This window comes from Ovis aries, chromosome 2 (assembly GCF_016772045.2).
Source record: "Ovis aries strain OAR_USU_Benz2616 breed Rambouillet chromosome 2, ARS-UI_Ramb_v3.0, whole genome shotgun sequence".
Lineage (NCBI taxonomy): Eukaryota > Metazoa > Chordata > Mammalia > Artiodactyla > Bovidae > Ovis > Ovis aries.
The window spans coordinates 148,517,383-148,661,561 of record NC_056055.1 but is presented as its reverse complement, the minus strand read 5'-3'; the positions used below and the strand labels follow the sequence as shown (position 1 = coordinate 148,661,561).

General features: G+C 37.4%; 1 protein-coding gene across 2 annotated transcripts; it reads left to right on the top strand.

Moving 5' to 3' along the window:
- The first annotated feature begins 40,214 nt into the window (after nucleotides 1–40,214).
- TANK (TRAF family member associated NFKB activator) lies at nucleotides 40,215–119,412 on the top strand. 2 transcript variants are annotated; one of them, XM_004004666.4, is made up of 8 exons: nucleotides 40,215–41,318; nucleotides 65,500–65,647; nucleotides 86,710–86,818; nucleotides 87,877–87,995; nucleotides 108,107–108,183; nucleotides 108,822–108,937; nucleotides 114,549–115,120; nucleotides 118,556–119,412. In XM_004004666.4, the coding sequence occupies exons 1-8, from the start codon at nucleotides 41,284–41,286 to the stop codon at nucleotides 118,730–118,732; spliced, it is 1,353 nt and encodes a 450-aa protein (XP_004004715.2). In that variant the 5' UTR covers nucleotides 40,215–41,283; the 3' UTR covers nucleotides 118,733–119,412. The 2 variants fall into 2 exon arrangements, with proteins under 2 accessions (XP_004004715.2, XP_011991236.1); XM_012135846.4 differs by having other exon boundaries at nucleotides 86,707–86,818.
- The last annotated feature ends 24,767 nt before the right edge of the window (nucleotides 119,413–144,179 follow it).

Genomic DNA, 144,179 nt, shown 5'->3' with positions numbered 1-144,179 from the left:
TGCAGTGGTAGGCAGATTCTTTACCACTAAGCCACCTGGGAAGCCATAAAGCTAACTGCTTGTGTGCCTGCTAAGTCGTTTCACTCGTGTTCAACTGTTCGCAAACCTAGGGACTGTAGCCCACCAGGTTCCTCTGTCCATGGGATTCTCCAGGCATAAATACTAGAGTGGGTTGCCATGCCCTCCTCCAGGGGATCTTCCCAACCTGAGTCTCTTAGGTCTCCTGCATTGGCAGGTGGGTTCTTTACCACTAGCACCACCTGGGAAAACCATAAAGCTGACTGCTGCTGCTGCTAAGTCGCTTCAGTTGTGTCCGACTCTGTGCGACCAGAGACGGCAGCCCACCAGGCTCCCCCATCCCCGGGATTCTCCAGGCAAGAACACTGGAGTGGGTTGCCATTTCCTTCTCCAATACATGAAAGTGAAAAGTGAAAGTGAAGTTGCTCAGTCGTGTCCGACTCTTAGCAACCCCATGGACTGCAGCCCACCAGGCTCCTTCGCCCATGGGATTTTCCAGGCAAGAGTACTGGAGTGGGGCGCCATTGCCTAGATGTGCTTAAATGTTCTGTTTTTATTAAAATCACTGTCTAGATTTCTTAAGAAAGCCAACAGAATTGTCTGTAACATTGCTGCATAGCTCAGGAACCCTGGGTTCTCCTTACAACATCTTCCCCACACCCCTATGTCTTTTCCTGAAGACAATGATTCTTTATCGTATATACTCTATATCCCCTAAACAAGGAAGTCTAGAGCCACAATCTAGATCTAGTTAATCGATATATCTAAGGATAGAGCCTGAAATGTGCTGATTAAAAGGCCCCAGGTAATTCTGGAAGTCACTGAAGTTTGAGAAACAAACCTTTAAAATAACCACCAATAGAACTTCAGTAATTGTATTCATTTTCTAAATTATGGACTACAAGACAGACGCATAGGCCAAGAAAGAGAAAATGATTGTTTTTAATTAAATAGAATGACTTCTACAGACCAAGTATATCTTAATTATATACATGTAAATAGCCTGAGTAACAACAATAGGAAAAGGGTTACATAAAGTGTTATATGTCCACTCAATGGAATATTTTGCAGTTGTTGTAAATGATCATTATGAAAACTAATTAAGCAATATAAAAATATCTATGAGAGATATACAAAAATGTAGAGTACAAAATTGCATGCACGTAAATTCTACAACTAAATATATATATGAGTTTAGGAAAAACTAAGAGAGAAAATGTCAGCGTTATAAGATTATGGATGAATATGCCACTTTGTATTTTTTCAAAAATATATTTATGTATTTTTTCTACAATTTAAGTTAAAGAAATAGATTGTGATAGAGTTTGGGAATCCAAATTGCAGCCTCTGATAATTCTATCAAGTAGAATAACAGTGCTATTTTATAAGCATTATGAAATGAGAATAAGTGAAAATGACTAGTTCTGTATATTTTGATTGCTGATGGGCCCTAGATTTCACATTAACGTATTAAGGTCTTTTCGTTTCCATCATCTTCCCCCTAACATCCAAACACTTATTCTTAAGACTTTTAACTCACTTCTCAAACTAGAAACCAAATACTCTCCCTTTCCTCCCCCATCCCCAGTGGCTTCAAGTTCCTGCATCTGTCCACTGTCTCTCAAGGGATAGCACCATGATCTAGCCTCCAAAAAGTACCTACATTTCCCCTCTCTGGAAACCCACAATAGAATTCACAATAAATTTTGCTCTGCAGTGCAAAAATCACCTGATTGACCTACGAAAATAAGACATACTTGGGTTTTTTTTTTTTTAGAGATTTTTGGTTCTTCTTAGAGTTTCAGTTTAGGAGGAAAGAATTTTTTCCCTCTACTTACAAGTTGAAAACATGATCTTGAGACTCTGAAGATGAAATACCTATCTTCAACCACCCCCTTTTCTCATAAGCAATAAACTAATGTAAATAAAATAAAATCTTGTGTCACAGATGAAATGTTGTTCAGGAGATGCAGCATACAAGAGCTTAGGCAAGAGATTAAGTGGTGGCCAACACAGAGTCAGAACCCTGCTCACTAGATCTGTTCCTGTTTAAGGGACTGTACATTCTCCTCAGGGCTTCCCTAGTAGTTCAGACGGTAAAGAATCTACCTGCAATACAAGAGACCTGGACTCGATCTCTGACTCAGGAAGATCTCCTGGAGAAGAGATGGGTTACCCACACCAGTATTCTTTCATGGAGAATTCCATGGACAGAGGAGCCTGGCAGCTACTGTCCATGGGGTCGTAAAGAATCGGACATGACTCAGTGATTAACACTTTCATTTTCACAGTCTCCACTGGGAGATGAAATCCTCCTTATGTTTGTTTATTTTTAAAGCTCCTTGATTGCATGGTTTTCACCCCATCAAAGTGCCTACCCAGGAAAGACTTCAATATAGCAGACAACCTGTGAATACAGAACTGTTCCGTTTCTTAGCACTTTTCCCCCACCTGTCCTTTTAACCATACTGGAAAAGAAAAGAACTAGATCAAACCCTCCCAAGACTACTCCTGGTGCTCAATTTCTTCAGGGAATACAGACTCCTGAACAGAATATGACTCATGTTTACCTGACTTAACTCTAGCATCTGTCCCACTCAAGCATAATTCCAGGGAAGCTCAATAGTAATGATACTGGTGCCCCTAAAAATGCCATAACTCCTTCAGGATATTGAAAACAAAAGGTAAGCTGGCTCTTTGTATCTACAATAAGTCTTCCCTATCAAATGATACAAACTTCCAGTTGTAAAATAGGCAAATACTCAGGATGTAGTGTACAATATGATAAATGTAATTAACACTACAGTATATGTGAAAGTTTATCCTCAGTTCTCATCATAAGAAAGCAATTTTTACTATTTCTTTAATTTTGCAACTATGTAAGATGTAGATGTTCATTAAATTTATTATGGTAATCATTTCATGATGTATGTAAATTAAATCATTTTTCTGTATACCTTAAACTTTTATACCACTGTATGTCAATTATATCTCAAAACTTGAAAAAAATTTAAGTAAAAAAATGTCTTTTCTCCTTATGAGCTTTAACTTCAGAAATAATGTGTGCATATAAGTGCTTAACACAAAATCCAGAACCATTGTGTACCTAATGGATAACAAATATTCTCATCATTGTTGTCTCTCTCATCTAAACTTTGAGTAAAGAGGAAACCAGTCAAACACTCAATTGTAGGTGGGAAGAACACAAAGTTAAGTTTCAGACTAGTTCCAAAACTGTATTTTCCGCTTAGCTACCCTTACCTATATTAATGAATGTTCATAGCATGCTTAGTATTGAAACCATAACTTGTGACAGTCATGTGCCCAAACAGCTGCCCCAAACCACCACAAGACTGCTTCTACCACCAAACCCATCTTATTGTTATCAATTCTTTAACCACTGATTTTTTTATAGAACTACTTATTTTTAGCTTTTTCTCTAATTCAACTCTAACAAAAACTACAGCTTTAATTTTAGTTATTTAATAGTGTCTATTTTGTGGTTACTATCAGAAAACTTTTCCTATGAGCTCATCTTAGTGATTCAAGCAGTCTATTTTTTATTTATATTTTAAAATTATGAATATGATAACATTTATAGGAGGCTTGGAAATACAGAACAAAATTATATATAGTTCCACTATATATTAAAATTAATTTTTAAGTAGATAAAGATTTTTAGTTGGAGTTTCAATATCAAACTCAAAAATTAATAGAATAAATATTATTCTATCTAAAAAATAGAATAAATAAATAAATATACAGAGAAGTAGAAGGATATAGTAGACCTGAAAATCACTGTGAACCGATTCAACGTAATTAAGATTTACACAATTTTCACACAACAGTTTGATACAAATTCTATTCAAGTTCCCATAGACTATAAAAATAGGAGACACTGGAACATATCCAAGGACATAAAACAAGGTGCAAAATTTCATGGTCTAAAGGTATTAAAATCATACAGGGTCTGTTCTCATATCATTGTGGAACTGTGTTAGAAATCAATATCAAAAGATATTTGAAAATAACCCACATGTTATCAAGTGCAATGTGACATTTTCAAGCAGTCTTGAATACATCAAATTATACAGAAGCAGCAGCCCCAGAATTAACCTTTGACAATAGTTTTATTCAGTTCCATTAATAATTCAGAAATATGAAGAGTCTTAGAAACCCATAATGTTAACTACTGAGTGTTAAGACTGAATAAATCTCTGAATTAGACTGTTTGAAGTTATGAGTCTATCCCAGTTCTACCTGTATCTAATTCAAATCAAAGCTCAGACACCATGCAGCTCATTGAATTCTCTTGGTGTCTCCAGGCTTGGTCCAATCTGAACCTTCACCTAAAGTGGCAAAGACTGTCAGGCCAGAATTAGTAGGTATAGGATTTATAGAGAGTCTAGGAGTTAGACTGGCATTTGCCTCTCATCTCCAGGGGAGAGAAGGAGCACATTATAGAATCGGAATAGATGAAGATTTATCAGAAAGAGAATGATGAGAGATGATGGAAAGTGAGAGGAGCAGATCTCAGCTCACTGTCGTGATATAAAACACAGCTGGACACACCTACTTAATGTGTGTGTCAGGCGTAACTTGACTATGGATTCTTAAGGAAATACTTGTCAGACATCCATCATGTTTGGGAAATATCTTTATGGATATCAAAACATATGATCTAACAGGCCCTTCTCCCCTCTGGGGATCACAGCATGTATGCCATACAAAGATCACAGGCCCTAGAGACAGACATACCTGGATTCAGATCCTGGTCTGCCATTTACTACCTCCAAGTTACTTGGTCCCTCAGAGCCTGTTTTATCCTGAAAAAACATCTAATTCACAAGGGAGTTGTGAAAATGCAATAAGAAAGCCTAGCCCAGCACAGAATGTGCTCTCAATAAAATTTAGCTTCTTATTAAAAAAAAAAAAAAGATGTTAGCTTCCTGCTCTTTTCCTTCATAGGAATTTGCCTACTAGGTGTTAAGGTAATAAAAAGAATCTCTGAATTTCCAAGATTAGCCTTTTGTGGATCGGCTCCACTTCAAGGCAGTCCAATTAACACCCACTCTTCACCTTCACCCATGTGTTCATCAGTCTTAACAGGGTTAATCACTGGAAGGAGGTCACAGAGCAGATTCAGGCCTTCTGATTCTTAATCCCAATTTAACTTCTGAGTATCTGTTTGCAACTGGAAACCTGAAGTGTAAAGGCTTTATTTGTAGTTTTAAAAAATAAATGGCTCTTCAAATTCATGCTCTTCCCACACCATCTTTCTAGGTTCTAACACAATAAAAAGATATTTTTAATTAAATGTTTACAATAATTTTTATATTAATTTATGTCACATATATTTATGCTATAGGAGAGCCACTTTTTATGAAGTATAAATACTTATTATTACTTTTCCCCTGCAGGGTTTTCTTTTAAATGTCTTTAAAGAAATAAAATATCAAGACTTTGCAATGCTGTTTGCACAGAACAATCAACTGGGGACATTTTAAAAATAATGACCCTTGGGACAGACCTCAGACCAATTAAATCAGCATCTCTTGGGGTGGTACCAGGCACTGGAGGGTTTCTAAGTTTCCCCAGATGATTGTAATGAGCAGCCGGAGGGAAGCAGTATGGAAAAGCCATGACTAGTTCTCTCCTCTTTGTTTATTATACCTCTCCCCGCTGATTAATCTCTAGTCCCGACTCCAGCCAAGGCTCTGGATGGGATTTTAGAAGAGCCACATCATCCCTTTCCAGGAAAGAGCCCAGTGAGTCTGCACTCACTTCCCAAGCTCAGCCCCGGAGCATTTCCTATGACACAGCTGTTCCTTTCAACCCTCCTAATGACTTGGCTTGGTTCCATGTCCCCACTGCACTGGGCTCCTCTTTTAAACTTGTGCTAAGAATGCCTCCACCCTGTGGTCATGAGAGATTTTGTTCTCTCTGCTAGTTCTTCAGGTTCTGGTTTCCTTGACAGAGCAAGAATCACCTGGGGATCTTGTCAGAATGCAGAGGCAGGGCCCACAAATTCTGCATGTCTAATAGCCTCATGGTGCTGCTGCTGCTGCTGGTCCATCAACCACATGTAGGTAGCAAGGACATGGATGGTCTTTTCATCCTTAAATTCTAAGGAAGAATCAATTCTGTGGTTTCAAGGCCTTTTTTTTTTTCTTTTGTGGGACATTCTTTGCTACTTCCAGTATATTTGATGTTGAGCATTTAAAGCACAATTAAAGCATCGCTCCCACACAAAAGCACAATCCATTTTGTGAAAACCCACTTTTATATTCAGTTCACAGGAAGTACCATGGTGAAAAGAAAGAAGTTTTCTGTGTAAATTAACTGAAAGCTACAATCAGGAGCAGTATATCCAATGAAGGTATCAATGCAAGTTGGTAAATAAACACCACCACATCGCCTCTGGAGCCCTTGGCAGATATCAGTGACCATTCATAATATTCTTTCTCTTTAAGCACAAATTTAGCCTTAGAATCCTTCCCAACACGGTATCCAATATCCAGTATCTGCATCCCTGACATGGATATGATGAGAAACAACTCCAAGAAGAGCATTTCCCAAAGGGAGTAGAATTTTATTTATTTTGGCCAAACAATAGCATTTCTTGGTGACACCAGCCTAACAGTGAAAATAAATTAGTATGTTTAGATGGTCACTCACTTAAGATAACATTATATACATTTTACCCATAACTATGTAATTATATTTGTGCTTTATCAATACTTCTGAAATCCTTGATTTTAGTCTTTCTGATCTACTATCAACAACAAACAGGAATAGCTTCAAATGGTACTATGACATAGCTTTAATAGAAAACCCATAGAAGACATTTAGGACGTTTGTTCCACACCCCATTGGCTACCATGCAAAGAACATGGTTTCTCCCTGACTACATTTCCTGGTTCCTTGTCAACTGGTGTACATCTGGAAAGCATGTGGCTTAAATCAGAACTCCCAAAATGTTTGGATTTTATGCACTAGTAATATTTTCAAAAAATATTTTGGAGACCAATATAAAGCTGTTCATCTTTAATTTACTAAGCAAAGACATAAAACAAATAATGACCATACACTAACACTGCTGTTTTATTTTTTTAAAGCACACATTAATACCAAAAAAATTAAGTAGGAGGGAACAACTCTCAGAATAAAAAGTGGTTCTTTAAAGTGAATAAAGTTAGCTTTAGGAAAAAAATCACTACATTATCTTCCTCATCACACAGTCTGTTAAAAACTTTATCATAGACAACAGACTATATACTGTCCTTTGGGCACTATGGATTTAGAACTCTGGGTAGCAGGTAATGTTTTCCTCATCAACAATAAGAACTAGGGTCTTTCTTTGCTCAGGGAATGAATTGGCTCTATTTAAACCAGACTTGGAAATCAGTGCCTGCCTAAATCAGCCCTGCGCTGTCGTGGTATTGTGCTCTGAATGGAGGACACCCAGCTGTCCCTGTAGGGCCAGCTCCTGTATCCGTCTGCGCCATCTCAGCTTCTTCCCCTCATCTGCTTGTCCACAGTGATAAATTCTATCATGTCTACATATGGCAATCCTCTCTCTGACCTACTGAGGAAAAGGCCAGCTTATGGACAAAATGAGCTTTCCCTTTCTTCATTTATTCTAGAATGTGAACCTCTGATTTCTAGCAGGTCACCATAGACTATTTTACACTGTGTGGGTTGCTTTTATGAACCCACTTATGAGGCAGCCCATACAGTATTAAGAACTTACAAGAGGAACAAGTTTCTGATTCTCTGTCAGATTTTAATCCTGCCATTGCTTATAAGAAGCTGCATTGGCTTTGAAAAGAAGGCAAAACAATTATGTTTTCTCCAAGTCTTAAGCTGGCCTCAATGACAGAAAAGATGGAATCAAAGAAAATAATTGGAGGGATTAGAGAAATAATAACTTTTGAAATCTTTACTAGCAGGTAGGCTGTGAAAGCAGCGGCAGGATTTCAAGCAAGGGAATGGCAGGAATCAGGCCAAGACTGTAACATCAAGATTGGAAGTATGATATTGGAATCAAGAGTAAAACAGAAATAGCACAGGCCACAGCTATGAGTTTTGATCATGCCAAAACTAGGAACACGATAGATCAGCTGCTGCTGCTGCTAAGTTGCTTCAGTTGTGTCTGACTCTGTGTGACCCCATAGATGGCAACCCACCAGGCTCTGCTGTCCTTGGGAGTCTCCAGGCAAGAACACTGGACTAGGTTGCTATTTCCTTCTCCAATGCAGGAAAGTGAAAGTGAAGTCACTCAGTTGTGTCTGACTCTTAGCAACCCCATGAACTGCAGCCCACCAGGCTCCTCCGTCCATGGGATTTTCCAGGCAAGAGTACTGGAATGGGGCTCCATTGCCTTCCCCAAATAGATCAGCATTAGATCATTATTTGAGACTCAGGAACATAAAAGGCCAGAGGCAGGAGGATGCTTAGTGAAGCCCCTGATTCAGGCTTTCTGGAAAGAAGCCCTAAGAGACCTTAAATAGACCTCTTGGAAATCTGCTCCTCTGTTGGAATAACTCTCATTTAAACAGTCTATTCATTGCCTGTTTGTGGAAACTACCCTGAAGGAATGATGAAAGCCTCTGAGGTTGATTCTACACACCACACTGGTTTGGTCATATTGACTAAAGCAATATTTTAAATAAGCCTGCAAATTAAGCCATTGTGTTCTGTTGATAGATATAGCCTGAATCTACACTTTGTGTTAAAATTGTCTCAATAATAAAATCACTGATGTGTGTAGCAGTAAAAGTAGACTTGTTCCTGTTGCCTCTGGTTTTCTTCTGAAGTCCCAGAGCAGAGAACAGTGTTAAGAGTTCACATCATAAATTTGCTCAGGAGTCACTCAAAAAAACTAATCCAGAAATTCAACTTTAAATATAAAAGGCAGTAAGGTGAAGAATCCTGACAAGACTATATTTGGCATGGGGGTGGGATGGGGGTTGGGGGATGTGGGGGAAGGAATAGTTCAGAGAGAGTAATCATTTACTGAAAAATTTCAAAAGGAAATGGTAAAAAAAAAGACAAAAGATAGATACTGATATGCATTTAGAAAGAAGGGAACACTTTTGCAATATTAGTGGGATTGTAAATTGGAATAGCCACATGGGAAACAGTATGGAGGTTCATAAAAAAAATTAAAAATAGAGCTACTATATGATCCAGCAATTCCACTTCTGGGAATATACCCAAAGGAAATGAAAACACTAACTCAAAAAGATATCTGCATCACCACGTTCACAGTAGTATTATTTACAATAGACAAGACATAGAAGCCACTTAAGTGTCCATCTTCGGATGAATAAAGAAGTTGTGAGATACATGCATATATATATATATATTATATATATATATATATATGAATATTATTCACCCATACAAAAGCACAAGGAAATTCTATCATTTGTTACCACCCATAAGCATGGATAGACCTTGAAGTCATTATACTTGGTGAAATAAGACAAAGAAGGAATAAGATCTCACTTATATGTGGAATCTAATATAAAACAAAGAAACAAACCAACTCACTAAATTCATTGAAAAAGAAATTAGGTTTGTGGTTACCAGAGGCAGAGTGTGAGAAGAAAAGGAGTTCAAGGAAGGTGGTCAGAAGATACAAGCTTCCAGTCATAAATAAGCACTAGAGATGTAATGTCCAACATGATGACCATAGTTAACACTGCTACATGACGTCTAGGAAAGTGGAGAGAGTAGATCCTGAGAGTGCTTATCACAAGGAACTTTTTTCCTTTTATTTTTGTTGTGTCTATAAGAAATTATGGATGCTAACTAAGCCTAGTATGGTAATTATTTCACAGTATTTGTAAATCAAACTATCACACAATATACCTTAAACTTAAACAGTGATGTATGCCCATTATTTCTCAGTGAACTTATGGGAAAAAAGGGAAATAATGATTGAGATACAGAGCTTCAATTAGTCTCTTCAGATTTTGATAGGATTTACCACCTTAATACTTGATGGGTGGACTTAAATCCTTGCTAATTTATCATGGCATCCGGTCCCATCACTTCATGGGAAATAGATGGGGAAACAATAGAAACAGTAACAGACCTTATGTTGGGGGGCTCCAAAATCACTGCAGATGGTGACTGCAGCCTTGAAATTAAAAGATGCTTGCTCCTTGGAAGAAAAGCTATGACCAACCGAGACAGCACACTAAAAAGCAGAAATATTACTTTGCCAACAAAGGTCCATCTAGTCAAAGCTACGGTTTTTCCAGTAGTCATGTATGGATGTGAGAGAGTTGGACTATAAAGAAAGCTGAGTGCCCAAGAATTGAGGCTTTGAACTGTGGTGTTGGAGAAGACTCTTGGGAGTCCCTTGGACTGCAAGGAGATCCAGCCAGTCAATCCTAAAGGAAATCAGTTCTGAATATTCATTGGAAGAACTAATGCTGAAGCTGAAACTCTAATACTTTGGCTACCTGATGCGAAGAAGTGACTCCTTGGAAAAGATCCTGAAGCTGGGAAAGATTGAAGGCAGGAGGAGAGGGGGACGACAGAGGATGAGATGGTTGGATGGCATCATTGACTTGATGGACATGAGTCTGAGTAAGCTCTAGGAGTTTGTGATGGACAGGGAAGCCTGATGTGCTGCAGTCCATGGGGTCGCAGAGTCGGACATGACTGAGCGACTGAACTGAACTGACTTTATCTCCACACAGATGCTCGATTGCCCCTGGATATCAACTTCCATAAAACTGAACATCTCCTCACCACCATAGTCCCATTCTCTCTACATCCTTCATCTAGGTTCTAGAGTGACTACAAAGTTTCAGTGAAATGAGAGATTTGCATACAGTATCTAGAATGTTGTCTGGCACAGCAGTTTCTCTGTCACTGGTATTAGCAACTTTCCAGTCATCTACTTACAAATCCAGTTGCATCGTCAACAACCGCCTTTCCTTGCTTTTCCACAATCACTCCCCACATTCTGCCAACTTTACAGTCAAATCATCATTCCTAACTGACCTCCTTATCTCTGGCCTTCTTCTCTTCATTAGATTATAATGTTTTATACCTCTCTGTATCCCACAAACTAGTGTAAAGTAATTTCTTCTACTCAGAGCTTTCAGCCATTAAATAACCATTTCCTCTGAAGGCTCAGAAGAGAATGGTATATACAAAAGATGTCTCAACTAGATGATAGAAATTTTTTAAACATAATGGGAAATCCCAACAAATAAATATCCAAGGTATGTTTAGCCTCAGAAATTTACAAGACTCCAAAGCTATTCTAGCTGTGGTTCCACCTGTTTCCAGAGCATGGCCCCCTAACTATGGCAAGGAGCACTCAACTGGGAAAAAAACAAAAAAAAACCTTGCCCAGTACACTGCTGCCTGCTGGGTTACCAGTTGGGTAAAAACTGGTTCTTGTGCAGGCAGCTTCCCTGACAAGCCCCCACTTCATTCCAACCAATTTCATTCAAAGCTACAAACCCAACTCCCATGGAAATGTTCTCTGCTTTTAGAGGAGACTCAGGTTATGCACCTAAACTAAGTGAATTTTCCACTTATTCTGATTGTTATAGATTCTCTTCTCAAGAAAGAGTATGTCATATGGTAGAAAGAGCCTGGGCTCCAGAACCAGACAGGCCTCAATTCAAATCCCGGTTCCATTTAGTGATTGTGTGACCTTGCCATCTCTGTTTTTTCATCTGCAGAATGAGAACAAAATCTGCTTAATAGTGTGGTGGAGATGAGTCATTGAGATAATGACATTAATGATAATACAGAGCAGTTAGTATAGCACCTAGCACATTTGAAGTTGCTTAGTAAATGTGTTTCTTTATCTTCTTTATTAATATTTATTTTTGGCTCTCTTGTCTTGTGCCCTGAATTATTTTGAAGATCTTGGGGGAAAGCCTGGAGTCCTGCCAGTGATGACTCATAAAGAGCATTGTCATAAAGTTTCTTTGTTGTATACCTTGGACCATAATTCTTATAAATGGGTAAGACCAAAGTATTCAATTGTATAGTTTCCTCAAGTTTCTGGGTGGGATTCAATTCCAGAAAAGAAGGAATGTCCAAAGCCTTTCAGTCTCTTTTTTCTGCGAATAAGAGTCTTGTTACTATAGGAAGTTTTTCTTTCTTTTTAGGAAGTTTTTCCTAACATGTAATGCCAATAGGAAATTCTTCCTTTGGATATATCATTAACTCAAATGTATAATTAACCTCATAGAACTTCTGGGTACTGTGAGGGTACAAATTATGTGCAAGTCATGGCCTCTACTCTCAAAATACATGGAATAATTTTAGAACAATAAAAGAATATATAAGATATAGCTAAACTGTGTGTTTCAGAATTTCGGTGCTTAGAAAAGTTCCAAAGAGACAGGAAAGTCTCCCTAATGATAGGGGAAAGTTTCAGCTTAGGAAAAACAAAAAAGATTTCTAATTCAAGAACAGAATGTTCACAATGAACGTGTCATCAAATACTAAATTAACTATGTTTGCTACAAGTGGATAATTTAATTTTTCTTCTCAAGAATCCCAACCTCAGCCTTGCACACTGGGCAAGAGCCCATCTCTGCAGCCCACCTACACTCAGCCATCCTCGTTCACATCTGCATGCCCCACCTTTACCTGTGCTCCACCGTCTTTGCTTCTCAGTTTTCTCCTATGTCCTATCCCCTCATAAACAAGTTCTGTGTTAGAAGTTTCAATGATGACAAGAAATAGAATGCTATTGATGTCTATGAAATGTAGCTGAAATGTTAGAATACTTCTTCTTTGAATAAGTGCGATGTCAAGCTTTGTCAGTGTAGAGAACTGGAGAGACACTATGAGAGGAACAGGGCTTCTCCTACTGATTCTGGTACTTTCCATTTGCTTCTTCTTGTTCCCAGCTCATTGCTGCTAGCTTCATGTTTGAAGTTCATCCAGTGGCACTCATCTCCATCAAGTTACTGTGGCACATGTACAGACAACTTCTCATCAAGTTTCAGCAGCATCCTGATCGACAGCTTCCTAATGAGTCTCATAGGCATCCCAGAAGTCAGTTACCTAGCCTTGGCCCATCTGCACTTTGGAGGAGTGGTTCCTGCTTGTCCAGTGTCCACAGATCAGTCCTAATCTGGGCAACTGGATTGCAAAATTCTCTGCAATCCAGTGGTCCACAGCCATAACTTTTCCAATGTGGCCTTAATCTCAGTCTTGGGGAAGAGGAATATTTTCCACATTTGCTCGCTCTTTGGGTACCCTCCCTGAACTCTAGGCTATTCTTTTGAGTTATCTTTACCCTTTATAAATCACCATCTGTTACAATTAATAATTCTTTATATAAAATTTTTCCTGTTTAAATTACTCTACGGTGTCTGTTTCCCCTATTGGCTTCTCACTGACATAAGAAGGGGGAGGAAAATATCTTCATTTCTGAGGAATAAACTATCAAAGCATGTGTTAAAAATTCAAAGAATGCAAAGAATCAGACAGTTTGACTTTCTGCCACAGCAATCTATTGCAAATGAACATAATATCTTGATTATAATAAATGAGGTAAAAAAAAAAAAACAATGAACCTTCAAATCTTAGGAAAAAATTCTCACATTAAGCCTGCACTAAAACAAAGTGAAATAAACAAACAAAATTAAAAATTCAAACCTAAATACACAGGGCCCTAATCAATCGTCAAGTGTCAGTATTGTTGTGCCCAAATGATTATGCCATGTACTTATTTCTAAAAATCATCTGAGGGATCAAGGAAAAGGAAGCCAAACTAGTTAGACTTTTATATTTGTTTTCTGCAAAAATATTAGTACAAAATATGCCACTTTGTGCAAAGAGTTGACTCATTGGAAAAGACCCTGATGCTGGGAGGGATTGGGGGCAGGAGGAGAAGGGGACGACAGAGGATGAGATGGCTGGATGGCATCACTGACTCTATGGACGTAAGTTTGAGTGAACTCCAGGAGTTGGTGATGGACAGGGAGGCCTGGCGTGCTGCAACTCATGGGGTCGCAAAGGGTCGGACACGACTGAGCGACTGAACTAACCTGAATGCCACAAACAGGATCTGCTGGAAGCATAAGGCCTACAGTCATGATACTTTGTACATGGTGTTCAGAGTTTCACTCTTTGACTCATGAGATTCATGACTGTCTCACGGAGTTGTTATAAAGATCAGTACCTAGGACAGTGCTTGCCACATAGCAACTTCTCCAAAAGTCTTTTTTTTTTTTTTTTTTGATGGCTATTGCTGTTACTCATGATTTCTTTTTTTACTATAACGAGTATTATAGCAGGAAGACTTTGGTTGCCAGTAACAGAAAAGCCAACTCAAATTAACTTAAACAATTTTTTAAAGTGCTACATAATAGGGAAGTCAAGAGATAAAGGAAAGTAAGCTCTGTATTCCAGACCAGAGTTCTGGAATTCACCGAGATTAGATTGACTTGAGTCACTTAATAGCTCTCAACAGTAGATCTGCTCACCACAATAGCGAAGTTCAGGGAAATGTTATATGCTGACTGATTTAAGCCAATCCTAGCTTACGCATGGAATCAAGGGTGGAGTTTTTCCAAACTGCACACAGACTATAAGGGGGAAAAAGAAAAAACAATATGGATGCTACACAGAGATATAAAAAGATCTTGCTTAAATAATTTAATTTCCCTCTGTCTAGTTTTCCTGTGAAGCTCATTTAAATTCACATTCTGATTTTATAGACAGTGAATAAACAACAACAAAAATCTCACATAGTCTCATCATGTGCTAAGTGGTTAAATTCTTTAGATACACTCATTCAGTCCTCAAAACTATTGTAAGATTTAGGCAAGGAACTATCCAAGAACGGAGTTAGGATTTGGAACCTAGACAATAAGTCTCCAGGAACTGTGTGCCTAACCCTTCTGCTAGACTACCTCTCAATAAAGCAGAGATTTTCCCCATTCAAAGCCTGAAACTCAACGACAAGAGATAAAGCACATAGGCCACTCACTTATAGAGTAACCTAAAGTTCTCTAGTCACCTCCACTCAGCTTCCAAACCTTAACAGCATCCTCATATTATAAAGTCAAAGATGATCAGGTACATGGGATCTAGAATCTCTAATTCTTAAAGATAGGAAAGCTGTCAACACTATCAATCAGCTGCTTGATACTGAGAAAGTCAATCTGAATCTCAGTTTCTTCCCCTTTGAAGTAGACGACTACAACTAGGTTACCTAAAGAACAGCATGTACACATATACACACAATTACTCCTACACTTCTAGTACGACCTCAATTTTTCCTCCTCAAAAAATAGCTTGTGATTTTACTTGGAACCCATGTTTACTGAATTTTTTATCATGTTTCTGGCATTTCTCCAAATATGATAAAATTTAAAAAGAATTTAACTGGTAAACCAAAGAATAAATAACACAGAAGAAATCATGAACTCTCTCTGTATGATTCAGTTAGTTAATCCTCCCAACATCCCCCTGGAATCAAGCTAAACCATTTTCAAAGGTCAGATCTTTGAAAGCCTGACTTATTTTATTGAAGCCATAGAAAAAATCCAGAGTTTATGGATTATCCTTCCTGTCTCTCCCTCTTTTCTCTTCTCTTTTCACTGCCATTATGTCTTAGAGGTTATAGATGGGGTAAAATGTTTTTTTATCTCCTCATTTATACAGAATTACAAGTTGGAACTATTAATCCTGCTAATGTTAGAAACTATATCAGGACTAAATTACTGTGCTGTGTGCTTGCATAGAAAATTATTAATGCACCTTAAGCACCTCAAAACAATTTCAATTTCATAAATTTATAAATCCAAAATAAATATGTCTCAGGTAGTACAAAATTTGCTTTCTACCATTTATAAATTCTTGACCTTCATAAAAAATCCAAATAATTTCTAATTTCTCTGTCCTAATACCTAAACCATTTTCCGGGTTTCTCAGCTTGATAGAAAGTGCCTGTGAGACTCATTCTTTTGGTTGGTGATTCTCATTAACCTCAGACAAGAGAAATCCAAGTACATAGATCAAAATGAAAGGACCAGTTGGCAATAAACTAAATATATTGCTACACTGGCCACTAAAAGAGAAAGTAGAATGTATAATACTGAAACAAACCTTTCTGTGATGAGGTACCTTCATTCCCTGATGAAATTCTGTCAACTTATAGAGATTTTTTATGGAGACTTAGATCTTTTACCTTGTATCTGGTAGGAAGTATCACGGATTTTTTTATGAGACTTACCGAGCAATCCATAACAGATTAGAAGGGGAAAAAATTGAAGGCTAAGTAAATCTGCAGAAACAAAATGTGCACTGTCATCTTCCTTAACTAATGGTATTGAATCTGCTCCAAGGCTGCTCTAAATTGACACTTGAGAAAAGAAGGCAAGCCTAAAACCTCTTCCACTTCTCCCCATGATCCTTACTCCTGCCCCACACTCCTTTTGCTGTCTCTAGTAATATCATCCTTACATGCCCATCCTAAGACCAACCTGGTAGATATCCGGCAGGGATCGGAGGTGACACACGTTTGTTAACTTCCTGGCAGGCTGGAAGCTTTCAAATTGGACGTGAGAAGAAATAATAAGTGGTGGAGAACACATTTGAATTTCTTTCTCCCTCTAAGATTTCGTGCTCTCAGTGACTGAAGGAATCTGTATTCAATCAAGTACACTGTAACGGACATCCCAGGTGCACTACAGTGAAGTTGTTAAGAACACGGACTTTAGAGACAAATGTCAGAAAGTGAAAGTGAAAGTTGCTAAGTCATGTCCAACTCTTGGCGACCCCATGGACTACACAATGCGTGGAATTCTCCAGGCCATAATACTGGAGTGGGTAGCCTTTCCCTTCTCCAGGGATCTCCCCCAACCCAGGTCTCCTGCATTGCAGGCGGATTCTTTACCAGCTGAGTCACCAGGGAAGCCCAAGAATGCTGGAGTGGGTAGCCTGTCCCTTTTCCAGTGGATCTTCCTCATCCGGGAATATGAACCAGGGTCTCCCGCATTGCAGGCAGAGGTTTACACTTACTAGCTGTGTTGCTGCTGCTAAGTCACTTCAGTCGTGTCTGACTCTGTGCGACCCCATAGATGGCAGCCCAGGAGGCTCCCCTGCGCCTGGGATTCTCCAGGCAAGAACACTGGAGTGGGTTGCCATTTCCTTCTCCAATGAAGAAAAGTGAAAATTGAGAGTGAAGTCGCTCAGTTGTGTCCGACTTTTAGTGACCCCCATGAGCTGCAGCCTACCAGACTCCTCTGTCCATGGGATTTTCCAGGCAAGAACACTGGAGTGGGTTGCCATTTCCTTCTCCAATGAAGAAAAGTGAAAATTGAGAGTGAAGTCGCTCAGTTGTGTCCGACTTTTAGTGACCCCCATGAGCTGCAGCCTACCAGACTCCTCTGTCCATGGGATTTTCCAGGCAAGGGTACTGGAGTGGGTTGCCACTGCCTTCTCCATACTAGCTATGTGCCCTTGGATAAATTAGTTAGCTCTCTTTATGCCTCAGTTTTTGTATCTGTAAAAGAGCACCTTCTTCGTAGGGTACTTCAAAGAATTAAATGAGGTAATACATGTAAATCACTTAGAATTGTGCCAGGACCACAGGAAATGCTATATAGGTATTAGTCACTATTATCTTAGCTGAGACTTTTTATAACCTTTCAGTGTTCCCAAGCAACAGTCATTTATCCTGTTGATTTTTTCCCCAGACCATGGAACTCATTATCTCCCAAGGTAACTTACTATTTTCCTTTCTTTCTTTCTACAGTGAAGCAAAATTGTTTTCTTATCGTCTCCTACTTACCTTGAGGTTTACCTTGGAACTCTACAGAAGAATATAATTGATATTTAAATGCTGTTATTTCCTTTCTATAAGCTAAACATCTTCCATTCCTGCAATCACACATATGTAACATGAATGAGTTTATAACTAGTTTGTCTATGGTCTTTTTAAACAGTAACACCTGGAAAGATGGGTCTGGAAGAAAAACTAGTGCTTCCCTCACTCTAGAGGGAATTCAAAGGTCCTATTCTTGTTGGAATTTTATTAGCATCCCCTATATCCACCTCAGGTGAAAGTCTTCAGTCTTTTTTTGTATGACTGCTACAAATTGCATCTCATCATCCCTTTCTGACCATATGCAATTTTTTCCCGTTTTTTTGTTTGTTTATAGGATGATGGATGGTTGTAGACTAATGTAGTCTATAAGTAAAATTAGTAACTAGACAACTTTATAGTTACTCCTGTTATAGCTCATAAGGCATCAGCCTAAAACATGAGTTTGTCAAGACATTTTTGGATTTTAGTTTTATCAACATTTATTTCTTCATACATAAGGAAGTGTCCTCTTTCTTTTGATAGCCAAAAATATGTGGCCATCATACAATGAGGATGACAGAGTACTGGGAAAGGTAGAATCCTACTTTCATTCCTAGTCTTAAAATAACAGGCCTAACATACTTCTTAAATGCTCAGGCTCTCTGGGTATCTTGCAGCTTTGGTTCCTAACAATAGTTACCCAAAACACTAAAATGGTGTCTATCTATCATCAAGACTATAAATAATCCTTTAGAATGTTAAAAGCCAAATTAAGATCTTGGACAATTTTTACTTATGAATCTATAGAAATGAACAAAAAGCCACAAGGTTAGCCTAAAGGAAATCAGAATGAACTTACCGAGAATATGCAAAAAGTACAAAATTGATTTTTAACCCTTGATCTTCTGCTTGCTCAGTTCCTGGATGTCTAGGCAGGCATCTTCTCATGAGTCGCTCTGGCTCTGAGAACTGCCTCTCTGCCCACACGGCACCTTGTACATATCTCTGCTCTCATCTTTGGCAATGGGTGGAGGAAAATATTATTTGCCTGTCTGTTCTTTAAGATCACAAGCCTCTCAAAGGCAAGAAAAAGCATTTGAATGATTTTTACAACCAGCGTAGAACCCAACACTTAATAGATAATATATGTTTATTGAATTAGCATGCCTACCTCCTCCCTTCTTCCACCAAATCTCCTTCCCCTGTTCACTCTAAGGGCACTTTGATTCTACAAGTCTCTATGGCAGAAAATGTACATATCCCTACTGGAGCAATACTTTGGCAGAAATTTATGTTGCAAACTATCCATACCAACCATTCCTCCCAGTGCCGTTTATAGTGATTGAGGTGGTAGTGGAAAAAGAGTATCCGTCATCCACGCAAATGCCAGCCCTGTTGTGGCCATTGGCCAATGAAATCCCAGAGCATCAGCCCATCAGCAAGTAGAGGCTAGAAAATTCTGCTTCTCCCACAAACACCATGCCTGGAATATGGATTTGTACTGCAGGTGTCTTTGTCATCAAGTTTCCCAATTAAACACCTACCCATGCAGCCTGGCTGCCTATCTCCTTGGCCAGAGTTACAGGCACCTGGGTCCCCTCCTGAAGGAAGAAGCTTATCTCTAAATCCCAGTCAGCAGTGAGGAACAGCAGCTTTTGCACCTTCCACCTCCTCCAGGGTAGACTCTGCTTTCCAGGAACTCTTCTTCGGGAGGCCTTTCACCCAGACCTGCCCAGAGAACCTTGTTGTCCTATGGTGGCAATCTCTTAATTCTTTGATTAGCAAACTGTTGGTCATTCACTTCTGCCTGAATTGGAACCTGACTTGTGACTCCTAACCCCTAGTTTGGGCTTGGAGCTCCCCACCCACTGAGTCCCCTCCAGTCCTAAACATAATACTCTAACCCTTGTCAACACTGGCTTGGCTTTCTTGGCTCTCCACACCAGTTTGCTCCTTCCTCCCCTGCAGAAATCACTGTATTTCTGTCTGCTCTAGTCAAGTCACATGGTGTATGACTCTGACAGGAAAACAGGAGGGGGAGGGAATAGGAAAAGGAACCACTAGAGATAACAAAAACTTCCATCTGCCTCACATGTTTTGCCTAGAGCCAGAAGCAGCATAGGTTCTACATTCCACACACACAGCCAAAATTTCCTCCAAAAATGTCTTTGTGTCTTCTTTATCTTGGCCTCAGGACCTTCTTGCAAACAGTGCTCCATCAAGTTGAGACCAATTACCCAGGATTAGCAGGTTCTTCTGTGACTTGGGCTCATACCAAGCTCATACACCAAAGTGAAAAAAAAGGGGGGGGGCGTGGGAGAAGAGGGAAGGGGCCCAGAATGGAGGGATCATTGGGGCATTTCCCAGTTAAAGCATCAACAGCGATTTAAAAACAAACAATCAAAACTATGTTTTTAAAATCCAACTCAAGAAAGTAAATTCTTGAGAGAAAAATTTTCCTTTCGCTAGAGGCTAGTTCGCTTTTTTGTTGGCTATATTTACAGTATGAGATAGGCTTTGTTTTCCCATTATACACAAGAGAGTTTGAGGTTTATATCAGTAAACTAATTAGACAATGTAAGATGCTAAAGGATATTAATGCTTCCTTATATGTTAGATAAGTAAATGAAATGTTTTTAATCATAAGCTTATTCATTATTTTAGATTATTCAGAATTATTTCCTTTTTATACAATAATTTCTTCAGGAGTAGAAATATCTCAGGCTTATTTGACACTTAAGAGAGGGTGGTGTTTTAAAGTGGGAAAGAAACTAGACCAAGAATCTGAAGTTCTAAATTCTAGTCTTTTACTAACTGGGAACCTTTGAGTAAGATCTCAGATTTCTCATCCGCACAATGCAGGAGTTGAACGAGGAGAGGTTTCCGTCGCCACAGTTCTTTTCCTGTTTAATAACTTGCTACACTGAGAAAAATACACTCAGATTAAAAAAACAGATTTTAACCTGGCCTCTAACCTTCTTGGTGACTTTGAGCATTTGCTCTCTCCTATTTCCTCATCTGTAATAAAAAGGAAATGGAACAGATGGGGTCTAAGAACATCAGCTCTGAAATTTTACAACAAAGGAAAATACCTGGGATGCACATGCTGCCTTCTATTTGCATGTAGAATTTGATGTTTTGCTCCAAGTAGCCTGAAAGGAATCTATGTGTTTGTAAAGCATTTTCCCAGTGTTCTGGCACATACACTTATCCATACAGGAGTGAATCTTAATTCCCTGGGAAGAAAACGCTTAAGAAAGCAGAAAATTGTGTTCAGACTCTGGAATCCAGCATAAACTTTATTATTATGAGGCTTCATCCTCTGTAGGCCATGAAGCAAAGATAGCTATACTAAAATAATTTGTCTTCACCTGCTGTTTATAATTATACTGCTTAGGTCCAAAAGTGATTTCCTAAAACCTTAAAAAGCCATTTATCGAATAAGCTTTCTTTAAAATTTTCTAACATGAAAATGTGCTTAATCCAAATGTATTTTGGGATTTACAATTTCTGGATTTTTGTTAAAATGTCCTAGCTCTTCAAGTAAAGTATCTTTGCTTCAAAAGGAAGTCAAAGCTACAGTCACGGTGGTTTACAGACATTTCTGGTAGCCTTTGCTTCATTTCAATACCTTGCCATGATTGGCTGTTGATAGTTACAAAAAAGGAAGTCTTCAAGTTGGGGGATTTCTCAGTGGAAGTTCCCAGTTTAACACAAGGGAGATCTCAGGACAGTTTAAGCGGCATTACTACAGCCTGCAGATAAAACTTCCAGACTCTGTAACTGTCTACTTCTTTAAAGAGCAGTAATCTACGAAGGAGTCTTGTAACCTGAAAAAGAGGTAATTAGAACTTTAGTAGTTCTTACCAATTCACAAACTAGCAAGATAGCCTGAATGTCTTAAACTGCTGTGTTGCAGATTCGCTCTACAATTGATTCTGTTAAGTGAGTAATTTATGATGTGATTCAATAACGTCTTTTGTTCATTGCCATAGTTGGAAATTCAGCCTTTTAAAAAATGTGGTCCCTAGCCAAGATTACGAGACATTTTAAAAAACTGTGATCCTTTTGCTACTGTCCCAACTTTTAAGATAAAATTTATGTCTCTATTTGAAATGTTTTTTTAACGTTTATGTCTGGAATACAGCCTTTTCCAGTGAGTGGTTTCTATAACGTAAAACTTAAAAGGTATCTATATTTGGCATAAGTTAAGTTGTATATAGCTTATTAGGTTGAAAAGTAAATACTATATATATATTCATACTTTTTTGGTTAAATTTTTAAAGATCAATTCTGACCTGATTCAGTGTGTTCATTTCCATCTTCTAAGAAATATGTTTATAAATATTTCTTTACAGTATTTTCCTTATATTAATAGAAAACTTTGCATTGCCTATCTTCAAACATTTAAATTTACACAATAATAGCAATCCAGTCTTATTTCATTATCAGTTGGCCTTTATTTTCACAAGAATTGAATATTAAAGATTGTGTAGTGTATTCTTGAGAATAAGTTGATTGTTCAAAAAAGATGAAACTACAAGGGTCATCACTACTGTTATATAAACACCTGCCATTTATTGTGTCTGCCAGAGGGAAAATGATCACAGGACCTTCCAACTAGTAACTAGCAGCTGTTGCTGCTAAGTCACTTCAGTCGTGTCCGACTCTGTGCAACCCCATAGACAGCAGCCCAACAGGCTCCCCCATCCCTGGGATTCTCCAGGCAAGAATACTGGAGTGGGTTGCCATTTCCTTCTCCAATGCATGAAAATGAAAAGTGCAAGTGAAGTTACGCAGTCGTGTCTGACTCTTAGCGACCCCATGGACTGCAGCCCACCAGGCTCCTCCATCCATGGGATTTTCCAGGCAAGAGTACTGGAGTGGGGTCCCATTGCCTTCTCCGAGTAACTAGCAGAGCCAGGGGTTAACCATAAATCCACATCACTTCTTTTTTTCTGGCTGTTACCACTGCCTTGCCTTTTTATAACATTGAAACATATTTTGAGGTATCTTATCCAAACTGCAAAAAGATGGGGTTTCAGGGGAAGGATAATACTGGGCCAAGGTCACAGGAGAGCCAAGTCATTTACAGAAACATATAATTCATTACTAGGTCTTCCTTGTCCTTACTTGCCCATTCCATCTCCTCACTCCCTCCAGCACTCTCTTCCACCTGGGCACAGGTGCTCACATTTATCTGCCCCCATGCAGAACAAGGACCTGGGAATGTATTTCAGGTCTAACCTGACTGAAGTTCCTGCTAGCAGTCAACTAAAGCAATGTCCAATTATTTCTCTTAAACACTTGTGACAGTGAAAGAGATGGCCAACTGGAAGATTCAAAGAAATTTCTAAAATTCCTCCCCAAAAGTGTTGGTTGGAATTTCATGAAACTTATGCACTAATTTGAAGAAAACAACCATTCTTTACAGGAAAGAAACTTCTTGTCGGCAAACATTTTTTCTTTCCATGTGCTAAGGCCTCAGGAAACAGGTTGTTCATTATAAAATGTATTCCAATGTATTTTATCTTCTTCATGAGGGTAGTAGGGATGCAATCTTGATAGGGACATTCTTTTCATTGTATTTTCTAACTAAATACTGCTGGCATTTAGGAAAGTTCTTGATGTAATAATTTTATCTTGCATCCAGTCATTGCATTGATATTTTACTTATTCTAAATTATTTTGGGTAATTCACATGCAATGCCCAGATAGGAAAAACATAACTTTGTCTTCTTTTTTTCTTCTGATGGTAACATTGGCCAGAACTTCTAGAACAGTGTTTATAACAGGAGATAGCAGCCAACCTCATCATGTTCTGATCTCAGTGGGAATTTCCCTAGTGGTTAACATTAAGAATGACGTTGGCTATTGGTTTGAGATAAACACCTTAATCATAAAAACCAAATAACTACCAAATATACTTCTAACCCTAATTTGCTAACAGTGAATCAAGACTTCATGTTAAACTATATTCATTGTCTTTTTTATATCATTAGAGACAACCGTAGTGTTTCTACTTTTAAACTGTATGGGTCCTGTAGTTGCATGATACAGTAGTTGCATTTTTTAAAGTACATGGTATAAAAATCATCCCACAGTAATAAAAGTAGGTTCATAATTATAAAGTGTATTTTGTTATCACTCTAGATAATAAATCGGCTGATCAAAACAGAACAAACCAAACCTACACATTTCCTCATTTTCTCTTCAGTCCACATGCTTTACGCCTCTCCTCTATTATTTTGGCTTCACAATTCAGTTCACAACTCAAATTAACAGAAAAGAATGAAAACAATGTGGCATAGCCAAAGAACCCTATCAAGGCAGAGCAACCATTACTCAAACAAAGCAGCTGCTCCTACACATTGTGCAAAAAGCTTTCTCCCTCTTTTAGCAGTGCTATCTGCAGGCCACAGTTCAGCCAAAACTGGTGTGCGAAACGTGTGTCCAAGTTGATTCACCTTATATGGGTTTATATTAACAAAATACATACTGAAAAAGAAATGCCTGTAGTATACTGAGAGTTTTTGCATTCCTATTTATAAGTGAAATTAATCTGCATTTTTATTTTCTGAGAAAACTACCAAACATTTCCATGTTCTAAAAAAGTTTCATGGGACTTAGCGGCTCCTTGAGATGTTTAAAGAGAAAATCGTTTGTCCTTGGCACACATTTTTGGAAGTCATTCTTTAAAAGCTTTTCAATGTTTTCTGTTGTTATTGATCTATTCAAGTTTTACGCTTATTTTTCACACAGTCTAGGTTTTTATGTATTTTATAAGTAAAGTTTTATGAAAGTTTTCAAATGTATTATTATGCAGAGTATTATATTTCTGATCATCTTCATAACCATATGGATAACCATTTTCATTATTAACCTTTGTCCATTTATGTTTCTCTCTCTCTTTTTTCCCTGATATGACACATCAAAGTGTAAATCTATTGGATGTATCACTTTTATGGTTAGCTCTTTTTAAAATAATTAATTTTTGCCTTTATCTTTATTCTATTTTCCTACTGCCCTTCCCTCTTTTTAAACTATTTTACTTTTCCTTTCCTCAGTTTTACAGTCGGATGCTTAGTTCATTTACTTGTATTCTTTCTTATTTTGGAATCAAAGTATTTAATTCTAGGAATTTTCTGAATACCATTTTAACAACTCTTAAACATGTTTGCTATGTCAATTTCACATTATCATTTTGTTTTTTAATTGCCATTTTATTTCCTCTCTGATCCCAGAGTTATTTAGGAAAACAAAGGGCTTTTTTCTTTAGCTAATAGATCTTTTAAGACCAGTTTTAGATTTAGAGTAAAAGTGAACAAACCCTACAGAAAGTTTCATGTACAACCCTGCCTCTTCCCCATCCTTTCCTCTGCTCCCCAAGACACATAGTTTCCCCTATTATTAACATATTAATGTATGGTACATTTGTGACAATTGAGGAACAATAATATTGGTACATTCTTATTAACTCAGTTTATAGTTTATTTAAATTTCCTTTTAAAAAATTGAGGTAAAATTCACAGAACAAAATTAAACATTGTAAAGTGAACAATTCAGTGGCATTTGGTCCACTCACAATCTTGTGCAACCACCACATCTATCTAGTTTCAAAGCATTTTTATTACCCCAAAAGGAAACCCTGTGCCCATTAAACAGTTGCTCTGCTTTCCTGCTCTCTTCAGTCCCTGGGGACAACCAGTCTGTGTTCTGTCTATACGAATACAGCTATTCTGCATATTTCAAGTGAAATCATACATGTGACTTTTTCTGTCTGACTGTTTTCACCTAGCATAAAGTTTTCAAGATACATCTATGTAATGTGTATACACAATTTATTAATCCCTTCATCTGTTGATGGACAGGGTAGCTGAGCTGTTTTCCCGTTTTGGCTGTTGTAAACAATGCTGCTATGACTGTGCACTTGCATTGTTTGAGTACCTAATTTCAGCTCTTTTAAGTATTTGCCTCACAGTGTAATTGTGCATTTGAATGATTTTCTTATGTTTAACCTCCCTTGCATCCCAGGGATAAATCACACTTGATCATCATGTATAATCCACTTAATATGCTACTAAATTCAGTTTGCAAGTATTTTGTGGAGAATTGTTGTATCTTCATCCATAAAGAACCGACTCCAGTTTTCTTGCCTGGAGAATCCCAAGGAAGGGGGAGCCTGGAGGGCTGCCGTCTATGGAGTCGCAGAGAGTCGGACATGACTGAAGCGACTTAGCAGCAGCAGCAGCAGCAGCATCCATAAAGAACACTGGTTTTTAGTTTTCTTTTCTTGTAGTATCTTTGTCTAGCTTTGGTATCTGAGTAATGCTGGCCTCATAGAATGTGTTGGGAAGTATTCCCTCCTCCTCTATTTTTTTAAGAGTTTGACAAGTGAAGTGAAAGTCACTCAGTCGTGTCCAACTCTTTGTGACACCATGGACTATATAGCCCATGGAATTCTCCAGGCCAGAACACTGGAGTGGGTAGCCTTTCCCTTCTTCAGGAGAGCTTCCCAACCTAGGGTTCGAACCCAGGTCTCTGGCATTGCGGGTAGATTTTTTACCAGCTGAGCTACAAGGGAATCATTCTTCTCTAAGTGTTCAGTAGAATTCACTGGTGAAGCCATCTGGTCCTGAACTGCTTTGTTGGGAGGTTTTTGGTACTGAGTCAATGTCTTTATTTGATATAAATCTATTCAGTTGTTGTTTTTTCTAGATTCAGTTTTGGTATTTTGTGTTTATAGGAATTTATACATTTCATCTAGATTATCTAATATTTTGCTGTGTGGTTATTCACACTATTCTTTTATAAATAATTCTTTTTTTTTTCTGTTTGGTGTGTTAATGTCCCCATTTTCATTTCTGATTTTAGTTACTTGTTATTCTTTGCCCTTTTCTTAAGTCTAGCTAAAGTTTCTTCTATTTTTTTGATCTTTTCAAAGAACTGACTTTGACTTCATTGATATTATTTTTCTATTCTTTATTTTATTCATCTCTGCTCCAATCTTTCCTTCCTTCTTCTGTCTTTGGATTTAGTTTGCTCTTTTTCTCTACTTCCTTGAGCTGTAAAGTTAGGTTACTGATTTAAGATCTTTTTTCTTTTTTAATGTAGACATTTACTTCTATTAATTTCTCTCTGAGCACTGCTTTTACTGCATCTTATAAATTTTGGTATGATTTTATTTTTTTCACCCATCTCTAAGTCTAATTTCCTTTTTTAACTCATGATTTTAACATGACTTCCTTTTTTAACTCATTGGTTATTTAAAAATGTGTTGGTTGACTTCCATATTTGTGGATTTTTCATTTTTCCTTCTGTTATTGATTTCCAGCTTCATTTCATTTGGTTGGAGAATATACTTTGCATGATTTCAACATTTTTAAATATATTGAGACTTTTTGTGGCCTAACATTTGATCTGTCTAAGACAGATCTATATCTGCTTCAGAAGAGTGTGTACTTTGCTGCTGTTGGGTGAAATATTCTATATATATATGTTAGATCTATTACTTATGTTATTATTCAAGTCTACTATATCCTTTTTGGTCTTCTGCTTTTCTATCCATTATTAAAAATGATAGTGAAGTCTCCAACTGTTAGTGTAGTCCTCTCTATTTCTCCCTTCAGTCTATCATAATTTGTGTTATATACTTGGCCGGGGGGGGGGGGGCCTCTATTGTTTGATGTGTATATGTGTGTAATTGTTATGTCTTCTTGATAAATGACACTTTTGTCATACATAAGGTCTCTTTTTTGTCTCTAGTAACAGTTTTTAACTTAATCTATTTAGTTTGATATCGATTTAGTCACCCCATCTCTCTTCCACTATTTGCATGAAAAATTTTTTTCTGTTATTTTATTTTCAACATACTTGTGTCTATGGGTCTAAAGCAAGTCTATTATAGACAGTATACTGCTAGATCTTATTATATTATCCATTCCACAAAACTCTACCTTTTGATTAAGAGGTTAATCTATTAACAGTTAAGGAATTACTGATAAGTAAGGGTTTCAGAGAAGGCGATGGCACCCCACTCCAGTACTCTTGCCTGGAGAATCCCATGGATGGAGGAGCCTGGTGGGCTGCAGTCCATGGGGTCGCTAAGAGTAGGACACAACTGAGCGACTTCACTTTCACTTTTCTCTTTCATGCATTGGAGAAGGAAATGGCAACCCACTCCAGTATTCTTGCCTGGAGAATCCCAGGGACGGAGGAGCCTGGTGGGCTGCCATCTATGGGGTCGCACAGAGTTGGACATGACTGATGCGACTTAGCAGCAGGGTTTACTTCTGCATTTTTATTATTTGATTTCTATATACCTTATACCATTTTTCTGGTCTTCACTTCCTCCACTACTGCCTTATTTTGTGTTTGATTCTTTTCTGTGTACCATATTATTCCCTTCTCGTTTTCTTTTATGTATTTTTTCAGATATTGTCATAGTGGTTATCGTGGGGATTATAATTTGAAACATTTATAACAATCCAATTTGAGTTAATACCAGCTTAGCCTTAATAATACAGAAAGCTCTACTCCTATATAGTTTATTTCCCTCTTCTACATCCTTGTAATCACAAATTTCATCTTTATACATTGTGTGCCTATTAACATAGATAAATTATTTTTAAGCATTTTCTTTTAAATATATAGGAAATAAAAAGTTATAAACCAAAAACAAAATCATGACAGTCTTTATAACTACCTAGATAGTTGCCTTAACCAAAGTGTATTTCTTTGTGTTGCTCTGAATTATTGTCTAACGACCCTTTTATCTGAGTGATAGTTGCTCAGTCATGCTTGACTCTTTGCAACCCCATGGACTGTAGCCTGCCAAGGCTCCCCTGTCCATGGAATTCTCCAGGCAAGATTACTGGAGTGGTTGCCATTTCCTTCTCCATTTTATCTGAAGGACCCTCTATAATTCCTTTAAGGGTAAATCTATTAGCAACAAATTTTCTCAGCTTTTTTTTTTTTTTTTTGTATCTCAGAATGTCATAATTTCTCTTTCATTTTTGAAAAATGGTTTTGCCAGATACAGAATTTTTGATTGACACCTATTTTTTCCCCCAGCGTTTTAAGTATGTCATCCCACCGCCTTCTGGCCTCCATGATTCTAAAGTGAAATTGGCTGTTAATCTTACAGAGGATCCCTTGTATATAAAGAGTTGCTTCTCTCTTGCTGCTTTCAAGATTCTCTTATTATTGTCTTTGACATTTAACACTTTGATTATAATGTATCTCAGGGTGAATCTGAGTTTAGCCTACTTGAGTTCATTGAACTGCTTGAATGTACAGATTCATTCTTTCAACATATCAGGAAGTTTTCAGCCATTATTTCTTTAAATTTATTTTCCGCTCATTTACTCTCACCTCTCCTTCAGAACTTCCATAATGTATATTTTGGTTTGCAAGATGATGTTTTATAGGTCTCTTAGACTCTATGTACTTTTCTTTATTCTTTTTTTTTTTTTTCTGTCCCTCTATCTGGATAGTTTCAATTATCTTATCATCAAATTTACTAACTTATTCTGCCTGCTCAAATCTGTTGCCAAACTCCTCTAGTGAATTTTCCATTTCACTTATTGTCTTGTTCAGCTCCGAAATTTCTATCTGGTTTCTTTTTACAATTTTTCTAATCCCTTTACTGATAATCTCATTTTGTTCATATACCATGTTCTGACTTCCTTTGGTTGTTTGTCCATGGTTTCCTTTAGCTCTCTGGGCATATGTAAGACAATTGATTTAAAGTAAGATATTTTTCTACTAAGTACAATCTCTACATTTCCTTAAGGTAAACTTTTAAAGACTTTTTAAATGATAATTCTGACTTAAATTAAAAATCAACTGCATGTAGAACCAGCTACTTAAGTTACAGATATTACCTGTACAACATGGGTTTGAACTGGTGGGGCCACTAATACATGGATTTTTTTTTACAAACTTGCACTACAGTACTAATTCTCTGGTAGCTCATGGGATAAAAAATCCACCTGCAAAAGAGGAGACTGCCTGCAATGCAGGAATCTGGGTTCAGTCCTCGGGTCAGGAAAATCCCCTGGAGATGGAAATGGCAACCCACTCCAGGATTCTCATCTGGGAAATCCCACGGACAGAGGAGCTTGGCGGACTATTGTCCATGGCGTCACAAGAGTCAGACACAACTTAGCGACTAAACCACCAACTACCACCACCACAGTCCTACATGATTTGTAGTTGGTTGAATCTGCAGCTACAGAACCATGGATATGGAGGGCTGACTGTAAAGTTATATGTATATTTTCAACTCCTTAGGGGGTTGGTGTCCCAACCTTCTGGTTGTTCAACTATCAACTGTATTAGTTAATATTTACTGAGTTCCTCCTATAATTCAGGTCCTGTTCACACATTATCTCACTGTACACACACACACATACAGACTCAACATTTGAGGCCAGTAATATTATAATTTATACTTGACAGGAGAAGAAACTGAAGCTCAGAGTTGTTAAGGTAGTCATGTGGTTAGTGAATGGCAATACCAACATATGAATGAGGCGATTTTAATGAGAACTCTCATTTATAGTCTGTTTGCATTAGCCTGTATCAGCTGGAGTTTGCCTTTGCGAGGGCAATGGCCATCTAGGCCTCAGACTGCAAGTTGGCAAGTTTCTTTAATATCAGTTGTAATAGCCATTCTAACTTCAAAAACATCTAAATATGTGTCTTAGAATTTAAAGTGTGGTACATATCATAAAGGGAAATGAAAAGGGTGAAATATGAGTTCTAACCTGGAAGAGAAGTGAAGTGAGGGCCTTGCTTTGACTCACCCCATTCAGCTGAGGCCTTAACAGACCAAGCAAAATGTGAAGGAAACATGTTCTGCGATGAAGAAAACACAGTAGCAAACAGGACAGAACTATTCTGTCTGAAAAGAACAAAACAGGGAGCATTTGAGGTATTGAAAAAAGCCAGAAGAGGAGGCAGGATATGAGTCTATAGAGAAGTAAGAAGAAACCTTAGACTATGTTTCAGTTCAGTTCAGTTCAGTCACTCAGTCCAGTCAGGCTCTTTGTTTAGAGTTTGGATTTTATCCTAAGGTTAATAGGAAGTAACCTTAGGTGCTAAAGGGACATAATCAAATTTAGACAGTATGGGGAATTCTTTTAAAATTAGGAATAAACTACGATATGACCCAACAATACCATTACTGGGCATATACCCTGAAGAAACCATAATTGAAAAAAATACACGTACTCCAATGTTCATTGCAGCACTGGTTTTTTTTGTTATTGTTTTTTACAATAACTAGGACATGGAAACAACCTAAATGTCCATCAAAAGATGAATGGATAAAGAAGTTACATATATAATATTCCACTGCATATATGTAGTGGAATATTACTCAGCCATAAAAAGGAATGCATTTGAATCTGTTCTAAAGAGGTGGATGAATCTTAGAGCCTGTTATACAGAACGGAGTAAGTCTGTATCTTACTTCACAGACTAAAGAAAGAGAAAAACAAATATATTAACACATATATATGAAGTCTAGAAAGATTGCAGAGCATTAATGGCGACACAGACATAGAGGACAGACTTGTGGAAGGAGAGAGAGGAACGAATTGAAAGAGTCACATTGAAACATACCCATCACCATATGTGAAATAGACAGCCAGTGAGAATTTGTTGTCAGACTCGGGGAACTCAAACTGAGTGCTCTGTAATAACCTAGAGGGGTGGGATGGGGTGGAAGGTGTGAGGGAGTTTCAAGAGGGAGGTTCAAGAGGGAGGAACACATGTATACCGATGGCTGATTCATGTTGATATATGGCAGAAATGTGGCTCAGACGGTAAAGCGTCTGTCTACAATGAGGGAGACCCGGGTTCAATCCCTAGGTTGGGAAGATCTCCTGGAGAAGGAAATGGCAACCCACTCCAGTACTCTTGCCTGGAAAATCCCATGGACGGAGGAGCCTGACAGGCTACAGTCTAGCAGGTCGCTCCGAGTTGGACACAACTGAGCGACTTCACTTTCTTTCTTTCAACACAGTATTGTAAAGCAATCATCCTCCAATTAAAAATTTTAAAAAGAATTTTTTTAAAAAAGAAAAAAATTAGAATTTGCCAAGAGAGAAAGTTAGGGGGAAAGTTAGAAGACAAACGTGGTAAATATATGAATTTGAAGACAGTCTGAACAAAGAGTGTCAATAGAAACAGTGTGGTGGTGAGGACAGCGGGTGACAATGGGGACAGAGTGAAAGTGAAAGTCACTCAGTCGTGTCTGACTCTTGCGACCCCATGGACTACACAGTCTATGGGATACTCCAGGCCATGATACTGGAGTGGGCAGCTGTTCCCTTCTCCAGGGGATCTTCTCAACCCAGGGATTGAACCCAGGTCTCCTGCATTGCAGGCAGATTCTTTACCAGCTGGGCCGGAAGGGCAGCCCAAGGACAGAGTAATGCTTGCAAAAAAAGAAAACCAAACTCAGACTTTCCTGCCAGTCCAGTGGTTAAGGCTCTGAGCTTTGACTGCAGGGGGCATGGGTCTGATCCCTGGTTGGGGAACTAAGATCCTACATGCCATGTGGTGCAGCCAAAAAAAATTTTTTTAATGTTGTAGAGGAATGTTCACAAGAGTTCCTTATTAGATGATTGATAAACCACTGGGATGAGAGTTTTACATCTTTGTTATCTGAGCAATGTCTTCCTTTATTTGTTCCTCTATTGAGGAACATGAAAAAATAAGGAATTACCTGACGGGCCAGTGGTTAGGATTCTGTGCTTTCACTGCCGAGGGTCTGGGTTCAATTCCTGGTAAGGAACTAAGAACCCATGAGCCATGAGATGTGGCAAAAAAAAATAATAATAATAATAATTTTCAATTATATTTGTAATTATTTACCTTCATGTTTTTAAGAAAAAACATAAAATAGTATATGTCAATTACAATGTCATTGTAAAAATGAGAACCTATCATTTCCTTGTTTTCACAAATAGAAAATAAGAAAATGAGGAAATTAGAACTTTCTCCTTCTTTCCACCTCTTTTCTAACCATTTGAGATCTTGTTGCTATAATCAGGAAGTTTAGAACACATTATTACTAAATTATTTATTTAAACTTGGACTGTATGCCTTAAAGATCACTTTTAATATTCTCATTATATTTGTGACAAGTTTTTGCCTCATCCAATATTTAAATTATTTCAAATATTTATAGGTATTTCTTTTATAACAGAATTTCATCTTTCTTAGTTTTTGTACTTTGATTTCCTTCCTGACTTACTAAAGTGTATATTCAATTATTTCGGTACAGAGGTGATATATTTCTGAACTATGAGGTATCTAAGAATGTCTTAGTTTTCCTTTCCTATGCAAATGATAATTTGTGTGGGTATAAACTTTGTAAGTCAAATCTTTTTCAGGCTACTGTGTATGTGATTCTATTCAGCTTCTGAAGTTTAATGTTGCAGACAAGTCTATTTTTCTTTTTCTTCCTTTGAAAGTAGTTTTTTTTTTTTCTGAATTCTTTTTTTCTTCTAGCTGCACTGTCTTAGCTTCAGCAGGTGGGATCTTATTTGTGGAATGTGGGATCTAGTTCCCTGACCAAGAATTGAACCTGACCCTCTTTCATTGGAAGTGGGGAATCTTAGCCACTGGACCACCAGAGAAGTCTCTTCTCTGGATTTTTATTGAATTGTTTCCATATTTGAGACTGAGAAAGCTTTCCCTCACCCCCTCTCTCCAGTGTTTTTTGAGCACCCTATTCTTACCCCATTGTAATGTTATAATACCACCTTGTGTAGCAATTGCCTGTTTGTTATATGCATATCCTCCACAAAAGACACTAAATTCTTTTTTAGGTAAAACTGTGTCTTGGTAGTCTTTGTAACCCTAACTTTTAGCATATAGCAAGCACTCACAAAATAGTTCCTGAATTAATGAATGGATACATCATTGAATAGCAAAATTTTTCTCCGGATAGATCAAAATGTTTGATCTCTTTTTATTGGTATGTTTCAAAACTCACTGAGGTTTTTTTCATCTCTGATTGCCTTATATCAAAGTATTACTTCAGATATATTCTGATATATCTTTAGCTGCTATTTCTGTTCCATTTCCTCAGATTTCTCTTTCAGAAGATGGAGCACTCTCCCTCCATTATTAGTATTTCCATTTAATTGTTTCCATCCGTTTATCCTTTCCCTGGTAGCTCAGATGGTAAAGAATCCTCCTGCAATGTGGGTAGACCCAGGTTCGATCCCTGGGTTGGGAAGATTCCCTGGAGAAAGGAATGGCTACCCACTCCAGCATTCTTGCCTGGAGAATTCCAGGGACAGAGAAGACTGGCTTCTGTCCATGGGATCAGAAAGAGTCAGACATGACTGAGCAACTGACACTTTCTCTTTTTCACTTCATTGCTGCTGCTGCTAAGTCGCTTCAGTCATGTCTGACTCTGTGCGACCCCATAGATGGCAGCCCACCAGGCTCCTCTGTCCATGGGATTTTCCAGGCACGAGTACTAGAGTGGGTTGCCATTGCCCTCTCCGTTTCACTTCATTATCTTTCCTCTAATCATTGATTTAACATTCTGTGTATGGATTCCCTTTTTTATGTTCAAATAAATATTCAGATTTTGACATTGCATGTTCTATGTCCTTACAGCTTTAACTTACCCATCTTTGTTATTTCTCCCTTCTTATTTTAGTCTAATATCATGTCTTAGATTTCAAGTTTAGTATCACAGAGAATACAAATCCAATTCTTTCCATTTACTTATGGTTATGGCAAACCATTTTCTAAAGTGTTCACTTTCCCAAAATTTGGGGGGACTTTGTTCTTCTTCCTTTATGCAGCAAAATCTTTTCAAAAGGATGCTTTATCTTGTATTACACTTATTAATACAAGTTCATCTTGTATTAAACTCATTCCAAGTTTTTTGTAGCCCTTATAACCAGATGTGTGGATTTTATTTGGTTCTTCTCATTATCTGCCTGATTTCTACTAGCTCCTCAGCATAGGTCTTGAGCTGGGAGACATAAAGACATGCATAGCTCATATCTAACTTTTGAATCTAAAGCTAACATTTATCAACATTCTCACTATGAATACTGGCCTGAGGTGAGATCCCTCACCCTTATTGCCAAGTTATTTTGATATGAAGAAGAGAATTCCAGGTTAATTAGAAAAAAAATCATTCATCTTTTCCTTGACCAGCACCATGTATGAAAATTAAACTCCCAGAGGGTCAAACACACCTGTCTGTCTGCCCAGGCCCTTTCATTATTTGCTTCACATGTCCTTAGATACAAAATATCACATGTGTCTACATCTATTGGAATCATGTTGGTATTCTCTAAACCAGAGGTCCAAACTATCAATAGATAATAAAAAGAAGTACTAATGGGAGAATGATGGGGCAACAACATGTAAAAAAAAAAAAAAATAGTATTTGGAGGTAACACGTACTAGTGGAGTTACTACCGTCCATTTTACTAGTAGGTACCATGAGGCAGATAGCTTGCTTACTATCCTTAAAGTCACAAGTTTGCTCACCTTCAAACTACAAAGCTTCATGTCCTTTCAGTCCTATGGTTCTTGAAAACGGTGAAAAATCTTGTCAAATTCTGTCAGTAGGATGCCTGTCAACAGGGTTACATCTACTCTCGAAGACTTAAGTCCCAAGGTAGCAAAGCTCGGCAAGTGAGTGCCTATTTCAGTTGAGGGTCCTGTACTGGGTATAGCTTCTCAGCCATGTGCAGTGGGTCTGGTTATCAATCCTGCCTTTTGATGCTAATATGAGTTCTCATATTTTTCTGATTTTTCATAAGGCATTTAATTCAGAAAGTCTGAGACAAACACAGCTAGTCCAGATGTCATCCTAAATCAGAAGTCAACCAGATTCTATTAATAGTGATATTTCACATCAAAGATTTGACTGAGCTCATTGATGCATACCTGACATTCCAAGTTGTAGTAGTATTTATACTGGCAGCTTTCCTTGTTTCTGGATTTATATTGAGAACTCTCAATAAAATATTTAGCAGTTTTGAAAATAGGTTCTGAAATGGTTTTAATAAGCCTGCAGTTCTCATTTTCATTTCATCCTACCCTCCAATTCTTGCTTGCTAACCTTGGGTACATAATAATATAAGGAAAATTAGAGTGAAATTACATCATTTTTAAAGGGTTATTCCTCAAATTCCTAACCTTAATAAAACATATTGTATTTAATGAGTTTATCGTCGGGCTTCCCTGGTGGCTCAGTGGTAAAGAATCCACCTGCCAATGCAGGGGACACGGATTCCATCCCTGGTCCGGGAAGACCCCATATGCTGCAGAGTAACTAAGCCGATGTGCCACAATTATTGAGCCTGTGCTCTAGAGCCCAGGAGCTACAACTACTGAAATGTGCCCTAGAGCCCGGGCTCTGAAACAGGAGAATCCACCATGATGAAAAGCCATGCACGACAAGCAGAGAGTAGCCCCCACTCTCCACAACTAGAGAAAAGCCCACGCAGCAGTGAAGGCCCAGCATAGCCAGAAATAAATTTTTAAAAAATCATTATAAAAAAGGAAAATGTTTGACACCATTTTAGCACAAAACTCATCCATTTAGCCCAGCATTTATGCATATTTCAGCCATTGGAGAAGTATGCAGCCACTTCTCTTCATGACTACAACATTATGGGAGTGGAAAGATAAAAATACATAGTTAAAAAATGGATATGTTTAATTTTTTCTTTCTTTATTTAAAATGTTTAGCACTTTCATATTTCAAAATGCTCATGAATTCAGTTTTAGATTCTGAGTATATTATTAAATTCTACTATTTAAATTAGAAATAGTCAAAGTAGCTCCTTCAATTTGCTCAAAAGCAGTGCTGAATAAGTTAGACTTCATTAAAATTAAATTTTTTTGCTCTGCAAAAGACACTGTAAAGAGAATTAAAAGACAAGCCACAGACTGGTAGAAATATTTTCAAAAGATACATCTGATAAAGGACTGTTATACAAAATATACAGAGAATTCTTAAAATTCAACAATAAGAGAACAAACAATCCAGTTTTAAAATGGATCAAGAACTTTAACAGATAGTTTACAAAAAGATATACAGATTAAAATCACCATGTGAAAAGATGCTCCACATTATATATCATCAGGGAAATGAAAATTAAAACACAATGAGATACCACTACAATCCTTTTAAAATGGCCAAAATCCAGAACACTGACGATACCAAATGCTGATGAGGATGTGAAGCAAAAATAATTCTCTTTCATTGTTGATGGGGATACAAAATGGTATAGCCACTTTGGAATACACTTTGGCAGCTTGTTACAAAACTAAACATGCTCTTGCTCTGCTGCTGCTGCTAAGTTGCTTCAGTTGAGTCCTCCATCCATGTGATTTTCCAGGCAAGAGTACAGGAGTGGGTTGCCATTGCCTTCTCCAGCTTTTGCTCTACAACCCAACAATCACACTGCTTTATATTTAGGAGTGTGAAAGTAGCTGAAAACACATGCAAAACCTGCACACTAATGTTTATAGTAGCTTTATTCATAATTGCCAAAAGTTGGAAGCAACCAAGATGTCTTCCAGTAGGAATGGATAAACTGTGGTACATCCAGACAATGGAGTATTATTCAGCAGTAAAAAAAAAAAAAAAAAAAAAAAAGATTTTTTTTCAAGCCATGAAAAGACATGGAGGAAATTCAAATGCATATTACTAAGTGAAAGAAGCCAATCTGAAAAGGCTACATAATGTGTGGTTCCAATATATGACATTCTGGAAAAGGCACAACTATGAAGACAGTAAAAAGATCAGTGGTTGTCAGAGATTAGGGACAGGAAGAGATGAATAACTGGAGAACAGAGGATTTTTAGGATAATGAAATTATTCTAGTATAATTCAGTTCAGTTCAGTTGCTCAGTCATGTCTGACTCTTTGCAACCCCATGAACTGCAGCACACCAGGCCTCCCTGTCCATCACCAACTCTCAGAATCCACCTAAACCCATGTCCACCGATTCGATGATGCCATCCAACCATCTCATCCTCTGTTGTCCCCTTCTCCTCCTGTCCTCAATCTTTCCCAGCATCAGGGTCTTTTCCAATGAATCAGCTCTTCGCATCAGGTGGCCAAAGTGTTAGAGTTTATGGTACTACAATTATGGATACATGTCAGAGTATATAGAGTATACTGGTATCCTCCAGTATAGTATAATACTGTAATGATAGATATATGTCATTTATGCCTCTGTCCACACTCATAGAATGTATAATACCAAGAGTGAACCCTAATGTAAACTATGGACTTTGGATGATAATGATATGTCAGTGTAGTTTCATCAGTTGTGACAAATGTATCACTCTGGTGGGAAATGTTGATGATGAAGAGTCTTATGCATGTTTCAGAGTAGGGAGTGTATAGTAAATCTCTATATGTTCCTTGCAAATTTGCTCTGAACTTAAAATCGCTCACAAATTTTTTTTTTTAAGTACTGTACTATCATGATTAACTCAATTACTTATTACGAGAAAACTGTTCAACTGGTCACAATGCTCTACCAAAAAGTTTCTGTTTTTTAAAAAGATAATGTTTTTAAAATTATGTTTTGGCTTAGACTTAAAAAATAAGCCAAATATTTGAGATAATTCAGTAGAAAACACTGTAAGTTGGCAAGTTTTTAAATCCTTAGATGTACTGGGCCTAAGGAAAGAAGTGTAAACGTTCATGATTCAGCAGTGTAGGGAGAAATTGAGGCAACCAGAACTTGATCCTTATGCTATAACAGAGAAAAGTTACTATCCTAGGAGGAGCAAGATCCTGGACTCCCCTGGAGGGATAGCAGCTTCTAAGTCATATGCAGCAGTACAACTAGAAAAAAAGGAGCTCAAGACTGTAGAGCTAGGCTTGAAAAGTTCAGGATGAAGAAAGAATCTTGATGGACTGAAGATCTGTCCAAGCACTTGTCCAAGATCACTAGGACAGGCATGTTCTCAAATTTGGAAATTTCATCAAGTCTGTGGATATAAAGCTATGTTCTAGAGCAGGCTCTGCAGGACAACAATATACGGTATTCAAGGTCATTTCAATCTTAGTTTTGAAATTGCTATTTTCAACACCCTTAATATGCTTGTGCTTGGTGATAAAAGTCTTTTTCAACACCACAACTCTTGTCAGATACATGCAAAAATAGTGACAGTTCTTTAAAATATTGTTTTAATTAAATAAATAGTAGGTCATCACCATGGAAGCTTTTGGAAGTGTTAACATGCATTCAGCCAAATACAGTTATACTTCAGTCAATGTGGAGAGTCCCAACCTTCAGTGTTCTCAGGGAGAGTCCATATATGTATATGCTGTGGATTTGACTGCTCTTCTCCTAAAAGGAATAGGAATGTGCTTGATGGTGGGAAGGAGCCAGGATGACATGACTGACTCCAGACAGCCCCTCTCATTTGCAGAGCATTTTGAATTTTACCATATTTGGTTTTTGTTTTTTTTTTTTGGCTTACATTATCAGTTGATCCTGCAAGCATCCATCCAGTGAAGTAGGTTATCATTGTCCTTTGCTGTCAGATTTTAGAAAATCAAGATTCATTAGATTAAGCAACTTGCCTGAGATAGTAGATATCCGAGCTAAAACTTTTCTTGAGGTATCTGTCTAAACTTTTCATCTTGGAAAATATTCAAGCATGGGTAGGAAATGGAATAATGGAGAATCCTAAGTTAGGGGAAATTTTTTTAATAGAGATCTACTTCCATGTAGCAATCACTCAACTTTAGCAAGTACTTTTAATGATAGGTGTTGCTAGTTGGGGAAAACCCAAATGGGTGTGTGTTGTGTGTATATTTGTGTGTGTGTGTGTGTGGGGGGGGTTCTTCTCAGCATGTGGAGCTTAATAACCCTAATCACATTCACATGAACATCTGCTGAAAATGAGGACTCTTGGAATTCACCCCAGTTGCTCTTAACTCTTGGAGAAGGGCATGGCAACCCACCCCAGTATTCTTGCCTGGAGAATCCCATGGACTGAGAAGCTTGATGGGCTACCATCCACTAAGTCTCAAAGAGTTGGACAAGACTGAAGAGACTTAGCTGAGCTCTTAACTCTGGGAATCTCTAAGGGTGAATCTATATCTTTAACAAGAGACCCTCCGCTGGCCTTTAAACTTGATTTCGAGTGCCTTTCCGGGTCTGTAGTTGTCCCCCTTGAGTCCGGGCAGGGCTGCGCCGGGCGGGGCAGGGCTGGGCGGGGCTTGGGTGAGGTTAGAGGGAAGTGGCGGCAGGGGCACGGTCTGGCTTGGAGGGGTGGAGGGTGAAGGGTTAAGGGATCCACGCGCAGGCGCTGCCCTCTGAACTGGAACGGAAAACAACTTCCGGTTGGAGTCACTCGGCTGGGCGCCGGGCGACTTGAGACTGGAGAGACCGGTGCGGAAACCCTGAGCTGTGAGTAAGAAACTTCGCTAGCGAGTTGCAGTGTCCGAATGCATCGGGCACGGCGACGGAGAACTTGTGTGTGTGAGCAAGAGGGATGCGCTGGCCGTATGGGCGCCACAGGGAGAGAAGCCGAGGAGCTGCAGTGACAACCAGTTCTCATGGTGGGGAGGGACTTTGTGCGAAGGAAATCACCTGGGTCCCTGTCCCGGAGCGGACCGGGAGGGGCTTTCCGGGCCCATGGCGTCTGCGCAGCAACGACGGCCCCTGCTGCGACGGCTGCCGGGGAGGGATCCTGCCCGACTCCGCGTCGGCCGCTCTCTGTGACTTGATCTCTTGGCCTGCCAACCGGGGAGGCAGGCCTGTGATGTCAGAGTGAGCAGTAGACCCCACCTGGAGGTCCCAACCCCTCTTGAGGACCGGAGGCTGCCTTCCAGAAGTTAATACTATCTTTGTTACTCTTTCAAAAACTTCCTAGGTTCTTTCTGTTGTTTTTCCCCCAAGGTTATTGCACAGTTTCTCTCTCAGCTTTCCTGCGGGGTGTCATCATAGCCTTGTCACTGAGAAGTTGGGTAACCTCCCCGAGGGTCAAGGAGAAACTGGATGGCTGAGGCAGAAAGAGCAGAAGCAAACCCTGCCCCCAGTGGGAACCGGGCGTTAGGCGGAATCCCTAGCGTGGTGTAAACTGGCTGGTGACGAGTTACACGTGTAACAAGCTGTGCTCGTCACGAAGTGAAGCAAGGAGGGGAAAGATACTCAAACCAAAGAGTCTCTGTGTCTCTTACTATGCCGTAGCAGGGAGAAGTAGAGCAGCCTTTGCTATATAAAGTGTCATGAAGTGACCCGAAAGTAGAGGAAAATAGCGTGATCTGTTTCCCTACCACGACGGGAATACACACTTCAGAGAGGGGGAGTAGAGAAGCGAGCTCTGTAGTCTGCTGAAAAAATGTTTTGTCCCTCTCATTGGGGAGGGGAAGAGAACCGAGAACCCTAAAGTGCTAACAGTCATGTTTTAAGCAGAAAATGAAACTCCTTCACGGCCCTCTCCCCAGCCACAGGTACTCCAGCGCCTTGCACATCTCTCTTATGTGTACATAAACGTGTTATTTCGCTTTCTTATGAAAATAAGATTGTATGTGCATACAGTCCTATAATTTGGTTTTTCAGATAGAATATATATAGTGGAAATCTTACCATATATAGCTCTGCTTTACCTTAATGTCAGCATGGGATTTCTTTGCCTGGGTGTTCCAAATGTAGTTAAACATCTCTTAATATGGCCTATCTATGTATTTTGCCCTTGTTCTTCACAATTATTTAATCTGTATTTCATTAGGATACAGATATATTAACCCTTTGTGATTTATATGGCGAATATTTTCAAGACCTATCAGTCTTTGGGTTAAAATGCCCAGGTTTTCACTTAAGAAGATGGTCCTCACCAAAAAATTATTAAAATATTTTCCTATATTGTTCATTAAATATTCTTACAGTTATGCTTTACTCATTTAAATGTATGAAAATTATTTTTGAATATTGTATAAGATAGGGATTTAGCCATTTTTGCTGAAATCATTTGCTGAAATCAATTCATTCCCAACTGGCTAGAAAAACTACCTTAATAGAGTAAATTTCCAGGCCTACATGAGTCTTTTTTGGATTCTTGTGTTCCTTTGTTCTATTTGCTTCTTCCTATACAATTACCAATCTCTCTTTGATTAGGCATTTTGTAGTCATTCATAAAGCAAGTCCCTCTTCAAATATCCTTGGTGATTGTGTTCTCTCTCAGGTAAAATTTAAAGTAAACTATGTATATTTCATTAAAACAGGTTTCTTTGGGGAGTTTTGTTGTTGTTGCTGTATAGTTGCTCAGTCATGTCCAACTATTTGTGACCTCATGGACTGTAACCCACCAGGCTCCTCTGTCCATGGGATTTCCCAGGCAAGAAAGCTGAAATGGGTTGCCATTTCCTTATCTTGGAAAGAGATCTTTCTAACCCAGGGAATGAACCTGATTCTCCTGCTTTGAAGGCAGATTCTTTACCACTGAGTCACCAGAGAAGCCCTTGAGGGGTTTAACTACCCACTAATATTTTGTGACTGACATGTAGATGATTTATATATCTGGCCAACTTTCTAAAATTACTGGTTTTAATAAATTGTCTCTTGAATTTTCTAGGAAAATAGTCATCTGAATATAATCTTAACTCCTTCTTTATATTTAAATCTTTCTTTTGTTTATAAATTTATAGTTTCTCCAAAACAGTGATATATAATAACAGTGATTCTGGCCATCCTTATCATATTTATTCATTTGCAGTTATTTTTATTGTGTCATCATTGAATATGAATTTTATAATAAATTTCAAATAATTTTATTTATCAAAGAAGTGTCTAATATTTCTAGCTACTGGGATTTTTGCAGGGAATAGATTTTGGATTGTGTCTGAAGTTGGGGTTTTTTTGTTTTTTCTTTCGCATTGGCTAGCACTTTGAGAGCAGTTTTGAACAGTAGATGTTGAGTTTTCATTTGGTGTATATATTTCTTGTTGATGTATTTTCATTGCTACTTTAGTACTAAACATTTTTATCAGGAGTGGAAGTTGAGTTTTGTCATATATGGCATTTTGGCATCTAATGTGATCAATCTTGTGGTTTTCTTCCTTGACCTTTTAGAATAGCAAATTGTTTTAGTAGATTTCTACCTTTGTTGTTGTTGTTGTTTTTAATTTTTATTGGAGTATAGTTGATTTATAATGTGTTAATTTCAGATGTACAGCAAAGTATATGTACATATATCCACTTTGTTTGTTTGTTTGTTTTCCCATATAGGCCATTAGTTCAGTTGCTCAGTTGTGTCTGACTCTTTGTGACCCCATGGACTGCAGCATGCCAGGCCTCCCTGTCCATCACCAACTCCGAGGGCTTGCTCAAATTCATGTCCAGTGAGTCGGTAATATCATCCAACCCTCTGTCATCCCCTTCTCCTCCCGCCTTCAGTCTTTCCCAGCATCAGGGTCTTTCCCAGTGAGTCAGTTCTTTGCATCAGGTAGCCAAAGTATTGGCTTTTCAGCTTCAGCATCAGACCTTCCAATGAACACCCAGGGCTGATTTCCTTTAGGATGGACTGGTTGGATCTCCTTGCAGTCCAAGGGACTCTCGAGAGTCCTCCAACACCACAGTTCAAAAGCATCAATTCTTTGGTGCTCAGCTTTCTTTATAGTCCAACTCTCACATCCATACATGACTACTGGAAAAATCGTAGCTTTAACTAGACAGACCTTTGTTGGCAAAGTTATGTCTCTGCTTTTTAACATGCTGTCTAGGTTGGTCATAGGTTTTCGTCCAAGGAACAAGCATCTTTTAATTTCATGGCTGCAGTCACCACCTGCAGTTTCCATTGTTTCCTCATCTATTTGCCATGTGGATGCCATGATCTTAGTTTCCTGAATGTTGAGTTTTAAGCCAACTTTTTCACTCTCCTCTTTCACTTTCATCAAGAAGCTCTTTAGTTCTTCTTCGCTTTTTGCCATAAGGGTGGTGTCATCTGCGTATCTGAGGTTATTGATATTTCTCCTGGCAATTTTGATTCCAGCTTGTGCTTCATCCAGCCCTGGATTTCGCATGATGTTCTCTGCAAATTAATTAAATAAGCAGGGTGACAGTATACGGCCTTGACATACTCCTTTCCTGATTCGTAACTAATCTGTTGTTCCATGTACAATTGTTGCTTCTTGACCTGAATACTGATTATGGAGTATTTAATAGATTTCTCTGTGCTATACAGCAGGTTCATTAGTTATTTTATATAGTGTGTATATGTCAGTCCCAGTCTTCCAATTTATCCCTCTCCCCTTTATTTCATGTTAACTGTAAGTTTGTTTTCTACATCTGTGCTCTATTTCTGTTTTGTAAATAAGTTCATTTGTATCTTTGATTTCTAGTTTTTGAAACAGCCTTACACTTCATTTTGTTAAATTTAAGTATATAGGTTTCTTTTTGGTAACAATTTTATATAAATCAGTAATTGAGTTATATCTGTAGTCATCTTTCTTCCTGTTATCTTTACCAGAGTTTAATATCAAGGCTATGCTGATTTTCTAAAAAGAATTTAGAATAGTTCTTTCTTTCTCTGCTTTGAGATAGTTTAAATAGCTTGTTGTTTAGTTGCTACGTTGTATCTGACTCTTTGCAACCCCATGGATTGTAGCCCAGGAGGCTCCTCTGTGCATGGGATTTCCCAGGCAAGAATACTGGAGTGGGTTGCCATTTCCTTCTCCAGGGGATCTTCCTAACTCAGGGATTGAACTCAGCATCTGCTGCATTGCCAGACTCAGCTCAACTTGCTGAGCCACCAGTGAAACCTAAAATAGTTTAAGAGCTCTCTGAAAGTCTGAAAGAATTAATTCATGAAACCATCTGCAAGTACAGTGGACCCTTAAATAATACTTAGAGGTTAGGGATGCCACAGCTCCCAGCAGTTGAAAATCTGCAAGCAGTTTATAGTCAGCCCTCTGTTTCTGACGTTCTACATCTTTAGATACAGTCATAGTGTAGTACTGGAGTATGTATTTAGTGGGGGAAAAAATTCGCCTGTAAGTATATCCATGCAGTTAAAACCCATGTTGTTCAAGGTCAACTGTACATTGTTCTTAAGGGAGCAGTAATATTGAGCAGAAAGATCCAGAACTTTAAAAGGCAAACAAAAGCTCCTTAGAGTAAATCCTTATAATTGAAGGGGTGTGAAGCACCAATAATGTAGAGAATGAAGAACTGCTCTACTGATCCTGGTCCTTTTATCCTCCACCTTTTTTTATTTTTCAGGGAAAATGCTGTAGGTAGACTGAGGGTCTAGTAAAGTGCTGATAAAGTGCTTCACTGTTTCTTCTCTCCTCTACTCCAGTTTGTAAAGGAAAGGGTGTTGCTTCTACATGGGCAAGCTTTTATGCCCTAAAAGAAACATTGAGTGAAACTCAACTAAAAAAGCATCAGTTTCACTTTGTAGTCATCAGCTTCCCAATTTTCCCAGGAAATTTCTTGCTCTGGAGATAGTAACCAAGCTGGTATTCTACTCTAGCCAGATCCTGTAGGGGAGTTTCAAAATGAGTGGCTGAGAAAATATGCAAGCTCAGCATGCTTTTACATACTGAATATGAAGTGAAAATCAGTAACAGTCTAGGTATGGTACATAGCCTGTGGACACACGTAAGAACAGGGCTGGCTTCTGAGGCATAGAAACCATATAACCACAGCCCACTGTTTACTCAGCTAACGAATGGCTTACTGTTAATATGTGGATAGTAGTGTATTATGTAATCTTTGGGAGAGCTATTCACTTTTATAAATGATTATTTGAAATACTTTTTGATTGCTTTCAAGCAAGACTATTACCTTAGATAACGCAGTTTAGCAATATACATCTGTGAACTGGAGGAAACTTCAGGACACTCATGAATGTTATTTACAGAGTAATGCAGGTATTCTGTCAGTGTTTGGATATTTGAGTATCTTAATTTAAACGTCTGTTAATCTAGAACAAGTGAGTATTGGCATAATTTGGGGGTGTGCCCTTCCCTGGTAGCTCACTGGTAAAGAATCTTCTGCCAGTGCAGGAAATACTGGTTCCATCCCTGGGTTGGGAAAATTTCTTGGAGTAACAAATGGTAACTCACTCCAGTATTCTTGCCTAGGAAATCCCATGGACAGAGGATCCTGGTGGGCTACAGTCCATGGGGTCACAAAGAATCAAATACAACTTAGCAACTAAACAACAACCTATAACAGACAAAAACTGCATATTTTTTAAAAGCATACCAGTTATCTGTCAGGAAATGATAAAAAAAAGAATACATAGCCTCTTGATGTAAAACACTATTCTAACTACAGTTGGTCCTTGAACAACACGGAGGTTAGGCATGGCAACCCTCTGCTCAATTGAAAATCTGCATGTAAAGTTAACCCTCTGTATCCAAAGTTCCTGTGTATCTGTGGTTCCACCATATCAGCAACTCCACATCCAGGGATTCAGCCAACGACAGATCATATAGTACTACAGTATTTACTCATGAAAATATCTATGGATAAGTGGACTTGTGCACGTCAAACTGGTGTTGTTCAAGAGCCAGCCATATACTCATGCTTTAGCTGATTAGCTATTGCTACTCAATATCCTTTTGTTTTCTAACAGCTTTCTAAGCATGAATATTACTATTCAGTTTCAACTTGATTGTGTGTAATTATGTCAAACCAAGTTTTAGTTTCTGTTTTCTGTAGGATTTACGTTGTGGCTGCCATTCATCCCATGTTGCCTCTCATGCTTACTGCTATGGTTTTCAGTCATGGGTAGAGGAAAAGAAGAGGCTGTTAGCAAGAATAGGGAACAAAATTTCTCTGTAGTTCAAAACCAAGATTCTGAATCATTTTCAAAAAAGGATAACAGAATATGAATTCAACTCCCTTGTGGGTGGGTGGCAAATTAGCGTACGGAATCTTTTGAACGGTGCATTGTTTGAAAACTGTTCAAAAAAGTTGAGGAGAATTGAAACAGGCAGTGGTACCAGAGCCTTGGCAACTGAAAACAAGCCTTTGGGACCTATGTAATTGTATATGTTAGTTTTTCAGTTCTTAATCTATAAAAACATTTTTTTTAATTGTGGTAAAATACACATAATGTGAAGTTTACCACCTTAGCCCTTTTTAAGTGTACAGTTCAGTAGTGTTGAATGTATTCATGTTGTTGTTCAAGCAAGAAAAGCATTTCTTAAGAGACTTTTTTAATTGTTTGTCTCGTGGGAGAAGTGTCCTAACAGCAACCTTGTTTTCTTCCTTTTTAACTTCAGAGATATGCTTTCTTTAATGGTAATTATCATTACTAAATTATGAGGGTAAAGATTTTGAGCAATGAGCTGTAGTAGCTTTCACTTACCACCATGCTTTTTTCTTTGCAAAAAAAGAAGAGTCTATTGAAAACAGGTTGTTAACAGTGAAAACAGTCTGTCTACAAGTCATTGTAGTTATGAATTATTGGAAATTGAGTGGACTAAGAAAAATAATGAGTTCTAGTTTGATGGTTACTTACCTGAAGTTACAGGAATCCTTGAGATATTTGCAGTAGAATTAGGTATGGAGAATTGTTCTCTTCAGCAGCAGAATAAACTCAATCAGGTGATTTTGCTCCGAAGAATGATTTGTTCTAAGGACGGAAATCAGGGACTCAGGTCCCTTCAAGATAATGATTTTAAATTACTCCAAAAAAAAATCAACTATTCTTGTGGGATATGTAAGTGGTTTTACTATTTCTAGCCAGTAAGTATATGGCTTTTACCATGATTAATTTCATGACTTTATATATTTGCTATCCCTAAACTAAAATGCCTTTTCCTTCATATTGATGTTTTTCAGCCTTTTTAAATCCATATTTCCTTTTTTATAAACATTAAAATACCACAAATCCTAGGAGATAAAAATGTGACCTTTCTTCCCACAAAGTTCTTATACCTCTTCATACTGAATGTAAACTTCCTCTTGAAGTTTTCCCCATCCAAGAATATTCTGTAGAGCCCCACTTTATATGACTTATGAAAGACAGATTTTTTAATAAGTAACCATTTTAAACTGATAATTCTTTCTCCCACATCTCCAGACTCTCACATGGCCCCTACTCAGAGGAAAGGATACTCCTTAACATGGCTAAGCAAGCTAACTGAGCAATGCCTCAGATGGGTAGAACATCACATGTCTAGTTTCCCTTTTGGTGTTACACTATTTCATTTTGCACTTTAACCCATAGAATTTTATACAACTTGAGGGAAAGAAGTGCTACTGGAGATAAAAAAGGAGGTGAGGCAAAGCTGAGACTCATGGGTGTGGTCTTTGGCTGTGAAGTCTCCTTTTAACTCTTAGAAGATAACAAAAAGTTTCACCAAGTTCTGACATCCAGAAAAATAGAGAACCTAGTTTGGTGAGTTTTGGGTTTGATCTGTGGGATTGTCTTACCTTATCTATCCTGATGCATTTAGCCAACCAGCTTATATTAAAAAAAATGCGAAATGCAAATTCTGACTCTGCTGGATAACTTAAGTTTCTGTGATTTCAGCTGCCTGATTGGAACAGTGTTACACAGTGACAGTATAGTGCAGTGTGCTATGGGTATATCCATAACTGAAGTTTACAACCTGGAAAGTGAGGATAGAAATGGAAGCTGTCATTTTGGGGAACTGGCTGCTTGTACTAATGGAACTCTCTTAAAAGTGGAAAATGATTGGAAGTAAATGTCAGGAGTGACAGTTCTCTTCCATTTCCTTTCTTCAAGTAAGGAAACACACATACTTTTCAGTGCCATCAAAGGTTTACCTTAACCATCTAAGACAGAAGATGTTCTTTTATTTATGTGTATATACTACATTATTGACTTTTTTTCTGCTTTTTGCTTTTGTTGCTTTTTGTGGCTGAGGAGTCAAACATAGAGCTAAATAGAAAAGACAGGATGTATCTCTCACTCACTTACTCACCTCTTCCTTTGCTAAGATGGCAACTTTTCTGAAGTAGAATGTGAACTGTTATTATTCATACCCCAAGGGGCTGGGGAAAGCAGGTGACTTTCTTTTCTAGGGCAGAGTAGAAGAGGTAAACAGTTAATCTAGAATCACCCCATCCTGAAACTGCTTTAGGTTTAAACTGGCCTCTTACCACAAGTGTCAACCCTGGTAGAACACTTACCCAGAAGCATACTAATCTCAACAGTAGGGAAAACCCAGGAGAGGACCCTTTTTCTACTTGCTAAATCACCCACACTTGTCTCTGCTGCTGCTGCTGCTGCTGCTGCTGCTGCTGCTAAGTAGCTTCAGTCATGTCCGACTCTGTGCAACCCCAGAGATGGCAGCCCACCAGGCTCCCGCGTCCCTGGGATTCGTAGACCCTGTTAAAGATGCTTTTGAACTGCGGTGCTGGAGAAGACTCTTGAGAGTACCTTGGACAGCATGGAGATCAAACCAGTCAGCCCTTAAGAAAATCAACTCTGAATACTCATTGGAAGGACTGATGCTGAAGCTGAAGCTCCAATACTTTGGTCACCTGATGTGAACATCCGACTCATTGGAAAAAACCCTAATGCTAGGAAAGATCGAAGGCAGAAGGAGAAGTGGGTGACAGAGAATGAGATGGTTGGATGACATCATCGATTCAGTGAACATGAACTTGGGGGGACTCAGGGAAATGGTGAGGGATAGGGAGCCCTGGCATTCTGCAGTCCATGGGGTCCAAAGAGTCAGACATGACTTGGTGACTGAAAAGCAGAAGGGGTGGAGGAAATATACCTTTAAGCATGTGATTCTTTTCAAACTTGAAATCCAGATGTGTATAACTAATCAAAGTTGAGCTACTCTGGTTGAACTGGTCAATTGATAGTAGAGCATTGTTGGGCTACACACCCACAGCCTCAGTGGAGTTCCAGAAGCACACTATTTTCCTTGATTATTACTTTTTATTGAGGATTAGTTAGACACCATTTGTCATCACAGTGCTTGTTGTCAAAGACAACAAACTTAAGATAATGTGTATCTATAAAGTAAGGGGGTAAATGTTTGTTTAAAAAGAAGGAGTTAGGGGGTGTCAGAGTATCACTTCAGAAAATTTAACATCCCGATAGTAGGAGTCCCAAACAGGCGCAGAGAAGGAATGAAATGGCCCAAAAAGTAATTCAAGAAAATTTGCAACAACTGAAGGATGAACTTCCAGATGGGTTAAGTACAAGAGCAGGAATCAAAATGGCCCTGAACTTCAACAAAAACAAAAGGGAGTGTAGCAAAACTTACAAAATTCTGAGGAAAAATTCCTTCCAACCTGGGACTCAACCTGGCAAACTGTCAGTTAAATCTTAGGGTGAAGATATTTTCAGTTATCTGAAATATAGTTTCAGCAAGGTCTGAAAAGCAAGGTCTCAAAAAATTTACTTTGTAAGCACTTCATCAGAAAGCTACTGGAGGGTTTACCCCACCAAATTGAGGAGTAAAACAGGGAGGATGAAGATTAGGGATACTGAGAATGGCAGATTCAGCTAGAGAGAGAGAGATGAATAAAGGGAATCATCAAATTCAGGTTGAAAGACGGTTTCAAGGTGAAGGCCTTCCTCTCTGCACAGAGATGAATAAGTCTAAACTTGAGCAAGTCAGAAAGCTCAAGGAGAGATCCTTGTAAGAAAATGAAATTGATAGAGTAATGTCTGAACTTATTGAGGAGTTGCATTACTGATAGTAATAAGTAAAGCAAATAAGTTTTTTCAGTAAAAATATTTTTCAGGAAAGGAAAAGGAGCCATAGTATATTATATGGCTCAGCAGTAAATAATCACACAGTCATAAGAAAGTAAAAGTGGAATGTAAATCTAATCAAAATAATAACATAACTGTTAGAAGGATGAGGAGGCCATAAAGAGAGGGGAGATCTTAAAAGAGAGCTGAATCCTTGTCTTGCATAATGGGAAGACAAGTAAAATAGAAATCAGTAGTGACAGTATTAGCAAATTATTTAGAAATACAAAGATAAATACCAAAAAGAATCAAAAGAGCTGAAAAGTGTTGCCAGGAAGTGGGGAGGGAGAAGAGGAGAGTAAGGGGCTACTGTTTTTCTTAAACCTTATGAAGTTATTTGTCTCATTAAAATACTGATGCATTATGCTTTGATTAAAAATAAAATAGAAATTAAATTACAGTGAATAGAACTAAGATACTGGTCTTTTCACATCAAAGAGACCTGGATTTATTTGGGTCTTCTATTTTTCTAATTTGTTGACATTAGGCAACTTATTTAACCTTTTGAACCCGTTTCCTTATCTAGAGAGGGAAGATTAAAATAAGGTAGTTTATGTAAAGTAGCTGGCAAATCATTTTTCTCTCAGTAGGTGTAAGACTCTCTACCCCTGTCCCTAATGTTTCCCAGGAGGAAATAGGGAACGACCACTGTTGTTGGGATGCTTACCTTTCAGATACAAGGTTCTTAGTGTTCAGAATCTTCTGGTTCATAGCTCTGTGTGTGCCTTTTCAGATTGAAGGCCTGTCACTGGGATCTCTGTCCTTTATCAACTATCTGTAGATAGAGAATTTAAAAAGAATTAAGATGATCTGGAATGTTGGTAGCAGAGAGAATCAAGTTATAAGGACTGCTTGGTGGGAGAAAAGCTGTGGTCTCAGATTTGTCAACACGAACGTCAGTGCAAATGCCATTAATGGTGTCTCTTCCATTAATAGAGAAAGCGCTTGTCACATAGACTGGTGAATTGTGGAGATTTCATGAACCAAGATCAGCAAGAGTGCTATTGCTCTGAACCATCTGCCAAAGTATCAAAATACCTTTTTTTAAAAAAAAGAACATCTACCTTAGCAACTGCTATTTTTGATTCTGAATTCTCTGCACTTCCAGAACAATTAAAAAAAGCAGATCACTGTGGAACAAAAGGACACTTTATGGAAGCCCATTTCCCTGCCTTGGTACATATTTGTGTAGTATTTTTCAGAGTTCAGTGCTTTCCCATTATGACTTGGCCCTCTGTGGCAATGAATAGAAATCTCTCACACTTGTTTCTCTCTTTTTTCTACCCTCACCTACCTCCCCCTGCTCCACCCCATGCCAAAAAAAAATTATGGTCCTAGAAGTCTTGGACGGGGTTTGCTGATAAGTGTTTTTGTCTGTCTGTCTGTCTGTCTGTTTTAACTGCCCTGGATTATTCTGATGTACTGACAGGTTGAGAACCATTGTCCTACAGCATGCTGTACTCCAGACATTCTAAACTGGGGCAGATGAGGGAACTGAGGCTCACAGAAAGGTTATAGCTTGTTCCCTCTCATCCATCAACAAGCATGTCTAGCTTGGACAGGTATTCTGCACCCCAGCTCTGATTTTATCTTTGGTTGACTAGGCTTTTTAATTTTGATTCTCTGATTTGTATTAAGAGAAGCTACTATATTTTACAAAAGATGTGGCCTCAGTTAAAAATAAGATTTGAAATTTTTATTTTATAGCATCTTTTTATTTTTTCCAGATACAAAAGGAAATGAAGTGTCAAATCAAAAGTTTTAATAAACTCTTGCTTCTCCACAATAGGATAGCATAGCAAATGCAAGGACTTATTAGATCTGAGTATTCACATTCAAGAAAAACTGGGGTGGCCCTGAAGAGAGTGGAAATGTGGGTAATTTTGGCACAGAGACAGGTTTGAGAAGTTGGTTTGTAGGGTTCTTCAGAGATTTGGGGTCCTGTATTCAGGAGTATTTGACAATAGGAGTAAGAAAGTGTGTTATATGGTATAAAAGTATTGTATCTGGTTTTAAACTTTTATCATATTACACATTTACAGTCACACCCTAAACTTCTTGGGAATGCCTGGAAATGGAGATCTGGAAATCTCTGAAACCTTATTTATTTTCTCCCTGGAGTTCTCTCAATTACTTCTAATAAAACAAGTTGTGACTTGGCAAGCATTGGCCCAACAGCCTCTAGGTGTCCTCAGGGAAATTAAAAGCCGGGGTTTGAAGAGTTCTGTGCCAGTGATTAAGAGCACAGAATATAGCTTATAATTATGTAGACTTTTGCCTGTTCCCATTTATCATTGATAATATTCTCAAGGCTAAATATGACTGCCCAGCAATTTAAACTACAGTTTAAGAGGAAATAGGCCTTTTTGTGAAAAAGGTCCTCTGTCTCCCGAAGTTTCATTCTCTTTTCATAGACAAGCTCTCTCCTTTCATAGTGATTGTGATTTAGTAAATGACTCAGAGTTGTTGGAGGGGCCCCTAATCTGTTAACTCATGAAATTTTAACTACTTTTTCAAGCAAAACTTTGCCTTTTATGAATCTGGTACGGCCTGTGGCATCTCTTATACTATTGTCTTCGGGATGGAGGGACTTCTTTTTCAAACTTTTTAAGTTAAAACCAGAAAATAGGTAGAAACTGTTCTACTCCTGTGAAAGATGATTACTAATACTATTTTCATTATCATAATTTGGTAGAGTAGACTAGAAAGACTTAAGAAAATTCACACATTCAAACGCTCTACCAGAAAGTTATTTTTTGTGTTATTTAACAGTGTATAAGGGTTAACATAGCAGAGCACTAGACAATATTCCTACCTATATTTTGGTTTGTATTTGGGAGAAAGAAAGGTGTATATCTTGTGACACGAAGTGGTACAGTAATGAGTTTTGCTTCTTTCTCTCTCCACTGTTTTAAAACAATGTAGAGGTTTTGTTTACTTATTGATAGAAAGATTTTGGCCTGGTTGACTGTCAGCAGTATCAGAGGACATTAAAAACAGGACTTTAAGAATAGTAGCTGGAGGGAAGGCTTACTTAGCCATCATTTCTTCCTTTAGATTTCGTTGTCACTCAGCTGGCACATTTTTTCCTGCCTGTTGTTAACTATGCCTCTGTCAGCACTTTTGTCCAAAATTGAATTCAGTATCCTCTCCTGTCTCTCTCAGTTTTTCTTCCTATTTCTCTGTGGCTAACTGGCATTGCTGTTTGCCCTATATTTTGAAAAATACGGCTGGCCAAACCACCTTTAACAAAATAAACCGGTTACTTTGCTTATTAAAATATAGATGCTAGGACTCCATCCCAGGCCAACTCACTCAGAGTTGCTGAATGCTTCCTTCTTGTCTGTTGTACACATCCAGTTGGCCAGTGAGTCCTGTTAATTTTGCCTTTAAAATGTCTCTTGAATCCATTCAGCTTTCATTTCCCTTACTCTAGTTCAAGCCCTTATCTTTTACCAGAATACAACAATGGTTTCCTATGGATCTACTCATTTTGTCTCCCTCATTAGTTTATATTCTGCTGGTATCTGGTTTATCTTTCTAAAACATATTCATCTCCTGCTTGAAAATTCCTTAATGTCAGCAGGTTAAAATTGGAGTGACATTCAAGGTCTATTGCAGTCTGGCCATATCTAAGTCTACTGTGTACAGCTTATGTAGTTAGTACACTCTGTAGCTGTAGGGTGCTTCATTCCAATTATGGTCTACATGATCGGGACCCATAGGGTTTTTTCATTGAAGGACAGTCATATGTGGTGGCCCCAACTATCCTGTCTCAGCACCCTTACCTCTCCATCCTTTCTGTGTACATACCTCACTTGTGTAAATATACTCACCACCAGTCCCTAAATGCAGTGTACTAGTGATGGCAGCTCACACTCCAGCACTCTTGCCTGGAGAATCCCAGGGACGGAGGAGCCTGGTAGGCTGCAGTCCATGGGGTCGTGAAGAGTCGGACATTCACTTTTCACTTTCATGCACTGGAGAAGGAAATGGCAACCCACTCCAGTGTTCTTGCCTGGAGAATCCCAGGGACCAGGGAGCCTGGTGGGCTGCCATCTGTGGGGTCGCACAGAGTCGGACACGACTGAAGCGACTTAGTAGCAGCAGCAGCAGCAGTGATTTCTCAGAGCGTCTACTTTTTCAGAGTTAATGTTCATTCTCCTTTTACTCCACTTGTTGAAATCATTCTCATATTTCAGGGCCCAGTATAAGTGTCAGATCCTCTGTGAAGCCTTCCACAGTTCTCTCGTTTTAATTGTTCCTTCTATTATACCTTTTTACTGCTTACACTTTTACTTAACAGTTCTTCTCTTCTTCCTTTGAGGTAAAACCTATGTATAATGAAATGCACAGATCTGGGGTGAACCTTTAGGTGAGCTCATGTGTTTTTGCCTTGCTAATTATAAGCTCTAATTAGAGAAAAAGGCAAAGACTATATAAGTTTGTCTCTTTCCCATGGGAAAAAAAGGGAACCTACTGTGTCTGCAGTGCTGGGTCAGTCTTGAATATGGTACCAGTTGGGATACAGCTCAGCTTCTCTTCTGAGAACTCCCCAGTGGCAGTGGCTTAAACCAACAAGATGGATATTTTATTTCTCTCATGTATGACAATTCAAAGTGTAAGATGTCCCGAGTCGATACAGCAGCCCCACAGGGTCAGGGACCTCGGCTTCTTTATTCCTGTCGTTCTACATCCCCTGTTGCTCCACCATCCGGAAGTATTGCCCTCACCACAATGTTTCGGGTGACTCACCACAATAAAGGAGAAGGAAGGGGGAAAAGAAAGAGACCTTGTCTTGGAAGTTACGCTTGCTTGCCAATGACCAGAACATAGTCACGTGACCACATCAGCTAAAATTCAGGAATACCAGAGGAGTAGAGAATGGATATTGAGAAACAGTTACCAGATATGTTTCACATATGATCTCAGTCTTCACAATAAACCTACAAACTATATATAAAAAACTAAACTCAGAGAAACTAAGTAAATAGCCAGAAAAATTGCAGGTCTGAGATCTGAATTCAAAGCCTGTACTTTTTTTCCCATTCTACCTAGTAAAGTGTTAGGAGGAAATATATAATTGTTAAAGTCATTAATTTTCACAGTGTTATATCATGTATTTTCATATCACATTTTCACAGTATCATATCATATCTCTTCTAGGACATCCCATGTAATTTTATTCCACACTTCTCACTATCAGGAAATGAATTGCCATGCTAACTTGTTTTTAATTTTTAAATCTAAGATATCATTTATGAGGAAAAATAAATCACTATGTTTGCCGAACAAAAGCTTCTGTACTTTGTATTTGTTTAGAAATGTTATCTAATCATAAAGTTGACAAGGATGATATCTTGTCAGTTTAGTTCAGCTCAGTTGTGTCCAACTCTGCGACCCCATGGACTGCAGCACACCAGGCTTCCCTGTCTATCACCAACTCCCGGAGTTCACTCAAACTCATGTCCAGTGAGTCGGTGATGCCATCCAACCATCTCATCCTCTGTTGTCCCCTTCTCCTCCTGCCTTCAATCTTTCCAAGCATTAGGGTCTTTTCTGATGAGTCAATTCTTCACATCAGGTGGCCAAAGTATTGGCTTTTCATCATCAGTCTTGCCAATGAATATGCTAAAGGAAATCAATCTTTTAGAATTGACTGGTTTGATCTCCTTGCAGTCCAAGGGACTCTCAAGAGTCTTCTCTAACACCGCAGTTCAAAAGCATCAATTCTTTGGCACTCAGCTTTCTTTATAGTCCAACGCTCACATCCACATATGACTACTGGAAAAACCATAGCTTTGACGAGGAGGACCTTTGTTGGCAAAGTAATGTCTCTGTTTTTTAATGTGCTGTCTAGGTTTGTCATAGTTTTCTTCCAAGGAGCAAGCATCTTTTAATTTCATGGCTGCACTCACCATCTGCAGTGATTTTGGAGTCCAAGATAATAAAGTCTGTCACTGTTTCTATTGTTTACCCATCTATTTGCCATGAAGTGGTGGGATTGGATGCCATAATCTTAGTTTTCTGAATGTTGAGTTTTAAGCCAACTTTTTCACTCTCCTCTTTCACTTTCATCAAGAGGCTCTTTAGTTCCTCTTCGCTTTCTGCCATAAGTGTGGTGTCATCTGCATATCTGAGGTTATTGATATTTCTCCTGGCAGTGTTGATTCCAGCTTGTGCTTCATCAAACCTGGCATTTTGCATAATGTGCTCTGCATGTAAGTTAAATAAACAGAGTGACAGTATACAGCCTTGATGTACTCCTTTCCCAGTTTGGAGCCAGTTCATTGTTTCATGTCCAGTTCTAACTGTTGCTCTTTGACCTGCATACAGGTTTCTCAGGAAGCAGGTAAAGTAGTCTGGTATTCCTGTCTCTTTAAGAATTTTCCACAGTTTGTTGTGATCCACACAGTCAAAGGCTTTAGTGCACTCAATGAAGCAGAAGTAGATATTTTCTCTGGAATTCTCTTGCTTTTTCTATGATCCAGCAGATGTTGGCAGTTTGACCTGGGTTCCTCCGCCTTTTCTAAATCCAGCTTGAGCATCTGGAAGTTCTCCATTCACATACTATTGAAGCCTCGGTTGGATAATTTTAAGTATTACTCTGCTAGCCTGTGAAATGAGTACAATTGTGTGGTAGTTGAACATTCTTTGGCATTGCCTTTCTTAGGGATTGGAATGAAAGCTGACCTTTTCCAGTCTTGTGGCCACTGCTGAGATTTCCAAATTTGCTTGCATATTGATTGCAGCACTTTAACAGCATCATCTTTTAGGTTTGAAGTAGCTCAGCTGGAATTCTGTCACCTCCACTAGCTTTGTTTGTAGTGATGCTTCCTAAGGCCCACTTGACTTCCCATTCCAGGATGTCTGGCTCTTGGTGAGTGATCATACTATTGTGATTATCTGAATCATTAAGATCTCTTTTGTATGGCCCTTCTGTGTATTCTTGCCCTCTTCTTAATATCTTCTGCTTCTGTTAGGTCCATACCATTTCTTTCCTTTATTGTGTCCATCTTTGTATGAAATATTCCCTTGATGTCTCTAATTTTCTTGAAGAGATTGCTAGCCTTTCCCATTCTATTGTTTTCCTCTACTTCTTTGCGTTGATCACTTGGGAAGGCTTTCTTAATCTGTCCTTGCTGTTATTTGGAACTCTGCATCAAAATGGATATGTTTCTCCTTTTCTCCTTTGCCTTTTGCTTCTATTCTCAAATATTTGTAAGGCCTCCTCAGACAACCTTTTTTTTTTTTGCATTTCTTTTTCTTGGGGATGGTTTTGATCCCTGCCTCCTGTACAGTGTCATGAACCTCCATCCATAGTTCTTCAGGCCCTGTGTTTAATCCCTTAAGTCTGTCTGTCAGTTCTACTGTGTAATTGTAAGGGATTTGATTTTAGGTCATACCTGAATTGTCTAGTGGTTTTCCCTACTTTCTTCAACTTAAGTCTGAATTTTGCAATGAGGAGTTCATGATCTGAGCCACAGTCAGCTCCTGGTGTTGTTTTTTCTGACTGTATAGAGCTTCTCCATCTTTGGCTGCAAGGAATAGAATCAATCTGATTTTGGTATTGACCATCTTGTATTGATATCTTTAACCCCTTCATTTTAAAAGCAAGGAAAATCGAGGTCCAGAGGAGGCAGGACTTAGCCTTGACGTCAACATTACCAGTGCTTCATCTCAAGTTTCGTAGGACAAACACTAGCCTAGGTCATCATTTCTCTAAGTAACTGTCAGTGGTATACTTAACAGTTGTCTCAGGTTTGCAGAGTTGTTCTGATCTCAAAGTTCAGGCTGGCCAATGCGCAAGAAATACATATAATCCTGGCCTGTTTTAGTGATGAATGAGTATTATCTAGCACTAAAAACGTCTTTATAGCTACCAGGAACCTGTTTTTGAAAGGATGACCGCTATTTGATAGTCAAATAAAAGGAATGGGTGAAGTCATTCCTACTCATAATTCAGAACCCAAATCAGATGACATCTGCCTCTCAAAGCCTTTCCTAAACCTCATAAATGTTAGATGTGAGCATTCTGCTTTCCAAACTCTAGCCTTCAGATATATCCAGGTACTCATATATATTCTTTAAATTTCAGCTAGTGGTGCCTTCATGAGGGTGGGTTTCGTGTCTGTTTTGTTCTCACAGTGGTGAGAACATCAGTGGTGCCCAGCCCAGGCTTTGTTTTTTGTTTTATTGAATGAAATATCCATCATGGCATCCTGGGAGAATATTTTGCAGCTGGCTGTAATAAGCAATCCTTGAACTAAGATTTTCAGAAACTTAGTCCTAGTCACCTCAGTTATAGCTTTGTGGCTGTACGCAGGTCATTTAACTCCTCTGAGCCTTGTCAGTCAAATTGAAATATGAGTAATAAGAAATGAAGAACTGGTGGGAAAAAACTTCGTAAAAGGCACATAAAACTAAGGTGGCACATAAAACTATCCCTAAAGCTCCTTGCTGCATCCCGCACAGTGCCTTACATGTATTCAGCAAACACGTGCTTTACTTTTTCTCATTTAATTGGATAGTAATGGTATATATTCTATAAAATTAAAATTTGGCAGTTGTAGTCAATACATCTTTGTTGGAGCTGGGAAATTTTACCAAGGGAAAATAAAATTATCACCCTTGTGCATGCTGACCTTCCTACGCCAGGACACTTTCATTATGCACCAAGGATCAATGAAAAGAGAAAGCAGTGTGATGCCCATGAATTTTCTTAGTGCTTCCTTCTGGTTGAGCACCTGCTGGACCTCGGAGGTAGAACAGGAATTTGCTACCCTCTCCATTTCCGTCTTACAGGAAGTACCCTAAGGAAAAAAGGAAATACTATCAGAGTATTAGAGGTGGATATGACAAGACTACCTTGGCTTCAAGAGGATTACCCTAGGGGTGGCATGCTTTGTGTTTTGCCCACCCAGCTCTAGTGTTGGGCATCAGTGAGTTAATCTCTTCCTGGTGTAAGGAAACCAGCAAACCATACCCAGAAATAAATTTAACACAGAAGGCTTTCCTGAAAATACATTTAAAAGAGTGGAGCCATAACTAAAAAGAGTGTTTCCACGGCAGAGGTAGCTCCAGCTTAGACCTCCTGGGTTTGGGGGATGGTAGTGGCTACTAGGGGCTTCCCTGGTAGCTCAGACAGTAAAGAATCCGCCTGCAGTGCGGGAGACCTGGGTTCGATGCCTGGGTTGGGAAGATCCCCTGAAAGAGGGCATGGCAGCCTACTCCAGTATTCTTACCTAGAGAATCCCCACGGGCAGAGGAACTTGGCGGGCTACAGTCCAGGAATTGGACATGACTAAGCACAGCACAGTGGCCATTAGATTTGAGTTTGGACATGTTTATTATAAATAAAACCATTTCCTTGGCGTCCAGCAACTTTAAGGGATACCAAAATGTAATTGAAATGTGACTGTCTCTCGAATTGTGAAGTTAATTTTATACTTAACAAATGCTTTAAGAAATAGAGGAACAAGTGGCTTTAAAGTTCAGGGTGTTAATATTTGAAATCTGTCCAGTTTAACTAGCTGGGTTCCAGAGGCTGTTTCCTTTTTCTCTAGTCAATGTCACTGATCTGACACCCAATTTTCTTCTTGGCTGTGAGATAGGAATTAAATGTATCATTTATTTAGTTGTATTGACCTGAATCATATCTCCCCAGCATACATTCTTACTTCAGGAAATAGAATGTGGAATTTACTCAGTAACTCTTCATAGTGACATTTGTGTGATCTAATTCAAGGACCTGAAATGAAGACTCCACATGATTTACTTGCATATGATGTAGCTGTTTTTAGTACTGTATTTACATTTTTAAAAACAAGAATGCACCTTCTTGATGAAACAGACATTCATTTTTTGATTCACAGACGCAAGAGGTATAGAACAAAGAAGTTTCTTAGAAATCAAATCCAAACATCTTTTTTTGTTTGAAGGGAGAGAAACTTGAGTCTAAAAAGATTTAGTAGCCCTGAACTAAGGTCCCACGGTCAGTCAGTGACAGAATAAAACAAGAAACTAGATGAGTTCCCAGTTCAAGATTCTTATTTGTCCCAGATTTTAAAATACAAGTGTGGTTTACAGTGACAGTTTATTATGACATCTGCAGTTTGTTAAGACAATTTTAGGCAGTCAAGCCACATAACTACTTGAATTGTCTGATTTCTGTATGAGCGTATTATAGTATACTATAGTCCCTATAGCTCCCTACCCTTATTTCTCTTTTCCTGCTCATATACTTACTTTGAATCTCATGTGCTTTTTAAAGCCACCCTAAATCCTTTTTTGAATGATAGTAGTATCTGAATAAATACTCAAAATGAAGCTTTGTGCTAATGCTAATTACTCTGTTTCCATAGTGTCTATGGTATGCTAGAGATCCTGGCAATGTAATTATCTTAACAGTACTTCATCTTTTCCATCTATCAGAGGTACCAATAAAAACAGACTTCCTAACTAGAATGCCTAAAAAAGTATCACTTTCATTGCTTCAGGGCTTCCCTGGTGGCTCAGATGGTAAAGTGTCTGCTTGCAATGCAAGAGACCTGGGTTTAAAAATGATCCCTGGTTCAGGAAGATCCCCTGGGGAAAGAAATGGCAACCCACTCCAGTACTCTTGCCTGGAAAATTCCATGGACTGAGGAGCCTGGTAGGCTGCAGTCCATGGGTTAGCAAAGAGTCGGGCACAACTGAGCAACTTCACTTACTTCAGTCACTTCATTCTCTCACAACGTAAAAACACTGTGATCCCCATAATGTTGTTGTTTTTCAGTCACCAAGTCATGTCCGAAACTCTCCATGACCCCATGGACTGCAGCACTCTAGGCTTCCCTTTCCATCACCATCTCCTGGAATTTGCCAGAGTTCATGTCCATTGAGTCAGTGGTGACATCCAACCATCTCATCCTATGTCATCCTCTTCTCCTGCCTCCAGTCTTTCCCAGCATCAGGTCTTTTCAAATGAGTCAGTTCTTCACATCAGGTGGCCAAAGTATTGGAGCTTCAGCTTCAGCATCAGTCCTTCCATTGAATATTCAAGGTTGATTTCCTTTAAAATTGACTGGTTTGATCTCCTTGCTATCCAAGGGACTCTAAGAAGTCTTCTCCAGCATCGATTCGAAAGCATCAATTCTTTGGCACTCTGCCTTCTTTATTGTCCAGTGCTCACAACCATACATGACTACTGGAAAGACCATAGCCTTGACTATACAGACCTGTGTCAGCAAAGTGATGTCTTTGCTCTTTAACACACTGTCTAGCTTTGTCATAGCTTTCCTACCAAGAAGCAGTTGTCTTCTAATTTCATGCTGCAGTCACCGTCCACGGTGATTTAGAGCCCAAGGAGATGAAATCTGTCACTGCTTTCACCTTTTCGCCTTCTACTTGCCATGAAGTGATGGGGCTGGAGTCCATGATCTTAGTTTTTTTAATATTGAGTCTTAAGCTGGCTTTTTCACTCTCCTCCTTCACCCTTAAAAGGTTCTTTATTTCCTTTTCGCTTTCTGCCATTAAAGTGGTATCATCTGCATACCTGAGGTTGTTGATATTTCTCCCAGCAATCTTGATTCCAGCTTGTCACTCATCTAGCCTGGCATTTCTCATGATGAGCTCTATGTGTAAGTTAAATAAACAAGGTAACAATAAACAGCTTTGTCGTACTCCTTTCTCAATCCTGAACCAGTCAGTTGTTCCATACAAGGTTCTAACTGTTGTTTCTTGAACAGCATACAGGTTTCTCAAGATGGTCTGGAATTCCCATCTCTTGAAGAGTTTCCATAGTTTGATCCCCATAATAAAATCCTTGAAAATTCTTCTTTACCAAGTCTAGAAAATGATGTAGGAGTGTGCTTAGTGTCTTATTAAAGACTGGCTGATAGGATTGAAATATTACCTTGGTATTTAAGGGCACTGTGATGTATGGTTAGCTGGTTTTCAACAAGAATGCCAAGGGGATTCAGTGGGAAAAGAATAGCCTTTTCAACACATGACACCAGGACAACTCACCAACCACATACAGAGGAATGAATCTGGAGCCCTACCTCATACTGTATTACACAGATTAACAATATAAATCAAAGGTCTAAATGTAAAAGCTAAAATTATAAAATTTCTATAAGAAAATATAGGTGAAAATCTGTGTGACCTTGGTTGGATTAGGCAGGGGTTTCTTAGATATGAAAAGCACAAGAACAAAAGAAAAAAGATAAATTGGACTTCATCAGAATTAAAACTTTGACAAAGGACACTATCAAACAAAAAGAGAATCTACAGAATGGAAGAAAATATTGGAAATTTTATATATGCATGCACAGATACATAAATATATATATATATATATATATATAAAAGAAGGAAATAGCAACCCATTCCTGTGTTCTTGTCTGGTAAATTCCATGACTGGAGCCTAGCAGGCTCCAGTTCATAGGGGTCACAAAGAGTCAGACACGATTGAGCATGCATGCACATGTATCTATACACATACACGTGTATGTATATATATATGCCTTCCCAGGTGGCACTAATGGTAAGGAACCCTGCTTCCAATGCAGGAGACGTAGAGATGCAGGTTCAATCCCTGGGTTGGGATGATCCCCTGGAGAAGGGAGGGCGTGACAACCCACTCCAGTATTCTTGCCTGGAGAACTCCATGGATAGAGGAGTTTGGCAGGCCACAATCCATGGGGTTCCAAAGAGTCAGACATGAATGAAATGACTTAGCATGCACATACAGGCACATAATAGGCACATATGTGCATATATATTAAATATATATACATACATGCACATATAAAGTGAGCAAAGGATTTGACTAGACGTTTGATGTACATATACACACACATATATATGTACATATATATGTGTGTATATAGGCACATATATATGAAAAGTAGGCAGAGAATTTGATTACACATTTCTCCAAAGAAGATATTCAAATGCCCAATAAGCACTGTAAAGATGCTCAAAATCAAAACTGTGATGAGCTACCACTTCACATCCCATAGGATCCTAATATATTTTTAAATGAACAATAATTATTGGTGAAAATGTGGAGAAATTGAACTCTTGGGCATTGCTAGTAAAAATATAAAATGATACAGCTTCTGTGGAAATGGCTGTAATGTCTGTGGTAGTTCCTCAGAAAGTTAAACATAACTGTCATCTGACTCAGCAGTTCTGCTCCTAGGTATATATTTAAGAGAACTGACAACATGTGTTCACACAGATATATATGCACAAATTGTAACTTTATTCAAAATAACCAAAAAGTGTAAACAACCCAAATATCCATTAATTGAGGAATGGATAAATGTAAAAAAATTTATATTATAAATAAAATCTATTTTATTCCATAAAATAGAATATTATTCAGACATAAAAAGCAATGAAATACTATTACATGCTACAACATGTTTAAAAATTGGAAATTTTATGCTTCATGAAAACAGCCAGACACACTGGCATATACTTTTATGATTCTAAACATTCAGAATAAGCACATCCATAGGGTCAGAAAGCAGATTAGTGATTGTCAGGGGTTACAGGGGAGATAGGAATTGGGACTAACTGCTAGTAGGTACAGAGTTTCTGTGATGATAAAAATGTTCTATGATTAGATTTTGGTGATAGTTGCACAACATTGTGAATACAGAAAACTACAGAAGTGTATACTTTGAAATGGTGAATTTATTTTATATGAATTATATCTTAATGAAAATATGGAAAGCAGGTATACTCAAAGAAAATGTTATGAAAGAGACTGATATTATGAAGGATTCCAGTCATAAAGGGTGTGAAATAATTGGGTATCCCCAAGACCCCCTGTGACTGATAGACAACTTTGTGGCTTTCAGAGGATTAAGAGAAAGGCTCAGTGGTGTGGTTATTACAGCTTGACAAGAAAAATCAGTCATTAGATAGATGATGCTCTGCTCAGAGTCAGGGAATGTCTTTAGAGATACAATGTAAACTGAGATGATAAAACAAAATTACCTCCACTGAGGAAATCACCTGTAGTTCAGAAATAGCAGAGAAGTCAGAAAACTAATATAGAGTAGGGGTAAGAGTGATGGGGTGTGATTTTTCTTTTTTAATGTACAGTCCAGTGGCAGTTTTCCCTAGATTTTGTGCTAAAAATAAGAGCATTTTCACACATTTTAATTGCTATGTGATAACAACAGTGTGAACTCCATCCACAAACATTTATTATCTACTTAATTTTGCTCTAATTTCAGTATAGCAAGCATTCACCTTGTAAGTGGAAGTAACTGTCCATTTAGTAAAAAGAAATCCCTTCTCACATTGCTAAGCCTGTTGTGCATTTCTGTAATAAAAGATTAATAACAAATGGCCTTTTATGTTTTTCCATTTTTAACTTGCATTTATAGAATACCATTTGCAAAGTAGCATCTTTATGAACTGGAACCCTAACTGCTCCTTAAACATTCATTAAGAATATTTCAAAACTGTAGAAGTTAAGGTTTCACAATATTGCAGGATTAAAATATGATCAGGATTTTATATGAGACTTTTTTGCCTTTATAAAGCTGTTTTATATGGGGACTTCCTTGATGATCCAGTGGTTAAGAATCTGCCTTGCAATGAAGGGTTCATGGGTTCAATCCCTGGTTGGGGAGCTGAGATCCCACATGCCACAGAGCAGCTAAGCCCGCACACCGCAATGACTGAAGCCTGTGGCTCGGGAACCCAGAGGCCGCAACTAGAGAGTCTGTGTGCTGCAACGAAAGATCCTGTGTGCTAAGAGTAAGACCTGACACGGCCAAATAAATAAATAAATATACTTGTAAAAACTTTATAATAATTGATTCTGTAATGTTCATGATAAACAATACAGAATTATTTTTGAGGCACATTTTAAAAATGATTTATACTTAGTTGATAGCTGTCTAAATTGTTCAATTATTTTTCAGATCTGTCATTTACTCCATCATTTATAGTGATGCAACAGGACATAGAGGAATGGATAAAAACATTGGCGAGCAACTCAATAAAGCTTATGAAGCCTTTCGACAGGCATGCATGGATAGAGATTCTGCAGTAAAAGAACTACAGCAAAAGGTATATGGTTTTAGTTTTGAAAGTTGTTATTTATCCTGGTGAATGGAATTTGAATCTTTTGCAATGGGAAATATATTGTTAGAACTAAAGAAAGAACTTGAAGAACTAAAACACAGGGATATATTAATAGATAAAATTTGAGGTTTTTGTTTGCTAACTTTTTAAAGAATATTGTGACCTATGGAAAAAATTCATTTTAAGATGATTGTATTGAGGAAAGAAAGATAAGTATGTTATCTTCCATGAATAATTTTTAAGTAAAATGACAAACTAAAAGTCAGAGTATCACTATCTCAGCTAGTTATTTTGTTTGTTTTTTTCATATTGTTACTTGGCTGACTGGAAGACGATACAGATCTTAAAATATCCTGGAACTAAATTTGTTATTAATTTATTCTTTAACTATAAGTTTAAAATAAACTGTTATTTCAGTGAAATCTTTAATGTCTTACCAGAAGTTTCAGCTTTTTAAAATACTCCTGTTCACATAAAATTTCTGCTTATTGTTTTCAGTTTCTAAAGAAAGTAAATTGGAAGAAAGGTATATCCAGGCAAAAATTACCTGGTTAAGTAGTTTCTAGGCATGTCTGTTAATGGTCCTTGATAAGGTTTTTACCAACCTACAGTAAAATGAGAAAAATAAGAATAAGGTAATGAACTTCTTGTAATGCTAAATTTATTCCATTTAAAATTCTGTCCTTTATTCTGATATTGTTTCTATGTTTCTGTACTGTCAGAATAAAGAGCAAAATTTTATTAACATACCCATTTGTCAAATGATGATCATAGAGTTTTCTGTTTTTGTGTTTTTTTTTTGCTGAGTTAGTATCATTACTTAGTGTTTTGGGAGTTCCCAGTGCACCCAGAGATTCTGCAATTCTCTAAAAGGATTCACAGGACTTAGTAAAACTGTCATATTCAGAGCTAAGGTTTATTACAGAGACTAGTAAAGAAACACAGCCAGATCATTAATGGAAAAAGACACCAGGTGGAGTCTAGAGAAATCCTTGTGCAGGTTTCCTATACTCTTTCCTTTCTGTGAGGAGTCATACGGAGTGCACCCTCTCTCCAGCTTCCAGAAGTTCACCCAGCATATATGTACTGCTTTGGCATGGGGAACTCCATTTGAGACTCAAGAACTTGGGATATTTTTAAGGGTTAGTTACATAGGCACCCTGTGTCAGAAGGAAAGTAGTTATTCACCACAGATCTCATGGTAGTCCAAGTAGGTTGGCACAGCACTTAGAATCTTATCACTTAAGAAATGTTTTCAAAGATTATATTCCCAGATGCCACTCAAGGGGCCAGCCTTGCAAATAGGTCTCTCTGAAGATAAATAGCTTAAGCCCTGCTATGTTAAATTATTCCTGTACAGCTGTTGAAAGTAGAGGATCTTATGTTGGTTCCTTCAATTAAAAAAAAACTTTTTTTTTACTAGTCTGGTATTCTGAAGTCTCAAGAAATATGCTAGCCATGGAGTTCTTAGTTTCCTCCATAAGTATAGGAATACATAATTCCCTTTCTCCTTTCTATTTGATACATCTACTGTAAAACTAGTGTTATACATACTGCACTCCATTTCTCAAAAATTATCCTTTTTTTTGTGATTCTCATGTTGATTTACAAAAGAATACTCCCAGTTATATAGGTAAACTTAATGGTCTAGAGATCTTCAGTAGGGGTGCATAAGAGAAATAGAGATAGGATAGTGACAGATACTTTCTCGATTATTGAAGTGAAGTTTAGAATTTGGTTTTGTTTTCCTTTCCAATTCATGTATAAGGCATAATCACTTTTTAAAAAGAGTATCAAAAATTCTCAGCTTTTATTCTTATTTTCTCATTAGGTTCTTTAAGAAACTTCAACCATGCTGGGCCTATTCTAGGAACATTGGGAAATACAGAATTAGGGAATAGGAGTATTGAGATATTCTTCTGATAAGACAGAGACAGGTATTTCTCTATCTCCTGATCTTTCTGCCCTGGCCAGTAGTAAGCATCTGAAAACTTGTATAATTTAATCTCTGCCATGGAAGAAACCTTTATTCACTATGACACTTTCCCCTAAAGAGGGGAAAGGAAAATATTTTTTATGTGTCTCAAAAATAGGAGAAGAAAAAATGTTAAACTCTAGACATTCTAATTTATTTAAGAGACAGTATTGAGTGTCTGCTATGTACTGAGCTCTTAATAAGGTTCTGAGAATACTGAAATAAAATATGGTTTATGTCCTTAAGGACTTTCAATAAGTAAGAAAGATCAATAGTTATTATTATAGCATGCTAAGTGCTGTAGTAGAGATCTGTATAGGATAACATGTGAGCACAGTGAAGAGGCACTTAACTCACTCTGGGAGGATCAGGTCATAAGCCTACCACTAAGCCCAACCCTTGAGTCAAGACTAGGAGGAGCTGGGTAAATTAGGGAAGATGGATCCTGAAAGCAGGGGAGAAATATATATAGTAGAAACTCAGAAGTGAAGGCAGTACAGGAAAAGAAGCTGTGAAGATAGATTAGGGCCTTATCATGATGATTATAACAAGTAGTTTTGTACGGTATTCTTATTCATTCAAAATATATTGAAGGACTTAGTACGTGCTTTAGAAAAGTCTTCCTGACAGTGGGATAGATAGGATAGAGAGTAGTGTGGAGTTGGCTCAACAAACATATTGGTGCTAAGCAGTGGTCTAAGATCAGGAGTATAAAAATAAGTGGCAACCATCAATTTGCACCTTATTATAAATAAATATATAATTATATACCTGTTATGCCATGCCTGTGTGCTTAGTCATGTCTGGTGACCCTTTGAACTGTAGCCTGCCAGGCTCCTCTGTCCATGGAGTTTTCCAGGCAAGAATACTGGAGCAGGTTGCCATTCCTTCTCCAGGGGATTTTCCCAACCCAGGGATCGAACCTTCATCTCCTGTGTCTCCTGCGTTGCAGGCAGCTTCTTTATCCTTGAGCCACTGAGGAAGCCCACCTATTAATATACATATATTACATACATCATGAGAAATGCTGCACTGGATGAAGCACAAGCTGGAATCAAGATTGCTGGGAGAAATATCAATAACCTCATATATGCAGATGACACCACCCTTACGGCAACACGCAAGAAGAACTAAAGAGCCTCTTAATGAAAGTGAAAGAGGAGAGTGAAAAAGTTGCCGTAAAACTCTGAATTTCTTAAAATTTAGAAAACTTGAGATCATGGCATCTGGTCCCATCAGTTCATGGCAAATAGATGGGGAAACAATGGAAACAGTGACAGACTTTATTTTGGGGAGATCCAAAATCACTACAGATGGTGACTGCAGCCATGAAATTAAAAGACGCTTGCTCCTTGGAAGAAAAATTATGACCAACCTAGATAGCATATTAAAAAGGAGAGACATTACTTTGCCAACAAAGGTCCATCTAGTCAAAGCTGCAGTTTTTCCAGTAATCATGTATGGATGTGAGATTTGGACTATAAAGAAAGCTGAGCGCCAAAGAATTGACACTTTAGAACTGTGGTGTTGGAGAAGACTCTTGAGAGTCCCTTGGACTGCAAGGAGATCCAGCCAGTCCATCCTCAAAGGAAATCAGTCCTGAGTATTCACTGGAAGGACTGATGCTGAAGCTGAAACTCCGATACTTTAGCCACCTGATGCGAAGAACTGACTCCTTGGAAAAGAGCCTGATGCTGGGAAAGACTGAAAGCGGGAGAAGGGGATGACAGAGAATGAGATGGTTGGATGCCATCACTGACTTAATGGACATGAGTTTGAGTAAGCTCCGGGAGGTGGTGATAGACAAGGAAGCCTGGCATGCTACAGTCCATGGGGTCGCAGAGAGTCGGATATGACTGAACAACTGAACTGAACTGAATATTACTAAAGAAAAATGAATGGCAATCGTTTGGTTACCTCTGGGACATACAGGTGAAAATGTCCTGAATTGGAGATTATAGATATAGATTATAGAAGAACAGTTTCTTTATAGCCCTGAGTGTGTACATGTCCAAATTATAATGTGTAGGGTGAAGGGATATTTGAAGAACAGAAGAGGAAGAGGAAGGAAATATGGCCAACCAAGTGGTTGCTAGAGATTCAGAGATAGGTTAAGGAATTTACTCTGAACATGAAGAAACACCCATTCCTCTGAGAATTGGAGGGCACAAGAGAGAAAAATAGCTGCAAATGAAAAGTTTGTATGTAAGAAGTGGAGATGGCAGGAAGTTTAAAGGGATTCTCATGTATTACTTATATCTGGAATCCAAAAAAAGTCAAATCTGTTAAAAAAAAAAAAACAGTAAAATGGTGGTTACTTGGGAGATGGAGAGAGGCAGAGAAGATTGTTGTTTAAACTTATAACAAGTAGTAAATAAGCCATGGAGATCTAATGCACATTATAATGAATATAAACAGTAATATTGTATAATTATTTAATATGTTAAGTATGACTACAACAATAATATTACAAAATAAATGCATCAAAGTAATTCACAATGCACCTTAACTTACATAATATTATATGTCAAATTTATTCAATTTAAAAAATCAAACAAAGAAAGAGTAGGTTTTCTTATGAGAGTCCATTTTTTTCCCCTGAAATACAAGATAAGATCATCTACTGAGTGAAATGATTTTAGGATTTTAGGATAGTCTGAAAGTGATAATAAAGACTTGAAAGCTTCAGTTAAGTGAAAGAAGAAAAATGTGGCATCCAGCCTTTATCATGAATTTTTAGTGGTGTCAGTCTGTGTTCGCTGGCTGCTGTTTCAGCAGTTTTCTTGATGTAGAAGTAATTGGATGGCCAGATCCAAAATTAAGAGATTGTAGAATTAAAGTAAAAGAATTTTTGGTTAGGTGACCAGAAAGCACATACAAAAGCAATTGAAGTTACGTGCTTTGAGATATAAGTTAAAATCAGAAAGAAGCTAATCCAGGAGGAGTCTAAGACTAAGAACAAAAAGGGGGTTTATGGATGAGTTGTTCATGAAGTGAGAGGACAGATACAGAGGGAGTAGAAGAATGTGAGTTCAAAGGATGGATTACTGTCAGTGAGCAAAGATTGATGTTTAGTATCTCTGTTTTCATAATGAGCCATGAAAGTGGATAGCTGGAATGAGATTGAGGAATTCAGGAAACTCTTTAGTGAAGACTAGAGCGCTTACAGAATGGTGGTAGATTTAAGAACATTTAGAGTGATATTGTGAAGGGAAGAGCAAAAATTCTTGAATGTAGAGTAGAGTGAGTGAAGTCACTCGGTCGTGTCCGACTCTTTGCGACTCCGTGGACTGTAGCCCACCAGGCTCCTCCTCCATGGGATTCTCCAGGCAAGAATACTGGAGTGGGTTGCCATTTCCTTCTCCCAGGAAATGACTATTGTCTTGGGAGATAACTGTTTTGAGGAGAGACTGGTATAATTAAAATACCTTGTGAATAGCTTTTTGCTTAAGTTTAAAGGAATAATGGCCCAGAAATGGCAATAATGAAGCAAATGACTTATCTTTTTGTTCTCCTGCATCTAACTCCATTGCCCAATCCCTGTTTGATATAACACTAGACAGCTTCATATGAGGGGGTTACAGAGGCATCTATAATTATTAGGAAACAACATAATTATTCCCATTTTAATATGAGATGCTAGACTTGCTGAAATTCAATTTTATTGGCCATTCCATTCTCTATAGTACAGTGAAATAAGAGTTCAGAAATTTGATCTCATTCATTACTTTTTTAAAAAATTAACATTTTTCTAAAACTTTTTTGTGAGAAAACAATTATACGTCCTTTTGACATTTTGGGGGTTTTACTTTATGGAGCATTTATTTTTTAAAATTATAGACTCAAATGTACCAAGTGTAAATTACTGATTTCTCCTTATCTGTCTGCTCCTAGAAGTGAGATTGAACTTTGAAAAGTTCAATCAAGTTAGGTATTCCCATTCATAATCTTTAGTAATAAGATATATACACATTCTCAAACTTGCAGTATGAAAAGATAAGAACAAATAACACTTCCAAGATTTTTAGCCTGGATAAATGGAAGATTGATGATGCAGGCACAGACAAAGAGAATGCTGATTTTGATAAAGGAAGTTATTTGGTATTATCTGATATTTTGAGTTCAAGAATTAGAAGATCATTGGGGAAAATTATCAGCAGACTATTGAGTTATGGATCTTTGAAGTAAAGTACCAATTGAAAATACAAATTTAGAAATCATCTTTGTAGAGATGATACTTGGAGTGATAGGAGAAGGAGGTACTAAGGAGAAAGAGAATAGAGCAAAGGAAGGAGGGAAGCAAGAAAATAACCTTGGAGAAGTTGCCTGGCCTTCTGAAAAGGCCCCAGGAGCTGTACTCTGAGTGAGCTTGGCTGTGCTTCCAAACGTTAAGCTTAAAATAATTAGTCTGTTGAATGACATCAGCAAGGTGACAAAGTAGGAAGTTCTAATCCCCTGATTTTCCACAAAAATATCAGATAAACAGACTGAAAAAAATTTTCTAGGAATTCTGGAAATCAGTCAGTGGTGTATGGCAACAAAGCAAACACTTAGTCAAGAAAAACCTACATTGAAAATAGAGAAAATTTAATGGCATTTTACTCACCCTTGACCCACCTCATCCCCAGTATGGCATGGTGCAATTGGAAGGAAGCAGCCTAGTTCCTGATTCCCTCAGGAGGGAAGAAAGGAAGAAGCAAAGTGGAACATTTTTGAAACATCCTGGACAGCCTGTGGACTACCCAATGGACTGTTTTCTGTCTTAATCTGAATTGAAGCTTGGAGTTGGGAATGACTGCATAGTTTAGGTCTCAGACTGGCAACTGTGGAAAGTAGTGGTGGGCATCATAACATATGGAAACTGCAGGGAGGAGATTGCAGTGAACACATGGTGCAAGAGATGCGGGAAAATGAATATAATGGAACATCTGAGGCCCCGAGCAGACACTTCCAAACAGCCGGGAAAAATCAAGAGGGAAAAAGTCACAGAGAACCAAACAGGATACACACCCAGAAAATACTTGAGAAAACCTTAAACCTTTACCCTGGACTAATGTCAAAGTTAAGGGACCTGCTAATTAGTGAAGATCATCCACACGAGCTTTCAGGCTTGGAGAGTGACTGTTCAAACACCCAGTTTTCAACCATAGCAGGCATTCAAAAAAAATGCAAATGTGGCCCTTCTAAAGGAAAAAAATAAATTCCCAGAAACAGCCTCTGAAGAAATACATGCATCAGATTTACTAGACAAAGAATTTCAAATAATTGTGTAAACATGCTCAAAGAGCTAAAGTAAGACAGAATCAAAGGGCTAAAGTAAATTAGGAAAGCAATAATATGAACAAAATGAGAAAATAAAAATTTTACACTAGAGGTTCAAGAATATACTTGAACAAGCAGAGAAAAGAATCAGTGAACTGAAAGACAGGTAATTTGAAAGATTGGAATCCAAGGAACAAAAAGAAAAAAAGTAACGAAAAGTTAGCAAAGCCTACAGGAATTACAGGATACTATCAAGTACAGCAATATGCACTATGGGAAGAGAAGAGAGAGATTCTTTTGAAGAAATAGATTATTAAATAAAGCTTCTCAAATTTGAGGAACTATGTATATATATATATAAATCCAAGAAGCTCAACAGACTTCATGTAGGGTAAATCTAAAGACCCCCACATCAAGACAAATTGTAATCAAACTGTTGAAAGACAGATACAGAATCTGGAAAGCCACAGGAGGAAAGGGACTCATGTACAAGGAAGCACTACTAAGGCTGTCAGTGGATTTCTCAACAAAAAGCTTGCAGACCAGAGGGCAATGCTATGTTGTATTTAAGTATTAAAGGTGGGGGGGGGGGGACAACTATTAACCAAGAATTTTATATCTGGCAAAACTGTCCTTCAAAACTGAGGGAGACATTAAAATATTCCTAGACAAACAAAAGTGGGAGGAGTTCATTACCCCTAGACCTGACCTATAAGAAGTGCTAAGGAATGTCCAAGTTGAAGTGAAAAGGTACTAGAGAGTAACTTGAAGCCAAGTGAAAATACAGAACCCTTTGGGAAAGGTGAATAATAGACAAATATAAATATCAGTATTATTGTAATTTTGGTTTGTAGCTCTGCTTTTTATTTTCTACAGCCCGATTTAGAACACAAAGACATAAAGATAATTTTAAGTCTATATTAATGGGTTTACAATATATAAAGGTGTAATTTGTGACATCAGTAACAATGGGGTGCAGAGCTAGAAAATCTGAATAGGCCAATACCTGGTAAAGAAATTGAAGCAGTTACCAAAAAGTTTACAACAAAGAAAGCCCAGGACTTAATGGCTTCACTGATGATTTCTACCAAACATTCAAACAATTAACACCAGTCCTTCTCACACTTTTTCAAAAAATTGATCAAGGTAGAATATTTCCTAACTCAATTCTTTGAGGCCAGCATTACTCTAATTTCAAAGCCAGACAAAGGTACTACAAGAAAACTACAGGCTGATATCCCTTATCAACAGTGATGCAGAAATCCTCAACAAAATACTAGCAAACCAAAGTCAACAGTGTGTTAAAAGGATTATACACCTTAACCAATTATACACCTTATTCCTGCATTGCAAGAATGGTCAAATCAGTGAATGTAATACACCACTCTAACAGAATGAGAGGGGGACAGAAGCACAGGATCATCTCAATTGATGCAGAAGAGTTTACAAAATTCAGCACCTTTTTTTTTTTTAATGTAAAAACACTCAACAAACGGACATTATGAAACTATTACAATATATTAAAGGCTATATGTGACTGTTTATAATAGCCAGGACATGGAAGCAACCTAGATGTCCATCAGCAGATGAATGGATAAGAACGCTGTTTTGCATATACACAATGGAATATTACTGAGCCATTAAAAAGAATACATTTGAATCAGTTCTAATGAGGTGGATGAAACTGGAGCCTATTACACAGAGTGAAGTAAGCCAGAAAGAAAAATACCAATACAGTATACTAATGCATATATATGGAATTTAGAAAGATGGTAATGATAACCCTATATGCAAGACAGCAAAAGAGACACAGATGTATAGAACAGTATTTTGGGCTCTGTAGGAGAAGGCGGGAATGGGGTGATCTGAGAGAATGTCATTGAAACATGTATATTACATATGAAATAGATTGCCAGTCCAGGTTTGATACATGAGACAGGGTGCTCAGGGCTGGTGCACTGGGGTGACCCAGAGGGATGGGATGGGGAGGGAGGTGAGAGAGGGGTTCAGGATGGGGAACACATGTACACCTGTGGCTGATTCATGTCAATGTATGGCAAAAACGACTACAATATTGTAAAGTAATTAGCCTCCAACTAAAATAAATAAATTTTTTAAAAAACCACCTTGGCTTCTAGCAAACAGCCAGCCACTTGCTTCTGGCCGTAAATAACCACAGTTTTTAAAAAAATAAAGGCTATGTGTGAGAAAACCGCATCTAACATAATACTCCATGGTGAAAGACTGAAAGCTTTATTTTTCTGAGATAAGGAACAAGACAAAGATGTACACTTCCACTACTTTTATTCAACATAGCACTGTAAGCCCTATCCAAAGCAGTCAGACAAAAAAACTATCTAAATTGGAAAGGGAGAAAAAAAATTATCTCTGTTTGCTGATTTCTGGATCCTATGTATAGAAAACCCTAAAGGTTCCATCAAACTGTTAGAAGTAATAAATTCAGCAAAGTTGTAAGATATAAAATAAGCACAAAAATCAACTGCATTGCCATTCATTAACATTAAACAAGCTGAAAAGGAAATTAAGAAAATTCAATTTACAATAGTATAAAAATGAATAATATACTTAGGAATCGACTTAACCAGGTAGGCGACAGACTTATACACTGAAAACTACAAAATGTTGCTGAAAGAAATTTTAAAAAGAGGGAGTTCCCTGGTGGCCTAATGGGTAGGATTCCAAGCTTTCACTGCCATGGCCCAGGTCCAGTCCCAGCTCAGGGAAGTGAGATTTCACAAACTACATGGTGTACTCAAAAAAAAAAAAAGAACATTTGGGGGTAAGTCTGTGTCATGGGTTGGACCCTTGAAGTGAAGTTGCTCAGTCATGTCCGACTCCTTGCAAACCCATGAACTGTAGCCTACCAGGCTCCTCAGTCCGTGGAATTTTCCAGGCAAGAATACTGGAGTGGGTTGCCATTTCCTTCTCCAGGGGATCTTCCCAACCCAAGGATTGAACCCTGGTCTTCCACATTGTAGGCATACGCTTTACCATCTGAGCCACCAGGGCACCATGTACAAATCAACCTAAACCTAATCAAAGACCTAAATGCAAGAGCCAATACTGTAAAGCTCTTAGAAGAAATCATAGGGGCAAGGCTTCATGACATTGGATTTGGGAGAGAGTTCTTAGCTATGGGCTTCCCTCATACCTCAGTTGTTAAAAGAATCCGCCTGCGATGTAGGAGACCCCAGTTCAATTCCTGGGTCGGGAAGATCTGCTGGTGAAGGGATAGGCTACCCACTCCAGTATTCTTGGGCTTCCCTTGTGGCTCAGCTGGTAAAGAATCCGCCTGCAATGCAGGAGACCTGGGTTCGATCCCTGGGTTGGGAAGATCCCCTGGAGAAGGCAAAGGCTATCCACTCCAGTTTTCTGGCCTGGAAAATTCCATGGACTGTATAGTCCATGGGGTCACAAAGAGTCGGACACGAGTGAGTGACCTTCACTTTCACTTTCTTAGCTATGACACCAAAAGCACAGACAGCAAGAAGTAAATTAGTAATTTGGACTTCATCAAAATAAAACTTTCATGCATCAAAAGACACTATCAACAGAGTGAAAGGCAACCCAAGGAATGTGGGGAGATAATTGCAAAGCATGTATCTGATAAAGGGTTGATACTTAGAGTGTATAAAGAACTACGCTCAAAAACAGCAAACAACCTGATTAAAAAACCAACCAAGGACATGAGTAGACATTCTCCAAAGAAGTTATACAAATGACAGTAAGCACATAAAAAGATGCTTGACATCATCGTTCCATCACTCAGCCATCGTGTCCAGCTCTTTACGATGCTAATGACTATAGTCCGCTAGGCTGCTCTGTCCATGAGACTTTCCAGGCATGAATACTAGAGTAGGTTGCCATTTCTTCCTCCAGGGGATCTTCCCAACCCAGGGATTGAACCTGTGTCTCCTGCATTGGCAGGCAGATTCTTTATACCACTGAGTCACCTGTGAAAGTGAAAGTCGCTCGGTCCTGTCCAACTCTTTGTGACCCCATGGACTATACAATCCATGGAATTCTCCAGGCCAGAAAACTGGAGTGGGTAGCCTTTTCCTTCACCAGGGGATCTTTGTAACCCAGGGATCGAACCCAGGTCTCCCGCATTGCATGCAGATTCTTTACCAGGTGAACCACAAGGGAAGCCCAAGAATACTGGAGTGGGTAGCCTACCTGGGAGGCCATCATTAATTCGACATCATTAAGGAAATGCAAGTTGAAATCACTGTGCTTATTCGCCCAGTCGTGTTCTGACTCCTTGTGACCCCATGAACTGCAGCCCACCAGGCTCCTCTGTCCCTGGGATTCTCCAGGCAGGAAAACTGGAGTGGGTTGCCATGCCCTCCTCCAAGGGATCTTCCCAACCCAGGGATCGAATCCAGGTCTCCTCATTGCAGGCGGATTCTTTACCATATGAGCCACCAGGGAAGCCCAAGAATACTGGAGTGGGTAGCCTATCCCTTCACCAGCAGATCTTCCCAACCCAGGAATTGAACTGGGGTCTCCTGCATTGCAGGCGGATTCTTTTAACAACTGAGCTACCAGAAAGCCCTGAAACCACACTAATCCTATTCCCACTGGGATGGCTATTATAAAAAATGAAATTTTAAGAAAAGTATTGGTGAGGATGTAGGGAAATTAGAACTCCTGTACATTGCTGACAGGAATGTAAAATGGTGTATCAACTGTGAAAGATAAATGATGTTTCTTCAAAACAAAACATAGGATTATTACCATATTGTCTAGCAATTCCACTTTTGGATAGATACCTAAATGAACTGAAAGCAAGGATTCAAGGAGATAATTGTATGCCTATGTTTGTAGCAGCCTTATTTACAATGGCCAAAAGGTAGAAGCAACTCAGGTGCCCCTGAGTGGATAAATAGATAAACAAAATATAGATACGTTTTGTATATGTATATACAATATGCAAAAAAGCAATATCTATACAGAATGGATAGAATAGTTGGCTTCAAAGAGACAGAAAGTAGTAGAGTGGTTCCTAGAGGCTGGGGGAAGGGAGTGGGGAATTCATGTTGAAAAGGACAGCATTTCAGTTGGGGAAAATGAAAAAGCTCTGGAAATGGATGGTAGTGATGTTTGCACAACAGTGTGACTGTACTTAATGCCACAGAACTATACACTTAAAAATGATTAAAATGGCAAATTTTGTATGCTGTATATATTTTACCAAACTTTTAAAAAAACCTATTACTAAAAAATTAGCATAGGTTCTTTATGTTTTATTGCTATTTACCTGTCATTCATTAGTGTATACTTGCCCACCTTTTACCACTCAGCTGTCCATACTCCAGGCCAGTTCTTCTCACAGTGTTTCTTCTAGTTCACTTCAGTTTAAGATTCAGAAGCTCCTCTTTGAAAAGTCAGTGTGCTACATCCATTGTAGAACATTCTGTCAAGCAAAGACATCCGAGTATTCCAAATCAATAAAGGAGACAAAGACAAATAAGACAGGTAAGTGATTTTTTAAAAATATTACTAGCTAAAATTACAAAAGCAGCACATGCTTATTGAAAAAAATGCAGATAATCTAAGATATACAGAGTATAAAGTGATGGTCCTCTCCCTCGTTTCCCACAGGTAACCACTGTTAATAACATACCTTTATCCTTCCAGAATATGTGAATCATATCTTTTCAAAAATGGAGTTGTGCTAATTTGAAAAAGGTTTTAAAATTTTAAAACTATGTTTATCTTCACCATCATTATCACTAAGATTTATTGAGGCTTATGTTTGGCGAAATGTTATAGTCATCTCATTTAATTATTATATGGCTCTTATGAGTAAGTTGTTATTTAAATTTTTTAAATGAAACTGAAATGCAAAAAGGTGAAATAACAAGCCCTCCACTAATAAATAGTAGAACTATGATTTGAAAAAAATTGCTTGACCATGGATTTCATATCTATAACTTCTTTGCCTAAAATCATTGATAGTCTTTCAAGTTCACACATATAAAACTACCTTATTCCATTTAATAACTGATTCCATTTAATATCTCTTGTGCTACCTCTTCCTTAAAGTACTATTTTTCCTTAACATTTCAAACACCATATTTGATTTTTCTCATTCCTTTTTGGGTTGCAATTCCTCATTTTTCTCTGTAGGTTTATTCTCTACCACCAGGCCACTAAACATTAGACTTATTCAAGCGCTTCTTTGTATCTTACTTTATATTCTTGTATGAGCTATTTCATCTTCTATGGCTTCAGATACTTATGACAATAACTCCTAAATTTATTTCTGTACTCCAGATTTACCCTCTGAGCTCTAGATCCATATGTCTCATTGTCACTTGAAAGCCATATTTTACTGAATGTCAGACCTGAGCTTATACATCCACTATTTTTTCCTATCTATACCATATTAAAAGAGTAATGAGTCTTATAAGTTGCTGTGTAGAATAATAGTGCCTTTTATTTATCCTAAATTATCTCACTTAAATTTCCAAGGATGATTCCTGATACTGCTACTAATGTCCTGTTGGTCATCAAGTATATTCAGTTTCCCTGGGACCTGAGAGGTGTTCTTCTCAATACCAAATTTTCCATTGTTATACCTAGACACTCCTGACACCATGACATTAAATTGTTTGTCTAAGGACCTCTAGTCTTTATGAAAACTTGACTGTTTTTAGGTTTTCTTGGCAGGATAGCCTTTATCCTCAGTCGGATCAGTTCAGTTCAGTCGCTCAGTCGTGTCTAACTCTTTGTAACCCCATGAATTGCAGCACGCCAGGCCTCCCTGTCCATCACCATCTCCCGGAGTTCACTCAGACACATGTCCATCGAGTTGGTGATGCCATCCAGCCATCTCATCCTCTGTCGTCCCCTTCTCCTCCTGCCCCCAGTCCTTCCCAGCATCAGAGTCTTTTCCAGTGAGTCAACTCTTCGCATGAGGTGGCCAAAGGACTGGAGTTTCAGCTTCAACATCATTCCTTCCAAAGAAATCCCAGGGTTGATCTCCTTCAGAATGGACTAGTTGGATCTCCTTGCAGTCCAAGGGACTCCTAGGAGTCTTTTCTAACACCACAGTTCAAAAGCATCAATTCTTCGGTGCTCAGCTTTCTTCACAGTCCAACTCTCACATCCATACGTGACCACTAGAAAAACCATAGCCGTGACTAGACGGACCTTTGTTGGCAAAGTAATGTCTCTGCTTTTGAATATGCTATCTAGGTTGGTCATAACTTTCCTTCCAAGGAGTAAGTATCTTTTAATTTCATGGCTGCAGTCACCATCTGCAGTGATTTTGGAGCCCCCCAAAATAAAGTCTGACACTGTTTCCACTGTTTCCCATCTATTTCCCATGAAGTGATGGAACCAGATGCCATGATCTTCATTTTCTGAATGTTGAGCTTTAAGCCAACCTTTTCACTCTCCTCTTTCACTTTCAGCAAGAGGCTTTTTAGCTCCTCTTCACTTTCTGCCATAAGGGTGGTATTATCTGCATATGACCATACTAAAATGTCAGGTAATCCAGATAATACTGAACCAATTGTATTCTCTTTGCTCCTTCAATCCTTAAATTCATATTACTTCATAAAGCAGAAAGGAGAATTAACTTTTTATGAATAAGTATATTTTACAAATGTCACATCCTTTACATGTAAATATGCCCAGCCCTACAAAGTTGGCATTCTTAGCCCCATTCTCAAATGAAGAACCTGAGACTCAGAAATAAATCAGTATTGCAACATAAGTGGCAGAATCGATGCTGAAACTGAGCTTATCTGACTCCTCTAAGTTTGTAATCATTATACTAACCTAGTTAAAAACTGAGCTTATTTGGCTCCTCTAAGTTCGTAATCATTATACTAACCTAGTTAAATCACAGCCCTTCCCAAGTATTCCATCTATTTTCTTCCCATTGCTACAAATAACAAATGCTTTTTCAGTAGCTCTTGGCCACATAAATAGAGAGTTCAAAGGAGAGTGCTGCTGGAAAGAGAATTTGAAAGTCTGGCAAAAAACCAACCACTGGGAATGAGATTGCCTGAAGGGAGGGTTGTTTGTCAGTCACTGAGTTGTGTCTAACTCTTTGGGACCCCATGGACTGCACTGTCTCCTAGAGTTTGCTCAAACTCATGTCCGTTGATTCAGTGATACCATCCAACCATTTCATTCTCTCTCGCCCCCTTTTCCTGCTCTCAGTCATTCCCAGCATCAGGGTCTTTTCCAGTGAGTCAGCTCATCATATCAGGTGGCCAGAGTAGTGGAGCTTCAGCTTCAGCATTAGTCTTCAATGAAGAGTCAGGGTTGAATTCCTTGAGGATTGACTGGTTTGATCTCCTTGCAGTACACAGTGATTTTGGAGCCCAAGAAAATAAAATCTGCCACTGTTCCTGTTTTTTCCCCTTCTGTTTGCCATGAAGTGATGGGATCAGCTGCCATGATCTTTGTTTTTTGAATGTTGAGTTTTAAACCAGCTTTTTCATGCTCCTCTTTCATCTTCATCAAGAGGCTCTTTAGTTCCTCTTGGCTTTCTGCCCTAAGGGTGGTGTCATCTGCATAACCAAAGGGAGAGTAACAAAAAGAGGATCTTGGTAGAGCTAGATAGACTCCTGTGCGTCTAGTCATGGTGATTATTCAAGGGGTGTGGGCATTACAGTCAGGCTAACCTGGATTCAAATCCCAGCTCTGCTTCCTACTGAGAAGCTTTGAGCAGGTTATTTTCTAGCTCTTTACCTCAGTATTCTTATCTATAAAATGTGGGAAATAATCTCAGGAGGTTAATTTAATGCTTTTAAATGAAATAGGGAAAATAAAGCTGTATCTGGTGCATAGTAGTCAGTGAAATGATCATATAATAATGTGTTGATGAAAAATTTGGTTGCAGAACAATTCACATTTTTAAAAAAGATATATACACATGTATGCTGAAGTTTTGAAAGAACACATACCAAAATGTCAATAGGAATTACCTCTAAGGAGGGATGGAGGGCAAAGTAAAGGAAGAGACTATTATTTTTTTACTTAGTACACATCTGAGGTTTTGATATGGTTGTGATGGTGGACATATTGTTGGTTTTTGCATTGTTTTCAACAAATGTGCTACTTTTGTAATTTTTAACAACTATTTTGTTTCTTAATCATTTTGAGCCTATTTTATCTCTGTAAATTTTGAACAACCAGAGTTTGTTTATTAATTAATTTATTTGTTTATTGCTTCATAGAATGTTTTTGATTCAGTAAGGATACCACACTGATTTTTCAGAGAAAAAGCTTCTGAGTCTTAAATTACAGTGAATTATAAGAAGAATTGAAAAAACTGGCATAAAGCATGGGGTGGTTGTGTGGTAAGTCTGGTGACAAATTGTATATGTAATGATAATCAGTGATAATCAGAGCTTTAGTTAATGGACATATACACACGTTATAATAGTAGGTAGAAACCTCGTTCATTATTACAGGAAAGGAGCTAACATTTGCAAAGAGCTTACTACATACCATACATTTTATACATGCCATCTACTTCAGTACTTCAAGTAAATATTATTTTTATTTAAAAGTGAAAGAAACCAAGGCTCAAAGAACATAAGTAAATTTTGAACCAAAACACAATATTGTAAAATAAAAATAGTTTACCATTTGGCATACAGAGAAATTGGTGACAGCACCATCACTTAATAGTAGATAATCAGGTTTATAATCTAATGTCAGGCTGCATATCTCCTGGATAAATCTTGGTATCAGGAGGGTGGGAGAGGGCAGGATTTATAACTCCCTAGTTATAGGAGAATATAACAGTTTGGTTTAGAAATGAGCTGTAGAAACTAGATCTCCAGTTGCTAATCCTGTGCAGTCTCTCTTTTTCTTAACCTAAAATTGAAGTTGATGTTTTTAGTTTGCCAGTTTCAAGATAGTTTTTGTCTAAAATGTTATGTATTGGAATAATTAATATTTAATTATCTTCCTTCATGAACTATGGAGTTCCCTATTGAGAGTTTTTGTAGTAGCCAAGGAAACCCTTCAATAAAGCTTTTGTTCTCTTTGTTAATCTTGGAATAGTTTGGAAGGTTTTTAAACTTTTTCTTTGAATCCATTCAATATCTACTAAATTTCTATTCTTTTTTATACTTGGAAGGAAAAAAATGGTATTTCTCAGAATATTGGGATTAGTTCTTGAGGATGAGAGAGATTATGTTTGACCTATTTAGAGTATTATGGATGACTGAGGACACTTGAACTTTTTTTCCCATTTAGGAAATAAGTGCTTTGGAAAATATGAGAAATGAGAATTTTCAATGTCAGCAATAGAAAAAAAAAAGTTTATAGAACTCTTTTAATATTTATGAAACCCATGAAAACTTGAGCAGCTGTATGTCCAAAATTATAGAAAATATGCTGCCTTAATTTTAAAGACGGATTGAAATTTTGCCAGGATAAAGGGACTTTTCTAAAGATAAGCTTTTTGCTTTATTTATGATAGTCAAGAGAGTATATGGACAACCATTTTTAGTAAATTCAAGGTCTGTGCTATATTTGATCACCATTGTTATAAGTTTTGCTTTTGAACACTGAGAAAGGATATAAAGTATATTCTGGCACCAGTACCTCAGTACCTGTTTACCTCTTTAGATGCTGGTAGACCACTTGTTTTGCTAGTCTTTGGAATTGGAAGGAGTGTCAGATACACAGAAGCCAGAGTCATCTTGGCCAGATGGTGTTTGATACAGATGGATGGTTAGTTGTCATGCAGATCTCCTAGTTGGTAACTTGTTGCTGCCATCTGACTCAAAGAATCATTCACACACACTGGCTGTCAAAAGCATCTTCTCTTCTGTCTGTTTTAGCTGTCATGTCTGTGCTCTGTACAGAAGTGTTGACAAGACATTGCTGTTGTACATTTTCAATGTGGTTGTTAGTAATTTTTCTGTTTTGTAGGGTCTTTGGTAGTGCTAGAATGTACTTGCTTTGTAATTGTACTGATTTGTGTGTGTGTAAATACTGTGACAGTGCAACAATTATCTGACCTTTTAAAAGGAGTTTTCAGATAATAAGTTTATGTACATCTATTCAGTGAACGAGAAGCATTTAATAAAGAAGAAAAGCCTCTTATTTCTGTTAGCTTCCAAACATAGCAAGTAAACTCAGTTCTGCTGGTTATTTCCCAATTTGATACAATATCCTCTTCTGGACTTTCCCTTTCGTGGCTTTGTGGTCAAAGTCTTCATACTGTTTCTAAATATTTTCTCTTCTCAAATTAGTAATTTTTTTTCTGACAGTATAAGCTTCCCTTTTTTTCCAAAAAAAGGAAAAATGAAAAAAATCTTCAGACATAGCCAATTTTTTTGCATCTATCTTCTAAAACTTAATTTTCTTTTGTCTTATTTACTTATTGACTTACTATCTCTTTTTTTCCTATTTTTCTTCAGAAATGTAAGCAAAACCTTATCTCCATTCCTTCAGGTTAACTTTAGAAGACATCCATTTCTCTTATATTTTCTTAACTTAATTAGATTATTTATTTGACTAATACTTATTGAGCATTTCAGTATGTGCCAGGTACTCTGGAGATATAAGAAAAAAATAGTCTGTGTCCTCGAGGAGGTCATAGTCTAAAGAGAAATCATACATATAAACAATTAGGCTAGACTAATAATTGATATAATGAAAGTGTGTGGAAAGAACTTAAAAGAACATGGGTTATTGCTCTTCTGTTTCCCCTGCTATACTTCCAGAGTATCAGTTTTTTAAATTATTACAGAATTTGCTTAAGTTTATAAAGTACTTTGTTAAGTGGTTTACTAAATAGTGGAAAACTTCAACTTGAAATTGTTGATCTCTTGATTTTTTTCCCTGCTAATGAAAACATTTTCAGCGCTATTCATTTATTATAATATGTTATAGAGATGTGCTAAAGTATATTTTTAAGCCCGAAACTAAAAATTACCTGGCAGATGCTTTCTGAGTTGGTTCCAAAAGAAAATACAGGTCATTTGTTTTTTCATTAAGGTTGGGAAAAAATATGTAGTAGATGCGCTGAGGTTTGAATAACTTATATGTTTATTCTGAGTGTATCTCTAACTTAGTAAGCTTTTTGTACTGGTCATTTAATGCTGGATAGTAAAATATATATACCTATCAAAAAATAGTGGAAGAATGGATCATTCTTGGTTAATGTTTGTGAAAAGCTTGGAGTTCTTTAGAGGAAGTTCTAAATACACAAAAGTAGATAGAACAAACCATAATATCAGGCATGTTTGCTGATTCCTCAGCCCTGGTAGCTCTGTGTAGACAGGCAAATTTAAAGTATTACAGAATTAGCTTTAGAGGTTTAAACCCTTCTTATAGTCAACCCACCCACTCTTTCTAGGGGCTTGGATGCAAATTTATGTATGAATAAGTCTTGTTCTGGGAAACCTAGCCTTAGGCTGGAATTGGTATCCAAGGTTCTATTATCACACTCCTAGTCATAGGATGTATGTACAGACAGATTCAAAAGATTCATTCTTTTACTTATAATAATAGAATTTACTTGAACTTTATTTTAATTGGATTTTTTTTTTCAATAAGCTTGTACTGAATATGTCCTATGTATAAGTTACTTTGCATAGGAATATCAAGTTACATGAGACTACCCTGCAAGACAAAAAACACCACTTGGATTACTTACCAGCTTTGTCAGTTATTCATGTTTAAAATGTAATACAAAATTTCACCTTTTATTTGGGAAAATGTGCTATTTTGCTTTCATTTCTTAAGCTAATTTCTTTTGGGACTCTAGAAACAGCTGTGTCATTTATAAAGCACTTAATGTTTGTAGATCTCTGAAAATACTAGAGCTTCACTAATTTTGATCATTGATTAAGAATCAATTCAAAATCAAATATTTAGTATCTATCGAAGGACATTCCAAGATTATTAGAACCCCATTTCATATTTCAAAGAATTTACAATTTAGTCATTTATATGTTCTAGTGATAGAAATTGGTAAAGAATTCTCTATTATTTTTTGGTTATATATTTTTCAGACTTTGTGCTAATTTGATCATTGTAATGGAGTGTTTTCGAATATCAGGTTTGCAACATTTGTATGCTGCAAAATGCGAACTTGTGTCTTCTTTCACTGCTCCCATCCAAGTACTAACTAGGCCTGACACTGCTTAGCATCCAAGATCAGACGAGATCGGGCGCATTCAGGGTGGTATGGCCATAGACTCTTTCATTGGTTAATTCTCACAGCCATTGCAATAGTAGTAAGGTGACTGGATTAAAAATATAAGGGAAATTGTGGTATTTAAGATGTCCATTAGAAATGAACCATGTGGTTTCTTGACTTCTTAAGTCTTAATCTTGGAAGTTTCTGATCAATATAATTTTATAATTTGTGCTTATACCTTTGATTTTCATAGTGTTTTAGCTGTAACTACTTCCTTTGTGTTTTTGTACTCTAAAAATAAATTCAAAAGTACATTTATTTTTATAGAATAACTTTAATGTAGCATCCATTTTATCATTCATGCTTTTTTGTTATCATTACAGATTAAATTCTAAATTACAATTTTTATCCAAGAAACTGTACATTAAGCTCTTAACTGAAATTTCTTTAAGGTGATTTTTAAAATTTAACAGTGCTTAAAGTGTTTTAAATCACTTTTGTTTGTAATGATTATAAGTACATGATTGAATCCTGTTTTCAGCTTATAAATAAATGCCCTGTACCTGGGAAATGGTAATATGAGTAACTCATACCTATATGTAATTACTAATGTAACTGTCTGTCAGTAAATATCGGGCTAACTGGTTTTTATGTCAGCAGACTGAAGACTATGAGCAGAGAATACGTGAGCAACAGGAACAGCTGTCACTTCAACAAACTATTATTGACAAGCTAAAATCACAGTTACTTCTTGTGAATTCCAGTCGAGGTATGTTCATGTTAAATTTTTAAGTATTTCTTAAACCTGTGTGGAAAAGAAAGATGGAAATTAAGCTTTTCTGTTTTATTTCTCCTGTGTTTCTCAGTATTTCTGGTATCTTAATAACTGTGGGGCAGTTAAGTTTTATGTTTATTTAAGAAATGAACACATGTAGGAAATGGGAAAGCGGAGAAGACAATTTTTCAGTAAATAGCAAAAGCTTTTTAAATGTGTGTGCCTTTTAAACCAAAAATTTGAGTCTAAGAGTATATCATAAAAAAATATTTCTTCAGGTACTCAAGGTATATATTACAAGGATGCTCATCACAGTAGTAATTTCTAATAATGGAATGTTCAACCATTAAATTACAGTCATTTGTGTAGTGAACAGCTGTGTAGCCAAGTAAAGTGATGATAATAGGTGTTCACTTACAAACATGAGACATATTCATGATATGTAGCAAAATGAGAAAAGCAAGATACTAAAACATGTAATTTTATCTATGCAAAAAAATTGTTTCTTGTGAATTTATATGTATTGAAAAAGAAAAATTCTCATAAAATATAAACCAAAATGTTAATAGGAATCATTCACAGATGATAGAAACTGTGAGTAGCTTTTTACTTATTCTTTTCAGCATGTCTGCATTTTCTGATTTTTTTTATAATAAGCATAGAGCCATTATACAAGTAAATAAACAACAAATGCATACCTGAATATATTTCTTAAATAAAAATTTAATTGCAGTTGCTGATGATCAGATACAAATGGCATACCTCTAGTTTTGTAAATTCTACAGATTATATATACTCCTAATGCTGGAAGTGTAGGAATTTTGTGTCTTTCTTGGGAATGAAAATTTAAAAATATGAGTCAAATATGCCAGAATCTAAGTGGGCAAATCTAAATTGTTAAAGTAACTATTATCTAAAGAATTTTTAAAACCCATAGTTCAGAATCTCTGCTCTTTAAAATTAGGGGTTTGGGTGTATATTCTTTTTACTTTTCTAAGTGGTACCCGAAACAAGGATTTCCTACTAAGGTCCAAGAGGTTTTTGTCTTACAGAAAACAGTTGTGGCTATATTCCCCTACTTGAAGACAGTGAAGCAAGGAAGAATAATTTGACTCTTGAACAGCCTCATGATAAACCAAAATCAGGAATACCAAGAGAAAAAGAATCAAAGGTAAGCTGTGCTGCCATTTTATTCCCTAAAGGAAATAAATGAGAAATCAGACTTTCTGAATTATTTAGTCAGTATTCTGTTACATTTGGGGTGGGCAGAAAAGTGGGAGAAAGCGGACAAGATTCTTTTCAACCCTAACACTGTTATTACAAGAAGTAGAATTTAAATGCTAGTATATAACATATCTTCCTCATTTTGTTTTCTTGAAGTGAATCCACCACTGGAATTCTAAACAGAAGTTCTTTATATACAAGCAAGTAACTTACATGTTCCTAAATATATTTAAAGCACTATTTCCAAGTAAAATAAAGGCTTAAATTTCTTATTTTCTAGTATTTACTTTTCTATGTCACAGGTGTTTACCAAAGAGGTAAAAGATTTAACAAAGAAAGACAAAAATAATATAGCAAGACACAGACAATTCTGGGCTAAAAAATAGCATTTTTGTTTTTTCATTTGCCTGTGCTTAATTAAAAAACAAAATCCACCTAACTAGCTTAAGCAAAAGTCTTCATTGAAGCAGTGTAAAAATGAATATTTCATATCTGCAGAGGAGACATGCACAAGGATGTTCATGGTACTTTGGTTAGAAATAACCTAAACGTCCATTAGTAGCACAGTGGTACATCATTACAATTAAACATTTTAGAAAAATTAAACTAAATATTTACATATTGCTATACCTGGATTTCAAAAGCAGTGTTGGATAAATAATGGAGATTACAAAGTGATAAAATAGGAATAATTTCTTTAGATTTTTTGAAAATGTAATGTATGACATCACTTATAAAAACATAAATGCATAATAAAAGTAGAAAAATGCATGCAGGAAGGGTACATATTTTCTTAAGAAAAATAAAGATGGGGAGAACTAAGACTATCTTAACTTGTTTTTATTTAACATCAAATTGAGAAATCCTGTTTGATACTTCCCTATAAATAAAAATTTTAGAATGAAAAATTTCCTACAGTATCTCAGTTCATAGTTCTTTATTAAGAATCAGTATTAGTTTTTTATTTGAATCATTGAGCTCTCCACCCTCACTCCAATTTCCATTTATCTAAAACTGCTAGTAAACACAAGAAACCATGCTACTGGAATATGTTTAGATTTATTTTGCCAAACACAAAATTCAGAAACAGTGATTCTGACTTTTAGAATACAGTTTTGTGATAGAGCCTAGTAAGTACATTTTAAAATCATTAAGCTACTATAAAATGCTGACTTATAGAGGTAGTGCTTAAGTAATATTTGCAGACCATTTTCTTGTTTCAAGGACTTCTAAATGTCATGGTTTACTATTAATTTTTAGTCACAATTCTTATGTTTATTCTAATTATAATATCTTTGACGATAATAAAATATCTCCAGTTCAAAATACATAGAAGGTATTTTTGAAAATAGCAATCTTGATTAGAACAAAAGGGATAATGTGAAAAACTCTAAGATGTGTTACTAATTTAGTTTATTTTGAATTTGGATAATTTGTCATTACTTGAAAGTTTTAGCATCTGTCAGTTATGAACACGAGCTGAAATTAAGTGTAACAGGAATCATGTCAAAGGTAGCTTATTATCAAAAAATTAATAATGTTGCATTGATTATATTTGTGGACAGACGATAAGAGGAAAATATATAAAGCTTCAAATAAGAAATAAATCTAAAATTCATTGAGTTCTCTTAATTCTTCTTGCTATATTTGACAACTGTATATTTAATGTGTGCAGTTGAGCACACACATACATTAAAAAATGGGCTTCCCAGGTGGCACAGTGGTAAGGAATCCACCTACCAATGCAAGAGGTACAAGCAATGCAGATTCAATCCCTGTGTCAGGAAGATCCCTTGGAGTAGGAAATGGCAGCCCTCTCCAGCATTTTTGCCTAGAGAGTTCCATGGACAGAGCCTGGCAAGCCACAGTCCATGGGGTCGCAAAGAGTCGGACACTACTGAGTGACTGAGCACATACATGTATCAAATACTTTGAATAGCTCTTCAACTCAGTCTTTTTGTACTATAATAAAAATTAATGATTTCCATTTCAGTTTTCTCATCTCCTTTTATATATCTAGAGCCAAAGTGCTAATAAGCACTAAACATAAAGGATTAAAGGGAACAAATATATTCTAAAGGAATGAATAAATTGGATTTATGACTATTTAAGAGCTAGATATATATTCATTGTAAAACCTTAGACCTAATTTAGAAGAATACTGGCCAGTTGAAATTAAAATCTTTTCCATTGGCATATATGTTGGTCTATGCTTATTAAGTTATAATTAAATATACTTTTCGCTAATACAAATGAAATTCTTTCTTAAAAACTTTAAATGGTATGGATACATTTAAGATTTTTTCAAAATGAAAAACTTCCATATTGTTTACAGTTTTATAAAAGTATGCATGTATACACAAGATAAAACCTAGCAGGTAGTATTCAGAAATGGCTAAGATAGTGGTACGATTTTTTTCCTGTTTTCAATATGACTTTATGTTTATCCCCTTCTCAAACACTAATTAATTTTGTTTTTTTTTAATTGAAGTATAGTTGATTTACAGTGTTGTGTTAATTTCTACTGTACAGCAAAGTTATACATATACTATAAACATTCTTTTCTGTATATTCTTTTCCATTATGGTTTATCATACTGAATATAGTCCTCCGTGTTATAAAAAACTCTAATTGATTTCATTCCCAATCAGTTGGCCAAGTCTCTAATGAATTAGTGACTTAACAGAAATGTTTTGAACCAGTAACAGAAGGAAGCTGCTCCTAACCACTCACAGCCCTTTCCTCCTCCTATTTGGTGGGTAGTTTTGAGGAATATTTATCTTGTTTAGGGTTTGGTTATGGTATTTGAAAAGGGAAAGATCTCTGGACATTATAGTAAATGTCAACTATGGCTGCCTTGGAGAATGAGACAGAGTGAAGGGAAAAGAGGCCCTTTTAGAAAATTGTATTTGAGAAATATGAAATTTATAGTTCAGTCTCTGTTCTATGTAATCCTGCACAAGGAGCCTGACAGCCACAAGTCCATGGGGTCACAAAAAATCAGACATGACTGAGGGACTAACACTTTCACTTTTTTTACACAAAGAACATGCAAGAATCCTTTGATTTCTAAAAGGATATGAAGAGTCAAGATAGCAGAACCTGTATCATTGAATGACCCGTAGTATTCTGTTTACAGTTTAGAGACATTAGGGGAGAAGTCCTCAGTGTAAAGAAAAACTTGAGTTTCACTTCTTGTTCACCACAGTAGTTTGTACAGTGTTTCTTGATGAGATAGAATTCATTATATTATCTATCATATAACAAGTTCAGTTCAGTTCAGTCACTCAGTCGTGTCCAACTCTTTGCGACCCCATGAATCGCAGCACACCAGGCCTCCCTGTCCATCACCATCTCCCGGAGTTCACTCATACTCACGTCCATCGAGTCCGTGATGCCATCCAGCCATCTCGTCCTTGTTGTCCCCTTCTCCTCCTGCCCCCAATCCCTCCCAGCATCAGAGTCTTTTCCAGTGAGTCAACTCTTCGCATGAGGTGGCCAAAGTACTGGACTTTCAGCTTTAGCATCATTCCTTCCAAAGAAATCCCAAGGTTGATCTTCAGAATGGACTGGTTGGATCTCCTCGCAGTCCAAGGGACTCTCAAGAGTCTTCTCCAACACCACAGTTCAAAAGCATCAATTCTTCGGCACTCAGCCTCCTTCACAGTCCAACTCTCACATCCATACATGACCACAGGAAAAACCATAGCCTTGACTAGACGGACCTTTGTTGGCAAAGTAATGTCTCTGCTTTTGAATATGCTACCTAGGTTGGTCATAACTTTTCTGCCAAGGAGTAACCGTCTTTTAATTTCATGGCTGCAGTCACCATCTGCAGTGAGTTTGGAGCCCCAAAAAATAAAGTCTGACACTGTTTCCACTGTTTCTCCATCTGTTTCCTGTGAAGTGATGGGACCGGATGCCATGACCTTCGTTTTCTGAATGTTGATCTTTAAGCCAACTTTTTCGCTCTCCTCTTTCACTTTCATCAAGAGGCTTTTTAGCTCCTCTTCATTTTCTGCCATAAGGGTGGTGTCATCTGCATATCTGAGGTTATTGATATTTTTCCCGGCAATCTTGATTCCAGCTTGTGTTTCTTCCAGTCCAGCGTTTCTCATGATGTACTCAGCATAGAAGTTAAATAAGCAGGGTGACAATATACAGCCTTGACGTACTCCTTTTCCTGTTTGGAACCAGTCTGTTGTTCCATGTCCAGTTTTAACTGTTGCTTCCTGACCTGCATACAGATTTCTGAAGAGGCAGGTCAGGTGGTCTGGTATTCCCATCTCTTTCAGAATTTTCTACAGTTTATTGTGATCCACACAGTCAAAGGCTTTGGCATAGTCAATAAAGCAGAAATAGATATTTTCTAACAAACCATCTCAGATTTACCCTAGTACTTAGCAACAGCTATCACTTCCTGTGAATCAGAAATTCAGGAATGACTTAGCTGGGTGGTACTGGTTCAGGATCCCATGTTATTGAAGTCAAGATGTGGCCAAGGCCTTCCAGTCATCTGAAGGCTTTACTGTGGGTGGAGGATCCACTTTCAAGATGGCTGTTGACAAGAGGTCTGGCCACACAGGCCTCTCCTCACACTGACAGGTATTTTACTCAGACTAAGAAAGGAGGAGATACAAGATAGCAAGGAGGAGGCCACAGTGCTTTCTAAAATCTAGTCTCTAAAATCACACCTTTCAGTTCAGTTCAGTTCAGTTCAGTCGCTCAGTCTTGTCCAACTCTTTGCGACCCCATGAATCACAGCACGCCAGGCCTCTCTGTCCATCACCAACTCCCAGAGTTCACTCAGACTTGCGTTCATTGAGTCAGTGATCCCATCCAGCTATCTCATCCTCTGTCATCCCCTTCTCCTCCTGCCCCCAATCCCTCCCAGCATCAGAGTCTTATCCAGTGAGTCAACTCTTCGCATGAGGTGGCCAAAGTACTGGAGTTTCAGCTTCAGCATCATTCCCTCCAAAGAACACCCAGGACTGATCTCCTTCAGAATGGACTGGTTGGATCTCCTCACAATCCAAGGGACTCTCATAGTCTTCTCCAGCACCACAGTTCAAAAGCATCAGTTCTTCGGCACTCAGCTTTCTTCACAGTCCTTTATTCTTCTTATTAGGAATGAATCACTAAGTGCTCCAGAAATAAGAAAATAAGTTCTTCCTCTTGAAAAAAAAAATATTATCAAAGTTTTTGTAGACCTACTGTATTTAAAAGTATTACAGGGATTGTAGATGGTGGTGTACAGAAGAGGGTACCAAAAAGGTCAAGGGTGTGTGGGGGACAGAACAGTGCTTCATTTACCATGTGATAAATATGAATGAAAGGCAGAGGAATCTGGCAGAATTTAATAATGAATTTGACTTCATGAATTCTATTATTATTCATCTCAGAGGAAAGAAATATCATAGCTTATTTATCTTGAGAGTAGTTTCAAAAATTCTAATATGAATATAGACTTTCCAGGGGAGATTAGCTGAGCAGTGCTTTAGAGAACCAAGGAACTTGCATTTTATTACTGTGAAAATTAAAAATTGTAAAGAATCAAATCACTCACAAATACATATACTTATTCTTGGCAAAGACTACAATTGTTTGCAGGACACCATTGTCAGACATAGTAACATGTCATGATGGCAGTTATTATTTAGCAAATTTTGTATTTTAATGTAAATACAAATTGGCATTGTTTAATTTACTTTTGTAAAAAAAAGCTAGGATGGTAATATACTGGGGGTTTTTTTGGCTGCACCACATGGCTTGTGGGATCTTAGTTCCCTGACCAGGACTCGAACCCAGGCCAAGTGCAGTGAAAACACAGATTTCCTAATCACTGGACTCCCAGAAAAATCCCCTGGGTCATTTTTATGATCTTGAAAACAAAATTTTCTGAAACAGTGCTTTAGGAACCACTTCAGTTGTCAAACTAAATGTTATCCTAGGTGTATAGGGTGTGTCAAAAAATTTTGTCATCTTTCTTTTCCATTTGTGTGTGTGTGTGTGTGTGTAAGTTATATAAAAGTCTAGAGTGTTTTGACACAATATATAGAGAGCAATAAGGTAAAATAATAAAAGAATTTAGCAATATTAGTAAATTTTTTCACTCATTCATTCAGTACCTCTAAACTGCCCTCTGACTTAAAGTCCTGATTTAATAACCAAACAGACATTATTGAATGGTCTAGGATCCAGGATACAAAGTAGATATTATATGAGTTTATTTGAACTTTGAACTAATTAGAGACCATGCATTCATGTGTATAAAGAGCTGTTTTTATGCTTTGTTTCTGATTTTATATAATTTATTCTTTATGCATCTTTTTTTCATCTGAGGTATTTAAACAAAAGTTTAAAAATACAAAGAACACAGTTGTTGCTGAAAGATGCTAGTTAGACACTTGGCAAATTTCTAATGTAACAATCATTGTGATTAGATCAGCAAATATATGGTAGCTTTGAGGAGCAGGAAAAATTTTGTAGGTTCAGAATAGTAAAACAGTGATGGAGCTGTGGAGCTGCCATCAGAGCTAACATTAAGGAAATAAGATATGCTGTACCTGGCAATTGCAAGTATATATAGAAGCTATGATATGTTTGAAGAAAACTGATGTCTAAAAATTCACTTGTCAATCACTTAGACAAGAAGTATTTATTGAACTCCCTTCTATTTTCCCAGTCTTGCTAGTCTTTGATAAGAATACAAAAAAAAAAAAAAAAAAAAGGAGGTAAGATTTGCCTCTTTTAAGGAGCTACAACCTAGTTGGGGAAACAGAGATTTGCAGATCCATAGTAATAACAAGCAAATTATAAGACAATATGAAACCCTAATTACATGACAGAATGAAATCCAAATTATCATTTTATGGTACAGATAAGTATGTGTGAAAGTCGCTCAGTGGTGTCTAACTCTTTGCAACCCCATGGGCTATACATAGTCCATGGAATTCTCCCAGCCAGAATACTGGAATGGGTAGCCTTTCCCTTTTCCAGGGGATCTTCCCAACCCAGATAGTGAGTCCAGGTCTCCTGCATTGCAGGCAGATTCTTTACCAGCTGAGCCACAAGGGAAGATAAATATATAGATAAATATATAGAACCTTAATTTAGAAATAAATATTCCCAGTGAGCTAAAGGTAGGCTTGATCAGGCACTCAACATTTAGTTTAGGAGGGAAAAAAACAAATTCTTAACTTGCTTATATCTTAATATTATATGCATAGACATGTAAACTTAAGTTTTGTACGGTATTTTAATGGAAAAAGAATAATTTCTAGGCAAGGACTAATATTATTCCAGGCTACTATGGGCAACATAAAATAAATGGAAAGCTAAAACTGAGGGTTTTGAAAAACCAATTTCATTTACTATAAACTTTTTTAAATGACATAATCATGACTTCAGAGGATAGTGCTTCTTTTTGTTTCTTTATTCTGTAGATAGTTCTTCAGTGAGAGACATTTACCCATGGTGTGTTCCTCCATTTATGTGTGACAATTTTGGCAGGCACTGTAGCTTATAAAATCTTTGCCTCACAAGTCTAGGTCTTGGATGGCCTTGGGAGGTTTCCATCCTTGAATTGTTCATATCTCATATACTCTGGACTTCAAGTGCAATTCTCACTTTGAGATTTCCATCTGAGTTTCAAGCCCCCATAGCTTCTTTCACCACTGTAGATACTTTCTCTGTTGTAAGTCTCTTAAAGTAGATTTATTGGTTGGCTAGGTTGCTATATATTATCAGGTGCTTGGTTTTATATATATAGTAAATGCTTTAAAATAAAAGTTATTATATACAGGTATATGATAAATATTGTTTTATTATTTGAACAGAAATTAGACCATTAGTCAAGATAGGTAACTATCAAGTGATTTCCATGACAAAATAAAATATAAATTTACATCGCCAAATACACCATACCTTTCCTGAGAGAGGAAACTTTAAAAAAAATATGACTTCTTACCCTTATTCTATTAAGGCTTGATTCATAATTTATTAGATAGAAATGCCCACTATACAATGGCACATTGCAGCCTAGCCTAGGGATTACAAAGAGTTGGAGAAAACGTGTTTGTGTATAGTAACTTGCCTTCTCAGAGCAAATGTTCCATTCCCCCTGGTTTTATTTTTAGAGATTAGATCAAATATGCCTTCTTTTTATATGTAACACTTCTATATTACTTTATTTGATGATTAGTTTTTGTTTATAAACTTTCTGGTAGAATAAAAATTAGAAGGTTGCTTTCAACAAGTTTATTCTTTAAAGTTTTCCCAAAGTGTCATAATAAATATTTCACAAGCTCTAAGAAAAAAAATGGATATCCAAATCATTTTAATATTTACATTGAAATTTCTGTTGTAAAAATTGAAGAACTGATTCATTAGAAAAGACCCTGATGCTGGGAAAGATTGAAGGCAGGAAGAAAAGGGGACAACAGAGGATGAGATGATTGGGTGGCATCACTGACTTGATGGACATGAGTTTGAGCAAGCTCTGGGAGTTGGTGATGGGCAGGGAAGCCTGGCGTGCTGCAGTCCATGGGGTCGCAGAGAGTTGGACACAATTGAGCAACTAAACTGAACTGATTCTGACCAGTGTGAGGTGGTACCTCACTGTAGTTTTGATTTGCATTTATCTAATGATTAATGATGTTGAGCATCTTTTCATGTGCCTATTGGCAGTCTTACATCTTCTTTGGAGAAATGTCTATTTAGGTCTTCTGCCCATATATTTTTTTTAATTTAATTGGAGGCTGATTACTTTACAGTATTGTGGTGATTTTTGCCATACATTCACATGAATCAGCCATGGGTGTACATGTGTTCCCCATCCTGAACCCTCCCTCCCACCTCCCTCCCCATCCCATCCCTCTGGGTCATCCCAGTGCACCAGCCCTGAGCACCCTGCCTCATGCATCAAACCTGGACTGGCGATCTCTTTCACATATGATAATACACATGTTTCATTGCTACCCTCTCAGATCATCCCACCCTCGCCTTCTCCCACAGAGTCCAAAAGTCTCATCTTCACATCTGTGTCTCTTGCTGTCTTGCATATAGGATCATCGTTACCATCTTTCTAAATTCCATATATATTTCTGCCCATATTTTGATTGGGGGTTGTTTTTTTTTTTTTTCTTTCTGTTAATGAGTTGTGTCAGCTGTTTGTATATTTTGGAAATTAAGCTCTTGTTAGTCACATCATTTGCAAATATTTTCTTCCATTCTGTAGGTTATCTTTTCCTTTTGTTTATACTTTCTTCTGCTATGCAAAATCTTATAAGTTTGATTAGACCCCATTTGTTTGTCTTTGGGAGACTGACCAAAGAAAACATTGGTGCGATTTATGTTAAAGAATGTTTTACCTATGTTCTCTTCTAGGAGCTTTATGGGGTCATGTCTTACATTTAAGTCTTTAAGCCATTTTATTTTTGTGTATGTTGTGAGGGTGTGTTCTAACAATAGATTTCTGTCTTTCCCAATAACTAATTGCTGAAGAAACTGTTTTTTCTGCATTGTATATTCTTGCCTCTTTTCTCGAAGACGAACTGACTGTAGGTGTGTGAGTTTATTTCTGGGCTCTCTGCTCTGTTCCGTTGATCCATCTGTTTGTTCCAGTACAGTGCTGTTTTAATTACTATAGCTTTGTAGTATTGTCTGAAATCTGGGAGCGTTATACCTCGAGCTTTGTTCTTTTTCCTTATGATTGCTTTGGCAATTCTGGGTTTTTTAGGGTTCTGTATAAATTTTAGGCTTATTTGTTCTAGTTCTGTGAAAAATGTCATGGGTAATTTGATAAGGATCACATTAAATTTATAGATTACTTTGAGTAGTACAGCCATTTAAACAATATTAATTCTTCCAATCCAAAAGCATAGAATGTCTTTCCATTTCCTTGAATCATCTGCTGTTTCCTTTATTAATGTTTTTTTTTTTTTTCTCAGAATATGTCTTTCACCTCCTTGATCAGGTTTATTTCTAAGTGTTTCATTTATTTTGTGATGTGATTTTAAAAGATTATTCTTTCATTGATACTTTCCAGTTCTGATACTTTATTGTTAATGTAAAGAAACACAACAGATCTCTCTATATTAATCTTGGTGAGTCACTGGTTTTTAATTTAATATGTAATTTTAGGTTTTGCTTTTTTTGGCGAGGAAAAACTTACTTAGTTAAAAATATAAAGAGAGATTAGGAAAGAATAGTGTAGTAGGAAAATTAGTGGAGAAAAGAGGCTGAATAACTTGGTTTACGCGGAAAACCAATTAAGTTCCAAGACAAGGAACTTGCACCGTCTACATAGGCAACCAGCGCCCACTTGAATAGCGGAGGGTGCACCTCCCCCCCCCCGCCCCCGCCTTGGGCTCCCTCTCACGTGGGTCTTAGAAGCCAGGGCAGATAAGTAGACTCAGTGAGCCTCCACGCTCCAGGTGGGAATTCAGCCAGAAAAACAAGAAAAGAACAACATGGGGGAGCCAAGCATCGGTGCCAGACCACTAGGTTTTGCTTTGTTGTTATACTGGAAATAAATTTTGAGGGGAGAAGATAATGAGACGTGGCATATTATTTTTTAAATCTTTTTCTCTAACTTCTAAGCAAATTTAAATATCTCAAATGTGGCATTTCTCCCCTTATTTCCCCCTTTTGTATGCTTTCTTACATTTCCCATTTTTCTTTTCTCTATTCTTCTCCAGAGTCCACAACACAGAGTTACTGTACTCTGTTCACCCCTAATTTATCTTGACTGAGGCAGGGATTGAACCTCTGTGGCCTGCAGTGGAAGCATGGCATCTTAACCACTGGACCACCGGGAAAGTTGCTACTTTAACAACTCTTATTGAATTTGTAGTCTTCTTTAAGATATTGCTAGAATTTGATGGGAAAGAGATGGGGAGGGCACAGCTAATTTATCATTTGTACCTAATATGTTATGCTCTTTCAGTGTCTGTTGCTTACTTAAGGCACTCTTGCCCTGTTATGCAAGCTGACTTTTTCCCTGAAAGATTTTTTTTTCTTTGCCAATTAAACATCTTTCCATACACTTTATACTTTGCTCTAAAATAGAGAGAAAGATCTTAGAATCCTAACAAAACTATTGTAAATTAGTTCCTGGGCATTCTCTAAGCCATTAAATGTGATTTGTTTTTCTCCTTCTCTGATAAGTTCCTTTTGGAAAGCCAAATAATTCTGAGGTGGCTATCTTTTGTTTTCTCTCTCCTCTTTTGTTTATCAGTAGTGATTTTTATATTCCATATTGGATGGGTTTACCCACTGCTGTTTCTACCTGTAATTGCTCTTCACTATTTAACATTAAGGCAGCATGTCTCCTTCTACATTTCATCCAAATAATGCTGCAAGGGGTCACTGACTTGTCCAGATTCCCTGAAAGTGTAATTTAGGATGTATCCCTGCTGGATGGTCAGTTGCCACAGTAAATCTTGCTTTCTTTCTTGATGCTGCTCACTGAATCTTCTCTCCTCCTCCTCTTTTCCCATGTTGCAGTCACAAAATCCCTGTTCTTGTCCCAGCTCTTATTTCTTATCTTGTCCTGAGGACAGAGTGAAAACTTTTTGGTAAAGCTAAATCTAAAACTCTCCCTTCTACTTTTTTGATAAATGTCCATTTTTTTATTTGGTTACACCAGGTCTTAGTTGTGGCACGCAGGATCTTTGGTCTTCATTTACAGCATGTGGGATCTTTAGTTGCGGCATGTGAACTCTTATTTGCAACGTATGGAATCTTCTTCCCTGACCGGGGATCAAACCCAGGCCTCCTTCTTAGGGAGTGCAGAGTCTTAGACACTGGACCACCAGGGAAGTCCCTCAATTTCTCATTTATATGAAACAGATAATAGATCTTTATAGTTAGTTGTTTTTACTAAGCTTTTTCTTGGCAAAATAAAAAGTTGGTAGCACTTTATCAGACCTCTAGTTTTGTTTTGAATTTTACTATTCCAGGAAGGCCTAATCTCAGTTTCCTTAAGGTTTTATCTTTCTCTAAGGTTTTTTGATGCTAAGGAGAATGGCCTTATATTAATAAAGGAAAATGAAGATTAGCAGTGTAAATCAGATTTAAGAAAATGGTCATTACATTATATGTTAAAATGTGGTGCTCTACAATAGGGAACAAAATAGGTAAAAATATATTGGATTCAAAGAAAATTGAGAGTGGCTATCAAGAGATACAGTGAGCCTGAAGATAGACTTTAAGAAATAAATACTCGATAGACGTAACATGAGAATGAATAATAAGAAAGGTGGATAATAAGGGAAGAACAGTGTACCCTCATTTCTTAATCTTAGAGAATACCCTCATTTTTAGTCTTGGAAGAATAAGGACCAGTGAAAACACCAGAACTTAAGAAAACCTAAATATTATACTGGTAGCCAAAAAATTATCAAGAAAGAAAAGCTGCTCACTACAGTGAAAAAAACTGTCAAATGAGCATTAAGCAGAAGGTGAACTTTAGGAAAGGTCATTGGATTGGTGATGAAGACATCTCTAGAAAACCATGGTGAATCCTCAAAAGAATGGAGGGGTTAACAAAAGAAAATTGAGTTTGGAAGTTCAGCTTATGTTACAGTGAGGAATGAGTACTGAGCAAACCAGTCCTCTACAGATAACAGAAGTAACTGTGCAACATACAAACAAAACAATTATCTGAGGACTTTGGATATGAACTTTGCATATTTTGGAGAGGAGTCAAAATGTGGAGCATATAATTGGCTCAGAGTAAATTCACAAGTTTTCTTTGGTTTTGCCTTGAGGGTGGCCACAGTTCTAGTGGCTAAAATTCCAAATGAAAGCTTACCACCATCCTGGCTGCAAGAACCAGAAAGGAAATTGAGCCCAGAATAACAACTGTCACCAGAGAGGAAAGAAGCCCCATAGAGGAGAGAGCCAGAGAAAATGAACTCAAAGTTCTGTGTTTAAGCCTAAGTCTCTGGATCTCCCCAAACCCAAGGATGTGTGGGCACACTGAAAGCAATTTGCAGGTAAAGCATCAAGGAATGAGCTGAGGTCTGAGCTGCAGCTCTTCAGAGGAGTGACAGTATGGAGTCTGCATCTAAACAATCTAATTACCTGGCAAAAACAAAAACATCAACACCCTTTGGCACCATAAAATAGTGTCTCCCCAATGTAATATTCACAGTGTTTAGGGTATAGTCCAAAATTTTTCAACATATGGTGAGTCAAGAAAATATCACTCAGTTTCAAGGGAACATATATCAATCATGAGATAATGTACCAACTGAGATGATCAGACAGGGATTTTCAGTCAGCTACTATAACTATGTCCACTTGTCTATTAGGTATTTAGGAAGGTAGGTAGAGAAGTAAAGTTTTGAAAGAAGAATTAACAGTAAGGTACTCCAGTTATGCGTTGTCAGATGGTTAGCTTTTAATGACAAGGTTGAGAAACACACTGAAATTTTGGTTAAGAAACTGTTGCCAAATTGCTTCTGAGAATACATGAACTGGTTTGTAAAGTTTCAGGAAATCTATCCAGGTGATTTGGGGGTTTAAATTTCTTCTTGACATTCTTGAGCAGAAAAAAAAAGGCCATACCAAAAGTTTCTTCCCCCAGGTAATATTTAAACATCAAAACTTGGCTTATAACTATGCTTCACTGAGAACTATATTTGTTATATGACAGACAAGTTTTAGAATCTTAAAATTAGTTTCCACTGATGCAATGTGTAAGTGTTATCCATCTTCCTCACCATGCTAGATGAAGTGAAGTGAAGTGAAGTGAAAGTCGCTCAGTAATGTTCAACTGTTTGTGACCCCATGGACTATATATAGTCCATGGAATTCTCCAGGCCAGAATACTGGAGTGGGTAGCCTTTCCCTTCTCCAGGTTAGATAACCTTAATATTTTACTTCTCTAGCAATTAGGACCTATAAACCAAGAAGTTTGAAGCCTGGGGCAGTAAGACATGGATTTCAATTGTAAACCCACTCCAGGATTCTTGCCTGGAGAATACCATGGACAGAGAAGCCTGGTGGGCTACAGTCCATGGGGTCGCAAAGAGTTGGACAAAACTGAGCGACTTCACTTACTTTCTACTAGACAGTAGACAAATTATTTGACCTTTCCAAAGCCTTAGTAACTGTTGTTGTTTAGTCACTAAGTCATGTACGACTGTTTGCAACTCCATAGACTGTAGCCCGCCAGGCTCCTTTGTCCATGGGATTTCCCAGGCAAGAATACTAGAGTGGCTTGCCGTTTCTTTCTCCAGGGGATGTTCTGGACACAGGGATCGAACCTGCATCTTCTGCCACCAGGGAGGCCTCTAGCAAAGCCTCTAGCAAGTGTTAAAATTGAATTCAAGTATTAATACTTAATACATAAGATTGAGCTTCCTCTGTGGCTCAGTGGTAAAAAATCCATCTGCCATAAGAGATGCAGGTTCAATTCCTGGGAAGATCCCTCGCAGAAGGAAGTGGCCAACCTACTCCAGTATTCTTGCCTGGAAAATCCCATGGTCAGAGGAAACTGGTGGACCACAGTCCATTGGGTTGCAAAGTCAGACACGACTTAGCGACTAAATAACAATTCACAAGATTATGTGGATTAAGTTAAATAATATATGCAAGTTGCTTAAATAACAGCTGTTTTCATGAAGATATTCTCTGTTCACCATGGTAATGATAAAACATAAAATGAGTAGTTAATGAAAAGAATTTTCCCAGATTATTTTGTTTTAAATGTAGTGTTCAGCAAAGGGGTGAGGGAAGTATGGGAAACCTTACTTTTTAAAATTAATCATTTATTTTATGTTCCACATAAAAAGGCATTCCCACAATTAGATATAATTATTTGTCAAGAAAATTCAGCAAGACAACTTTTTCTGATGTCTTATTGTAACATTGAGTTGATAGTAGTTTGGGGGTATTAACATTAAACCAAAACCCTATGAAGCACTTGGGAATAATTGGGATATTTAATATTATTTTTATATTGTGTATTTTCTTGTCACTTCCTTCAGAACTCTGGGATGGATCCCATCTTGCCCTGGAATTGTTCCTGCACTGGCAGTGGATCTGCCTAGCGCATTGCATCATGCAGAACCAATAAGGCTCCTAGAATTTGTGCTCCTCTTGCTTTTCTAGATTTTCAGTAATGCTACTGAGAGTGAGAGAACCATAGATTTCACATGGCCATAAGTTCTTAGAAACACAATTTCTATGTATTTTTTAAAATTATATTTTGTCTTCAAACTTTTAATATGCTTTTATATTCTTATCAAATCTCTTGTAACTTTTTTGTTCCTAATTTCTACTTTAAGCTCTTCCCTTTCTCAGTCCATTTTTGTCTCAGTATATCTAAACTAATAAATGCAACCTCAGTTTCTCCTTTAACATTTCATTCTTAGTTTCAGAAATCTAAGTGATAACTGAATCCTTATTTTCAGTTTCTTTTTCCATTGCTCATTTTTCTTTTTCTGTAGTAAATTTTATTAAGCTAGTGCTTGTAACTGTTCCACAGTTTATATTCCCTTTACTGATCCATCCCATCTCACCTTGACTTCTTGGTTGATATTGGTTCCAAGTAAAAACATAGGTCTCTTTTCTGTTTTAAAAGCATAATCTCAGAAGTAAAATCAAATATAGCCTACACTCAGTGGCCTGAGATACTGGAAAATAAATATTCCTTTTGCACTAAAGGATCTCAGCTAAATTTAGAGAGAATCTTTGATATGAATCCTAGAATAAAGTGATATTCCTTGCTATAGTTCAAATACATATCATTGAAGACTTACCACCTTTATTCAGTATTAGCCTCGTAAAGTTAAGATTCCTTCCACATGAGAGAATATACCCTAAAAGTATTGAAGAGTTTGAAATAACTCAGTTTAATTTTGCTGACTTTAGTTGTTCAAAATTTTTAAAAACTAATGATTTTTAAGAAAAACTAATAAAGTCAACTAATAATTCTGATTAAAGTTGTTTTCTGCAATTCTTCTTCTCCCTTAGCTTTTTGGAGGTATAAATTGACAAATGAAAATTATATATATTTACAATGTATAATATGTTTTGATATATGTATACATTATGAGAGGATCACCACAGTCAAGCTCATTAACATATCTATCACTTCATTAATTATTTTTATTTTTTATTGTGGTGAAAACATTTAAGATTTATACTCTTAGCAGATTTCAAGTATACAGTATAGTAATATTAACTGCAGTTGTCATACTCTGCTTTAGATCTCCAGAATTGATCCATCTTGCCTGACTTAAACTTTGTACTCAACATCTCCCCCCTACTTTCCCCCAAACCCTGGCAGCCACTGTTCTACACTGCTTCTATGAGTTTGACTTTTTTAGATTTCACATATAAGCGAGATTGTGCTATATTTGTTTTTCTGTGCCTGTCTTATTCCACATAACATAATGTCCTCTAGATTTATCCATATTGTCTCAAATGACAGAATTTTCTTCCTTTTTAAAGCTGATGTCTTCAGCCTTAAAATATGTGTGTGTGTGTGTGTATACACACACAATCTTCTGTTGCATATATACCACGTTTTCTTTCACTACTCATCCATCATCAATTGACACAGAGATTGAATTCATATGTTTGCTATTGTGAATCATTTCTATATTTTTTACATTGATTTATAAAAAGAACAAAATACTTTTAGTGCCAGATATTAAAAAGGCAGGCATTGGGGGAGATATACATTTCTTTCTTTGAAATGTTGATGTGTGACAAATCTTGGATTCCAACACAAAAATATTTGCCGTTAGCATATGCATTAAGAATAAGAAGGTTTTGGACTAATGAAATATTAGCACTTTTTCATTTTTCTCCTTAAATATCTTTGCATGTTTAACTAGGTCTTGAACAGAACATTTTTTTATATATACTACTCATCTATGAGAAACCTAAATTGATTTACACTAAAACAAATTCTCCCAATTTACATAAGAGGAAATTTAAGGAATCATTTCACAACGTCTTCCAACTGTTTCAAATGGGTTTATCTTAATGATTTAGTTGAATGACTTATCCAGTGCCATACTGGAAGTGTAAATGAAAAGTACGACGTGTAAAACTCTTATTTCAGTATTCATTCCACAAGTTCGCCATTTCCAAACTAGTACTTGGAACAGTTTATAATGTTAAGTATTTTAAGTTTTAGTACCTCGAAATAAATTCATTTGTTGAATGATTTCATGTTAAAATCTCCTAAAATATAACGTTCAGAGTTTTCTTGCTTCCTTATCTAAAGTTGTAGTAACTTCAACTTCCTGCAGTACAGGACCCACCTGGATAATATTTGAAAATAGCAAAATATTAGTTATCTTTTCTAATGTTTACTTACTGTCTGAAATGCTCACAAACTGAGTAGTCTTCATTAGGTAAGATAATTTTACCATTTAAAAGAAATTCTGAGCTTCTGAGTTGCTATTAACTATACTAATCTTAAATCCTATGAGAAAATAGATAATCTTTTTCAGAAAATTGCATTTGATTGCTACAGTGGAAAATAACATTAACTTTCTCTACCCATCAAAATGTCAGAGAATTACTTTCCTTTGTTCGTTTTAACTGGCATATTAAGAATTTTCTCTTGGGATGTGTGACATAAAAATTTCATTTGAAATATATCAATAGTAACAGAAATAATAGTAAGTAGAGCCATTCCTAACTCCAAAAAAGCTTGAAGTCCCTAATTTAGATGCTTCAGAGATTCCTCAGTAAGTCTGTCTTCCTTTACCCCCTGCCAGTACAACCCAGGAACCTTTTCCAGATAAATTCAGAAGTAAGTCGACATGAGTTATTTGGCAAGCCAAACAAAAATTCATCGTTCTTTTCCTACCCTTTTCTTCACCTCTTTCTCCCCACCCCCACCCCATTAGTCTTCAGGCAGTTTCAGAAGTAATCGTTCCTACTTTATGTCTGAATCAGTATGCTTTGAAAACTGGAATAGTCTTCACTGTTTTCTTTAACTATCTTCATTTTCAGGCTAAAATCATAGGAGTTACTTCTCTTCAGATACTAAATTTTAAAAGGAGATTATTAGTCAGTTTAGTCACCTTTTTTATTATTTAAATTGTCAGAGGTTTCTGTTCTCTTAATATTACCTCTTCTCTATTTTGTTACTATAGATTTAATATAACCTTTTAAGAAGTTTTTATTCTTGTAGTGTCCTGACATGATTGGTTAGCTTTAAAATGTTGCCTTTTTGCCTCTTCCACACTAAAATCTACTGAGTGTTCTAATTGCACATAACACTAAAGAAAAACCTTGTCTACCACTTTTAAAAACAAACTGTGAATGTGAAAATGTCTTTTATATGACTGCTTCGTAAAGCTCAGTGTGTGCATGCACGCATGCTTAGTCACTTCAGTTATGTCCGACTCTGGACAGTATCCCACTAGGCTCCTTCGTCCGTGGGATTCTCCAGGCAAGAATACTGGAGGGGTTGCAGCGCCCTTCTTCAGGGGATTTCCTGACCCAGGGATCAAATCCATTCTCCTGCATCTCTAGCTTTGCAGGTGGCTTCGTTACCCACTGAGCCACCTGGGAAGCCATAAAGCTCAGCAAAGCAGTTTTAATCCAGAAGAAGAAATGGCCTAAATATTGCAGACAAAAAATATGCATCAACAGATGATCTTTGTTTTATCTCAGTATGAAAACATAATATATAAAATCGCATATGTTTGTGTTGCCAAGATCATATTTTACTACTTACTATAAACTAATAACACTATTTTAGAGATGTTAAGCAAACACTAGTATTTAGGAAAAGCTGGAAAAGTAGAACAATAAACTGAAGAAATTGAAGAAGATATGAATTTTAAGAAAAACAAACTAGAATCAGATTTTTCCCTAAAGAACAAACAATACTCTTAAGAAATTGAAAGAACCTATTGGAAAGTAAGGTTATAAGGGAGATGTACTCAGGTGGTAAGCAATGAAGTAAAATTATCCATGTTAGTAATAGCTACAATACCCTTAATTCAATAAAATCTGAAAAGGCACTTAATACAAAATACTGGTTTGAATTTGAACTTAAATAAGATCCCATGCAGTTTGGCCAAATTATAAATAACTGAATAATATTAAGATTTTTTCAAATACTTGAATTGATCAATTTGTAGTTTTAAAAGGTACACAAAGTTCTCTAGGTGTGATTGAAGATTTTTAAAAATCTAAATTATGCAGTAGATTACTGCATGTTCTTTACTGCTGACTTCTGTGTCAGGATAAGTGTAATACCAGTGGAAGCCACAGGGTGGTGGCAAGAACTTGTGTTAAAGGAGCTTAAATTCATAATTGCACTGTCTTTAAAAATGCTTGTTAAATGCTAAAGAGCTGTAACTTGGTTTTCTTTATTCCTCTTATACAGCTGCATTTCTCATCAAAGAATCTATAGCAAAATACAAAGACATTGGTTTAGATGTATAGGCCAATAATGGAAAAGAAGTAAACTCACATGGATTTTTTCCCTAAAGTTTCTAGTCATGTCAGATGCTTGGTGATCAGAGTAGCAATTTCATCAAGGTACGAATTTGAGGAAATTCCTTGAATTATCAATACTGGAAATAGTTTTGAAGTTACCAGAAATACTTCATGACTTCATCTTATTTTTCTGCTTTCATTTTCCATTTTCCACTGAATGTTCTCATTTTTTAAAAATCTGTTGTAATATATACATATATATGGGGCTTCCCTGCCTGATGCCTTACCTTTGAAGTAAACAAAGAATCTGCCAGCAATGCAAGAGACCAGGGTTTAATCAGTGGGTCAGGAAGATCCCCTGGAGAAGGGAATGACTGCTCACTCCAGTATTCTTGCCTGGAGAATCCCATGGACAGAGGAACCTGGCAGGCCGCAATCATGGGGTCACAAAGAGTTGGACACAACTGAGGGACTAACACTTTCACTGTAATATATATAAACATATATATATGTAAAACTAACTAAACTTACTTTTCAGTGAGGAAGATAAATTTTCCATTGTTTTCTGTTAATCCATTCTCATTTGAGTTTGGAAGCAATTTAAAGTGGTAATCATTTTATATCTTTAAGGTAAGAAGACAAGAGGTTTCCTCTCCAAGAAAAGAAACTTCACCAAGGAGTCTTAGCACTCCTTTATTCCATGAAAGGTAGTTCTGTATCCTTCTTTGCCTACTCTACAAATTATAAATATTGAAATACATTTTTATTTACATATTTACGTTTTTAGCAATTGTAAGAAACAGCAGCCTTTTGAAACTGGAAGAGATGAACTCAAGGCTTCTCCATGTTAAAATGACGTAAATAAGTCATATAGTTAATATCAGAGATGGTTCTAAAAACTGAATTCTCTGAAGTTCTCCTATTTCAGTAGAATAAGTATTATGGCCACATCATTTTATATGGATAGATCTTTAATCTTTTCAATGTGAAAAATAAAAAATTAAGTTTTTTCTGTTTAAAATATCCACAGAGGACAAAAAGTCAATACATTGCAGTTTCTAATGTAAAAATGAGACAGCCAGCATAAGTGGAATATATGAATAAGGAGACATGCTAGTTTGTGCCATATGTATGTATTAGAACTTTATCACTTACTTTGTGCCTGGCTCACCAAATATTAAAGTTGTTTTAGGAAGTATTATCTAGGAATTTAAAATGATATTTTTAAACTTGAACCTTTCAGTAATTATTTTGTGGTACATTCAAAGGTGCTTGTAAATTCAATCATGATTTCTAAAATTTGAAGATATAGTCTTTACATTTTAAAATGTTGATTTATTTTTAGAAGCTATATAGAGAAGACTTTCTGGGATCTGAAAGAAGAATTTCATAGAATATGCTTGCTAGCTAAAGCACAAAAAGACCACTTAAGCAAACTTAATGTACCAACCACTGCAACTGGTAAGGTTTAATTTAATACAGTAATGTTAATTTTATTGGTTGAAATTGATTTCTTTTTGATTGTGAAAATATTTCTATAATTATTGGCCTCTTCCCTGTCTATTTTGTGTGGCGCTGTACAGATTGAATTGATTGACATAATTACTAATCCTCTTAATAAGAAGTCCTACCTTGGAAAAATAAATACAGGATATATCTCTCAAAATCTTCATTTGCTATTGGGTATCTTATTAAAATTAATTGATATATATTACTAAATAACCTAGAAGCTACACTATCATATATGAGCTAAATAAAATTATAACATTAGATTTGTGTTTTAACTTCTGCCTGAAAGTTAGTTGGACACCATAGATACATTCTTCTAATTTGAATGAAGAAATGAACATTTCACCTTTTATTAGTCCAGTTCTGTTGAAGGCACAAAGTGCAAGTTTAGTATAAAATACAACTCAAAAGGAATATCTGTTTTACAGATATAGTTTGGTATGGTTTTTAAAAGCTCTACCCTTCCCTAAAACCCCAGACAGACTTCCTGGTATTTGCTTCAGTAGTTAAATATGAATAGCAAATTACCAAGGATTGAATTTGGCTACCAGGCACCTCTGTAAACAAAAGGAAGGTGAACTGATCATTTATAATGATAAATTCTCCTTTACCCTTGTGATTTGAGATATTCTGCATGCAGTTCCGAAGAGATGTGATGTACAGGTTTCAATCTGAAAGATGTTGCCGCAGTGCTAACACCCCTTTAATTCAAGACCACTTCCCATTTCTTAAAACTCATAGCTCGGCTATTTAAGAAATCGTTTTATCGTGTAAATTTACTTTTTGCTTACTCCTACCATTCTGAAGTAAAAGAATTATCTTTATTTAAAATCTACTAGCTGTAGAGATGTAGTACCTAAGAAATCATAAACATGCCTCTTTGAACATCAGCATCTCATCAAAACATTTTAATGGTGACATATTCATTGTTACACAGAGAACCTACCCATTATCAGTGGCATAATACTTTGACCATTTTTAAGTTACACAGGTCTAAATCTGAGTATGTATCTGTCAACTGGAATACTTAACAACTGGAGTGTTTAACTTCAATTTCTTTCCCACTAAAACTGCCTCATAACAATATTCTTACATTTTATATTAACTGTGTCACAAATAATAAATACAGCATTATTCTTGAAATATTTTAGGTCTTTTGTGCTACAAACTCCAATGAAGTTTTCTGACTCCAAATAAACCACCATATCAAATATGCTTCTGAAAGGAGTAGATCAAAGGGGGAAAAAAGAAAAAGAAATGTTTGGAGATGGGTTGAGGAAGATGCCTGCCTGTTCAGGTTTATTCTAAGGGTGAACACTACGTTGAATACAAATAGAAAGTAACTGTTTTAATGTGATTTGCATAAGATAGCTGGAAAGAGTATATTTAACATGATTGTCCCCTGTCTTATTTTTTGTTAAAATTTGATTTTTACTTTTAAGAAACAGATATTATTCATAAATTGCTGAATTAGTAGAATTATAAATTTTCTTTTAATTTTTTTCTTCTCATCCACATATGACAGTAACCTTGAGAAAGGATAAAGATGAAATGTATGCTTAAGCAATTATGGCTTCAGGAAGAAGTACTATTTGGTCCATGAAGTAGGGTCATATTTCAGTGGGGATCAGGAGATGAGGATATAGGACTATAAGTTAAAACAACCGTGAGATCTTTTTCTTTTGTCTTATACCAGATAATTAAACTGAGAAGTAGTCCAAATGGACAGCCTGTTCTTAAAATTTAGAAATCTAAAATTTAGAGATAAGTGTCCTTGAAGTAAACAAAGTAGAAAGACAATTAGCTCACCTGATCATGTTTCTTAGTATAGTGTCAGAATGACAAGTGCTTTCATGCAGCTTGAGTTTTAAATTTTCTAAGCTTAGATTTCTAGTAGCCTTAGAAATCTTAGGTTTAAACAAAAAAATTTTTTTTGTAAATAGTAACTCTTATTGCTTGAACAAATTAATTCAGAAGATTAATGTGCTGAGAGGTATGCCAACTAGCTATACTGAAAGAAAATATATGCTTTTTTACACTTGTTTGGGTTTTCTATGTTTTGTTCACAAAGGGGATAGACCTACTTCTGGAAAAGAAATTTCGAGCACATTTCTATCATTTTGGAGATTCTTTTCTATAATGTAGAAAGTAGCACGTTCAATGTGTCATAATGATTCAGAACACAGGCTCTAGAGTTAGGCTGCTTGAGTTCCAGTTCCAGATCTACCACTCATTCATTAGCTGTGTAGCCCTGGAATTAACCCCTGAATTAACACACATACAATGGTTGTAAGTGTGTGGCACGTAGAAGTTCTGTTAGTATTAATAGTTGTCATTAGCAGCAGCAGCAGATTCTCTTGCATTCATCCTGTTCTCCTACTGAAGAACATTTAGATAAGTGTTTCCTCCTTCTCAGGTGTTAACAAAATTTAGTTGCCTCAAGAGGTGGTTTTCCTGATTTATTATTTGCGATTAGTAAGTGTAATCTACAAAGAAAGTACTATTTCCTAGAATTTCCTACCATTTTTTAAGTCTACTACGAGGAAAAATGACTACTTGAGAGTTAATGGACTTTAAGAACCTCAGATGACAGAGAAATCCTGCCAACCAGTTGTGCTTGATCTTAATTACTGTACCACTTCCCTTGTGGCTCAGCTGGTAAAGAATCTGCCTGAAATGTGGGAGACGTGGGTTCGATCCCTGAGTTGGGAAGATCCCCTGGAGAAGGGAAAGGCTACCCACTCCAGTATTCTGGCCTGGAGAATCCCATGGACTGTGAGGTCCATGGAGTCGCAGAGAGTGGGACACCACTGAGAGACTTGCACTTTGACTTTCACTCCTAGTTACAGACGGATCATCTAGCAAATGTAGATTATTATACTAAGCTCCATGCAAAAGAGAATACAGATTCATTTAGAATTCGTTTGTTGAAGGCAGACTATATGCAAGTTCTGAGCAGGGTACTGGAGAAAGTGGGAAACAAAACAGTTTAGGAACTCAAGATATCTACCTTAATGGGAGAAAGAGGTAATTTGCAAATAAAATGCAGAGTGTTTAGTCCTCAGGGCACCCACGAGTCATGACTAAACCAGTCTTGGGAAGCCAGAGCCAGCCATCCAGAGAAGTGAATGCCTAAGCCAAGAAATGAAGAGCATATAAGAGTGAGGCAAAGAGTAACAGAAGGCGGCAGTTCAGATAGTCTGCACAGCATGTGTGAAGGCCCAGAGACAAGAGAGTATGGCCTTTTGGACAGCTGTACCAAAGTTCATTAAAACTGGAGTAAGGAGTGAGTAGAGCAGATGTGGTGAAAGATGACAGCAGGGAGAGGTGATCAAGCATCAGTCATGCACAGTTTTATACGAATTTTAGGGCTGAAGGTCTTGGAGAACCATGAAAAGGTTTTATTAAGAAAATAACCTGACCAAACACATATTTTAGAAAAACTAAGGCAGGGTAGGGGAAAGCAGTGTAGATAGTGGAGTGAATATGAGAAAAATTTAGATGCAAGGAAGCAGTTCAAAGGCTGCTGTAGTTAATCCAGTAAGAGAAGATAGTACATACTAAAGAGAGGCAGAGGTATGTAACAGGATGAACTAAAGAAGCTGTTGGCATCATGGCATTTGGACTACAATCATGTCCAAACAGTAAACATCTTCTGTTGGAATGTATCTTGGCAAAGAAGAGAAAGGTGTTATGAGACTGTAAACATCAAAAGGAAAGGAAAAGAATGACATTTAAGTGCTTACTGATCTGGGCAAATGCTGTATCGCACAGTGCTCTCTATACCCTGTCTGCTTAAATTGGCATCATTGGTTAAGGTACAGCTTCACTGATGGCTACCTTTTTAGCGTGCTGATTAAAAAAAAAATCACCAGGCTTCCCTGGTGGCTCAGATGATAAAGCATCTGTCTGCAATGTAGGAGACCTGAGTCCATTCCCTGGGTCAGGAAGATCCAGTGACGAAGGAAATGGCAACCCACTCTAGTACTCTTGCCTGGAAAATTCCATGGATGGAGGAGCCTGGTGGGCTACAGTCCGTGGGGTTACAGAGTTGGACACAACTGAGCGACTTCACTTTCACTTAAAAAAATTTTTTTTTTTTACCATTTGTCCGCTTAATGAAAATATACATATTAGCAGCCTCCAATTTCACTGTCTTCTAGAAGTAACATTGTGGGGCATAATTTAGCTTCTTCTAATCTCCCAATATCATCAACATGGAGAGTGCTTTGATCATTTTTTTTCTTGCATTGAAAACCATAGCCCTCGTTGGCCCCACACTGAGCTGTAGTGTTCTCTGAGTTCTGCTTTTTTGTTTTTCTTGACTCATGCCTTCAGCTCTTACTGATAACTGCATCTGCTTTCAACAGCTCAGGTCCATGCCTTGTAGTTTGCTGCTTCTAACCAGCCATGAACTAGGCAGGCATCATCAAGCTTGTTAGAATGAATCTAAAATGAGAATAAGAGCAAAATTCATCTGTGGGCCTTGTGGCTCTAAACCTGACCCCTCAAAAGCACTATTTTCTTATTTTCTAGCTTTTGCCTATGTCCTCGAGAGCTGTATTTGTTGGAAAAGTATCTTCTAGATAAAGGAGCTTTGGAGTTTCTAATATATACCTGATAACTTGTACTCTTGCCTGGAAAATCCCATGGACAGTGGAACCTGGTGGGCTGCAGTCCATGGGGTTGCTAAGAATCGGACCCGACTGAGCGACTTCACTTTCACTTCTCACTTTCTTGCATTGGAGAAGGAAATGGCAACCCACTCCAGTGTTCTTGCCTGGAGAATCCCAGGGACGGGGGAGCCTGGTGGGCTACCGTCTGTGGGGTCGCACAGAATCGGACACGACTGAAGTGACTTAGCAGCAGCAGTAGCAGTAGCAACTACCTTATCTAGAGAGGCCTTTTCTAAATGAGAAAATCCTATATTCACGTAGAGTTTTCTGAACATGCATCCTAAAATTTCATCCTTCTTTTGCTTCCAATCTTTTCTCCCCCTAACACCCACCGCCACCACTCCCTCACATAGAGTAGACAGTAGCTAAGCTGATTGGTGGTATATTAATATTTGTCACACAGACATGTTATAGGGGAGTAAATGACCTAATTCATACAGATTCTTAACCTGTACAGTATATTAATATATATATGACTGGTAAGGAGTTTCCCTTTTAATAACTTACTCATCTAAGCAAGCTCACAGTTGCAGCTTCCATTACTGACAAAATGTTGAAATGTGTATACTATAAGCAAATGTTTTTAAGTGTAGAGCAGAATAACTGAACAAGACTCAAGGCTTACAACAGCACAAGACCTAGGGAAAGACAAAGTAGTTAAACTTGCACTAGTAAGTTATATCCCAGTTCACCCACTGGAGACTGCTAATATTTCTGTGTAAGATGGTTGCAAATGTTAAAAAAAAAAAAATGCCAGTTGTCTTCAGTTACTATAAAAACCAATAGAAAAAATAATACTCATCTATCCAAAGCTAATTGAACATTCAGATTTTTAAGAATGATTGAAATGCAACTGTTTTCCTTTTGTGTTTTTTTTTTCCCTGCAGAGACACAGTGCTCTATGCCTATACAGTGTACGGATAAAACAGATAAACAAGAAGTGCTGTTTAAGCCTCAGGCAAAAGATGATATAAATAGAGGTGCACCGTGCGTCACATCTGTCACACCAAGAGGACTGGGCCAAGATGAGGAAGACACATCTTTTGAATCACTTTCTAAATTGAATGTCAAGTTTCCACCTACGGACAATGACTCTACTTTCTTACATAGCACTCCAGAAAGACCTGATGTCCTTGGTTCTGTCACATCTGAGACTGTGTGCCAGGATCAATTTAATATGGAGCCCAGAGACAATCCAGGAAACTTTGTCAAAACAGGAGAAACTTTATTTGAAATTCAGGGAATTGACCCCATAGCTTCAGCTATACAAAACCTTAAAACAACTGACAAAACAAAACCCTCAAATACTTGTATTAGGACATCTCTGGATAGAGCTCCGTGTTTGCCACCTGGAGACCATAATGCATTATTTGTAAATACATTCCCACTTCAGGACCCATCTGATGCACCTTTTCCTTCACTGGATTCCCCAGGAAAAGCTATCCGAGGACCACAGCAGGTAACTGTTTTGCATTAACAAATATATTATGTGTGAACACACATTTTGCCATGCATGCACAGATACGCATCTCTTTCAGGTTATCAGACATCTTTTTAAACTACTGACTAGCCAAAGTTAAGCTTTCAACTAACAAAATCCAGGTCTTGTAATAAATGACATGAAATTTAAAAGATGATTATGGCAAAGGTCTGTTATAAAGTACCTTAAAATTTATGGCACATTTAGAAATACATGTAAAACCTTATCTATATCTAGTGTGTTTCATTATCTTACCTAGTCCCTGGCTCAGATTTTTATTCGGTATCATTGTTATAATAAGATTCTTTATTAAATGTCATTCTGTGAAGCAGATGCCATTTTTTATCAAAAAGTTGTATATATCATACTTACCTTTATAAGAATGCATCATTTTTTAATAAGTAAATAATCACATTGTATGTTTCTATTTCTGAAAATAAGTGAACTGTCTTTCAAATAATACTTTTGTGCAGTCTCATTTATACAGTACTTAGAATCTGGAGGGTTTGGTTTTGGTTTCTAATCTGGCCCTGAAAATGCAGCCTAATATATTTTTTAAATAGTCTCTACATATGTATAATTTTTATCAAATTCTTTAATGTTTCTAAAGCTTGCAGACTATTTACAGCCCATCCTTAATGCCACCCCAGTCCCCTCCTACCCTCCCTTTTATTCAGGTGCTATTACAAAATGCTTCTTTAAGTTTAAAAAAAATGGGGGGGGGGGGTTGTTTAATGCCTGAAGACAACTGAAAAATATACAGTTGTTAAAATAAACAGAAGCTTGTTTAAAAAAATCCAGATTGCTACAAGTGTCTAAAACAAATTGAGGACATTTGTTTGATTTCCCTTTGCCTTGAGATATGTACTGAAAACCAAAACACACCATCGACTTGATTAATACTCTTTGGTTTCGTCAGTATTTTTATAGGTTATAGACTTTTAAATCCACATACAAAGAAGGCAATAGTCAAGCTGTGGTATAGTTTAGCAGTGGAGAAAAGGAGGCAGCTCTGACAATAAGCTTTAATTATTGACTCACTTATGTTCTACATTGTACCTTATTTTACATCATAGTCACAGTTATAGTTACTACTTAATGAAACAAATTAAACAGTTTCATTTATTGCAAGTAGAATTCCTGTGGAGCTGTGAAGTGCATCCGTTCTAATGCTTGTTACTTTTTTCTCCATCATATCTCTTGCTTGTTCTTTTACTAGTCTGTGCAGTCATGTTTCAGTAGATGGCACCCTGCATTGTGCATTTGCTTTCTATGCTACAGCAAGGGAAACAGCTGGTATGTGATTACAACTTGATGGAAAAGTATTCAGCTTAAAAAATGCAGGAGAATTGGTGTTGAGCTGTCACAAGACATGGGGCATAAGGTTAGATAATTGATATTTTGGCAGAAGAGGCAGAGAAATTCATCTGTTTTGAATGCTGTGTTACAGTTTAGGACTCAAAGGATATTTCTTAAAATGGGTTTTTTAAAACATTTTGTTGTTTTATTTGCTTTAGTAAAGCTTCTATGAGGAATACAGAATTCTTGAGTTGTTGATAACAAAAGGAAGTGAAATTTTGGTTTTCATAATTCAGATTTTTACTTTTATATCATTACTACTTAACACCTTTTTTATACATTCAGCTATCATAATAAAGTCTGAAACATATCTGTTTATTTTGCTCTATGTGATTTTCTTTTCTTCCTACTTTTGCTGAGTCAGTCATTGGGGGTCCCAACCAAATTCTGTGAAAAGATCAAATCTGAACTAATAGCTCCTAACAGAGAAGGATAAGTATGAACTTTGAAAATAAATTGGTAGTAGAAGATTGGTTTATCAAATGTTTGCTCCTGAGCCTGTTACTATTTTACAGATTTTAATTAAAAGTATCTTTAACTTACTAATCTTTCATTTATATCCATATCAATTTCCCATTAGAATGGTACTATTAATTGTAGTTTTTGGTTAAACTGCCAACACTAAAATTTAAGTCTAGTTAACTCTTATAGTCTCACAGTTAGTACTGCTTTTCTTTTATCATGGGAGAAAGGAAATGATTTCACCCCAAATTTCAAATATGTATTTTAAATATTACTGTTTTTTGTTATAAAATTGCCACTTCTCACAAAAGGATTTGAGTCAATGTTATAAGCCCTCTGTACTGATACTTGAATGTATCTGGGTGCTTAGACAGACTTTGTATATTTACACCAACTGTACACAGCTGTCCAGTAAAATGTTTATAAGAAGACAGTGATGACGTAAAACCCAAATGCTTCAGTTAGTAATATACTGTTTACGTAATGATTGGTTAACCAGGATGAAAGAGATTGGTTAAGGGAATGAAAACTAACACTGTGTCAAGAGTTGGATTAGGTTGTTATTTTAAAAGCAAATTAGTAATAGGAGCACAAAGGGGTCTCTTTAAGTTGGCTTTTTGAGGTGATTTTCCTCAAAGTGCCAGAGTTTAGATGTTTTAAGATAAGAAAGCAAATTTTAGAAATAATTTGGCTTATAGCATTTCAGGAAAATAAGATATTCTAGTCAACAAACATTTACAGAACACCTACTCTTGAACTAGATGCTTTCTCTTGCCCTTCTAAGTATTTTTTGTAATAGTAAATGCAGTTAAGGGTATGTATGTGCTGCTTATTATACTGGAGGTAGTGCTGTTGAATTATGCTTTTCCATAATTTAATTGGGCAACTGTTGACAGGCTTCACTTTATTTAGCCACAAAAAAGGGTAAGAAGGCCAAAGTATGCACTGTATAACAGAAGCAAAATAAGAAGTCAGCAGAATGCACCCAATGTTGGATTTTGTTGAATGATTAAATATTTGAGGTTTCAAAAGAGAATTGATCAATAGAATTCATTTCATACTTAAAAAATTATTTTCAAAAATTAAAGTACTTATTTCTATGATTTATTCATTGTGGATTTGCTGGTAAATAGTAGTAAAATTCAAATTACTCTTGATCAAAATGCATGTTCACACACATCAGGTCTAGTGTGTTGTGTATTAATAAAGGTCCTATATCTGAAAGTTCCCAATTAAAATTAAAAAGATAGATTTTAATTTTTTTAAAGTCTCAGTATTGACTGTTGCTTCAGAACTGTTATCACTGTGATAATGGGTATTAAAACATGCTTGTGTTAAAACTGGAAGCTTTTTAGTTTGTGAAGATAAAGTGTGTGAATGTGTATTTTAAGTGATTCTTTAAGTTAAGCTATACCCTTTATGAAAAAGAATTGAGTCATGTCCTCATGCTAATTCTATGAAAGGTAATTTGCTTTCATATTAGGGAATTTCATATATATGTATATATCCCATTCAAAAAATTTGAATTAGAAATTCAGTGCAAGTTGATTTTAAATACAAATAACAGAAGATGTTTTTATTTGTTTCCTGCAGCCCATTTGGAAGCCCTTTCCTAATCAAGACAGTGACTTATTGGTACTAAGTGGCACAGGCTCCGAACTACGTATACCTCGCGTATGTGAATTCTGTCAAGCAGTTTTCCCACCATCCATTACATCCAGGGGGGATTTCCTCCGGCATCTTAATTCACACTTTAATGGGGAGACTTAAGATGCATTTGAAAACAGACATGTCAAGTTCTACGTGATGATTTTGGGTTTGTAATATTATATATTAATACTTGATTGCAAACTTAGCTCAAGATCATTTACTGAAAAATCCAGTCACTGCTATTTGAATTTCTAAACTTAATATTGTAACTGTCTTTTATTGCCTTTTAAAAGATTGTTTTGTACAAAGCTATAATTCATTGTATTCATGTTTACAGTGTTTATTATATATGGGATTATGCAATTGTGTAACAATAATTTATGTTTTTTCAAATGTCTAAGCTTATTGCTTGGGTTTCTAGTTAGAACTATTGAATGTGGTGAAGTCAGATGTTTATAGGGTTTTTAAAATTTGTTTTCATTTTAAAATTTAGATTATTTATGCATTGGGTGTTCTTTTTGAATAAACCTATAATAGAGAATAGCAGACAAGATAAATATCTGAGTAAATACCAAACTTAAGACATTTGTTGCTCAGTGATAAAAATCACTGTTGGGATTATTTAAAACCTTTAGTGTTTTTTTTTTTTCTTTAATAAAAGACATAGGTTTAATTTTTTCTGTATGTATAGCTACATGATGAAGTTAGTTAAATATTAAGAGTTACTTATGTTGTGATAGTTAATGTGTTCTTTGTTCCTGAATAAAAAAATAAATCACATTTGGGGGAAATTCATAAAATTCATGTTTCTTTCCAGTAATCTGAAAGAAGGGTAATACCAGATCTGGTGACATTTTATTACAACTAATAGATCACTTTGAAATTTAAAATTATTTTTCAGGGTAAACTTTCTAAAGGAACACATTTGTCTTTAATGGGAGCAAATCTAAAACCTTGTAAGGATTATTCATATTTACTAATTTACATTAGAAATATCCACATTCTTGTTGAGAAATTGTTAATTCATTGTTAGCAGCCTGATTGATGGCCAGTGAAGGATATTAAAGAGAGGGGATACCAAATTCAGAAGACTGCAGAATTCTGTTTAAAATGAGACTTCCCTATGATTCTTGTCATTTAGGTTTCTCTTCCCTCCCCCACCCCACTCTCAATTTTTTTTAATGTTTGAGGCATGGCTTCTCTTTTATGAAGTAAACACTGATTTGCAACTCTCAAAACAGAAATTTAGGCCTTCTTGGGAGCAAGTGTTTTAGAAAGCTGGAGAGAGGGTTTCTGATAAGGGGTTGGGGCAGTTTGTTCATATTTCACCTGTGCCACGGTGAAGGGCCTTAGCTTGTGGAAGAATGAGAGTGGTGCCTCGACTTCTTAGGGTGCCAAGCACATCACATTGACATCTTCCTCACCAAGGTGACAGTGATTATTAGGCATTCACTGTGAAGGGTTCTGAGGCATGTACATCTTTCTTTCATTGCCACTGGAGCTGAATGGAAATGCCTAGACAATTATCCAAGTCTCTTCCCTTCCCCCCTACCTCCCGCCCACCCAACCTCCCCTCTCACTCCTCCCACACACACGCAAAATTAAAAAAAAAAACTTCCCAACGTATTCCAGCCAGAATATACTACTGCATCTATCTAGTGAAAGGGGATTCTTTTTCCTTCTCTTTTCCTAGGTGAGCAAGTGTTCCTCTCTCACAGTTGACATCTACTAGCCTATTGACAATGGAAGGAGATTATGGCCCAGAAAGGGACTCAGTGTATCACTGACTCCTCCGGTCCACCCTTTTCCCACCTTCATCACTGCTAGAAAGCGGGGAGCTCTTGTTTTCTGCTAGGTTCCAGTGCTACCCCAAGCTCCAACTTGTAAGGGCCAGAGGCCCTCCCGGGCCAAGGGACAGGCCGCCTGGAAACCCAGGCTCCAAGCCCGCACTGCAGAGGTGGCGCTGTCTGCAGCCTGATAAGTGGAGCGGGCACCCACCGGGTTTCCTCTCTTAATCCTGAGTCGTGTAGGGGCTGCCTCTTGGCATCTGCTACGCGTGGCCGGGTAAGAACAGCTCCCAGGTAAAAAAGCTTCACACGCGAAACGCTGAGTCTGAAAAAACCACCCCCGCCGAGGCGAGGCAGTTGTGAGCGGGATGCCTGAGAAGTGGGAGGTGAATGTCCTCGGGAGGGCCCCCGTCCCCCACCTCACCAGCCCCCCCCCCCCCCCAACCCGTGCAGCTTTCCCTGGAGGCTGAGGCTGCTGCCAGCGGGGACATCTGCTTTCTTACACTCCAGCCTGGCTCACCCCGCCCCCTCAGCCCCGGGTTGCGTGGTTATTTTACCAACACCGGGGGAGGGAGAGTTCGAGGAGGTAGAAAAAGGGTGGATCGAAGCTCGGGAGATGTTCTTCCCCCTCCCCACGCCCCCTCCTTTTTTCTTCACATCTTTTAACCTTCAAGGTAAAGACTTTATAAATATGAAACGATCAGCGTGTCCTGGCTCCCAGGCCCGCCTTCTGCTCGCGGGGCTCTCGGGTGCGGGGCCTTGCCCTCCTCTCCAGCCTCCCCGGAGGTGGCCCGGGTTTCGGCGGCCTTGCCGCGCGCAGGGGCCGGCCGGGTGCGCTCAGCCTGTGGCGACTTTTCTCCCGGGCTGCTGCCTCGACAGCTGCTTGTAGCTACAGTAATTAGACTGTCAGTGCTTGTTAAGAGGAGAGAGGGGGAAACACGCTTCTGACAGCAGATTCCGAGACTCCCCAGTTTGTTAATTTCTAAGAGATCTTTAAAGCATTAATTGAGGTCTCCCCAACTCTCCCCTCCCGTCCCTCTCCCCAACTCCTCCCTTCCCAAAAATATCTTTAGGGAAAGAGAATTCTCTCCGCGTGGAAGCAGTGTTTTCCGCAAAACTGCCAGCCCGCCCCCGACTCACGCACACGCACACTATTTTACATATACATCTATATGCACACATGTATACGCAGAAGGTTAACTCGGCACAGGCCTCGTCCAAATAGGAACCAGGATTGCATTTAAAATAATAATAATAAATAAGTAAATAAATAAACTAGGAAGGAAAGGGGGGAAGGGAAGCAGAAGTCGGGAAGAAAAGAGAAAAGCAGCAGGCTGATTACGAGGTGTCAAAACTGCCAGGAGCAAGAAGGTGATAGCAATCAGGGGTGAGAAGAGTGCGGCATTCGTGCGGGGCAACTAATTATCCGTCTCATTTGAGAAGAGCAGCATTTGAGGCAGCAGCGTTCGCCTGCTGAACGGTGACAGATTGGCGCGGAGGAGAGGGGAGGTGTTAAAACAATGGAGCCGGGCGCGCGAGCGCTGCTGCATGCTAATCAGCCCTCCCTCCGCCTGCCTGCCGCGCTCCCTCCTTCCTCCCAGCCTCCCTCCTCCGCGCTCCCCCTCCCGCCTGCGGCGCTCCCTCCTTTCCAGCGGGCCCGCCGCCGCCGCCACCCGCTTCCTGCTCCCTCGCTTTCCCGCGCGTCCTTCCCGCCGCTGGCGAGTGGAGCCCGGGCCGGGCCGCCGTGCCCCTACGCGGCCCAGGAGCCTCCACGCTGTTCCCCGCGGGCGCCCTCCCGGGCCCGGGCCGCACGCGAGCGCTGCCCTGCGCGGGGCTCCGAGGGCCGGCCCGCTCCCCGCGCGCCACTTCGGGAGAGTGGGTCTCGGAGGAGAGGCCGGGGAACCTGCCTTCTGCGGTGGACAGCGAGTGGGAAAGACAAGCGAAGTCAAGTAGGGCGAGGGGCAGCCTGGGCTGGGAAAACAGTCGGGGCCAGGAAGGCGGAAAAGTTTCCCCGGACCGACGGCAGGCCCCTCGACGCGGCCCTGGAGCCGCCCCCAACCCCTGAGCAGAGTCTCCCCCGGGTAGAGTCTCCCCCGCGGTCGACCTCCCCTCGCCAGCCCGGCCAGAACTAAACGGACATGGTTGAATATGCACCTCTGCGAGGAAAGCAAATAAAGGGCCTGAGCGTTAGTTGTGCTGCCTAAGGCTTGACCTCCTGACCCCAAGGCCCGGCTTAGGGGCCTCCGGACCCCTAGAGATACACTATTCCATTGTTGCCGGGGAAAGAACGCCTTTAAGAAACCGTCCCCCGCCCTCCGCCGCAGTGACCAGAGGCCGGAGGGGTCCGGGCCATCTCTCAGCACAGCTCCCCGCCGGCGCTCTGGCCTCGGGGAAGCTGGTCGAAACCGCAGGGCCGTGCCTGCCCCTGGACGGAGACCACCGGAACCTTTCTGATGGAAAAGGTCGCCTTAGACCTGTTGAGGCTGGCCTGGGACCTGAGTTTCTTCCTACTTTTTAAATTTAAAAGCCCATTGTTGAGCTTTAAGCTTTTGCCCAAAATACACTTTTATTCGTACGTTTTTGCTATTACAGATTTACATAAACTACCCTTAGAGATTGAAACACATTGAAACACTGACGTTCTTAAGTAGGTTAAGCGAAACGCAGCTACGGAGAACTGACAGGTATTTAGATTTGAAGGAGAATGCAATTCCTTTCTAACGAGTTCTGTAACTACTTAGCTAACCAGGTGTCTAAATTAACATAAAATACTTTCTTCCCCCAGTCATAAATGGAAAAGGAAAACAGTTGAAAGATAATCCATACAGTATAATTTTTGTTCTGCTGAACTTTACCACTGCATAACTTTACACACACAATTGTTTGTTTAAAAAATCAACATAAAATGTGAAAGTTTGAAAAAATTGTCATATATATATATACATGAGCGTTTATAGTATTCTCTCTACCCTTCTCTATTTGTAATGTTTCATTTAAAAAGTACAACACAAAAAATAAAATGACCTGAGTAAATTTTGATATTATTGATCTTCATCCCTGATCTAGTCCTATGAAAAACTACACGAACACACAGAATGAATAATTTTTCCTTTTAGAATGTGCCCAGGCATACCAATACAATAGCTGAAAGCAGAATTGTTAGAATCTATCCAAATTATACAGAATGTTTAAAAGTTTTAAAATTGAGATTTCTTAAAAGACTCATATAAAGAATTGTGTGTAGATAAATGTTAATGCTTTTTTGTTTCCACTCTGAAAACCACTAAGCAGGCCTCTCTGCCCTTAGTACATCACGGACTTTTTAGTCCTACAGTATTATCTGGCATTTAGAAAATTCCCTGGCATCTGAATCTGTTAAAATAGCAACCTATCTAACAGAGAAAAAAAATAATAACCTTACATTTCTTAATGTAAACTTGGAAATTCAGATGCTCCATCAGTATCAAAATTAAGCAGTTTATTAACTATTCATCAGCCTTTTCTTCATTAACTAGCTCTGTGTAAGCCAAGAGTCTCTCTCTGATGCAGTAAACCTTTAGAGTTAAAATATTTAGTTCAATTCTATGTTGTGTTATGTATTTCTAATACATAATCAAATTCTTTACTAACAACTTGGTTATTGTGGATTTACTGTAATTTCTTCTCAGTCTATATACTTTGCAAGTTTGCATGATTGTTTTAATGGTGTATTTGCAGATAAGTTTTTATTTGCACATAAGGACAAAAAGGTGAAGTGAAATTTGGTCCCAATGGAAACCTGTTAGGTTCCCTGAACATATGGCTCATTGGGCTGTTACTTCCTTTTTGAGATCATTTTCCAAGATTTTTTAATATATACATCAACTTGACACCAGTTATAAAGAAAATATATTGACTTTGTAGATGCCTCCACCTGGGGAACATCTCTCAAAAACAAACCATGCAGTCAGGTGCACCTTTAAATGTACAGGTGTCCAGTCTCAAGAACAGGGCATCATTTGAAATTAGTCAGAACCGACAGTTGATTTTACACTGTCTTTGAAATTAGGTAGTTCTTTGGATTCTTAGAATGCCACATGACTTGATTAATACAATTAGGGGTGACTACTTAAAACTACTTTTTTACAGAAAGCTGTGCATTTGGAATCTACAGTATTACAATGATTTCTCTCAGTAAATACAAGTGATGCAAGTCTCATTTATTGAAAGTGTGTGGTGCCAGCTTAAGGGGAAAATCACAGCACTTTGAAAAAGATGTAAATGTTCAACTGGTAAAAAAGGGGGGAAAACCGTGCTAAAACATGTGCCTATTTCCATTATGCTTAATTTACTATTCAAAACAAGTTTTTCCTAATAAGCTCTATTGTTTCTTTCTGTTTTGTAAAATTTAATATGTGTGAGACAAAAACCAGATTCAGAATGTGAATGAAGTCTGGTTAGCGAAAGCTTGTTGGAGCTTTCAGTTCAAGGAGGGCCTCAGATTAAAAGACATATCACATTATGACACTGATAATATATAAGGGAGAAAAGTGTCTCAGGTTGTTTCCAGAACCAGTTACAGTAAGACTGCTAAATTCCTCCAGCCTCCGAGTGAATTCAAGTGCAGCAAACAGCAGAATATTCGCAATGGTAGTGCTGCAAATATTTACCAAGTAACTTTAATTTCTGCTTTATTGCAGTTCTCTTCTTTCTGAGATCGAGATTCCCAAACAGGACTGAAATATAAGTTCTCAAACATGTTATCCCCTTGTCTTATCTGTATAGGGTCATTTGTCTTTAAGTCAGTCTCACTTTTCCGGAGTCTTTGCACCTGATTATGGGAGCCCTTGCTGCCTAACTGTTCTCTCTCATTTGAACATCTCCTCGGGATCTGAAATGCCTGATAACCTGGAGTATGCCCATGCTTCCTTTGCTGTTTAGGTCTATATCATGAACACATTTACAAAATATCCTGCTTGTACCCTTTGGAAGCACTGTACAAAAGAGGAGTTATCACTTATTAATTCAAGGAATGATTGTTTTAGAAATAACCAAATCTTAAAGATTGCCTTCTTTTTGTGTGGACAAAAAACATTAAAAAACTCAAAAAAAAAAACACAAAAAGACTGTGTCTAAAGAGAATGAATGAGTCCTTCAAACCTACTCAAGAACCCATCTCAAGCTCTCCTGCCTTTCAATCCACTATTTTTTCTATAATAATCCTTCACCTCAAGATAGAAATAACTTTTTCGCTGTCTTTGTACTTGCCTTCACAGGAAGCTTAAATCACTTTATATCTGGAATCTTTTGTACCCAAAGAAACTAACTAATATGCTAAACCACAGAGACATTAGAGAGCCTGGCATTCCCTGACCATGAGACAGGGTGGCTATTGGGGTGATTATCGATTTATCACCACCCTAACACAGGGTCCCAGAACTTGTCTGCTGGGAGAAGCATCTCATAGTATACTGAGTGTGAGATTCCCCATACCTCCTCCGATGAGCAAACAACAAGTGTTGGAATGTATTTTGTAGCGTGAGACACAACGCGAAGTAGGAGAAAAGGTAAAAAGGATTTGTACCTCTAAAGCATGGAGTTAAACCTCACCATGACACCCAAACCACAATGCTAATTGTTTAATAGTCCAAATTCTAAATCAAAGGTTATAGTTTGTATAGGAAATTAAAAGAAAAAAGTCAACCAGTATGAACTGGAAGTGAGCCTATGTATTTTCTAAAACTATTAATCTGGAACTAAAACATTTTTCTAAACCAAACAAACACTTCATTTGCTTCAAGAACCGGCCTTTGCTTGTCTCTTTGGACTTGAGACTCAGGAGGAGGTCTCAGCTTTATATTCTCTTCCCTAGAGTGTTGGTGAATCAACTCTGAAAACAGCTCTCATTAGACAAATAGTTTCTCCATTTGCAGTTGTTAAATGGCACTAATCGCCAGTAAGAAAGGGGCATCCTGTGTGAGTGTATTCATACAACTTCAAGCAATTGGTTTAAAAGGAAGGCAAGCTCACTAGGAATCTGAGGTATCAGTAAGGGTGATAAAGCTTGCTGGAAAAAGCTCTCTCTAACCAGGACTGAGGAAGAAATGCAAGCAGCAGGCTTCCTCTGCTAAAGCAGCTTTGTGACACACTCACACATACATACGCACACACACACACACACACTCTCTCTCACACACACACACACACACACACACACACACACACATACTCACTCACTCCAATATTCTGAGGTTTTATTACTGGCATTTTGAAAGTCTCTTCCTTCAGCGTCTATAAGGGAAGACCAGGATGAGATCTATTTGTAGGTTAGGGCACCTGGTGAATTTTAAAGCAGATTTTACTCCACCTTTCCATCTTTAAAGTTATCAAGTCCCAACTTAGTTTATTCTGAAATACAATTAATATCAAGGAGTAGTGTGGCTCTATAGCAAGAGTTAGAAAAAAACACATGATCCCAATTTGGAAGTACCACTGTAAATGACACTCCACTTTGAGAGGGTGCTATAGTACCCTGGACTGGCTTCGAAGGAAACTGGCCACAGAGAGGGAGCTCTGGGCCATTGTCTAGTCAAGAGTCAACAAGAGTCAAAAAACTCTGCCACTTCTGCCAAAACATAAAGACATTTCCAAACATTTCAGTCTTTTCTTCCTGGTTCAGCCTACAATATGCTTGCGAAAGTGTGCTGAGGGGGTAACTCATTTCCTTTCCAAGGCAAACCCCCGCTAAAAATGTCTCGAATATCCCAATTAGTATACATCAGAGAATGACCCTTGCTTCCTCAATCTAGTATTTTTTAGTTAGGATTGCCTGGTTTAGCAAATGAAAGTACAGGATGCCCAGTTAAATCTCTGTTTCAGATAACTAATAAATAATTTTTTTTTTTTTTTTTGCTGTAAAAGTGCCCTGTGCAATGTTGGCACTCCTTTTTTTAATATCTTGTTGACTAAAAAGATGTGAAATCCACTCTTAACAGATATTTCTCTAGTTTTTTACTTTTTGTGAATTTGGGGGTGGGGGTGGGGATCAGGTGCAGATCAGATATGCCTTTGTGCCTGGAATTTTCTTTCTTCCTTTCTCATTCCGCAGGGGAAGTCTCAGTGCCTCTTAAGCATCTCTCAGCCTCTGCTCTACACGCTACTCTCCTTGCTTTTGATTATACAAGGTTTTGCGTTGTATTGAAATGTGTGTGTATTTATCTAGTCTCCTCTAGGATAATGTGAGCTTTTTCAAAGGGAGAAAGACCTTATCACCTGGCTTCCACCCTTCCACAGGCTTCCCTGGCGCCTGGCTAGACTCTGCTTCCAGGCTGCCCAGGTGGGCGAGGAGACGCAGCGGGAGTTCTCCACTCCCACCTGGGACCCAGGTGCCAAGGGAAGCTGAGACTGGGCAGTTGGGCCCCTGGAAGCGTGGGCAAGGAAAGGGAGAGGACGCAGGAGCGCTAGGTCCTCCCAGCCCCGCTCTGGGAAGGGGTGAGGGCCCGAGCAGGCCCTTCCTGCGGCCCGGCCTGGTGGCCTGGAGGCCTTCTCCCGCCGCCCGGGCCTGCCTGCCGGCCGGCCGCCCAGCCCGGCCCCGCGAGGTCGAGAGCTGGGCCGCCTGGGCCCGCGGCCCCTGTGGGCGGCGGGCGGCGCGGGTACCGACGGCTCGGAGCGCCCGGGGGTCCCGGAGGCCGGAACCCTCGGCCCGGGCCCTTCTCCGCCCGCCCGGCCGCTCGGCGCCTCGCTACAGCCGGGCGAGTCCTCCCCTCATTTGTTGCATTGTTTGCATTAATATGAATATCTTGTTCTGTTTGTTTTGTCTCCTGGGAGCCAATAAAGCTGTGAGTTTTTTCTTTACACCAAATGCAGCTCTACGGGCGATCAATCAATGGGGTAGTCTTCGGATAATCTGTGAGAGTGAGAAATCTAATAAAACTAGCGACTAAAAAAGGAAAACAAAATCTATTTTTCTCTTAGGTTCACTACGTCAGGATGAGTGTGTTCCACTTCTGCTGCTTGAGGTGGGTTTAATTTTTTTGTTTGTTTTGTTTGCTTTAAACAAATAGAGTTAAAGGTCAACATGGGAGGGGAAGGGGTTTGAGGGAAGAGTGAGAAGAAGAGGGATGTTGGGGGGCTTCTTACATTTTTCTGATGATTGGGCAGTTCTTGCAAGACGAGAAAAGAAAGTACTTGCTAACATCCCAGGGAACCAGAGAGATGCACTTTGCATCTAATAAGAGGTACTTTGGCAAAGAGGACTTTCCTTAGTTCTCCAGGCACACAGGGAATGTAAATTGATAAGGAAGTTAACTTAGTAAGGATAATAAACCAGGTTATTTTTGTGTCCCCTGCCCCCATCCCCAGTTTCCTCCTGCTAGACACTAAACTCCCCAAGCACATTTTGGGAATGCCCCTCAGCTAGCCTGAGCAATGCAGGGAGGATGAGAAAGATGGGCCTGGCTGCAGCAGCCTCCTCATAGCACAATGCAACCTAAATCACTTATAAACAGATCAAAATAACAATCTGAATTATCTAACATTAACAGCTGAACTAAAGAGCCCAAGATTATGTGATGAATTGTTAAATTGCAGTAACATTGTTTTGGATTGCTAATTAAAAAAAATAAGCAAACCCCATGACTCTAGATATGACAACTGAAAATACCCACAAATTATTTAATAAATGAAGCGTCTAACAACTTTAACACTTCCTGGTCGCCTTGTTAATAAATGTAATTTGAGGTAGATTTTTTAAATCTTCAATCTAAACAGTGAATTCATTACGCGCCATTCAGATCTCTGGATGCCTATGGACTTCTTGGAATTAGGTGTTAAATAGACAAAAGTGAACCAAACTGCCTTTAAAAGCACAGCATGACCATGTAATTCTTTTTCCAGTTTGTGGTAAAAAATGATGAAACTTCTTTCCAAGTAGCTATCACCCAGATTTAGTGTGAAAAGTAGTGTAATTGTAATTCACGCCATCAGGGTCTATCGCTGATAGACGATCAGCTGTTCTGTAGTGGGGAGAGGCTTTCTTTTCAAATAGGAAAGCTGCCAAGTGCTCTGCGATACCTCCAGCAAGCTTATCGGATTGAGTTCAGAGCCAAAACAGCAGCTGCACACATATGCAAATTGGCAATTAATAGTATAACATTCTGCAAAAAAAGAATGTTTAAAAAATTTTTTTAAGAAAATAGAAAGAAGCTACCTGAACATTAACCTTAAGTGTAACTGGGACTTCTAGGATGAGTGACTAATGATTAATTACCCTCTGGAGAGGACTTGCTCTTTATTACCTTCTCTCCTACAGATCAAGTCTTTGTTGTCTTGCTGAGTTTTGTCTGTTTTATGGAACACAATAATGGACTCAAAGGAATAAGTTTAAAAATAACTAAAATTCCTTATATTTTGATTCCAGAAATATGGAAATTAAGCCCTTTCCACTGATCATTCTTTCTCTGCACAGAGAACACAAAGCAAGAGCTCTCGCATCCTCGTGAAAAAGACATTTTGTTCTGGATGTCATCATCTTTTTCCACTACAGCTTGCAATAGGAGCAAGCTTCACGTCCTGGGGGTGCTGCCTGTCTGTGTCTTGATTTCTGTCTGTCTCTTCCTCCCGTTGACAGAAATGCAGTTTGTAGGCTTCACGCAGCAGTTTGCAGAAATCCAGCAAGATTTATGGTTTATGTTGCCCAGCATGAATAAACACAACACACTCAAATGTTTAAGGGAAAAAAAATCATATGAATTTGTTAAATTTCTTAACATCCTGGCCCCCCACCTCACCCCAATTCTCGCACACGAGTATACTGTTTCCCCTGATACAGTCATACGATGGTTGTGGCTGGGATTAGGTTGACAACCTAAACCCCAAGAAGGGCCTGGCATTTTCACAGCAGCCTTTTCCCAATGTATTGAGTCTTCCTCTCTCTCTCTCTCTCTCTCTCTCTCTCTAGCATGGGGGTGGGGTGATTAGCAAATGTTTCAGATATTCTGTGAATTCTTAATAGTCATATTTCCATGGTTGAAGATCTGCCTGTTTCTGGTATGTAGCAGGTTTCAGAAGTGTTGGTGTTGAAGGTTTTATAGACATTTCCAAGTTCCAGGAGTTTGAAATTTGGGTCAGTGTCCTGATTCCCTTCAGTGTGTAAGGATGAAGTAGGTTTTATTTTGCTTTATTTTCTGGATGTTTCACAGTGAGATTGGGTCACTCCTGACTGTACCATATATCATAATTGCATAATTGTGACCATTATTTCTGTCTTTTTCTCCTTTGATCACCTACACGTCTGGCATTAGTAGTTTCAGTTTTATGGCAAATCAAGTGGGCATTTAGCTTAAAAATATTCTTATTCTTACCCCCTAGGAACACTTCTTTTATAATCTGAGACAAGTTTTGGATTATTAACATTCCAGCTGAAAGCATACTGTACATTTTCATTACTAATATTGGCTTTGAATTTTGAATATTAAATTTTTAATAAGAACTTCACCCATGTAGAGTTAAATGTTTGTTTATATTATTTGGAAAAAAATTTGATAACTGTCAATTAAACAACCAGTCCCATTTGGGGTACAGAAAGATGTCAGCCTTTAGTAAAAAGCACAAAAATCCTATCCTCTGGGTCAGTAGATTACACTTCTCTAAATATTTATGATTAACAGAACTCTTTTGGTCTGATTCCAATAAAAGTAGCCTATGTTCTGAAGATTATAAAGTAAGAAGAAAATTATCAAGCCTATATTTTATTCATAAGTATTATTTTTCTTGATTTGTGATCCAATTAGAATGCAGTTAGACTTTTCTTATGGCTAATGAAAACTGATTTAAAATATCATATAGCAAGTCAATGGAAAAGTTGCTTTTCAATAAAACAGAACAATGGGAATGCCAACTTTCCTTCTCTATAACTTCATTAACATGGTTGTATAGACATTTGCATGTAAAATGTAGTTAACAAAAATTACACAGAAGTAAATTTAGTCCTTTAGTGCCTACCTCTATGGTAAAATCAGACCATTTGGCATAGTTTGAAGTCTTCCAAGAAGCCTGGTTTCCACCTGGAAAATAAATTACTAAATTTGAATGTGTTACTTATACTATGATGAGTTGTCTATCTGTTACATTTTATTTTAGTACATATACTAGAAATTGTACTTAGAGTTTTCTAAAATTGTCATCTGTTAAGGTAGAGAATTATAATAATATAATTATACCCAGAAGAAAGTGTTCTGACTTTAGATTATTTTGGTACTGTTACAAATATGATGCATTTTTAAAATTTCAGAATGTTTGTCACAAATTCATTTGTTTCATTGTCAAATTTTGAGTTAACTTAGATTAGCTATAAGTGTTCTAACCCAAGTTTATTTTCTTTGCATTTATTGATACATAGATCATGCTTATAAATGGGCTTCCATTTTATACATATACACTATTGCACTATCTAGCTGTACTTACTTTGCACCATCTGTAAATGAAACTTCATCTCAAAAATTTCTCAGTTTGATAAATAATGAGATATTTATTAAATCATCATTTCTCAGTTCAATATATCCTACTATTTTAAATCATAAACAATTTTGCATTATAAAAGCTATTTTGAGTAACGAAAATTCTATGCTGTATGACAGACAGCATCCTGAGATGACTGGTGAGATGTCACAGACAGAGAGCACAACAGTTAACTTCTGCAGATAGAAACTCTGCTTTCTAATGCTGCAGGTGTGCACAGTGGGAGGAGATGAAGATGTGGGCCTCGTGGCTCAGGAAAAACTCTTCACAACCATCACGAGAAGGGGAAATCACGTCTCATTAGAATGTGTCTGTAAGTTTTTCTTCATCTTAAAGAAAAGTGCATTCATCTCTGGAAGAAAGCAATATTTCTCCCTGAAGTGTACATTTTCTAAGTTGAATTAAATAACCGGAATGGGTGTGGTTGTGGAACTCTGTATTCTCAAACTCAGAAACTTTATAATTCACTGCAATACACCCAAATATGTCTCATCCTTCCACCATGTCCATGATAATTATGATTTTTATCTCTGACTCTTTTTAAACTCTAAAGTGCTTTGTGAATCCAGGTGAATATATAATAGATACCACCTTCTGTGGGAGTGAAAAGAAGAAACCCTTGATTTGTCTTTAAAGGTGCTGTATTTAAGCAATATGATGTTAAAATGTTTTGTCTTAGCACAAGGTATTCGTTTTGAAGAATTTATCTGGAGGACTCTATGTAGTAAGCTGAATGAAGAGCCTTTACTTAATGTGATAAAAGAATAGTATTTTTAGAAAATCATGCTTCTAGGAAATCTACTTGGCCGTTGGATTACTAGTCTAGAAAATGATGGTGATAGAGTAATAATAATTCTTGGTTCTGGCCAGGCACTTTACATACCTTCCCTCATTCAGTCATAATAATGTCCTTGTGAGACCAGCATTATTATTTTACTGATGAAGAAAATGAGGATAAGTCTATTAGCTAGTAGTGGACAAGCCCCTGTGGCTGTGGAACCCTCAAGACCTCACTCTTATCATATAAGGCATTTCCATTCTGATATCTAAAGGACAGAGGCCTGGAGGTTGGCAAACCATTTCTACCCTCTTAACATTCCATTTTTCCTTTACAAAATCAGAGAGAGTCAATGAAACAGTTCCAGAATTTTGCAGTGTAGTCCGGGTTCCTTTGATTGGGAAGACTTCATATGACTAGGAACAGCACTGCTTTGGCACATGCATGAAGAAGACTCAGGCGATCTACACACCCATCCTCAAATTTAGCAATTCGAAGCAGTTAGCTACACGGACAGTTTTGTATGCATTGCTAAATGCAGACACAAAAACTGCATTTGCAAAAAGAGGAAACCCAGTTAAACTAGGTTGCAAATTTGGCCCTAATTTAGCGTAGCATTTGTGATACATATAGGTTAGAGTGACATTTATATAATGGTGTGAAATATGAGAAAGTTCCAATGCTAGACACAAAGACTTTTTAAAATTGCTTTTGCCTACTTTGGTTAGTTTAAGAAGCAGGAGGGAGAATTTGGTTTTTCAAGTGATGGGAAGGCTTTAAGGATGTTGGAATACTGTTCAGTCCCCTGGGGTTCTGCCTGCTGTACAATTTTAAATGTCTTTTAGCTAAAAAATTGGCCAACAAGGGAAACATAGAGATGAAATTTCTTCTCCCTTCTCTGGGAAGTAAGAAGCTATAGGTGGCTAACATAATCCAATTGTCATAGTCTAATAGATGGTCAGCTTAGGCGGTCAGATGCCATAATCATTCCTCCTAGTTAATATTTCTATTTAACTAGAGTAACTACCTGTATATTAGAATTTACTCTGGAGGTTCTATCCTTATACTCAGTTACTCAGTTGTAGATACAGGTTTCAGCTTAAGAAACATAGCCAGCAATAAGACTAGGTAAATACTCGCAATGTTTTGCATAAATGCTGCAGTCATGGTACCTGAAACTATTTCCATTTCTCCAGTGAAGACCACTGGAGGGCAGTGTTTTCTCCTTTGGGACCATCACCAAGTTTCAGATGGAGAGTGCGCTGATGTGTAAAAAAAAAGTCTGGGTTAAGGAAAATGAGTTGCACTTCTTATTCAGACAATGCTTGGAATTTACCCCCTCCTGTTTACCTGTTATACAGGTTGTTTCTTATCATACTGCCAGACTAATTAGTCATACCTAAAAATCAGATCCTAGAAGATCATATACAGTATTTGCTACTTGGGAGTCTTTTAATATTTTATATTATTTTGCCCTTTGAGGATTGTGCAAAGTTGTTTTATTAATATAAATGGAAAATGATGGGCATATGAGCAAGAATGAGTCCTTTTAACTAGCTGCTTTGCACGTCATAATTTCAATATTTTGTTAAGTTTACGTTAATTTTATTTTCAGTATAATATATGTACATATGCTTGTCACAAAATCAGTGTCAGTATTTTCTAGAAAGGACAAATGAAGACTTTTCCTGGAAGTTTTATGCCATATTTTATGGTATGATTTAGTCTCTAGGCATAGTATATGAGAAAATATTTAGAAATTTTTGTTTTAAAAAATGATCTGTTGCTGAGTGTCAAGTTATAAAATTATACCTGTTTGTGTCCCACATTAAAAAATGAAACTGAATTATATAATATATTTTGATGAAGAGCTATTTAATCTTTTTTTAAAGACATGTGATGCTAATTGAAGGCTTTAATTATACTAATTTGTTTCATTTTAAAAATTGAAAATATATTCTAGCTCTGTGGAAAAAAGATTGCTATTTTTTGGAAAAAAAAACATATAATTTTATTTTACTGATTTATTTTTTACAGTGAAATGCCTAGAAACTGGCCTCAAATCATGCCTAAACAACATTAAGCAATGCCAAGCTACCAGTCCCTTGAGAAAAAACATACGTTTTAATATCTACATCTGAAATAATTGTTTAACGTATTTTATTTTTATAACATTATTTTTGGTTATAAAATGTGTTTATTTTGGCAGTTATGAAAATAATATAATGAAATAAAATCACACATAACCTATCCAGTTAGAGAGAGAACCAGTTAATTTTTCAGAGTATACACTTATAGCACTAATACAAATTAAAAATAACTAATACATGAACTATACTTTTCACTTAAAATATATCATAAATATTTCCCATATCATTAAATATTTGTTAACAGACTTATTTTGAATGCCTATATAGTACACCATAATTTGCCTAACAAATTCTCAAAGACTATTTGATGGTTTCTAATTTTTCTTCATTATAAACAATGCTATGATGAACATCTCTATAGACAATAATTGTATACATCTGGCTCAGAGGTTAAAGTGTCTGCCCGCAATGCAGGAGACCTGGGTTCGATCCCTGGGTCGGGAAGATCCCCTGGAGAAGGAAATGGCAACCCACTCCAGTATTCCTGCCTGGAGAATCCCATGGACGGAGGAGCCTGGTGGGCTACAGTCCACGGGGTTGCAATGAGTCGGACACGACTGAGCGACTTCACTTCACTTCACTTCATGTTTCCTCCAGATGAATTTCCAAAGGAGAATTTCAAGGTCAAAAGTTGTTAGTTTGGGGTTGTTGGGTTTTTTTTGCAATTTTTGATACTTAAGGTCAAAGTGTCTTCCAAAATGGAAATGTATGAGAGTGTCTGCTTATCCATACCTTCACCAACCTCAAATGTTATTAGGTTTTTAATCTTCTTTAATTCAGTGTGGGCTTCTCAGGTGGCGCTAGTGGTAAAGAACCTGCCTGCCAATGCAGGAGACATGAGACATGGGCTGGATCCCTGGATCAGGAAGATCCTGTGAAGGAGGCCATGGGAACCCACTCCAGTATTCTTTTTTTTTTTTTTTTAACTTACTCCAGTATTGCTGCCTGGAGAATCCCATGGACAGAGGAGCCTGGCAGACTACAGTCCAGCATCACAAAGAGTTAGACCCAACTGAAGTGACTTAGCACGTACGCACAATTCAATGTACGGGCTTTCCTGGTGGCTAAGACTGTAAAGAATCCGCCTGCAGTGCAGGAGACCTGGGTTTGATCCCTGGGTTGGGAGGATCCCTTGGAGGAGGGCATAGCAACTCACTCCAGTGTTCTTGCCTGGAGAATCCCCATGGACAGAGAAGCCCAGTGGGCTACAGCCCATGGGGTCACAAAAAGTTGGACATGACTGGGCAACTAAGCACACACAATTCGATATATGAAAAAGATTTTTGTTCTTTTAGTTTTTGTTACTTTGGTTATTTGAAAAACAATATATTTCATGCATTCATTTGCTATTTATATTGTTTCATTATGGCTTACTTTTTCCTATGCCTCACCCTTTTTCTCTTGGGATGTTTCTATTTTTAAGTTAATTTATGATAGTTCTTCATATATTAAGAAGAATACTGACTCTGTGCCATACGTTTCACAAGTATTTTTCCAATCTAACATCATATTTTGTTATTGACTTCATTTTAAAATTATTAATTACTTGAATGTTATTAAATTTTCTATCCTTGCTTATCACATTCTAAAAATATTCCTCACCAAGATTATTCACTTATATTTTTCTCCTATACATTTGATGACTTTGTTTTATTTATGTTTTGTTTTTTGTTTTCATTTCATGCATTTTAATCAATTTGTAGTTTACTTTAGTGTATCATGTTAAGTGAGGATTTGATCATTTTTTCCAGTTGTTAAGCAATTGCCTCTGAATATTCATTGAATAATATACTTCTTCCCTATTGACTGATTTACAAAGATTTTTTTAATCAAGTTGATAGCTTTTATGTTCCAGGGTCCTGTCCTTAGACTAATTTCTGCTCCACTGATACCTCTTTCACTTCTAGCACAATATTTATTAAAGGAATTCTTTTTATTTATCATTTTGTGTGTGTGTTGTTTGATTGTTTTATCTGAGGGTCCACATTGATCTATGGATATATTTAATAGTATGTTTCTTTATATTATTTCTTTATATATTTTTTTGGTCATGACTGCAGTTTGTGGGATCTAATTCTCTAACCAGGGATTGAACCCGCATCCTCGGCAATGAAAGTGAGGAACCTTAACCACTGCACCACCAGGGAATTCCCACAGTATTTTGATTATACACTTTTACATTTGGTGTTGCAGGTCCCTCTAAAGTAGTTTTTTTCTGAAAGTTTTCTTTGTTATTCTTGCTAAATTATTATCTTCTTCAGAATTACTTTATTAAGTTAAAAAATTCACTTGAGAACATATGTTTTACTATGGAAAAATGCCCAGGATATATTAAGTGAAAAAAGCAAGTTGTAGAACAGTGTGTATAATATTATCACTCCTAGGGAAAAAAAAGTCAGCATGTAAGTATGTGTGCTTGCCCATGTGTGAGTGACTACGTGCCATATTGTTGTTGTTCGGTCATTGTATCCAGTTCCTTTTGTGATCCCATGAACTGTAGTCCGCCCATCTCCTCTGTCCATGGAATTTCTCAGGCAAGAATACTGGAGTGGGTTACCATTTCCTCCTCCAGGCGGTCTTCCTGACCCAGGGACAGAACCCACATCTGGATTTCTGGCAGATTCTTTATCGCTGAGCCATTGGGGAAGCTCACATGCCTTATATATACATACAAAATTTCCGGAAGAATAAACAAAAAAAATTATTAACAATGATTGTCTTTGGGAAATAGGTACGGACACTGTGGGAAAGAGAACTTTTTTTCTGTTTTACTAAAACATAGTCTTCTTTAGGCAGTTTGAATTTTAAAATATTCCTGAAATTCTAAACAGAACAACATTAAATTTATAATGAAGTGGGATACCCTTCTAATATTGCCATTTTCCCATATAATAACACTTTTCAAAAAAATATATGTTCCTCGGTAGAGTATTGTAATTTTCTTCAGATATGGGTACTACACAAGCACTGTAATTTATTAGCTTGCCCCTGGATTTTATATATTTATAGTTATATGTTAATTATATAGCTATAGCTATAGACTGATATACAAACATGTAAAGTTATATTTCATAAATGGATATATTGCACAATTGCTGTTGTTTGTAAAGTTAATTTGTCTAATTGAAGACTATTTCCTAATTGTTTTTTCTTTAAATAACTGAAAGAAATGGCTGATTTTTAACTTTCTTGACTTTAAAGATAATCCTAAAGTCAGTTCAAGTTCATCAAAAGTTATTGATTTAGGTAGAAATATTCTAATTTTACTTAATATAATTTTTTAATTTGTATGACTTTTTTTAGTCACATAAACATGGTTTAAGAAAATAGAAATTGTGAAGATCCTCTAAAATAAAAATGACTATAGAATATAAATATAATACCTATCATGTTCTGAAAAGAAATTTAAAGGAGTAATGAAAAAATAATTGCTAGTATAGATAGAACTTCTATAATTTATGAGGACCTAGACAAGGAAGAAACAATAGATATGACATATTTGGAGTTCTGTAGACTTTTTGCTGCATTTGTAGTAGAAGATACTCCTATTTTTTACATTTTTTCTTTTCAAAAGGGACGTATTATATTCCTGACTAAATAATATTCTCACTGTAAAAAGCATTCAAATATTATAGAAAAAAATACTTTCTTTTTTAAAGATCAGCCATTACCCTATCATCCAGAAAAAAAAAAGAAACTATTCACATTTTGCCTAACTTCAAGAATTAATTCATATATTTATAAATGAGATCACACTATACTTACTGTTTTATAGCCTGCTTTTTTTTAAATCTATAATCACTGCTGTATTTTTATGTCCATAAATGCAGATCTTCGTAATTCCTAGTGCTTGCCATTGAAATGTATATTTTGTTTCAAAATGTCCCATAATTTATGTGATCAGTCCTCCATTCATCAACATTTTTTAATATTTATTTTTAATTTACTTATTTATTTGGCTGCTCCAGGACTTAGCTGCAGCATGCAGGATCTTTGATCTTCCTTGCAGCATGCAGGATCTTTTCTTTGCAACCTGCGAACTCTTAGTTGCAACATGTGGGATCTAGTACCCTGACCAAGGATCAAACCCAGGTCCCCCGCAATGTGAGTATGGAGTCTCAGCCATTGGACCTCCATGGAAGTTCCTTGATCAATATTTAGTTTTCAGTATTTTACAATGAATATTCTAAAACATCTTTTTACATTTGACACATTATTTTCTTAAGAAATAGAAATGATAGATCAACAAGTCTGCATAAGACTTTTGATACACACTGCCTCTCTGTCTTCCAAAAAGTCATAGTGATTTTATTCTCAAGCCTTACCAATACTATGTGTTAATATTATTTTAAAAATCTTTTATAATCTGATAGGTAGGAAATGGTATTTTATTGTTCTTTTAACTTCCAGAATTTGATTAGCAGTGATCTGATTAGCAGAAGCAGTATATATTAAGAAGAGGTGGCAAGAATACACAAAAGAACTGTACAAAAAAGATCTTCATGACCCAGATAATCACAGTGGTGTGATCACTCACCTAGAGTCAGACATCCTGGAATGTGAAGTCAAGTGGGTCTTAGGAAGCATCACTACAAACAAAGCTAGTGGAGGTGATGGAATTCCAGTTGAGCTATTTCAAATCCTAAAAGATGATGCTGTGAAAGTGCTACACTCAATATGCCAGCAAATTTGGAAAACTCAGCAGTGGCCACAGGACTGGAAAAGGTCAGTTTTCATTCCAATCCCAAGAAAAGCAATGCCAAAGAATGTTCAACTACCACACAATTGTACTCGTTTCACACGCTAGCAGAGTACTGCTCAAAATTATCCAACTGAGGCTTCAATAGTATGTGAACGGAGAACTTCCAGACGTTCAAGCTGGTTTTAGAAAAGGCAGAGGAACCAGAGATCAAATTGCCAAATTCCACTAGATCATCAAAAAAGCAAGGGAGTTCCAGAAAAACATCTATTTCTGCTTTATTGACTATGCCAAAGCCTTTGACTGTGTGGATCACAATAAACTGTGGAAAATTCTGAGAGAGATGGAAATACCAGACCACCTGACCTGCCTCTTGAGAAGCCTGTATACAGGTCAGGAAGCAACAGTTAGAACTGGACATGGAACAACAGATTGGTTCCAAATAGGAAAAGGAGTATGTCAGGGCTGTATATTGTCACCCTACTTATTTAACTTATATGCAGAGTACATCATGAGAAACACTGGGCTGGAGGCAGCACAAGCTGGAATTAAGATTGCTGGGAGAAATATCAATAACGTCAGATATGCAGATGACACCACCCTTATGGCAAAAAGTGAGGAAAAACTAAAGAGCCTCTTGATGAAAGTGAAAGAGGAGAGCGAAAAGTTGGCTTAAAGCTCAACATTCAGAAAACAAAAATCATGGCATCCAGTCCCATCACTTCATGGCAAATAGATGGGGAAATAGTGTCAGACTTTATTTTGGGGGGCTCCAAACTCACTGCAGATGGTGACTGCAGCCATGAAATTAAAAGATGCTTACTCCTTGGAAGGAAAGTTATGGCCAACCTAGATAGCATATTAAAAAGCAGAGACGTTACTTTGCCAACAAAGGTCCATCTAATCAAGGTTATGGTTTTTCCAGTAGTCATGTATGGATGTGAGAGTTGGATTATAAGGAAAGCTGAGTGCCAAAGAATTGATGCTTTTGAACTATGGTATTGGAGAAGACTTTTGGGAGTCCCTTGGGCTACAAGGAGATCCAACCAGTCCATTCTAAAGGAGATCAGTCCTGAGTGTTCATTGGAAGAACTGATGTTGAAGCTGAAACTCCAATATTTTGGCCACCTGATGTGAAGAACTGACTCCTTGGAAAAGACCCTGATGCTGGCAAAGATTGAAGGCAGGAGGAGAAGGGGACGAGAGAGGATGAGATGGTTGGATGGCATCACCGACTCAGTGGACATGAGTTTGGGTAAACTCCGGAGCTGGTGATGGACAGGGAGGCCTGGTGTGCTGCAGTCCATGGGGTCTCAAAGAGTCAGACACAGCTAAGCGACAACTGAAGTTTATCATGTTCTCATATTTTTTTTTAAGTTCCATTATATTTATTCTTTTCATGTAAATCTAAAATTTAAAGATATGACTTACTAAAAAATTATTCTGAAGTGTCTAATTTACAAAACTGACATGTCAAAGTGAGGTCATTTTGAAGCTTATTTCATGATAAGCACAAGTTATGACACTGATATCAGTAGAGTGGCACCATTAGTGTTTCTATTTCTTTCTTTTTTTTTTCAATCTTTTTACTGTATTGGTTTTGCCATACATTGACATGAATCCACCACTCTTTTATGTTTTTGATTTATTTCTATCAGGTTCTCATGTGTTATGCTCTTATTTTGTTATCTGTGTTTGTGAATTACCTATTCTATCTGATTCTTCCTCTTTTTTGAGTATATATCTTATTGTTTTTGACTTATAAATGGTTCTTTAAAGATTGAAAATATGATGATTTTGTTTATGATATGTATGTCTTTCAGTATGTCTTTAGTCTTTTTACCTTTTTTGTGTCATTTTTTGGGCTTCCCTGGTGGCTCAGCTGATTGTTATACAGTTTTGTATGCAATCAAATTTACAAGATATCACTGAATTCAAAGTCTTTAGTATCATTATTAGAAAGACATTTTCTGTGATATTAGTAATAAAAATTCTGCTCTTTTACTCTAACTATAGTTATGTTTTCATATTTTGCATTTAAATCTTTAACCTATTTGAACTTTGTTTTTAAGATGTAAGTAGAGATCTAGCCGTATTTTTCCTCAAATCATTTGTTAATGTCTCTACACCACTTTTGAGCAACTTAGATTTTCTTCACTAAGTTACTGGATATCTTGGAATCTAGGTCTAGATTTTATCTTCTGTTTCATTCATCTGTATTATCATGATCGTTATTAGTGAGATTCTGAGAATATTGCTCTGGCTAGGCTGCAATAGTGATGTGTAACAAACACTCCCCCCAAATCTCTGTGACTTACAACAAATATTTATTCCTCCCTCATAGGCATCTGGGTCAACTGTAACACTGCAGTGTTCTGCTGAACATAAATGGACTTTGCTCTGGGCACCAGGTCAAGTTTATGATGGTTTCAGTTGTCTCTCTTTTCAAGCTGAAGTAGTAACAGCTCCCTAGAACATATTCTTCTCATGATAAATGGCAGGAGTTCAAGATGGCTGGTGAAAACTTAGTCACACTTCTCAAATCTTCCAACGGAACTGGTCTGAGGAAAATCACCTGGCCAAGCCCTAAGTGAATAGAAAAGGAAAATATATTGGGATTTTCCCGGTGGTTCAGTGGCTAAGACTGCACACTCCCAATGTAGGGGGCCCTGGTTCTATCCCTGGTGAGGGAACTAGATCTCGAATGCTGCAACTAAGTTCATATGCTGCAACTGAAGATCCTGCATGCCACAACTAGTACACGATGCAGTCAAATAAATAAATATAAATTTAAAAAAATTTTAAGAAGAAAAGTATATTGCCTTCACGGGTCAAGAACTTGGGGAAAATGAAGACTTGTAAATAAATGGTACTGTCTACTACATTGGCTAGTTATATTTTTTAAGTCTCTGGTTCCTCGCTATTAAAATGTGATTATTGTAAAGATTCAATAATATAGATGATAAATGCCAAACACATTGAACCTGGCATCTGGTAATTCAAAAAAATGTATATTTGCTTCTCCACAGCATACTTACTGTAGCTTTGCAGCATATAATACTTTAATATGTGGGAAAGTGTAATAGCTCCTACCCTATCACTCTTTCTTTTACAGGATTTTTCTATTTTCTACCTTTTTTTCCCAAATAAATACATAGACATTTGATCCCATCACATATATTCTTCTCATTAATAACCGAGGAAAATATATTCTCAATCATACTACTTTTAGAATGATGAGCAAGTTGTTTCAAGGCCTTACTAAGAGAGGGCTGAGGGGTTATTTTTGGGCCCCATAATAGTCAACATATTTTCTGTTTATTCTAAAGAGTCAAAACTATACTGTACAACTTTTCAGATGATATTAAAGTAGTTGCAGTGACTAGAGTCCCCCCAAAATAAAATTCAGTTTAGGATAATGATCATATAAAAAATGATGCTTAGAAGAAGCAAATGCTCATAACTGTCAAGTGCCGTATAGGTTTAGACAAGAGTGTCTAGGCAAAAAAGACAGAAAAAAATCTTTAAGGTTTGTTGACAAAGTCCAAATGGTCAACGATGTGGGAGAAAACAAACATTTTTTATGATTTCCTGAATAACCTTAGATCAGCAAAGGACAGTGTCTCCTCTTGTCAAATATTAATTTTACTTTTGTTTGAAAATGACTTCCTGTTTTGGATCACATTTTTATAGGATGTGGAGAAATTTATGAGAGTTGAAAGAAGAAAAATAAAGCTAAAGATGTATTTCAGGTCCTTGAGAAAAGCTAAGGAATTGCCATTAACCAGTCTTAAAAGGCTACGGTGTGACTTGATTGGTATTCAGTTGTATTATATTCAGAGAAAAGATGCTGACCAGGGGTTCTTCATGTCTAAATAATAAAATGATGTTTATTAAAACAGACAATTTTATGTGACTTTTATAAAGAAGTAGTTTTTGTTAGGTCAAGGAAACAATACAGACGAATACCAAGAAAGATTTAAAAATTTCTATTTCTAGAAATGCAAACATTCTACTTTATAAGTACGAGAGTAGGTAATTATGAGTCTGGTTAAAACTGTCATTTGTACATCAGTGACAGACCTGATGAGTGCTTCCAACACCGTGAGCTTATGAATTTATCTCAGGATAAGTTGCCTAACACTTTAATCTGTATTATTCATTAATGAGTTAATGCAAATATTTATTATATGGTACTGACACATTTATGTACATTTGAACATAAAACCAAATAGTTGTGTAATTTACTCTTATTTCCTCTTAATAAATAGCAATTAATATATTAGAAATACATCAGTTATGCTGTGTGCACCATTTTGGGCTATTACAAGCATACAATAAAATATCACTAAAATTATACTCATTCATTTTTTTATTAAAATATAGAAATTCAGAGTTTTAAATATACTTTTAAGCATCACTTTGAGGATTAATTTTAGAGCCATATATTCAAAGTTGTCCTCCAAAAACTCAAGTTTTGAAAATAAAATGTCGTCTTCATTGTTATTTACTAGTTCTGAAAAACTGAATTTTGAAAGGGGGCATCTTCAAAGCTTTTTAAAAAAGGAGTCTGTAATATAAAAACATAAGAAGTTTTTAGTAAACGGGCAATTGGGAAGAGCTGAGACTAAAAACTTCGCTTTTAGTATTATGAGGC

Bases quoted from the DNA above. Each gene is read 5' to 3' on its own strand.
- TANK (XM_012135846.4), top strand. From the start codon at position 41,284: ATGAAACTCCTTCACGGCCCTCTCCCCAGCCACAG. The intron at 41,319-65,499 runs GTACTCCAGCGC...ATTATTTTTCAG, and splicing joins GGCCCTCTCCCCAGCCACAG to ATCTGTCATTTACTCCATCA. The intron at 86,819-87,876 runs GTATGTTCATGT...TTTGTCTTACAG, and splicing joins TCTTGTGAATTCCAGTCGAG to AAAACAGTTGTGGCTATATT.